General features: G+C 44.4%; 2 protein-coding genes across 2 annotated transcripts; both read right to left on the bottom strand.

Moving 5' to 3' along the window:
- Window positions 1-45,687: 45,687 nt before the first annotated feature.
- LOC121291327 lies at window positions 45,688-104,207 on the bottom strand. Its single transcript, XM_041212398.1, is given in 15 exon segments — window positions 45,688-45,903; window positions 54,907-55,448; window positions 74,336-74,451; window positions 74,549-74,571; window positions 75,893-76,123; window positions 76,217-76,312; window positions 76,404-76,858; window positions 91,018-91,176; window positions 96,493-96,987; window positions 101,476-101,591; window positions 101,689-101,711; window positions 103,032-103,265; window positions 103,359-103,454; window positions 103,545-103,659; window positions 103,661-104,207. Coding segments are annotated over 15 exon segments (3,210 nt in total). The 5' UTR covers window positions 103,954-104,207.
- Window positions 104,208-115,009: 10,802 nt separating this feature from the next.
- Window positions 115,010-125,976, bottom strand: LOC121291900 (zinc-binding protein A33-like). Its single transcript, XM_041213552.1, has 6 exons — window positions 125,934-125,976; window positions 125,748-125,843; window positions 125,421-125,654; window positions 124,095-124,117; window positions 123,882-123,997; window positions 115,010-115,909 (listed from the first exon to the last, which is right to left on the bottom strand). Exons 1-6 carry the CDS (start codon window positions 125,964-125,966, stop codon window positions 115,383-115,385), a joined length of 1,029 nt encoding a protein of 342 aa, XP_041069486.1. The 5' UTR covers window positions 125,967-125,976; the 3' UTR covers window positions 115,010-115,382.
- Between the last annotated feature and the right edge of the window lie 18,203 nt (window positions 125,977-144,179).

Genomic DNA, 144,179 nt, shown 5'->3' with positions numbered 1-144,179 from the left:
GATAACAGAAAACAGGAAACTATAGGCCAGTTAGCCTAACATTTGTCATAGGAAAAATGTTAGAAGCTATTATTAAAGATGTTATAGCAGGGCAATTAGGAAAATTCAAGGCAATCAGGCAGAGTCAAGATGGTTTTGTAAAAAGGAGATCAGGTTTAACCAATTTATTGGACTTTGAAGGAGTCACATGTGTTGTGGATAAAGGGGAACCCTGTACTGTACTTAAATTTCCAGAAGGTATTTGATAAATTGCCACATCGAAGGTTACTGCAAAAAATAAAAGTGTAGGGATAACATATTAGCATGGATAGAAGATTGACAAGCTAACAAGAAGCAAAGAGTTGGCATAAGTGAGTATTTTTCTAGTTGGCAGGATGTGATGAGTGGTGTGCCACAGGGATCGGTGCTGCGGCCTCACCTTTTTACAATTTATATAAATTACTTTGATGAAGGGACCAAAGGAATGGTTGCAAAATCTGCTGACGACACAAAGATAGGTAGGAAAGTAAATTGTGAAAAGGACTCAAGGAGGTCACAAAGTGACTTAGATAAGATAAGCGAGTAGGTAAAGAGCTGGCAAATGGAGTATAATGTGGAAAATGTGAAATCGTTCATTTTGGCAGGAAGAATAAAAAAAAGCTTATTATCTCAATTGTGAGAGATTGCAGAGTTCTGAGATTCAGAGGGATCTGGTGTCCTAGTGCATGAATCACAAAATGTTTGTATGCAGGTACAGTAGGGAATTAGGAAAGCTAACAGAATGTTATCATTTATCATGAGGGGAATTGAATACAAAAGTAGGGAGGTTATGCTTCAGTTGTACAGGGCATTAGTGAGACCACATCTGGAGTATTGTGTACAGTACTGGTCTCCTTATTTAAAGGAAGATGTAAATGCATTTGAAGCAGTTCAGAGAAGGTTTACTAGATTAATACCAGGAATGGGCGAGTTGTCTTATGAGGAAAAGCTGGACAGATTAGGCTTGTATCCACTGGAATTTAAAAGAGTAATAGGCAACTTAATTGAAACCTTTAAGATCCTGAGGGGTCTTGACAGGATAGTTGTGGAGAGGATGTTTCCTCTTCTGGGAGAATCTAGAACTAGGAGTCACTGTTTAAAAGTAAGGGATCACCCATTTAAAACAAAGATGCGGAGAATTTTTTTCCTCTCAGAGGGTTGATAGTCCTTGGAACCCTCTCCCTCAAAAGGCATTGGAAGCAGAGTCTTTGTACATTTTTAGGCAGTGTTAGATAGATTACTGATAAACAAGGGGGTAAAAGGTTATTGGGGGAAGTCAGGAATGTGGGGTTGAGGTTAAATTCAGATCAACCATAATCTTATCGAATGGCGGAACAGGCTTGAGGAGCCAAGTGGCCAACTCCTACTCCTAATTCGTATGTTCGCATGTAAAAAACATCTGGACACAGTAAATGAACATCATCATGTATACAGCCTATGAACAAAATTATATCAATGAATCGCAACAAAAATATTAAGGCAAAACAAGTAGTGAGTGACATAAAAGGATAGGCAGAAGCAGCATTTCTACTTGAGACCCTCCTCACCGCCCTCAGAACACACCCAGTTTATGAGTGAGTGGGTGGGACAAATGTTGATCACCTCCTGCTCAGCCAAGAGCAGAGGATAGTCACATTAGTCAATAGGAACTTTCCAATTACTCTGCACATCACATTCCTGGAGAAGGAGGCTGCTCCATCCTCATGAAATGTGAACAACAGAACATAAAATGAAACTTCAGTTCTGTGCCCTAAATGAGGATTCCCCACATTCCACATATCAGCATTCCTCACACTCGACCCATGTAATAGCAGCACAGTAACCATGGGTGGAGACCTAAACTGTGTTCTTCACTCCCAACAGGACAAGTTCCCAGTGGACAGAGGACATTAAGACAAGCAGCTGGAGCAATCTGGGGAAAGTAATCTAATTTTAACCCAAATAACCAAGCATGAAGACAGCATCTGGTAACTGAGTGCAGCTAGTCACAGAATGTGAGATGGGAATTTGGTAAGTGAGGGAATTCAGTAAGGAGCTACCTTCACTTTGAGTTTAAAAGAGTGTGGAGAGTGGCAGACCTATTTAAAAGAGTTAGTGATCTCAGTTTGTGTCCTGGCCAGGTTCTGAAGAAAGTCAAGTGTGATATTACAGGAAAACATGTAAGTGATTGGTTGGTGAGTATATTTCTCACTTGCCTTTCTAAACTCATAATTTATTAGTGAGTATAAGGTTTCATTAGTATTAGTAAGGTTTACAAGCAGTAGTAAATAATTTGTCAATTAAAATTAAGAAAACAATATTAAATTAATGAACACTTAATAAAGATGGCAGGGCAGTTGATTGCTGCAACTGAAGAATGTGGGATTTCCTGGACACCAGTGTGATCCAAGACAAACACGTCTGTCTTAAGTGTTTGCAGCTGAGGAGCTTCAACACAGCTGTAAGCTGAGCTGCAAACACTGCGATGCTTCAGGGAGGAGAACAGTTACCTGGACACTTTGTTTCAGGAGGCAATTACATCTTTTGAGATAGGGTCTCCTGACTTGATCAGTGGTCAGGGTCAAGAGGGTGTGACTGTGAGTGAGGCAGGTAAGGAGAACAAGAAGGCAGAAGTGGAGGAGCCTCAGCCCTTGCAATTGTCCAACAGGTTCGAGGTTCCTGAAGCTTATGGAGATTAAAGCAAGGGCTTCAGGGTGGATGAGTGAACAGACCATGGCACCATAGTACAGGAATTTATTCAGGTGGGGAGAGTTAATATGAGTGTAAGTGTATTAGGGGACAGTATATTCAGGGAGATTGACACAGTTCTCTGCAGCCGAGAGCAAGAGTCCAGAAGGCTGTGTTGCGTGGCTGGTGCCAGGGTTCAGGATAGATGTTCAGGGCTGGAAAGAACTTGCAGTGGGAGGGGAAGGATCTAATTATCGTGGTCCATATAGGTACCAATGATAAAGCGAGGGCTGGAGAGAGGTTCTGTTTAGGGAATATGAGCATCTAAGGGCTAAATTCAAAAGCAGAACCTTAAAGGTGATATGACCTGAGCCATGAGCAAATTGTCATAGAGTAAATAAGATTAGAGAGTTAAATTCATGTGACAAATGGGTTTCGATCCATGGGGTACTGACACCAGTGCTGGGGAAAGTGGAAGCAGTAGCATTGGGATGGTCTTAACCTGGACCATGCTGAGACCAGGGTTCTGGCGAGTTGTATAACTATGGTGTTAAAGGGTTTTAAACTAAATTGTGAGGGCAAGGGATCAAGTGATAGGAGATGTGATAAATTGAGGAGAGAGGACAAAGCAAGAGAACAGCATATCAATAAGGGTAATGATAATCTGAGCATGGCAGGAAGGAGCAGAGCATAAAAATTAAGAGTGCATCAGCAGGTAAGGCTAGAGGTTATTAAAATAGTAAAAAGTGGAATTAAAGGCTCTGTATCTGAACGTGCATAGCATTCATAACAAAACAAATGAATTGACAGCTCAAATAAAAAATTAAAATGTATGATCTCATAGCCATTACAGAGACATGGCTGCAAGTTGACAAAGCTAAGGACCTGCATATTCAAGGGTACATGACATTTTGGAAGAACAGGAAGCTAGGAAAAAGTGGAGGGGTACCTCTGTTAATTAAGGATACCATTTGTACATTAGAGAGGTGACCTTAGTTCAAAAGATCAAGATGGAGAATTAGTTTGAGTACAGCAAGGCAAAGCAAATGTAGGAAGTCACTTGTGGGAGTGGTTTATAAGCTAACCACACTATAGGACAGGATATACAGGAGGAAATAATGGGGACTTGTGAGAAAGGCACACAATAATCATGAATGATTTTAAATTACTTATCAGTTTGACAAAGTAGATTGGCAAAGGCAGTGTGGACAATACATACAAACTAGTAGCAGTAGGCCACTCAGCCCCTAAAACCTGCTCTGCCAATCAATGAGATAATGGCTGATCTGACTGAAACCTCAACTCCACATTCCCACCTTTCAATCCTTTGCTTATCAAGAATCTATCTAGCTCTGCCTTAAAACTATTCAAATATTCTGCTTTCACTGCCTTTTGAGGAAGACAGTTCCAAAGACTCACAATTCTCTGAGAGAAAAATAATTCTCCTCATTTCTGTTTTAAATGGGTGAGCCCTTAACTTTAAATAGTGGCCCGTCGTGCTTGATTCTTCCACAACAGGAAACATCCTTTCCACAAAGACTCCGTCAAAACCCCTCAGGATCTTATATGTTTCAATCAATTCACCTTTTACTCTTCTAAACACTACTTTTAGATACAAGCATAGCCTGTCAAACCTTCCCTCAAAGACAACCTGCCCATTGAGCCTATTAAACCTTCTCTGAACTGCTTCCAACACATTTACATCCTTTGTTAAATAAGAAGACCAAAGCTGTACACAGTTCTTTAGATGTGATCTCACCAATGCCTTGTATAACCTCCCTACTTTTATATTCAATTCACCTCACAACAAACAATAACATTCTATTACCCTTCCTAATTATTTGCTGTACTTGCAGACGCACCTTTTGCAATTCATGCACTAGGACCCCTAGATCCCTCTGCATCTCAGAGCGCTTCAATCTTTCATCATTTAGATAATATACTTACTTTTTATTTTTCCTGCCAAAATGGACAATTTCACACTTTGCCTCATTATCCTACATTTTCCAGGTCGTTGTCAACTCACTAACCTATTGTATATTTGTGTATATTTTTATTCTTCTGTGTTTATGAATATATTTTGGTAAGGGTAAGCTGTGGCTGTGTGTGTCCAAGGTTAATCGAAGGAGAGGTTGTTGGAGTCAGATTGTCTGTAGAGTCTAAGTGATAGCAGACTAAAGGTGCCACCTTCTTATGGTGGGTCTTAATTTACAAAGAATCGGAGTAGATTTCATATTCTCATTTTAGGGACGAAACAAGTATGTGGAGGATACTGAACTCAGTAGATTTTCGTTGAAGGGTATTAAAGTGGTTGGATTTCAAAATGGCTTTAGTAGTTACTAAGACTTTCCTCAAGAAAGACAGTATAACCATGGACAGTTTGAAACCTCTGACAAAGCTTCAAATAAGAGACTTAGCACGTGCATTAGAGATAAAGTTAGAGGCAAAGATGCGTAAAGGTGAAGTGGTTGAAATCATTGTCCAGCATATGGAATTTAAAGCTGTGAAACCTGAGAGTGGTGGGTCAGAGCTAGAATTAGCTCTAGTTCAGTTGCGAATGAAAGAGCCTGAGCAAAAGGAAAGAACGAGAATGAAGGAGCTAGAGCTGGGAAAAGAGGAAAGACTAAAATGCTAAGAAATGGAATTTGAAAAGTGTGAAAATCGATTTTTTAAAAATATTTTTGGGAATATGGTGGCATTCTGTAAAGAAAGCTTTGAGTGTGTGTATGTAATTAAACTGGGAGAAGGTTAATAAAGACAGCTTGCCTGTAGGAGCAGAGAGATGAAAGAGGAAGTTATCAGATGCATGCATTTGTAATGAGAGGCCACAGTGAAGTTGAATATCCAAATAAATAGGTAGGATTTGAAATTTGCATTATAGGATAAGTGGGAACTTGACTTTTCAGTTGTTAAATTCCAAAGGGAGTTTAGAAGTGACAAGGGACTTTTGCAACGTCCATATGTTTCATAAATAAACAAGGAAAGGTTATTAAGTTTCATTTTACCTGAAAGTGGAGGCAATAGGAAAACATGAAAGACTTCTATATTTTGGAAAAATTGATTTTAGACGTGCTTAGAAGAATGGAATCTAAGATAAAAATGGAAAAGTATATGTAAGGAAAAATGTTGAGTTGTGTTGGCTCCATGAGGGAGTTGTCCTGAGACCAGCTCTGTGCTGAGAAAAGTTGTGACTTTGAAGCAGTCATCAAGTTTCAAGCCAGAAAAGTCTTTGTTTTCAGAAAGCAGTCTGTTTCTGAATTTCCTTTGGTTCCACAGCAGATGGAAGAGAATAAGAAGTCATGTGGTATATTTTATTAAAGTAGCAGCAGTTTTTGCTTAGGGTAATATTACTGGATTTTTATGGCTAAAATCCATAAGGGAGCTATTACCAAGTAGTTTACTTGTGTGTTCTGACCAGTCAGTTTTCTGGGGGAATGTGTTGTAAGACTAATTTAACTGTGTAGTTTTAATATTGTGTGCACAAATTTTTTATTCTTCTTGTTAATAAATCTTTTAATTTTAAAATCCTGGGAATCTATGCTTCTGGGATTGATAGTTTTCCCCTCATTTGTAAAATATAAAATAGAAATTATGATCAGTAAGACAAGATTCCCTCTGGGATTTGCCTTGCTCAGTGAATAACATCAACTGCAGTTGTAACAAAGGGAAAAATGCAAAAGGAAACAAGAGAAAGAGAGAAAAAGCATGAGTTAGCTGAAGATAATCTTAAGTTAAAGAGTGAAAGAAAGGATAGTGTATCAGGAAATGAATCTAATTCTGCTGAGAATTTTGATTGGATGAAGAATCTTTGTTTAGTGCCTAAATTTGAAGAAGATGGAGTTGAGAAATATTTCATCTCATTTGAAAAATTAGCTGTGAAATTAAAGTGGCCAAAAATGCTTGGATTTCAATGTTACAAAGTGTTTTGACAGGCGATGTGATGAATATAGATATGAGTTTATCTGTGAACCAGTCGGGGGATTATGAATTTACTAAGAAGGCCATACTCAATGCTTATGAGTTAGTTCCTGAAGCATATCAGTTACAATTTAGGACTCTGAGGTGGCAGCCTAATCAGACTTTTGTGGAGTTTGCAAGGGAAAAGGAAGTGCTGTGGGATCAATGGTTTTGTTCTTTGAAGTTGGAACAAAGATTTTGTAGTGTAAGAGAGATGATAATTCGAGAGGAGTTTTGAAGTAATATTCCATGGAGCATCAAAATTTATTTAGATGAAAGACAAATTAGTACGATCAGAGAAGCAACTGTCTTATTATATTGTCAGCAAGGGAATTGGAGTTATAGAAAGCCTAGTGATGGATATAGTGCTAGTAGTAAAGAGCAGACTGAAGGATTCTAGTATACTAAAGGTGGAAAAGTAAAATTGAAAGGTGAAAAGAAGAAAATAATTTGTTACCATTACAATAAGATTGGACATACAAGGTCCAATTGCTGGAAGTTAAATGGGAAGCTAATTGCAGTGATAGGAACTCAGAAGGACTCTGTAAATAAAAATGCTTTGGGTTCTGAGTCCCAAGTTAGAGATAAACCAATTGCATTCATACATATGCAAAGGAAGAAGTCAGAATTAGCCAGAGAGGTAGGAATGTGTTTCCAACCTGAAGGATCCAGAATTAAAAGAACTGTATCAGACAGCTTATTCTGAAACTTGGGCAGGACATATTCCAGAGTTTTATTACCTCAAGGACAATGTACTAATGAGGAAATGGAAACTGGCTCAAGTCCCTGCAAATGAGAAGTGGGCCACAGTCCACCAGATAGTAATTCTATCTGGATATTGGAATGAAATTTTAAGGGTGGCTTATGAAATCCCAATGGCTGGACATATAGGAGTTCAGAAAACCTAAACTAAAATAAAAAATATTTCTATTGGCCTGGACTACATAAAAATGTAGTTAAATTCTGTCAGACATGCCATGTGGCAGGATAACCTCAAGCAGTAATTATACCTGCACCTTTAATTACAATTCTAGCATTTGAGGAACCTTTTTACAGGGTCCTGAATGACTGAATAGGACCTTTCCCTAAGGAAGTAATAAACAGTCTGGGGATAAAGCAGTTCAGGTGGTCCACTTATCATCCCTGAATCTCAAGTTGCTTTGGAAAGGCGACATCAAATTTTAAAAACAATGATTAGAGCTTATGGTCAAGAATATCCTCATGATTGGGATCAGGGGATTCAATTATTGTTGCTTGCTATTAGGAGTATGCCCCTAATGAGTCAACAGGGCTCAATCCTTTTCAATTGATTTATGGTCACGAAGTAAGGTGTCAGGATGAGACATTAATATCTATAATTTAATTGGAATTTTCTTTTTAAATGGAGATTTAGTCTGTGTGTGTTAATTGAATTAAAGCCAGCTGGTCTGGGTGTTTTGCTGTATCATAGTTTTGAGATGTGAACAGAGGTGGAGGGTATATTTGCATTTTGTTGAAGAGAACATTCAAGAGTGGGAGTGAAATCTTGCACCTAGCTAGGAGACACCAAGCAATATTGATATTACTAATAAAATTGGAACTATGAAAGGGGTTTTATTGTTAGAAGAGGTGGAGTTCAAAGGGCCTGGTGATACAATGAGAATTTGAATTCAAAGGGAAGGCTAGGTATAACCTGAGAGGAGTTTGTGTGTGTAGGTCAGAGGCATGTAAGATCTAAGCCTGTAAGCTTACAGCTGTCTGCAAAGGAACCAAATTGAAAGGAACCTCATTCTGAATTCGTACAGTGAAAATGCTTTGTCTGGTTTCTGGTTAAGTCAATTGGTTATTGTTGCCTTAGTGGAGATAATTTGGAATTTGTTAAAAGTTAAGATAGTAGTAATTGGTAGCCATGTGTATGTGTTTAATTTGTTGTAAATTAATAAATGTCTCATTTAGTTTGATATAAAAACCTCTCGAGAACTGGTGGCCTTATTCCTGAATTTAGAACTGCAACTCAAAGCATACCAATTGAAAATATAGGTTATGACAGTTGTTTAAAATTTCCTTCTGGGGTTTAAAATTGTTATTTATCAACTTTATCAACTGTTGTCTCATAACAAAGGGTTAGAATTTAAATGTAATATTAAGTTACCTTCCAGAGAATTGTCAAAGTGACTTACAAAAGCTGTTACAGTCACATAAGTCAATTTGTGGGAATAGGCCAGGGAGAACAATTTTAGCTACATTTAAATTCTGAAGTACTTACTCATTCTCCAATTTAGTCAGAGGAAGATCAATTTCAGAATTTAAATTTTTGTTCTGTCCTCTGAAAATACTAACAAAATCCCTTATCTTCTTTCCACTTTAACTACAGTTAGTATCATTTCCTTCAGTCTAATGTGGGGGATTCAGTTTTAATAAGGCAACATCCATATAAATTAAATCCAGCGAAATTAGCTCAAGCTCACAAGAAATTAAATTTATGTTTCAAAATGACATAATAAAACCCAGTCACTGTAATTGGAGTTCACCTATTGCATTGTACCAAAACCAGATGGACCGCAGTGACTGTGTATTGATTACCACAAAGTGAATGCAAAAGCAAAGATGGATTCGTGTCCTATTCCATGACTAAAAGATTTGGACAGTCAGTGTTTTTCACAAAACTTGACTTACTTTGAGGATACTGGCAGGTTCCATTATCAGAAAGGGCAAAAGACTTGTCAACTTTTGTGACCCTGGATGGTCTGTATCAACGTAAGGCGATATCTTTTGGTATGAAAAATGCCCCAGCCACATTTCAAAGACTGAAAGACAGGGTGATGGAAAGACTGAGCAATTGCACAGTCTATTGATGATTTGGTGGTGTTCACTCAGACCTGGGAAGGAGACCTATAGCATTTTAAGGAACTATTTGACCAGCCTCAAGAGGCCAATTTGTTATAAATTTGGATAAGAGTGAATTTGCAAAGGCAAAAGTCAAGTATTAAGGCCATGCTGTTGGACATGGCCAAGTAGTCTGACAGGATGCAAAAGTAAAAGCTATTGTGGAGTTCCCGGTGTCTAAAACAAAATAGGAAGTTTTGTGATTTATTGGCATGAATGGATTTTATTGAAAATTTCTGCCAAATTTCAGCAGTGTAGTTGCTCCACTAACTGATTTGTTAAAGAAGATTAGAAGGTTCAAATGAACACTGGAATGTCAGACTGCATTTGACAGTTTAAAAGCTATACTGAATACTAGTGAAGCTCAACGCAAACTGGAAGAACAGCAACTCATCTTCCTACTAGGCACTTTACAGCCTTCCGACTGAATACTGAGTTCAACAATTTTAGATCATGAACTCTATCCTCAATCCCCACCCCCTTTCCGATCCCCTTCTTTTCCAATAATTTATATAGATTTTTCTTTTCCCACCTATTTCCATTATTTTTAAATGTATTTCCATCCATTTTTTATCTCTTCCTTTTGGCCTATTTCTAGCCTTAATGTCACCTTTTAGCACATTCCTTAGATAATATCACCACCTTCAACAACTCTTTGTTCTTTTGTCTATGACATCTTTTGGTTATCTCAACCTATCACTGACCTCTATCCAGCTCTACTTGTCTTAACCCCCCTTAAACCATTATATTTCACTTCTTTTCTAATTTTCCTTAGTTCTGCTGAAGAGTCATGTGGACTCGAAACGTTAACTGTGTTCCTCTCCGCAGATGCTGTCAGACCTGCTGAGTTTTTCCAGTTATTTTTATTTTTGTTTAAAATGGCTGTTGATGCTCGTGACATAGGAGTTGGTGCTGTTTTGCTGTAGGACGACGGAATGGAAATTGAGTCACCAGTGGGTTGTTTTTCACAAAAGTTGAATGTACATCAAAGGTAATATTCAACTGTGGAAAAGGAGACTTTAAATTTGGTTCTGGCTCTGTGATATTTTGAAGTGTTTGTTGCAAGCAACTCTGCAGAGACGATTGTATATCCTGACAATGACCCCTTGAAATTTCTGGAGAAATTTCGGGATAAAAACGCCAGACTATTCTGATGAAGTTTATTATCACAACCATTCAATTTGAAAATGATACATGTGCTTGGATGGGAGATTATCATTGTGGATGTGTTATCAAGAGCTTAAATTCAAAAGAACTTGCATTTCAGAAATTAAAAAATGTTTGAGAGTGAACCGTATTCTTGCCAAACAGTTTTGTATATATTCATTTTTTGATATGTGTGCATTATATTGGAATAGCATTTGCATAGATAAGTATATTGGTTGATAAGAAGTGGGTTCAGAAAATGAAAACGTCTTTAGAAATATGACCTATCATTTTTGCCTTGGGGGTGTGATGCTAAGTGTATATTTTTATATATCTGTGTTTATGTATATATTCTTTGTAGATAGGGGTAATCTGTGTCTGTCTGCGTCCAGGGTTGATCAAAGGGGAGGTTGTTGGAGTCAGATTGTCTATCGAATCTAAGGGATGAAAGGCTAAAGGTGTTACCTTCTTGCATTTTGTAATGAGGCCTAATGGTGGGTCTTAACTTACAAGGAAACAGAGTAGATCTGATTTTGGGGATAAGTTTTGAAATTAATTTGTAGTTGTTGCATTCCAAAGAAGTCTCAAAGGTATTAAAGAACATTTGCATTTTACAGGAGTTTTCGAGTAAATAGGGGCAAGTGTTTTAAGTTTTATTGATCTGAACTAATGATAAATTAAAATATGAAAGGAGAATATTTGTCCTGAGAAGCAGCTTGTTTTGAATTTCTCTTTTGAAAAAACCACTTCAGTGTGGGCTTGTCCTGGAAGTCATGGATTGTACTTCTGTTTAAAGTGAAAGCAACTTCTTGGTTTGTCATATATTCTGGATTTTGTGATTAAGAATTTTTAAGGGCTGTTGCCAAAAAGATAGTTTTATTGTGTACCTTTGAGAAAGCATTTTGGGGGTTATTGGTAAGATTTCTTTCTAACTGTGTATCTTTTATCTTATACGTTTAAGTTTTATCTTTTCTTTCTTTTAATAAACATTTTAACTCTCCAAATTATAAAAGTTATCACTGCAGTCGTGTGCTTTTGAGTTCAGTAGCTTTCTCTCCTTGTTTCTATAATACAGAGAAAAAATTTACGATCAGCCGAGACAGATTTCAATCTGAGATCTGGCTTGCTCAGCACTAACATCAGCTGCAGTCATAAGGCTATCTACATCCCTTTGTAGTCTCCTTGTGTCCTCGTCACATCTTACTATCCTCCCGATCTTTGCGTCATCAGAAAATTTAGCAACCATACCTTTGGTCCCTTCATACAATTCATTCATATAATTGTAAAATGTTGAGGCCCCAGCACTGATCCCTGTGGCACACCACTCGTTATATCTTGTCAACCAGAAAAATGCCCATTTCTGCCTACCCTCTGTTACCTGTTAGCTAGCCAATCTTTGATCCATGCCAATTTGTTACCCTCTACACCATGAGCTTTTATTTTCTGCAATAGCCTTTTATGTGGCACCTTATCAAATGTCTTCTGGAAATCTAATTACAGTACACCTATCAGTTCTCCTTTATCCACAGCACACGTTACTTCTTCAAAGAACTTCAATAAATTGGTTAAACATGATTTCTCTTGCACAAAACCATGTTGACTTTGCCTGATTATCCTGAATTTTTGCAAGTGCCCTGCTATAAATCTTTAACAATAGCTTCTAACATTTTCCATATGACAGATGTTAAGGTAATTGGCCTAGAGTTTCCTGCTTTCTATTTCCATTCTTTTCTGAATAAATGAGTTACAGTCACTATTTTCCACTCTAATGGAAGCTTCCCCAAATCTAGGGAATTTTGTAAAGTTAAAACCAACACATCAGCTCTCTCATTAGCCACTTCTTTTAAGACCCTAGGATGTAGCTCATCAGGACCCGAAGATTTGTCAGCCTGCAGCTCCAGCAAATTTCTCAGCACCACTTCCCTGGTCATTGTAATTTTCCCAAGTTCCTCCCTCTTTTCCATTTCCTTAATTACAGCTTTTTCTGGATATTTGTTGTATCCACTATAGTGAAGACCGATGCAAAATACTGGTTCAATTCATCTGCCTTCTCTTTATTTTCCGTTATAAATTTTGCAGACTAACTTTCTGTGAGACCAACACTCTCTTTGTTAACTCTTTTTTAAAAATATCTGTAGAAACTCTTATTATCTGTCTTTATATTTCTAGACAGCTTTCTCTTGTCCTCTAATCTTTCCTTCCTTATCAATCTTTTGGTCATTCTTTGCTCTTTTTTATTTTCTGCCCAATCTTCTGATCTGCCATCCATCCTTGTGCAATTGCATGCGTTTTCTTTAAGTTTGATCTATCTTTAATTTTTTTTTTGTTAAGCACCGACGCTGGGCCCTCCCTTTCGAAATATTTCTTTCTCGTTGGAATGTATCTATTCTGTGATTTCTGAAAAATCCCCTTAAATGTCCATCACTGCCTCTCTATTGTCCTATCCCTTAACCTAATTTGCCAGCTCAGTTTAGCTAGCTGTGCTTTCATGCCCTCATAATCTCCCATATTTAAGTCTAAAATACTAGCCTTGGACCCACTCTCCTATCCTTCAAACTGAATGTAAAATTCAATCATATTATAATTGGTGCTGACTAGGGCACTTTCACTGTGAGGTCATTAATTAATCCTATCTTGTTGCATAATACCAGGTCTAGTATAGCCTGCTCTCTGGTTGGTACCAGAAAATGCTACTCTAAGCAACTATCCCGAAAACATTCCATGAATTCCTCATCTTGGCTGACTTTGCCCATTTGATTTTCTCAGCTTATATGCTGATTAAAATCCACCAGGATGCATCTCACCATCTACAACACATAGATGCTTGAAAGAGGTCACAGATGCCCTTTACAGCAAGGCACATCACTATGTTGGGTTTATTCTGGGCGAAGATAGCCAAGCTGAGAGATTCACTCGCTTTCTTGCTATCTCAGGCTTCCTAAGTATGGGCTGCAATCAACTACACCCATGTGGCTTTAAGGGCTCCATGGCAGCAGCCCCTAATGTTTATAAACCGCAAAGGCTACCATTCCATGAACGTACAACTGGTGTGCGATTATCGAAAGCATATAATGCACATTTGTGCCAGGTCCCTGTGAGTTGCCATGACTCACACATCCTGAGTCACTCCCAGGTACCTGAGGTTTTCAAAGGTCCTGAATGTCTGCAGGGATGGCTGCTTGGGATAAAGGGCATCCACTGAAATTGTGGCTGATGACACTGACTGCGTCACCCTCAGAGTCGTTCCAAGGAGAAGTATAATGCTGCGAACAGCTCTACATGCTCCCTTATAGAGCAGACCATTGGGATTCTGAAGATGCACTTCAGCTGTTTAGACCTCTCAGGTGGCGCACTACAATACGGTCCCAAGAGGGTTTCCCACATCATCATTGTGGGTTGTGCCCTTCACAACCTGGTGCTGCAAAGAGATGATCCCTTGCTGGAGGGTGAAATGCAGGAGGATGATCCCTTGGGGAATGAAGATCAGGAGTCCCAGGAATCTGCAGAGGGTGGTGGGGGTCACTTTGAAGGTGATGACGCCTTAGAGGAAGCAAGACATGGGGGCAACATGCCCGTGCCACTTAAATCACTGCCAGATTCCAGGAGGAGTAAATTGAAGGCAAGGGGAGATGGCCACAGTCCTTCTGGCCCTCAATGCCATTCCCTTTCATCTCAAGGGATTTCCAACCAATCGACTCAAGAATGAGTCCAGCATTGACACTTGCACCTTCTGGCCTCATGATTCACCAGGCCATGGTGTCCCCAAACGTCTGCGGTGCCCTCTGTATGCACTTGCCCTGGGAAGTGAGAATCCACTCAACAATTAGAGTTTTGCAAGAGGTGACTTGAAGCAGTCGCCATCACATAATTAAGAAAGTACACCAACCAATGAGATGAGGACATGGAAAATTCTAGGATCTATTATTAAGGAGGGTATGGCAGGGCACTTAGAAAATCTCAGTGCAATCATATCATTTTGCAAGAGGGCAATTGTTTTTGACTAAGTTATTAGAGTTCTTTGAGGAAGTAACATGCAACATAAAGGAGAGCCTGTGGATCTGCTGTACTTAGATACACAAGGTAAGACCTCATGGTGTAGGGGGTAACTTATTTGAATGGATAGAGGATTGGTTAGCTAAGAGGAAACAGAGAGTAAACATAAATGGGTCATTTTCAGGTTGACAAGATGTAATGAGTGGAGGGCCAGAGGGATCAGTGCTGAGGTTTCAACTATTTACAATCTAACTCAATGACTTGGATGTTAGGATTGAAGGCATGGTTGCCAGATTTGCTTATGACACAAAGATAGGTAAGAAAGTAACTTGTAAAGACAACATTATTGCCCATAACTCCCGATCTCTGGGGTATCATACCTGGAGTGCAGGAGGGGTAGGTGGATGGGGGAAGGGGGGGGCAAGGGGAGGAGGAGGATGAGGAAGGAGGGGGGGGTGAAGGGGGATACCCTGAAGGTGCACCTCATCTTCTGACTAGGCACTTTACAGCTTTCCAGACTGAATATTGAGTTCAACAATTTCAGATCTTGAACTCTCTCTTCTATCCCCACCCCCTTTCCGTTTCTTCCCCCTCCTTTTTGTTTTTTCCAATAATTTATATAGATTTTTTTCCCACCTATTTCCATTATTTTTAAATATATTTCCATCCATTGTTTATCTCTACCTTTTAGCTCTTTTAGTATTCGCCCACCCCCACTAGAGCTATCTGTACCGTGTCTGTTCTGCTTTCTACTCTTAATTAGCACATTCCTTTAAATAATATCACCACCTTCAATACCTCTTTGTCCTTTTGTCTGTCACAACTTTTGGTTATCTCCACCTATTACTGGCTGCTTGCCCGCCACCCCCCCCCCCCCCCGCCGCCCCCACACACACCCCTTTAAACCAGCTTATATTCGACCCCTTTCCTATTTTTACTTAGTTCTCTTGAAGGGTCATGAGGACTCGAAATGTCAACTGTGCTCTCCTCCGCTGATGCTGCCAGACCTGCTGAGTTTTTTCAGGTATTTCTGTTTCTGTTTTTGTTCTTTTCCCTTTTACCTTGTACATTCCAACAGCTTCTTTAATCGGCATGAAGCGGTGCTCTCTGTGTTCCCGCGAATCTCTACAAATCACACAGATCAATTTCTTGTCAGGTTTGCAAAACAGCTTCAGTTCTTCCTCATGTTCCTCACAATGAAGTTTAGTTTCTTTCTCTTTCAGACTCAGCTTTAATTCTCGAGATTTCGCAGCCAGATTCGCTAAAGCCTGACTGCCTCTGAGGTTTCTTTTCGGAAATTCCTGTCTACATTCCGGGCAGGAGTTTATCTCCTCCTTTTCCCAACGCTGGGTGATACTGGAGTGGGAGTAGTCGTGTTCACACTCCAGTGAAACTGGATCGGTGAAGAAATCAAGACTTTTTAAAAAAAATATATATTTTATTCATAAAATATCTGGAAGTTCATTCCAAAACATTTCAAAAATCACCATCACAAAAGTACAATTAGATTCTACTTTTCCACAAGGATCACAAGGTGCATCAATTCAATCAATGAATATTACAATCATTTCAATATGGTCATCACAGACAATCAGACAATGATATTGGAGTCATCAACATACATCATGTTGGCCCTCTGAGGTGCTTCAAGAAATCAAGACAAATGGGACAAATTGTATCCTCGGCCAAACTCTCCTCCGGCTTTCTGGAAGCCATGTTCACACTCAACACTTCCTGATTCAAACCCCTTTTAGTGTCGATGTTACTGAGCTGGTCAACACCTTCAGCTCAGCGATTTCTTGATGAAGTTCACAACAGTACACAGGGAATTATTATTGTACACTAGTCTATTTCCCATTCACTTTTACACTGGGCGGCCAAACCGAGAGTGATATTCAGAAAAACTTAGCGAGAGGGCTGAAGAATAATTGAACGCAGGGGATGAGGGTGAAAGTCTCTGGAGGGAGAATTTCATGGAGGGTGAAAGTCCATGGAGGGTTGGGCAGTGGGGGTGGCTGGAGAGAGGATGGGAGGAAGTGGAGTTTTAACCCTGTGAGTGACAGGAATCATGCTGCTCTCCTTCATATACTTCTGCCTCAAAGCAAGTGTGTCCACCTCCCCAGGAGTGGACATTGAAGATGTTCTTAAAACGGGACACACGATCTGAAATGTGTTGTACAGTGCATCCTGCCCTATCTCTTTAAATCCACAATATTGATAATTCTCTCACTGGTCATTTGGGTAGAGACATATGCCTCTGTATCACTGCTGGAACCATCCATGCGATTTATAGCGGGGAATTTATTTGTATCAGCTGTCCATTGATATACCTTATTTGTCTGTGTAAAAGTAGAGGTCATAAGAATAATTTTCAGTCAAAAAGTAAGGAGGTCAACTTTTATACGAGTAACATTTTGAGATCCACCATCTCCCACCATCTCTCTATGGAGGAGTTGCCGGGTCCTACACTGTTCCTGTTAATCACACTCCCAAAAGTGATGCAAAATGATCCACAAAGTATTTTTATTATCGAATTTTTATTTATAAATAAATAATAACTTTCATGGAGACAGACGTGAATTTCTGTTCACTAAATGCATAAATTTATCAAAAACAAAAGTGATCTCTATAAATTTGTGCAATTTCATTCAGTATTTTCACAGAACAGAAAATGTTTCTACTTAACAGCAGAGCATGAATTAAAATGTATAAAAATCACCCTCCTTCTCCACATCTTCACAACCAAATAACACGTCCCAATCTGCTTCTTGAATGGCATCAGAATATGGATCATCAACATTGCCTTCATCAGCAGTCACCCCGGCATTAGCCCTATCATTCCACAGATAATCACTTCTGTCCCATCAAGTGCATTGGAGAGCCCATATTTGTTGAATGATTTGATGACAACCTCCATTCACACATGGTTGCTAATGTCAGCGCTCGTAAGTTGAATGTCTTCTCCTCCGATCATTCAGTCATTTCACTTTTCTCTCGTACTATCCTTGAAGGTCTTGTTTAGAGAGACATCCAATGGTTGAATAAGGCTAGTGGGGCCACCAGAAATTGCTGCAATATCACTGTGTTGTGATCTAACTCCAGCCACAACGTCATTGACAAGGTCTGATCTGATCATGTCCCAGATGAGACGACATTTTTCTTTACAGAATCCACCTGGTCGGAAACTCCAAACTTTCCTCAGCCATATTTTCAAATTACCGTCATCCATCCTTAATCATGAAAGTGGACAACTTCTCCTTTGCTGTTTTGGGAGGATTTTTCACTTGGATATCTTTGGATAGCTTAAACTTTGTCCTGTCAGGCATAGACGACAACACAAACTTTGAGAGCAAATTATCTTCACTAACACTGTTTCCTCTCCAACTTTGCTCACCATTTGTCTGGCTCGCATCTCAAAGTTCACAGGAGGCTCATCCATGTCCTCAATTCAGATGAATTTGTATCCATCCAGGGCTGGCTTTGAAATCTGTAATGCCTAATTTTCTTGCTTTTTCCTGGTGAAGATTTGGATAAGTCTGTGAGAAACTTAGAGCCCATTCTGGTGATTTTCATCAGCATATTTTGTAACTTTACCTTCCAACTATGACCACATGCTGGCCTTTCCTCTGTCTGAACATTTATTCTTAGGCATCTGCCTGAGCTGAGTGGAGAGATTCCTCCAATCTCTAATGTTCTTCTCTGATACCTTGAATTCTCTAGCTGCTGCACAATTGTTTCTCTGCTCTGCAATCTCAAAGATTTTATCTTTGAACTGAGCTGTGTATCTGCCATTCCTTCCTGATACCCCATGCTGTTGCCATATTAGAGGGCAGGATTGGCAGGAATGCAGAGCGCATCAATGAGCCTTTAAATCACATGTTGACATGCACAGATGCAAGGAGTTGAACAACTGCCTTCGGTAGTGTGCTCGTCTATGATTCTGTCAATGAATGAGTAGGTTTGCACCAGGGAGAGTTTGACTTCAGTGGCGAGTGGGTGGGAAGCACTAAGAGTTTGGATCTTTTAACTAAAATTCGGAGGTCAAATTTTGCATGAGATCAACCAATACTCCAGTATATGTGATAATTTTCCTCCTTTACACGTGCAGTGTGAATAAATCCAGCCAATGATCAAATTATTTCATATTGCTGAGTCAGATCCTATGCATATTGTCAACACAAGCTACAACACTTACAGCAGTGCAATATGGAAAACTTATCCAGGTGTGTCCTATCCACCCAAAAAATGACAAATTCCACCGCATTACAGGCTCATCAGACTCTCAGTCATCTGCAAAGAGATAGAAGAGGCCATTCACAGTGCTATCAAGTGGCACTTACTCAGCAATACCTGCTCACCAAAGCTCTGTTGACATTCTACCAAGGTCACTAGGATCATTACACCCTTGGTCCAATCATGGAGAAAAGAGCTGAATTCCAGAGGTGATGTGAGAGTGACTGCCCTTTACATCAAGGCAGCATTTAATCGAAAGTGGCATAAGGTAAGATTGAAGTCAATGAGAATCAGGGGAGAACTTATGCACTGCCTCCAGTATAGAACAAAAGAAGGTGAATGGTGTTGTTGGAGGCCAATCAAATTAGCTCCAGAAGTCACTCAGGGCAATGGTCTCTGCACAACCATCTTCAGCTGCTTGGATGAAACTGAACAACTTTACCACCAATGAATACCCCACCACAAACATCCTGGGGTTACCATTGATCAGAAACTTAACTGGACAAGCAGGCCAGAGGCTGGGAATTTTGCAGGGAGTAACTCCCAAAAGCCTATCTACCACCAAGAAGGCACAAGTCAGGAGTGTGCTGGAATACACTCCACTTACCTAGATTAGTCCAACAACATTCACAAAGGTCCAACACCATCCAGAAACAAGGAGTCCACCTGATCGGCGTGCCCTCCATCACCATAAGCATTCATTCCCTCCACCACCAGTGCACTGTAGCAGCAGTATCCACAAGATTCACTGCAGTCACTCACAAGACTCCTTTGACTGTACCTTCCAAATCCGTGATCTCTAACTCTTAAAAGAACATGGACAGCAGACAAATGGTGACACCAGCACATGCAAAGTCACCTCCAAGTCACACACTACCCTGACCTGGAATTATTTGCCTGTGGCTGGGTAAAACCTTACAACTCCCTCCCTGACACCTTCCGAAGGTGCTGTCGGAAACCCTTGGCGAGTTGCTGCAATGCACTGAATGGTAAACACTGCTGCCACAGTGCGCTGATGGTGGATGGTGTGACTGTTTAAGGTGGAATCTATTTCCTCCAACTCCACACACTAATAGACTTCAATGTGACATCAGTTTCTATCATTCCCTGTATTACATTAAATGGCAGGCATTCTAGGTAAATATAATGAATGGATTTGCCATTTCCAATTGTTCAAAGGGTGCATCAATATTCTATTGCAGGTAAGCAGTGTAAGAGAGAGAGAGAGAGAGAGCACAGTCAGGTTATTGCAGCAGTAACATTGAGAAATTTATGACCTTCATTCATACAGGGTGGAGTTTGTGTACAATGAACTTAGCTGACTGGAATGCTGATTAGATGTATTTTGTCAGCATATGGAAACAATTCAGAAAACCTTGGGTTTTGGTGTATTAGCTTGGCTTGACGGGAATTGTAGACATACAAACATACAAAATAGGAGCAGAAGTAGGCCATTTGGCCCCTCGAGCCTGCTCTGCCATTCAATTAAATTATGGCTGACCTGTTTAAGTTTCAAGTTCCACATTCCCATTTACTCCAGATAACCTTTGATCACCTTGCCTAACAAGAATCTATCCACCTCTGCTTTAAAAATATTCAATGACCCCTCCTCCACAACCTTCAGAGGCAGAGAGTTGCCAAATCTCACAAGCCCCTGAAGGAAAAAAATTCTCCTCAGCTCTGTGCTATAAAGGCAACCCCTAATTTGAAAATAGTGTACCCTAAATCTCGGCTCACCAACAAGAAGTAACATCCTTCCACATCCACCTTGATAAGTCCAATCAGGATCTTATCTACTTCAATAAAGTCACCCCTCACTGTTCTAAACTCCAGTGAAAACAAGCCCAGCCTGTCCAACCTACCCTCAGAAAACAACCCTGGTATCAATCTAGTAAACCTCCTCTGAAACTGTGTCCAATGCATTTACATCCTTAATAAATAAGGAGACCAAAACTGCACAGAGTATTCGAGATGCAGCCTCACCAATGCCCTGTATAACTGAAATTAACATTCGACTTGAGAGTGAGAAACTTGGATTGGAAATGACTGTGCTAAACTTAAATAAGGGTAATAACAAAGAAATGAGAGCAGAGTTGGCTGGAGTGGACTGGGAAAGGAGTTTAGCAGAAAAGACGGTTGATGAACAATGGCAGACATTTAAGAAAATAGTTAATGACTCACAACAGATATTCCCCAGTGAGGAAGAAGGATTGTTGGAAGGGGATAAACTAGCCATGGTTAACCAAAGAAGTTAAGGAGTGTATCCAATGGAAAGAAAAAACATACAATGTGGCAAATATTAGTGGTAAGCCAGAGAATTGGGAAAGTTTTAAAAAGCAACAGAAGATGACCAAAAAAAAAATAAAGAGGGAGAAAATAAACTTTGAGGATAAACTAGCAAGTGATATAAAAACTGACAGTAAATTCTTTAAATATGTAAAAAGGAAGAGAGAGGCCAAAGTGAGCATAGGCTTCTTAGAGAATGAGGCTGGGGATATAATAATGGTGAACCAGAATAAGGCAGAGGTGTTGAATAAATACTTTGCATCGGTCTTCATGGCAGAAGATACTAATAGCATTCAAAAGGCATTAATAATCAGGGGGTAAAAAGGGTGGGTGGTGGTGGGATTAAATAAATACAATAACTATCACTGGAGAAAAAGTGCTACGGAAACTAATGGGGGCTAAAGGCCGATAGGTCCCCTGGACCTGATGGGATGCAGCCTAGGTTATTAAAGAGAGTAGCTGCAGAGATTTTTGCCCACTCACTCAACATATCTATAACCATCTGCAACCTCCTTTTGTCTTCTTTACTGCATACTTTCCTACCCATCTTTGTGTCGTCTGAAAAATTAACCTACCATACCTTCGCTTCCTCATCTAAGTCATTGATGTAAATTGTAAAAAGCTGAGGCCCTAGCACAGACCCCTCCAAGACTCCACTTGTCACATCCTGCCAATCAGATATAGACACATTTATGCACACTATCTTCTGCCAGCCAGCCAATCTTCTATCCAAGCTAATTCCCTCTTACACCATGAACTTGTATTTTCAACAATAACCTTTGATCTGGCATCTGATCAAATGTCTTCTTGAAACCCAAGTACAGCATGTCTACAGGCTCCCCTCTACCGACTGCACATGTTACTCCTTCAAATAACTCTAATAAATTGGTTAAACGTGATTTTCCTTTCATAAAACCATGCTGACTCTTCTTGAGCTTTTCCAAGTGCCCAGCTATAACTTCTTTAATTATCGACTCTAACTCCTTCCCCTTGACATACGTCAAGCTAACTGGCCTATAGTTCTCTGTTTTCTGCTTCCCTCCCTTCTTGAATAGAGGGGTCATATGTGCTACTTTCCAGCCTGATGGAACCTTTCAAGTATGTAGGGAATTTTGGAAAATTAACACCAATGCCTCTACCACCTCTTTTAAGACCCCAGGATGAAGTACATCTGGACCCGAAGGCTTGTCAGCCTGCAGCTCCATCAATTTGTTCAGTACTGCTTCCCTGGTGATTGTAATTTCACCAAGTTCCTCTCTCCCCTCCACCTCCCAATCTACAGCTATTGTTGGAATGCTTTTTGTATCTTCTATAGTAAAGACGGAAACAAAATATATGTTCATTTCATCTAGTAGTTCCTTATTATCTACTATTAACTCCCCATTCTTTCTTTCTAGAAGAACAACACTCACTTTACCTACTCATTTCCTGTTTAAATACCTGTAGAAACTGTTGTTATCTATTTTTACATTTCTAGCTAGCTTCCTCTCATTCTCTAATTTCTTTCTTCTGATTAACCTCTGCTGTTCCAAATTTTCTGACCAATCAGCTGACCTGCCACTCATCTTTGCGCAGTTATATGATTTTTCCTTAAGTCTGATGCTTTCCTAACTTCTTTAGTTAAGGGAGGACCCACCATCTGTGGTTTAGAATTTTTCTTTATCGTAGGAATGTACTTATTCTGAGTATTCTGAAATATCCCTGAAATGTCTGCCACTGCTCCTCTATCTGATCTATCCCCTAGCATAGTATTCTAGTTCACTTCATCTAGCCCAGCTTTCATGCCCACATAGTTGCCCTTAGTTAAGTTTAAAATACTGGTCTTAGACGTACTCTTCTGGATGTTAAATGCAATAATATTGTGGTCACTGCTACCCAGAGCTGCCTTCACTCTGAGGTCATTAATTAATCCTGTCACATTACACAATACCAAATCTAATATAACCTGCTCTCTGTTTGGTTTCAGAATGTTCTTCTCTAAAAAAAACTTATCTCAAAAGCATTCTATAAACTCTTCATCCAGGCTACTACTGCCAATCTGATTTTTCCAGTTTATGTGTAAATTAAAGTCACCCATGATTATTACTGTCCCTTCATCACAAGCACCCAATATTTCTTCTTTTTAAACTTTGTACTACATTGTGGTTACTGTTAGGGGGCCTATAGACCTTCCCCACTAGAGACTTCTTTCCCCTACTATTCCTCATCTTCACCCAAACCAATTCTACAACCTGATCTCCTGAACCAAGGTCATCTTTAACTATTGCACAAATGCCATCCTTGATTAACAGTGCTACCCCTCCACCTTTACCTAGCTTCCTATTCTACTTGAAGGTCACTTACCCCTCAATATTCAGGACCCAATCCTTGTCATCTTGCAACCAGGTCTCCATTGTAGCTATCAGATTGTATTTATTTGCTTCAATGTGCGTTATCAATTTGTTTACTTTGTTATAAATGCTATACACATTCAGATAAAGAGCCTTTAGTTTATCTTTTTGTTATATTTGTGACATGTAGCCTTGATTTTTTGTACATTATTAGGTTTTTTACTCTCTGTCCCTTCCTGCTATTCTCCCCCTTCATTTCCAATATTACCATTTTCCTCTCTTACCTTGTCTCTACACTTTGATATACCTGATCTTTCTACATTTGATTCCGGTCCTGGTTCACAGTGTCCTGGTTCACGAGACCATCCCAACGTTACAGCCCCTACTTTCCCCAGTCCCGGTGTCAGTGCCCCATGAACTATAACCCACTACTCTCATACCAGCCTTTGAGCCATGTATTCATTTCTCTAATCTGATTTGTCCTATGCCAATTTTCAAATGGCTCCAGTAGTAATTCAGAGTTTATAACCTTTGAGGCTCTGCCTTTCAATTTAGTGCCTAGCTCCTCACAAACTCTATGCAGAACCTCTTTCCTAGTTCTATGTCATTGATAGCTACATGGACCACGTCATCTGGATCCTCCCCATTCCACTCCAAGTTCCTCTGCATCCCTGAGCAGATGTCCCAAACCCTGGCACTAAGCAGGCACCACATCTGTCTGAACTCTTGCTCCTTGCTGCTGTGAACAGTGTCAATCCCCCTCACTATACTGTTCCCTACTATTTTGCTGCCCCCACTTGAATGGTTTCCTGTACCACGGTGCCATGGTCAGTTTGCTCACCCACAATGCAGCCCCTGCTCTCATCCAAACAAACTGAGAGAACATCAAACCTATTGGGCAATTGCAGAGGTTGACACTCCTGCACTCCAGCCTCCTGCCTTCTGGGTCCCCTTACCTGCCTCACTAACAGTCACACCCTCCTGTCCCTGGTCACTGCCCAAATCAGGAAACCCTATCCTAAGTGGTGTGACTGCTTCTTAGTACAAAGCATCTGGGTAACTTTCCCTCTGCCTGATGTGTCGTAGAGGTCTGCAGCTCAGCCTCCAGCTCAATGACTCTGAGCTGAACTTCCTCGAGCCGCAAACACTTACGGCAGACGTGTTTGTCCTGGATCACAATGTTATCCAGGAGCTCTCACATGCTGCAGCCTTGACACATCACCTGTCCTGCCAAACTCAATGTGTTTTAATAATTACTTCATTATATTAATCACTAATTTATGTTGCTTGTTTTATACATTTCATTAACTTTGCCACCAATTTGTGTACTATTTTAAACCTTGGGGATAGAATAGAACTTACCCACTTACCAGATACTCACCAAACAGCTAGCCCCTTTTCCTGTGGTGGAGCAAGAACAAATTCCTACAGGGCAAGAAAGATAGCAAAAGGAAATGCACCCTCTTTGCCCCTCCACCCCTTCACCAAACTCTTGCTCTCACCAAACTCCAAGTCTTCACTCACTTATCTCAGTTACACTTCATTTGCCCCTCAGATATTGGTGTGTTAGCTTGGCTTGCCTAGTATTAGAGTCACCTCATTTATTAATGTGGCAGTTTGGCTTGGCCACTGCTACACAGCAGGACACGAGAAACAGGCTGGGGCCCTCCAGGTCTCAGCCCGCTAGAGGATGCCCACCAAGGTCATTACAGACAGGGCACAACAGTCAGCAAACTGCCTCCACCTCTGCTGTGGATGTCTGGGAAGCACCAAGATGTCTTGGCTCCTTATTCTGATGAGCAGTTTTTGTGTCACTCAGGTGTGAAACCTTTCTGCACAGGATAAAGGCAGGTGTCTCAGTCCGGGCCTCTGCCCTGTGCTTTGTACAACCTTCAGACCAAAGTGATGGTCCGGCCTCACCTCCCTGGACATCTTATTGATACCTGCACCTCAATGGTGCTTGTCATTGCTGCCAGAATGTTGTGGGCAGGCATCAAAGAGTTTCGTCATTCTCTCTGTATGCTCTCAGCACCTTTAAGGTGGTGCTGGCCCCCATCTCTTCAGCATCTGTGACCAGTGACGCTGTGTTCTGTAATGGGGCAGCTGCTGAAAGATGCAATGCTTTTAAAGTTTCATGGCTGCATCTCTATGTTAAGACCCTGATCATAAAGCGTAAGCAAGCTGCCCTCAGCCAGACAGGAGTCAGACCTTCACAGGCTACGTAAAGATCTATGGAGTGTCCTCACTTCATGTAATCATCTTTCTCCTGCAATTGTGTAACTATTAGGCTTCCTCCACAGCGTCCCCAGGACAGGAGCATTATTACAGAGGGTATTTACTCCCTGCACAAGCCGGACTGGAGTCAAACGTTTACAGATGCAATGTGAGGACCTATGATGTCTCCTCACTGCATGTCCTCATCATCCTCCACAATCCTAGAAGCTATGAGGGCCTCCCGAGCGTGCCTGCCTCTTCTGGTCAGTAGGAGGGCCTCATCCCAATCATCAACACTCATAGACCTCCTCAACTTCATCCCCGTTGGCCTCCTCATTGGAAGAGACCTCCAGCTGCTCCATCTCCTCCTCAGCCAGCTCCTCTCCCTGTTGTACTGCCAGGTTGTAAAGGTTGCAGCAAGTATTGCAGGGCTCCGCCAGACCGGCCCAGGCACCAGAACTTCATTTTCAGCATCCCGATGGTTTGCTCCACCAAGGTGTGAGTTGCAGCATCAGCCTCATTGTACCTTCAACTGGCAGCAGTCTGAGGCTGCCGCATAGGTGTCATCAGCTTCATCCTCTGCGGGTAGCCCTTGTCCCTGAGCAGCCATACCTGCCACCTCTGTAGATCCTGGAATACCTCAGAGGCCTGTGACTGACTGACAATGTAGGCTTTGTGCACACTCCCTGGAAACCGTGCGCACACCTTCAGGATGTGTTTGTGGTGGTTGCACACCAGCTGCACATTCAGCAAATGGAATCCCTTGCTGATAACGCAGTTGACCGTGTGTTGTGATGGAGACCTGAGCATCACATGAGTGTAGTCGATGGCAACCTGCACCTTTGGAAAACCTAAGATCTGGGCTAATCCAATTGCTCTTGCATCCTGGCTCTCCTGGTCCTGGGCGAAATGACGATGTGCTGGGCCTTCACAAAGATGGCATCTGTGACCTTATAGATGTATTTGTCTCTGTGGAGGCTTGTGACATCCCACAGAGGTCACCTGTGGAGCCCTGAAAGGAGCCACTGGCGTATAAATTGGGCACCACTATCACTTTCATGTCCCCACAGCACCAAATTCTGCAGCAGTTGGTAGATATGACCAACCAGTTCCCTAGCCATGTGCAGTGTTTGGTGACACTGGTTCTCGGTCATCTGCAGGAATGAAACGCAGCGTGTGCAGACCCTGGGTCTAGCTAGGCAGACCCTGGGTCTAGCTAGCAATGACTGGCTGCGGCTCTATGGTGGTGTGTGCAGGAGCTCCAGATGCCCCTTCTTCCAAAGGGTGCTGCTCCTCCCTCTGCTCAGCTAAGCACCTCAGTCGCTCTCTTCTTTGTCGTCTTCGCTCTCTGTACTCCATGAGCCATCCAACTACTTCACCAGGCTCCATGATATACTCACTCCTGCAGAGATACGTGAGTTAGCTTGGGTGTACTAAGAACCTTTCTTGATTCAGTCTGAAGACCCTTTAATGCATTCCAGAGAGCGCTGGCCACCACTTGGATGGCCCGAGATAAGTGCGCTGCATGGCTGCCCAAAACCCCACCCACCTCCGCCCCACTCCACCTGACCAATTGGTGGCAACTTTGCCCATTGGACTGCATGCTGTGCTCTCAGCTCAGGCGCAGTCATTCTCCTAACCCACACTGCAAGGCTCCCTGGGGGAGACTGGTCCAAACTGGAATGATGACTTTGCAAGGAGCTGTGAGCGCCCCCAGCAGTGACTGCTCCATGACCAGCTTTAGAAAGGAGATTGTACAATGTGCCCAGTCCTTCAACTGTTCTACAGTCCACTGAAATGCTCATTGGTTTGCAGTCTGTACCCGAGGGGTGAGAAGCTCTGGAGCACTTGGTGGCAATTTGATGCATCTGCATTGCTTGAGTGAGCAGATAAGCTAAAGGCCAGACTTCAATCATATCAATGTGGCTGCATGTAAACTGTCTCCGCTGCAGAAGAATGGTCACTTTATGCAACATGCCCCTAACATGCTTCCCTCCCCCACACCCCCTCACCCCGCATGTGCTTGTTCCATACCTTTAACCGCAGGACAGCCTTTGCCTCTCCGCCCCACAAAGTCACCTCAACCGAAGGGCAGCCAATGTGCCCCCCCACCCACCAAGTTGCCTAACCACAGGGCAGCCTTTGCCCCCCTACAACGCGCTCCAACCTTGAAGTGTAACAAAGAACGTGGTTGAGTGCTACACAACACCACTGTGTACTCACCTCCGAGTGTACTCACATCCGTGTGTACTCACCTCTGTGTTCCCCTCAAAGTGCAGCCCACCAAGTGCATGCCTTTGACACGTCGTCGTGCAATCAGACCGACATGGTGGGACAATTCAACATGAGGGGGGATGGTGACGATTCTGGCCGGCTGACTTTATAATGATATGAAGATGCATTACAATGAAGTTCCCAATGTCTGTTGGCAGGAAACGCAGCCAGCCATTGATGGGCTGAGTAGACAATCACAAACTGATTTCACAACGTTGTGAAACCAATTTCTGGCCTTCTTACCATATTGTACGCTCATGCTAGCAAAGACAACCAATGTCAGCGGGCATGGAAAATTCCACCCAGAGTTAACGTGCCGAGTCTGTATAACTCTTCTTCAGAACTTAGACATGAACCTGGTTGTCTTTAAAAAATCCAAATAACTGTGTTACCCTTATCGAATCTTTCCAAAGCTTATTCAAAAAATTCAATAAAATTGATCAAGCACAACTATCTCTTTTGGATACAAACTGTTGTCTCTTTATTATAGTTTATAGCTATGCTTCTATTGCATTATTGTAATCATTGCAGTGACTGTAGCTTTAAGACTTATTGTGTTGTGTTGTATCACATGACAGTGTGAACATATCAGCCTGAAGTGTGGGGGACCTTAGGGATGGAGTTATCCTCCAGTTGTGGAGCTTGATGGAAGCATGTAAATCCTGCTGCAGTGCTGTAAATAAAGTTAATTGTTTCATATGAGAAACCTGTCTGGAAAATCTAGTCCATAACAAACTGGCGTTGTCCCTCGCCCAGTGACTGTGAGTATTTTGTTTTAAAAAAAGGAAATTATACTCATCAAGTATGCCACATTTTGGCAGGATCAGCCCCTTTGGCCCATTCACACAGGACTGGAGACAATATGTAGAATGCCTTGGATTCTATTTACAGATAAACAAAACAATGGGGGTGGGAGTGGGGATGGGGAATGAAAAAAGGAAAGCAATTCTCCTAAGAATTGTTGGAGTAAAACCTTTAATTTACTCCATATTTTAATGGCCCATGATGCCCCCGATTCAAAGACCATCAGTGAATTGGTAGACCTCGTAAAGGGACACTTTCAACCCAATCCCTCATTCACTATGCAGAAGTTCAGATTGAATTTGAGAGTAAGAGCCTCTGGGGAGATCATTGCAACATATGCAGCAAAGTTGAAGCAGCTATCTGAACATTGTGACTTCAGGGAGACCCTGAACGACATGCTCAGGCATCGTTTGGTCTGGGGTGTGCTGGATGATGCCATTCAAAGACAATTATTAGCTGAAGTAAATCTCAATTTTAAAAGAGCATTGGAAATAGCACTTGCGATGGAAAGTGCTGAAAGGAACTCACAGACTATATAGGGTGCACAACATGGCACTATTTTCCAGTTGGGGCAGGAACAGCCCGCTGGGCATGGTGCAAAAACCAGGTTGTCCACTGCAAAGCGGGAGACAGTTCCTGCTAACCAGAATTTTTAAAAAATATACAGGAAACAGCTCAGCAGAAAACCTGAAAATGATTTGTTACCAATGTGGAAGCAATCATACTCCTGAAATTTGCTGTTTTAAAGAGGTGGAGTGCTATTTTTGCCATAAAAGAGGGCACACACTGAAGCATTGTAAAGCAAGATTGAGACAGGCTCCCAGACAACAAACTAAGCTGATCAAAGTACATAGTGTGTAAGAACCAGAATCCACCAATTCTGATCTTTACCCTCTACTTAATGTGAAAGCAGGGAAGACAGAGCCAATCACTATTACTCCGCAGGTAAATTGGAAACCTCTTATTATGGAAGTGGACACTGGAGCTTCAACCACTGTAGGGAGAGCACATGTTCTATATTTAAACAAGGGTAATCAACAATTGAATATGAAGCAGACATCAGCCAAATTGAAGACTTATACTGCTGAAGTTATCCATATGAAATGTATTACCACTGTATATGTTTATTATAAACACCAAACAGCACAACTCCCTGTGATTGTAGTGGAAGGTGAAGGGCCAAGCCCACTCGGCTGCGATTGGTTAGACCATAAGACCATAAGACATAGGAGCAGAAAATATGCCAATCGGCCCATCGAGTCTGCTCCGCCATTCAATGATGGCTGACAAGTTTCTCAACCCCATTCTCCCGCCTTCTCCCCGTAACCTTTGATCCCCTTACCAATCAAGAACCTATCTATCTCGGTCTTAAATACACTCAATGACCTGGCCTCCACAGCCTTCTGTGGCAATGAGTTCCATAGATTCACCACTCTCTGGCTAAAGAAGTTTCTCCTCATCCCTGTTCTAAAAGGTCTTCCCTTTACTCTGAGGCTGTGCCCTCGGGTCCTAGTCTCTCCTACTAATGGAAACATCTTCCCCACGTCCAAACTATCCAGGCCTTTCAGTATTCTGTAAGTTTCAATCAGATCCCCCTCATCCTTCTAAATTCCATCGAGTAGAGACCCAGAGTCCTCAAACATTCCTCAGATGTTAAACCTCTCATTCCTGGGATCGTTCTCATGAACATCCTCTGGACCCTCTCCAGGGTCAGCACATCCTTCCTGAGACATGAGGCCCAAAATTGCTCACAATATTCTAAATGTGGTCTGACCGGAGCCTTATAAAGCCTCAGCAGCACATCCCTGCTTTTATATTCTAGTCCTCTTGAAATAAATGCCAACATTGCATTTGCCTTCCTAACTACCAACTCAACCTGCAAGTTAACCTTAAGAGAATCCTGTACTCAGATTCCTAAGTCCTTTTGCACTCCAGATTTCTGAATTCTGTCCCCATTTAGAAAATAGTCTATGCCTCTATTATTCCTACCAAAGTGCATGACCTCACACGACTCCATATTGTATTCCATCTGCCATTTCTTTGCCCATTCTCCTAACCTGTCCAAATCCTTCTGCAGCCTCCCCGCCTCCTCAATACTGCCTGTCCCTCCACCTATCTTTGTATCATCTGCAAACTTAGCCAGGATGCCCTCAGTTCCTTCATCTAGATCATTAATATATAAAGTGAAAAGTTGTGGTCCCAACACTGACCCCTGTGGAACTCCACTAGTCACCGGCTGCCATCCTGAGAAGGACCCCCTTATCCCCACTCTCTGCCTCCTGCCAGACAGCCAATCTTCTATCCATGCTAATACCTTGCCTCTAACACCATGGGCTCTTCTCTTACTGAGCAGCCTCCTATGCGGCACCTTGTCAAAGGCCTTCTGGAAGTCCAAGTAGATAACATCCATTGGCTCTCCTTTGTCTAATCTACTTGTTACCTCCGCCAAGAATTCTAACAGATTTGTCAGGCATGACCTCCCCTTGATGAAACCATGCTGACTTTGCCCTATTTTGCCATGCACTTCCAAGTATTCTGAAATCTCATCCTGAATAACGGACTCTAAAATCTTACCAACGACCAAGGTCAGGCTAATCGGTCTGTAATTTCTCGTCTTTTGCCTCACTCCCTTCTTAAACAGGGGGGTTACATTAGCGATTTTCCAGTCCTCTGGGACCCTCCCTGACTCCAGTGATTTCTGAAAGATCACCACTAATGCCTCCACTATCTCTTCAGCTATCTCCTTCAGAACTCTGGGGTGTAATCCATCTGGTCCAGGTGATTTATCCACCTTCAGACCTTTCAGTTTTCCTAGCACCTTCTCCTTGGTAATGGCCACCATACTCACCTCTGCCCCCCCGACACTCTTAAACTTTGGGGATGTCACTCGTGTCTTGCACTGTGAAGACTGACACAAAGTACCTAGTCAGTTCCTCCACCATTTCTTTGTTCCCCACTACTACTTCTCCAGTGTCATTTTCCAGCGGCCCAATGTCCACTTTTGCCTCTCTCTTACCCTTTATATATCTAAAAAAATCTCTTGCAATCGTCTTTTATATTACTGGCTAGTTTACCCTCATATTTAATCTTCTCCCTCCTTATTTCTTTTTTAGTTGTCCTCTATTGGTCTTTGTAGGCTTTCCAATCCCCTGGTTTCCCACTGCTCTTTGCCGCATTGTATGCTTTCTCTTTAGCTTTTATGCTGTCCCTGACTTCCCTGGTCAGTCATGGTTGCCTCGTCCTCCCTTTAGTATGCTTCTTCTTCCTAGGGATGAATTTTTGCTGTGTCTCCCAAATTACTCCCAGAAACTCCTGCCATTGCTGTTCCACTGTCTTTCCTGCTAGGGTCATCTCCCAGTCAATTCTGGCCAGCTCCTCCCTCATGCCTCTGTAGTTGCCTTTATTCAACTGTAATACCGTTACATCTGATTCCAGCTTTTTCCTCTCAAATTGCAGGGTAAATTCTATCATATTATGGCCACTTCCCCCTAAAGGTTCCTTCACCTTAAGCTCCCTTATCAAATCTGCCTCATTACACATCACTAAATCTAGAATTGCCTGTTCCCTAGTGGGCTCCACCACAAGCTACTCCAAAAAGCCATCTCATAGACATTCCACAAATTCCTTTTCTTGGGATCCACTACCAACCTGATTTTCCCAGTCTACCTGCATATTGAAATCCCCCATGATCACTGTAACCTTGCCTTTCTTACACGCCTTTTCTATCTCCTGGTGTATCTTGTGCCCCACATCCTGACTACTGTTCGGAGGCCTGTACATAACTCCCATTGTGGTTTTTTTACCTTTGCGGTTCCTCAACTCTACCCACACAGATTCTACATCATCTGACCCTACATCATTTCTTGCTATCGATTTAATTTCATTTCTAACTAACAAAGCAACCCCACCCCCTCTGCCAGCCTGCCTATCTTTTCAATAGGATGTATATCCTTGGATATTTAGCTCCCAGTCCTGATCCCCTTGCAGCCATGTCTCCGTAATGCCCACCACATCATACCTGCCAATTTCAATCTGTGCCACAAGCTCATTTACCTTATTTCGTATACTGCGTGCATTCAGATACAACACCTTCAGTCCTGTATTTCCCGTCCCCTCTCTCATTGTCGTCCCTTTATCTGATGTGCTTGAAGTTAGATTCCTAGCCCTTTCTAAACACTCTGTCCTATTTTGTGTTCTGAGGACTTTAATAGCCTCTCCTGGGCTCTCCTTGCTTTTCAGTTTTTTTATAATTTTCCATGAAGTTGAATCCACCCCCACCCACAGGCTAACCTGTTGCTTTGTTTCCCATTAGTCATACTTCTTGGAGTTTTACCCTTCCCTCCGCCACCCCCCTCCCCCCCCCTTTCTAGTTTAAAGTCCTGAAAGAAATTAAACTAAATTGGTCTGAAATTTTCCAGCTGAGAGCAGGAGGACTGCCAGGGCTGCTAAAGAAAAAAAACAGGGGCTGAATTTTCTGTTTGCCAGGCGGGCGGAGCTGACCCAATCGGCGGCGGGCACGGAGCTGATCACCACCGGCGAAACGGGCTACACCACCATTTTGAGCAGGCGGGCCAATTAAGGCCCACCCAGCGTGTTTCGGATGCCCGTGTTCAGGGGGAAATTCAAATCTGCAGCGTGTGTGTTTCTTCCACTGGTTCCAATGGGGAACCAGCAGTCTGTGTAAAGAAAGGCCAGGCAGCCTCCTTTAGGCTGTTCACCATGGCCAGCGACTGGGCTCCAGAGGAAGTCAGGGCAGAGGAGGAGGGGGGCAGGCTGCAGGGTAAGCCAGCGGGGGGCCAACGTACCCCTCGGTTCTCCGATGCCTGCCTTGCTGCCCTCCTGGAAGAGGTGTCAAATCATTGGGAGGTGCTGTTTCCGGAGGTTGGGAGGAGGAGGGCGCCCCCACTTGACCAGGCAGGCACGGCAGGTGTTGGCGGAGACTGTAAGCTCTCAAGATGCTGTGCGGTGCACATGAACCCAGTGCCGCAAGCACTTCAATGATTTCTTGTGCATGTGAGTACCATGTCGGTCTTGGCCATTTTACCCAGCAGGTAGCCTTAGCCTTTGAGGCCCCCTCCCCCACCCACATCTTAGTGTTGTTACTGCATTGGGCATTTGGCGCACGCTAGGTGGGCAAACAGATAGTGACCATGCTTACATCAGCCTTAGCGGTTGAGGAGAAGATGGGTTCTCCCCACAGCATATGGCTGTTTGTTGAATTTGAGTAGCCTGGGAGCAACCTGCAGGGGAGGCAGCTAGACACATACTCAGAACTCCAACACATGTCATATTGATGGTGATGAGATGGTGAAAGGGGAGCCTCAAGGTGTCATGGCCAAGAGCCATCTGCTGGCCTTGGTGCCACACCTAGTTGTACCTCCTTGCCATGGGCGCTAAGACCCATGTGTTATTCAAAGTGATGGACGGCGAATGTGTCCAAGGTGGCCGTTGGGGGAGGGTTTGGGAGCAGCAGTACTATCTTCTGGTGACTGATCACCAGTGGCGTGGACAGGAGCCGCTGGAGGCCTCAGATGGACCACTGTGGTTGGGGTGTGGCGTATGCGTGCAGAGTACATGAGCGATCAGCCTCAATAAATGCTGTTCTCTGTTCTTCAGGTAAAAGCAAAGAACAAAAGCCGGGAGCGTTTGCGGACTGGTTGTGGCCACGCCGTGCTGCAGCACCTCACCACATATGAGGAGCTGAGGAGGAGGCAAGCAGCCAGGTCACCAGGTGTCGGTGATGCTGGGGTGCATTGGCCAGGTATTTGAAGGCCACAGTCCCATCCACTCTGTTCCACCCACCATCCAAAGCACTGATAATTGCTGCAATCGTTAATGCAGCAACACTGCTCATTCACAGACTTATACATTCAGAATTGTGGGTCATACACAAAGGTCTCTTGGCCCCTTGAGGATGTGCGTCTCTACAACCTTCCAAAGTTGCCTTATCCCATTTGTGACCACTATCCCCATGGCCCAACATGCCTTGGCATCACTGCTGCACATCCAAAGACTTATTGCATCTGAGGAGGGTTTGTACCTCCACCATCCTTTCAGCCAGTGCATCTCACATTACTCTGTCCAAAAGGCCCTCAGCACCTCACCTATCAACCTCATGGCACTCAACTTAAATAAATGCCACCTCATTAGTCATCCCTGCGCCAAGGGGAAACATTGCCTTCTGTCCACCTGTTCTATGCCCCTCATAATGGTCTGAAGGTCAATAATGTGACCTGTCAATCTTCTGTGCTCCACGGCAAATGTCGCAAGTGTATGTAATGTTTCCACATAACTCCTACTCTCCAGGCGAGCATGCATCCAGTTCAGGGATCTCTGCACTCTCCCCACTCCAATGCTGCAGGACTGCAGGGGACCAGGCACATGCTGAGTCAGGCAGTGATGATGTGCCTCTGGAGAGGTCAGCCATGCAGCAACTGCAGGACAAGCGGCAGGGTGCGCAGGAGCATCTGACAGGGTTGTATGAGGGTGTGCTTCACTTGGTCTCTGTGGTTGAGAAATCCAGGCAGAATGTCAGTGATGGCATGAAACTCAGGACAGAGTTTCAGGCTTCCTACATTGAGAGATTGGCGACTCTCATGGAGAGGGGCTTCCAGCGGATTGAGAATCTTCTGATTGGGTTACGCTCTGACCTCCAAGCCCTCACAGCACTAAGGGCCACTGGTGGTTATTCACAACATGGAAGATGTTCTGGGCACCAAGTGTCACAGCTTGGTGCCCATCCATTTGCGGTGAGCAGGGAGATCCAATGTGACCTCACGTTGGTGCAGCAGCTGCCTGTCATCGCTGCGAGCTCCTCGCAGGGCGCTCCAGATGAGGGCAGCAGCTCCTCCGTCCCTCTGCCAGTGACCGTTGCATCCATTGAGGCTGCGACAACTGTGGAGGTGCCAGTTCTGGAACTGGCCAATTCCTCCCAGGTGGGGCCAGCACTGGCTCCACGGGCCAGAGGACAGCCGCCAAGGTCATCGAGGCCAACAGGACAGCAGAGTCAGCAGGCTGTCTCACAAGCCACTCCAAGCGATGGAGCGGCACCAAGATGGAGCACCTGCAAACGTAAGCATAAGGCACATTAGGCACTCTACGGGTTTGTCACTGGTGATTTTGTGTTGACTCTAGATTATGGAATATTTCATTATGTACGTCCAAGCGACATTTGTTGTTTATTTTGGTGGCAATAAAGTCCATTTTTCTGACCATGGCTGAGGGTGTTTCCTTTGTGCTACATTTGTATGTTTCACAGACATATCATGAGTGTTTGAGTGGACACTGATGTTTCTGTACTAAGCCCTTAGTTGCAGCTGATGAGCTGGAAGATGTAGCACCTAAGTGCCACGTGTGGAAGCACCAGGCAATGCTGGTCCTGCAGATCCATGTGTGTGGATCTAGCTGTAGCTTCATTGGATTAAAGTGTCCTGGATGTCCCTGCCTTCTTGGTGTAGTAGTGGGTCGGCGTGCTGCCTCTCATCATCGCCCTGTGCTTCCTCATCCTCTGAGCCACTGCTGGATTCATCATGTGCAGCCTCTCCACTGCGTCTAGGTCTTCAACGTCAACTGCATCCTCCCTTTCCAGCGCAAGATTGTGCAGAGTGCAGCATGTGACCACTATCACAGAGATGCGATCTGGGGGGTACTGGAGTGCGACCCCTGAGTGGTCCAGGTAACGGAAACGCATCTTGAGAAAACCAATGGCTCTCTCCATCACGGCCCTTGTGGAGCTGTGGCTCCTATTGTAGCACTTTTCAGCTCCTGTTCTTGGATGGCGAAGAGGCGTCATGAACCACCTTCTGAGGGGATAGCCCTTGTCACCCACCAGCCAACCATCCAGCCGAGCCGGAGTACTGAAGAGCGCCGGAACCTGGGAGTGTCTGAGGATGTAGGCATCATGGTTGCTGCCTGGGTACCTTGCACAAACTTGCAGAATCAGCATCCTGTGGTCACTCAATATCTGCACATTCATGGAGTGGAAGCCCTTCCTGTTGACGAAGGCACTGGGCTCACCCGCTGGTGCCTTGATGGCCACATGTGTGCAGTCTATTGCACACTGGACACGGGGGAAGCCAGCAATAGCCCTGAAGCCTCTGGCTCACTGTGCCTGACTTGTCTGGTCACAGCAGAAGTGGATGATGGTCAATGCCCGTCTGAACAGATCATCTGTAACCTGCTTGACATAGGTGTGGACAGCTGATTGGTAGACACCGCAAAGATAACCCACCGAGCCCTGTAAGGAGCCAGATGCATAAAAGTGGAGGGTAACTGAGACCTTCAGATCCGCTGTCATGGGATGTCCACCCACACAGTTAGGGGAGATCTCAGGGCCAATCATCTGACAGATATCGTTCACTGTCCCCCTTGACAGTCGGAGCCTCCTTCGGCACTGCACCTCAGTCATATGAGGTAGCTGCTTCACCGCCTGTATACCCTGGCAGCAGGATATGGCGTCTTCTGCAGCCCCTTCCACCTTGGACAACCACTTGGCCCTGCGCCCCTTTTGCCTGCGCCTGGCCTCCCAAAGGTGGCTCCCCTGGAGGCTGATTGTCCAGTACTGGCCTCCTCCTTATTCTATCCCTCCCTTCCCCCTCATAGAAGCAGCCTCCAGTGGAGATGTCAGAACCCATACCCAGGCTAAATGGAGGCCTCCGGAGAGCTGCAGGCCCAATAAAGATTACTATCTGCAGACTAGTGAACTGAAGCTTCAAAGTACAGAGAAAGTTGTTGGCAATCGATCTGAACTGCTAACAATCATACAGGCAAGTTTAAAACACTTTCTGCATTAAATACTTCAGATAAAACATTAACAACCCTTCTGAGCCCACATATCCCACCCGTGGATGAGGTATGTTAAAAAATCACTTACCCGCCTGCCCGTTGCACAGTACGCTGAGGCGGAAATCGCACGGGCTCCTCAAAATCGGCGTCGATTGCTGAGTTAAGGGCCTTAACAAGGCCTTTAAATAATGGCGGGCACGTATCGTGCTTCACAGCGCACCCACCCAGCTAAATATCGCAATGGCACACGCTGATGTCGGGATGCTCGCCCGACGTCAGCGCGCGCCATTTTAAGCCCTGAATTGCAGGCTCCGCCACCCGCACGTCATCCATAAAATTCTGCCCAGGGTCTTTTGAGAGGAACTGGGGAAAGTCAAGGGCCTGTAGGCTAACACCTATGTTGGCTCTGAGGCAACTCCTCATCATTTTAAAGCTAGGCTGGTACCTTATGCCCTGAAAGAGAAAGTTGACACCAAATTGAACCATTTAGAGAGGCTGGGTATCATCCGTACAATTATTGAGTAAGGATGCCATTGTCTTTCCTACCACTGATGCTAAGCTCACAGGTCCTGTGGCAGAATTTGAGTTTTGAATGATTTTTTTTACTATCTCTTCTCAGTATTTTTGGATGTAATGCATCCCATCCACAAGTTTTATACGGTCTTTGATTATTTTATCAATATCTCACTTTCAAACTGGATTGGCCTGAAGTGGTCTGATGATCAATTATTATTTGATAGTTCAGTTCCTCCCCTCTTAAGTCTTTCTCTTTTCTTTAGTCTCTGAATCTTTATTCACTGGTTCATTCTGCTCTGACTGTCCCACAACAGGCTTAACGTCTTCCCAATTGAGGCCAGAGCTGTGCTCCACTTGTCCGTTCATATTTCAGCCTTGCCAAGTTGCCTCGCTCTAGTCATAAGTCTAATAAACCTGAGCTGTCATTAAACTCACAGTGAACGGGATCTTACTTGACACAATGATGTTGTTGCCCAATTGGTTCCCCCCACCCCCTCCCTGACCCCCATGCTGTCCTGCTGGGATATTCCTCAGGTGCCATCTGGAATTGATCTCTTTTGTTCTATTCACTTGTCATTCCCATTGGAATTAATCTCAGATCCTGGGATGGGAAATGAAACATCAACTCTGGTCTCTCAAGCCTCTGTCTACTGGAATGTTCTACTTTTAAGCTGAATGAGAAACAACATCCTATTTTTTTCTTTAGACATGTCATTGTCTGTCAGACTGAGTATTGGGATTAAAACCATCAGATTATAATCACTGCTCTCATTTTCTCCAATGACATGTGCTGAGAATGTAGGATGATTACTTCAGAGCCACTGGAATTGAAGGAGATGTGTGCTGGTGCTCTGGATGGGGCTTCACTATTGGTCAGCGGGCTGCTGCACATCACTAGGGTCCTTTTTATTATGCTTTTATGGGATGTGGATGTCGCTGGCTACACCAGAATTTATTTCCAATCCCTAATTGCCCTTGAGAAAGTAATGGTGAGCTGGCTTCTTGAACCACTGCAGATGATCTGGTTTCGGAACTGTAAGGAACATATCTTTGTATTTTTGTTGGACTGTTGCAAAGAGCAGATCTTTTTATTTTCTGTTGGACTGTGGATTATAATTACAATGGCTACAGTTTGAATGACATGTCCACTGGAACAGGATGAGAGACATACAGAATGCTGTATTTCTGGAACAGAGCGTGCCATGAAAAATAGGGTGGTACGGAAAGGAGTCCTGGACCAATGGAGCTACCTGGCAACAATGTTTTAATTGGCTTCTGACCAGATGACCATGTTTTGTGTGATAGCAGTGCATCAGAATAGCTTCTCACCTGAAAGGAACAAGACCTAAAATCTCTTTCTCCTGTGTGTGGAAAATTTCAGTAATTCCACAATAATAGCTAGCTGTCTTTTTCTTCCAATACCTCTATAACTTGATCTCTCTCTGAAAACCCCTGTCAAGAGGCAAAGAGGAAAATCACTGTTGGAGACATGATAGGCAAGTGCTCAACCATGAACAAAATATTGAAAGTGCTAGAAGCCCACCTCATGTCATCAATAAGAACAGAAAGGAATTTGGAAGACATCAATCAAAATCAGCCCATCGAATCCTGTACTCCAGAATTGGTGCTATTGAATTGTTTTATTTCACCCTTAAAATATTTTTATGTGTCTCATGTATCTTCTATGTGTGTGTATAGGGACTTAAGAAGGTGTAGAGTTTAGGTTATAGAGTTAGAAATTAGCAGTTCGTATTTCTGTATTTTGCCACTTGTTCACGACAGTTTGTTCAGTAAATGGTTATTTACTTTTTAAGTTACAAACCTGGTGTGTGTACTCTATTAATCTAAATTAAACAGTCAGGTAGAATTGGAGTAATCTGGTGGTTTGGTCAAGCCTTTTGGCCATTACTGAGACTAACTTTTAATTCCAGCTTCCAAGGTGGGATTTGAAGCTAGTTCTTGCTCCTCACCCCACACTTAGAATCTTGGGGAACCAGACCATGACAGTGAAAGCTGAGAAACATGTCAAATCAGCTGCTGCCAGCCTCATTGCAATATTTAAATTATCAATGTATTTCTTGAAAGAGGTTGGCTACCTGCCCCCTGTTTTACCTCTATTTAGCACATTAATTAGTGGATTAGAGTCCAGGTTGAGTCAGGGAGGAGATTTTCAGATCTTCTTCTCTGACAGGACACTGATTTCACCAGTTTATGCACGCTAAAATCCAACCTTTACTGTAGAGCTCAGGCACAGGGAATATTTGATTAATAACTTCCAATATCTTTTCCTTGTTTTCTTGGGAAAAAAACAATTAATTTGCTAATGATTGTGAATCTGTCTCTGGGGAAAAAACATGCTCTCCAATTGTATCACTCACTACTTGGTAGCCATCACAATTCAGCATTTGCTGTTTATTGTCACGAATGTCATACTGAAGCAGAAAAATGATTATTATTTTCGAGGATCTTTCCTGGACATCACTCCTGTCTGCTGTTATCGCATTGTCATGAATTATGCAGCCAGAGGCTGTTCTGTTTGGTTCACCATCACTTTCTCATTTGATCATTTTTTTGCTATTTGATGTCAGAAGGTGAAATCAAAATATTGCACTGAGAAAACTGTGGCTGTGGTGCCAGCAACAACTGGGTTTCTGCTATGTTTGATAAACATTCCCACTTAGTTTGCCATTGAAACTAGAGGGATGATTGACAATGTACTGTTTTGCTGTCAAGTAAAACCAAGCTATTTTACCGAACCCGAGAGGTTGGGATTTGATGGAGTGATACAATTTTGACCCCATTGCTCCCTTTCACTTTAATTTTGTTGCTCAACCTTCTGACGGTCAGATATGTTTTACTGACCAGTCAAGTCTGTGAAGCATCTTAAAAATTTAAACAACAGGTTAGGCAAGCCATTTCACCCTGCTACTATACGGTGGCTATGCAGGTGGTATTTTCCATAAACAGGATGCTGTTGTCAGTCCAAAAGGACATTCTGCTTTTCACACAATTGTATTGCAGGGCTGCGTTATGCCAGGTACCTAGGCCCTACATTCTAGTGATTGGCTGATCGAATCCAGCAGCATGTTCCTTCAGTTGTTTGTAATAGGCAGAGCACTCAACCAGCCCACACTTGCAAAACCCAAAACAAACATTTACTGTAAGATGTGATTCCATGTTTGGGTAGCACTTACTAAACAATCTTGAGTGTGCTAATAGCTGCACAAACAATCAATTTAAGATAATAAATCGAGCTTATGACATGGCTCATTTATGCATGTTAGAAATGACATAAACATTGGACTTCTTTTGAATTGCCCTGGCACTGGGGGAGCCTATAATTCCCCTTCACTTTTTCCAAGGCAGCGTTTCAGCCAATCAGAGCTGACTTGCCAACCAATCAGCACTCTTTTTCCCTGTAGGATAAATTGGTATGATTATTTGAAATTTTGCTTTCTTGCATTTGTCCTGATGAATCCAAGATGAAGAGCGACTGCAACATGTCCCTCTTTTCAGCAATTTTCAAGTTCTGGACAACTAATTGACTCAAAAACAGAAAATGCTCGAAAAACTCAGCAGGTCTAACAGCGTCTTTGGAGAGAGAAACAGAGTTAATGTTTCCAGTCCATATGACTCTTCTTCAGAGCTACTAACTGACAGTGTGAGAACAGATCCCTCATGATTTTTCTTCCATTCATTTCAATAGCAATCTATTTTGAATTCAGTAACCAACATGTGCACTCTCCCAGATTTTCCATCTGCTCTCCATCCAATGGCTAATGCAGATGGTAAAGACTAAAATCTCCCTAATGTTGGATACAATAACAGAAATTGAACATTTAGCACTGTAGCATTGCACAGTAATTCTATGCAGAAGAAAAATATATTTCAAATCAAAGATATAATAATGTCCATAATGTTATTGGAATTTATTGTAAAATGGTGGTATTTGTGTCTATATGTCTGTGTGTATGTGAGAGACTTAATTGGCAGCATTTCAAAGAATCATAACTGAAGACTTGTGCTCCAGAACTTGCTTCTAGCCAAGCTGTTCCAGTACAGCTACAACACTATCATCTACCCAGCAATGTGGAAAGTTGTCCAGGTATGTCCTGTAAACAAAAGAACAGGACAAATCCAACCAGGCAAATGACTGCCTTATCTGTCTCGTCTCTATCATCTATAAACTGATGGAAGGGGTCATCAACAGTGCTATCAAGCAGCACTTGCTTAGCAATAACCTGCTCACTGAAACTCAGTTTGGGTTCTGCCAGTCTCACTTAGCTTCTGACCTCATTACAGGCTTTGTTCAAACATGGACAAAGGAGCTGAACTCAATAGGTGGGGTGAGAGTGACTGCCCTTGACGTCAGGGCTGCATTTGATGGAGTGTGGCATCAAGGAGCCCTAGCAAAACTGGAGTCAATGGGAATCAGGGTAAACGCTCTGCTGGTTGGAGTCATACCAAGCACAAAGGAAGATGGTTGTGGTTGTTGGAGGTCAAGCATCTCAGTTCCAGGACATCACTGCAGGAGTTCCTCAGAGCTGTGTCCTAAGCCCAAACATCTTCCACTGCATCATCAATGACCTTCCTTCCATCATAAGGTCAGGAGTGGGGATGTTTGCTTATGATTGCACAACGTTCAGCACTATTCATGACTCTTCAGATTCTGAAGAGTTCCATGTCCAAATGCAACAACACCTGGGTAATATCCAGTCTTGGGCTGACAAGTGGCAAGTAACATTCGCGTCACACAAATGCCAGGCAATGACCATCTCCAACAAGAGAGAATCTAACCATCATTCCTTGCCACTCTATGGCATTACAATTGCAGAATCCCCCACTATCAACATCCTGGGGGATATCATTGACCAGAAACTGAACTGGACTAGCCATATAAGTACTGTGGCTACAAGAGCAGGTCAGGGGCTAGGAACCCTGTGGCAAGTAACTCACCTCCTGAGTCTCCGAGTGCAGCTCCAACAACACTCAAGAAGCTTGACACCGTACAGAACAAAGCAGCCCGCTTGATTGGCATCCCTTCAGCAAACATTCACTCCTCCATCACTGACACACAGTGGCAGTAGTGTGCATCACCTACAAAACGCACTGCTGAAACTCACCAAGGCTCCTTAGGTAGCACCTTCCAAACCCACAAGCACTACCATCTAGAGGGACAAGGGCAGCTGTTACAAGAGAACACCACCAGTTGGAAGTTCCTCTCCAAGCCACTCACCATCCTGACATGGAACTATATTACTACTCTTTCATTGTCGCTGGATCAAAATCCTGGAATTCCCTCCCTAACAGCGCTTTGAGTGTACTGACACCACAGGAACTGCAGTGGTTCAAGAAGGTGTATCCACTGCCCTGAATGTAGACAGGTGTTTCTGGAACAAAACCGAAGGGTAAATCATATCTTAGTGAATCTGGCTGAGAAAGCTCAAAAATTAAAGCTGAATTGAAAGGGAAGGAAAGTAAACTTCACTGCGAGGAACAACAGGAAGAACTGGTTTTCTGCACCTGAACAGATTTTCTGCGCCTGTTCATGGTGGTGCCTCCAAATAAAAGGTGTGTCCACATGGGCCCCATTTATGTCCGTCTCTTTATGGGGTATGTGGAACATTCCATGTTCCAGTCCTACTCAGGCCCCCTCCCACAACTTTTCTTTCGGTACATCGATGATTATTTCAGTGCTGCTTCATTCTCTCGCCTGGACCTGGAAAAATTTATCAATTTTGTTTCCAATTTCCATTACTTTCACATGGTCTATCTCTGACATTTACCTTCCCTTCCTTGACCTCTCTGTCTCAATTTCTGGTGATAGACTGTCCACCAATATCCATTACAAGCCTACCGACTCCCACAGCTACTTCGACTACAGCTCCTCACACCCTGACTCATATGAGAACTCCACCCAATTCTCTCAGTTCCTTTGACTCTGTTGCATCTGTCCTGATGATGCCACTTTCCAAAACAATACTTCTCACATGTCTTCCTTCTTCCTTAACTGTGGTTTTCCCCCCACAGTGGTTGACAGGGCCCTCAACCGTGTCCGACCCATCTCCTGTGCCTCTGCTCTCACACATTCCTCTCCTTCCCAGAAACATGATAGGGCCATCCTTGTCCTCACTTTACACCCCACCAGCCTCCGAATTCAAAAGATCATCCTCTGCCATTTCTGCCAACACCAGCATGATGCCACCACCAAACACATCTTCCCTTCACCTGCACCCTGTCGGCATTCTGGAGGGGCTGTTCCTTCTAGGACACCCTGATCCACCCCTCCATCACCCTCAACACCTCATCCCCTTCCCACTGTACCTTCCCATGCAATCACAGAACGTGCAACAGCTGCCCCTTTACTTCCCCCCTCCTCACTTCCCAAGGACCCAAACACTCCTTTGAAATGAAGCAGCGCTTCACTTGCACTTCCTTCAATTTGATCTACTGCATTTGCTCCTCCCAATACGGTCTCTTCTACATTGGAGAGACCAAACGCAAACTGAGTGACCGCTTTGTGGAACACCTTCGGTCTGCCCACAAGCATGACCCAGACCTTCCTGTCTCTTGCCATTTCAACACCCCATCCTGCTTTCATGCCCACATGTCTGTCCTTGGCCTGCTGCAATGCTCCAGGGAAGCCCAACGCAAACTGGAGGAACAGCAGCTCATTTTCCGATTCGGCACTCTACAGCTCTTCGAACTTAAAACTGAGTTCAACAACTTCAGACCATGAACTCTGTCCTCCATCCTCACCCCACCCCCCTTTTTCCATCCCCCTTTTCTCCATATTCATATTTATTTACTTATTTTTAAAATTTTCATTAACTTTTTTGCCACTTATTTCCATTATTATTATTTTTTAAATTTATTCCCATTTTCTTTCATTGTTTTTTCTCCAGCTTTTGGCCTATTTTCAATCTTTCTTCCCCCACCCCACCCCGACCAGGGCATCTGTCACTTTCCAGAATGCTTACCCTGGTCCGGCCTTTATCACATTTTGTTTTCTTAATGTCACCATTAGCACCTCCTTTAGCCAGTACAACCATCATTAACAACCCTTTGACCTTTTGTTTATGACATCTTTTGTCATCTCTCCTTTGCCTCCGCCTATCGCTGGCCTTCTATCCAGCTTTACCTGTTCCACCCCCCTTAATCAGTAAATATTTCACCACATCTCTACCTCCCTTTAGATCTGAAGAAGTCATATGGACTCGAAACGTTATCCCTGTCTCTCTCTCTCCACAGAAGCTGTCAGACCTGCTGCGTTTTTCCAGCATTTTTTGTTTTCATTACAATTCCTTTCATTTTGCCCATGCACTTCAATAGGAGAGTGAATAGTTACACACCAGGCTCACATTGTCCTGATCCTTTGAAGGATGATGCGCCCTCATGAGTATGTGTCCTTGCTGAGATGAGGTGCTAACTGGAGGAGGGTGTCCCGGCATCAGACATCGGAAGGTGCTCCCTCTTCATATGTCTCTCCAGCATCCCAGTCGCAATGGTATCCTACAAGAGCCAGAAGCTATTGGTCAATCCTCAATGGTCTCATAGCTGAATGCTTTCAATGTGGCAAAGCTGCTCAAGGAGATCCATCTCAACCAATGGGAACTACGTCACTGTTTAACATCGATAGTGAATCAGTTAATCCACACTTGGGACAAGGCAGCCGATGATATTCCACTGCTGTGAATTCATTTAGAGATGACTCAGTCAGCTGTAGTGCATTCTTCCAAATCACACTGACATCTGGCACTCTCAGTTTGAGATCCTTGGCTGCATTTATCCTCAGCTTCATATGGATATGGGTCACCTGAGCACAGCGACATCAAACACTCACCTGCCAGACATCAAAATGGCTCCTCTTTAACACTGGCATTGTGTCCTCATGGCCAGCCCTGGTTCTTGCCATGTCCAAAATGCACACACACACCATGAAGCCCTCAAGGGCACATGTCATTAATAATAAAGTGCACACTTCAGCTTCAGTACATCCTCCTCTCCTAACCCATTGCTCCCATCCACATTGCCCATGCACACTTCCAGAGCCTGCTCAAAGCCTCGCTTGCCCACCAGGAATCACCATTTGGAATTAGCATCAGTGACCTCAGTGAGTGCTGCATTCCTAGTTTGTGACCAGAACCTTGTCCCCACAATAGACACAATTACATGGTGAGACACACACGTTTGAGTGCAAGGGCAATAATGTGGCTGAGAGGAGCTTCATCACCTTGAGATGGTAAGATGCCCCTATTTATTGGTGAGCTTAGCAGATTTACATTCTAAAAGTCAAAAACACAATTGGTTGATAGCAGCGCACATGAGCTCTGAGTATGGGCTCATAGCATGAAAACCCTCTTGAAAGACAGAGAGCACATGGAGTTGCACAATATATGAGCCTTCTCGATGCGTGAACACATCTCTCCTTGCACACTAAGATAAAAGCAAAATACTGCAGATGCTGGAAATCTGAAACAAAAACAGAAAATGCTGGATAAAAAATGAGAGTAATGGAAGTATGCAAAAGTTCCAGGAAATTAAGGCCTTGCCATTTAAATTCTGCACCGTGTTCTCACACTGACATCCCTGAATTCGGCCTACTGCACTGTTCAATGCCAGCTTGAGGAACAGCAGCTAATCTTCCAATTAGGCTCCTTACAGCCTTCAAGCTCCCACTCCATCCCTGACCTTATATCTCCGTTTCTTTGCATGTGACTGTCTTAACTTTGTTTTTCTTGTTTTTGCTTTCATGCAGCAGTGGCTCATTATTCTGCCATTCGCACTTCCTCTGAAAACATCTTTTGTTTCTTTAATTGTCCTATTGCTACTCTCCTTGGCTCTGCTCCACCAACCTTTTTGTCATTTAGGGCAAAATTTTCTGCCTGTCAGGTGGGTGAAGCGGGAGTGGGTGCGGGTGGGTGCAGACCTGCTCGGCACACGCGATCGAGTCTGCGCCGCCATTTTATGTGGGCAGGCCAATTAAAGCCCACCCGGCAAGAAGCACGGCTCTCATGGACGGCAGGAGTGGGCGGGTGGCAGCGGGGCAGTAATTGGCGCCGGGTCCAATGGCAACCCGGCGGCTTCCTTTAAACAGCCAGTGCAGCCTTTCCAAGGCTACCAAACATGTCTTGTGGAAGGGCTCAGCAGAGCTCTGGTTCCGAGCGGGCCATGCAGGCGGGTAGGACGGACAGGAGGGTGGGGGGGGGCCACTGTGCCCCCTGTTTTTCGGGTGACTGCCTTCTGCCCTTGTCGAGGAGGTGGCAACACAGCGGGAGGTGCTTGTCCCTAGGATGGGAGGAGGAAGCCTCTTGACATGACAGAACGTGCGTGGGAGCAGGTAGCGGAGGTTGTGAACTCTCACGCCGTGGTGCGGCACACCTGGATCCAGTGCCGCAAGTGCTTTAATAACCTGCTGTGCATGGGAAGGGTGAGTGCCATGTTGACATCGGTCACTTAACCCAGCAGGTAGGCTTCCCCCTCGCATCCCGCGACCCCACCCCCCACCCCCCCAGCACCCCAGCTCAAGTCCAAGGTTCCTGACTGCAATGAGTCATTGATGGCATGTGTCCTTTGCTGGGCGGGCCATCAGATATTCCCATTGCCTAGGTCAGCATGAGAGGGTGGAGATGTGATGGGTTCTGCACCTGCAGCATGTGGTGCCCTGAGACCCATATGATTGTCATTGGGGTGGCCTGGAGGTGCTGCTCCTAGGCGCAAAGCTGGAACTCTATGTCGTGTCAAAGTCAGGGTGATGACATGCTGGGAGGGGAGCTTCAAGGTGGCACCGAGCGATATGCGGTCCCCTGACTCCACATGTTCGCACCTCTTTGCTATGGAAGATTACACCATGTGTTCCCAAGTGTGATGCAGGAAGCATCTGGCCAAGGGGTGAGGGGGGGCAGGGATATGCCCGTCATCTTTGTGTGAGTGTTCGGTAACAGTCAGGATGCTCTGGAGCCCTGCAATATCCAAATCTGGTTGGGGTGGGCCAGCCGCATGGCGAATCCAGGTACAAGTAGCACTTATCCATGCTCTTCTCTCCTTTTCAGGAGAAGAACTCTCACAATGCCACTGAGCGTGTGAGGACTGGACCAGATTTGAACAGGAGGCCCTCGACCAGGAGAGGAGCCATGAGCCCAGGTCCACCATTAACGGTGAGGCTTGGGTGCCTAGGGCAGGTATGTTTGCCCAGCACTGAGGTCACATTGGTCTCCCAGCAGCCAAGGTTACTCAGGATGTGAAGTTTGCATCATGGATTGCCCATTGCTTATGGAAGGATTAGCGCATAATGATCTGGGGGACAGGCATGTATATTGACATTGTCTCCAAGTTAACTAATCAAATTTCCTTGCTCTTGCTTTCAGCATCAGTGGCACAGGGCCGGGAGGAGGAGCAGCAGGGGACCCTCTCACACCTGAGGGGCCGGAGGTTTCAGCATCACGTGCGTCACATCATCTCTGCCAGGCAGGCATCAGCGCAGATACTGGCACCTCAGTGGGAATCAGATCTTTAGCTAGTGTCCCGGGGCACATTGGTGAGGGCACTTCAGCGTTGCTGTGGGAGCTGGCAGAGACAGAGAGTGCCAGCGGCGCCAGCAGTTGGAGGACTGTAGGGGACCAGGCACACACTCAGTCCGTGGCTGATGATGAACCTTTGGAGTCGTCAGCGATGCAGCCAGCACACAAGATGCAGCAGGGTGTATGGAAGTATCTGGTGGAGATACATGAGGTTATGCTTGGCTTGGTGTCCATGGTGGAGGAGTCTACGTGGACCGTGGCCGATGCTTTGAGCCTCATGGCTGAGCGCCAAGCTTCCTCCATGGAGAGGGTGGCGACTCTCATGGGGAGGCGATTCCAGGAGAACAATCGGTGTCTCCTGGGGTTGTGCTTGGACCTGCAACCCTGGCAGCAGTATTAACCTCAGCAAGTCAGTGCCTGTGTGGGCGATGGTTTGGGCACTATGTATCCCAGCCCCATGCCCATCCATCTATGGTGAGTAGGGAGGTCCGACCCGACCTCACTTTGGCTCAGCAGCTGCATGCCATCTCTGCGGGCTCCTCTCAGGGCGCTCCGGCTGAGGGCAGCAGCTCATCTGCCCCTCTGCCAGTGACCACGGCATCTGATGTGGCTGTGACGACTGGGGAGATGCCAGCCATGGCACAGGCCGTTCCCTACCAGGTGGGGCCAGCAGAGGCCCCACAGGCCAGAGGACATCCACCAAGGTCATCAAGGCCAACAGGACAGCAGAGTGAGCAGGCTGGCTCAGATGCCAGTCCCAGCAAGGGGGCAGCACCAAGACGTAACACCCGCAAATGTAAATTTAACGCACCTTAGGCACACCACGGGTTTATCACTGGTGATTTTTTCTTGGCCTGTGGTGATTTCCTTATTATTTTGTCTAAGGTTATAGATCATTTTCATTTTGTGATGCGAATCGCCTTTTGTGACAGCATTAAAGTGAGAAATGCTACCATGGCTGGGTGTGCCTCCTTTCTTGTGGAGATTGTGGAGAGGGCAGCATGCAACCACTATCAGCGACACACAATCTGGGGGCTACTGGAGTTCGCCCTCTGACTGGTCCAGGCATCGGAAGCACATTTTGAGAAGACCGATGCTTTCTCCACCACAGCCCTTGTGGAGGCGTGGCTCCTATTGTACCGCTGCTTGGCTTCGGTTCTTGGATGGCGGAGAGGCGTCATGAGCCACCTTCTGAGGGGATAGCCCTTGTCACCCAGCAGCCATCCATCAAGCCGAGCCGGAGCACTGAAGAGCCTCGGCACCTGGGAGTGTCTGAGGATGTAGGCGTTGTGGGAGCTGCCTGGGTACCTTGCACAGACTTGTAAAATCTGCATCCTGTGATCACACACTATCTGCACGTTCATGGAATGGAAGCAATTCCTGTTGACAAAGGCACCGGGCTCACCTGCAGGCGCCTTGATGGCCACATGTGTACAGTCTATTGCACCCTGGACACGGGGGAAGCCATAAATGGCCGCAAAGCCTCTGGCTCACTGTCTGGTTGGTCTCATCCCAGCAGTAGTGGATGAAAGTCAATGCACACCTGAACAGAGGGTCTGTCGCCTGCTTGATACAAGTGTGGACAGCTGACTGGGAGACACAGCAAAAATCACCCTGGAAGGTGCCAGAGGAATAGAAGTTGAGGGCAGCTGTGACCTTTAGCATGGGGTGTTCACCCACACAGTTTGCGGAGATCTCAGGCCCAATCATCTGACAGATCGTTGACTGTCTTCCTTGAGAGATGGAGCCTCCTTCGGCATTGCACCTCAGACATATTAAGGTAGCTGCTTCTCCAGCTGTATACCCTGGCAGCAGGATCGTGGCATCTTCTGTGGCCCCTTCCGCCTTGAACTACCTCTTGGCCTTGCACCCCTTGTGTCTGTACCTGTCGTCCCAAAGATGGCTCCCCTGGAGGCTGAATGTGCACTCCTGGCCTCCTCCTCCTTCTAGCCTTCCCTTTTTCCACTGAGGAGCTGCCTTCAGGGGACCGTTCAGCTCCCATTCTCAGGCTCAGGGAAGGCTTCCTGAAACTTGTAGGCCTCAAAAAAATTCCGCACTGCAAAGCGCTGACCTGAAGGTTTTGAGTCCAGTCTAGCAGCTGGTAAACGTTCTGAAGTTTGGCAGCTCACACAGGGAAGTATCAGTAACTTTTCAGACTAAACATTTAAACATCAGACTCGCTACCCCACTCACGCCTCTTATGCTGCCCTTGGATGAGGTGTCCTACCCACCTGCCCGTTGCACCCGTGCGATGACCCGCCAATAGCACAGGCCGCGGAAAATCGCCTTCAATTGCTACCTCAAGGGCTTTAAGTGGCCCTTTAATTAATGGCGAGTGCGCATCAAGGACCATTGCGCGCAGGCCCAACGAAATATCACGACGGTGCGCGGATACATTGGGATGCTCGCCCGATGTCACTGTGCGTCCTTTTACATGTCGTTGTGCGTGTCCTGCCCCTGCACGCCGATGGGAAAATTCTGCCCTTAAAGTCTCCCGTTTCCTTTCCTAGCACAGACTTTCCTTTTTTACCCTCCCCCATTTCACCTCTTTAAAATCTTTATATTTCTAACTTTTCCCAGTTCTGATCAAAGGTCATGACCTGAAACATTGACCCTGTTACTCTCTTTAGTTTCTTCCTGACCTGCTGGATATTTCCAGCATTTTCTATCCACATCCTTGCCCTTCCCTATCTTTGTAACATTCTCCAGCCCTACAAACCTCCCAGATATCTGCACTTCTCTATTTTTAGCCTCTTGTACACCCTAGATTTTCATCATTCAGCCTCTGCCAGCTATGTATTCAGCTAACTAGACACTAAGCTTCTGAATTCCCCCCTAAACCTCTCCACCCCTCTACCTCCTTTTCCTCCTTTAAGGCTCTGTGACCAAGCTTTTGCAGACCTGACCTAATATCTCCTTATGCGACTCAGTGACAAATTTAGTTTGATCATGTTCTTAAGAAGCACTTTGGGACATTTTACTACACTAGAGGCTTTGGATAAATATAAATTGTTTTTGTTTGATTCAAATCCAAGACCAAGGGCTGAAGTAACGGTTTGACACAGACCGAGGGCACTTCCTAGGATAATCCAGTAACGACGTCTCCACTCAATTTTGACCAAAGTATCTCCCAGACATACCCCAGAAATAGATTTCGTGTCTTCACACCCATTTCAGTGATTTTTAAGCTTTTTCAACCAATTAATCTCCTCTCTCTATTCGGAATACAGACCCAGATTTTTGAATCTGTCTCTCCTGACACATACCAAGATCCGAAACTGGGAAATTTCACACTCCCAACCTCGGCTTTTTTGAACATTGTGCAGACCGGCAGTGTGGAATTTCCCAATAGGGACTCGGTATGTGACAGGAACATAGAAATGTTTATTTTCCCTCCTATTTTTCTGATCCAGTCCTCTTTCAGTTGTGAAGAAAGGTCCTGCCTGAATTGTCTGATCAGCCGAGGGTTGCAGCATTTTCTGTTTTGGTATTGCCGCCAGTCCCAGGTATCCAGCAGCAGGTGGCGATACTACGCTGTAAAACTTTACTGATCTTTGTGCAGCTCAACATCATCTTCTGATAAAAACAAAAAAACTGCGGATGCTGGAAATCCAAAACAAAAACAGAATTACCTGGAAAAACTCAGCAGGTCTGGCAGCATCGGCGGAGAAGAAAAGAGTTGACGTTTCGAGTCCTCATGACCCTTCGACAGAACTTGAGTTCGAGTCCAAGAAAGATTTGAAATATAAGCTGGTTTAAGGTGTGTGTGTGGGGGGCGGAGAGATAGAGAGACAGAGAGGTGGAGGAGGGGGGGCGGGGGGCGGCTGGTGTTGTTGTAAGGACAAACAAGCAGTGATAGAAGCAGATCATCAAAAGATGTCAACGACAATAGTACAATAGAACACATAGGTGTTAGAGTTAAAGTTGGTGATATTATCTAAACGAATGTGCTAATTAAGAATGGATGGTAGGGCACTCAAGGTATAGCTCTAGTGGGCTTTTATTAATTATATAATGGAAATAGGTGGGAAAAGGAAAATCTTTATAATTTATTGGAAAAAAAAGGGAAGGGGGAAACAGAAAGGGGGTGGGGATGAGGTCGTGAGCTCCCTCCCCCATCCCCACCCCCTTTCTGTTTCACCCTTCCCTTTTTTTTCCAATAAATTATAAAGATTTTCCTTTTCCCACCTATTTCCATTATATAATAAATAAAAGCCCACTAGAGCTATACCTTGAGTGCCCTACCATCCGAACGCAAGTTCTGTCGAAGGGTCATGAGGACTCGAAACGTCAACTCTTTTCTTCTCCGCCGATGCTGCCAGACCTGCTGAGTTTTTCCAGGTAATTCTGTTTTTGTTCTTAATTAGCACATTCGTTTAGATAATATCACCAACTTTAACTCTAACACCTATGTGTTCTATTGTACTATTGCCTTTGACATCTTTTGATGATCTGCTTCTATCACTGCTTGTTTGTCCTTACAACAACACCAGCCCACCACCACCCCCCCCCCCACCGCCTCCTCCACCTCTCTGTCTCTCTATCTCTCCGCCCCCCACACACACACCTTAAACCAGCTTATATTTCAACTCTTTCTTGGACTCGAACGCAAGTTCTGTCGAAGGGTCATGAGGACTCGAAACGTCAACTCTTTTCTTCTCCGCCGATGCTGCCAGACCTGCTGAGTTTTTCCAGGTAATTCTGTTTTTGTTTTGGATCACCAACTTCTGGCTGCAATTGGCACTACTATGAACTGCAAGGGAAAGTTCAACACTCGGCGCTGAATTTTCACTTTAATCACTGGACATAAAACAGAGATAAAAACAAAAACTGCGGATGCTGGAAATCCAAAACAAAAACAGAAATACCTGGAAAGACTCAGCAGGTCTGGCAGCATTGGCGGAGAAGAGCGAAGTTTCGAGTCCTTATGACCCTTCAACAGAGCTAAGTAAAAATAGGAGAGGGGTGAAATATAAGCTGGTTTGGGGGCGGGGGTGGGGGGTGGGGTTGGTGGCGGGGTTGTTGTTGAGACAAAATCAACAGGCGTTGGCAGATCAGCCGCATGTTTCACACTCAGCATTGCAGGAAACGTGTGATTTCTTCTCCTTACAACCAAGATTTCCAAACTTGCTGTCTCCTTGAAGAACTTTTTTTTTGTTGGTGGTTACTCATTATGAGATGCTGAATGCCTGAGGAATGTTTTCATTTTCACAATACAATATTAACTTGTGTTTTTAATACAAGTGACAGTGGGAATAATGAGAAAAGGCTTATGGAGCTGTTGCCGAATGCACGTTTCCCTGAAGAATGAGAAAAATATCAATGTGAGTATCATGCTACATTTCAGGAACATTGAGCAGAAATGGAGGATGTGAGGAAAAATCTTTTTACCCAGAGGGTGGTGACGGTCTGGACTGGCCAAAGGGCCTCTTCTGCACTGTGATTCTGCGTAATTCTGAGAGCTAATGATCAGGTTTGAGCACCTCTGCTCTGCCTGCCAATGTGATCCTATTAGGTTGAAGGTCAGACATGGGAGCTCAATGAGAAAACTGTTGGAGTTATCAAGTGTGGAGATGATAGCGACAGGGATAAGGCACTGGGTGTGAGCTATGTGGGGTGGAGGTGGGTGATGTTCCAGAGATAATCATAAGTGAAATGAAGGGAACGTGGGGAAATGGCTGACAGAGAAGCATAAAGAGAAAGGGGCAGATCCTCGGACTGGTCCTTTAGGGTGTGAGGAAGGAGTGTGTCAGTATTAAACTGAGAAGGAGTGTGGAAAGAGTCTCAGCATGAACTCTGGGGAAGGGTCAGCTTGAAGTGAGGGGGTTGAAGAGGGAAAAATGTAAATTCCCAAATGCCATGGAAATGCAGAATTGTCACCCTTCAATATCCGAGTTTCCCTTTCAGGTTTTCATGTTCTGGGTGCAGAGTGAGAAATGGAAACACAGAAGAAATTCCAGCTACAGACTGGGAAATAGGTGAAGAGATGGAGGATAGGACTGGGTGGTTTGACTGATTGAAGCAGGGAGTAAATGAAAGAAGGAGACACACAAGATATTTAATTTACTTTTTATTTTAATCCGCTGACACTGATATTTGTATTGGTTTTATTTACGTCTGATTGGCAATTTATAATTTGGAAATTAAATGACACATTTAGTGAATATCTGTTGTCAATGGTGGCTTCTAACCTCCAACACCTGACCTCTGCTCCTGACCCTAAACACGGGGTCAAGTCATTGTGACATCAGGAATGATGTGAGCCCCCCCCCCCCCCCCCCCCCTCTAGAGGCCCCGACCCTTTCCAGATCCGGATCAGAACCGGAGCAGATTCTCAGAAACTGGTTTTCATCCCATGTCCAGAAGAAAGGATAAAGTTTCTCAGTGAATTTATTCCCAGTGAAGCTGTGGAGATGGGACTTGGTGTCCGCGCTGTAAAATGAAACTGTCCCAGACTCATAACTGAGATAAACTCCCACCTTCCCGGGGATCTGACCGACAGGGAGACGGGATTCAGGAGAGGATTTTATATAAAACTGATCCCCATCCCGCTCAATGGTCCAGAATCCAGTCTCCGGATTCAGACTGACCCCGTCCTTCCTCTCCACAGACTCTGCGGCTACTCCCAGACTCCAGTCCCGATTCCCCTCCACCTCCACCTCCCAGTAATGTCTCCCCGATGTGAATCCCTCTGATCCCAGGACACAGGGACAGAGCCTGTCTGTAAACCTCTTCCCGGTGTCAGGGAGACTCCTCCAGGTCCAGGTCCGTCTCAAACTCTTCAGATCCTCAGACACCTCGAGCCAGGGACTCGCCGTTTCCACATCCAGGTTCACAGAGACTGGGAGAGAAAAGCAGAGAATTAGAGACTCACTGGGGATCGGGGGAGAGACTCACTGGGGATCGGAGGGGAGAGACTCGCTGGGGATCGGAGGGGAGAGACTCGCTGTGGATCGGGGGAGAGACTCTCTGGGGATCGGGGGAGAGACTCACTGGGGATCGGGGGAGAGACTCACTGGGAATCGGGGGGGAGAGACTCGCTGGGGATCGGGGGGGAGAGACTCGCTCGGGATCGGGGGGGAGAGACTCGCTCGGGATCGGGGGGGAGAGACTCGCTCGGGATCGGAGGGGAGAGACTCGCTGGGGATCGGAGGGGAGAGACTCGCTGGGGATCGGAGGGGAGAGACTCGCTGGGGATCGGGGGGGAGAGACTCCCTCGGGATCGGGGGGGAGAGACTCGCTCGGGATCGGAGGGGAGAGACTCGCTGGGGATCTGGGGGGAGAGACTCGCTGGGGATCGGGGGAGAGAGATTCGCTCAGCATTGAGGAAGAGAGACTCGCTGGCGATCGAGGGCGATTGGGAATGGTTGGAGATGGGTGCGGAGAGATTTGCTGTGGATGGGGATAGAGTCGCTGAGAATGGGGGAATATTCCATGATCTCACTGTTTAAATGAGGATCTCACAACAGCAGAAAACACTGGGACTTCCACAGAGGGAGCTCACAGCTTCTGAAAATAGCAAACTTTACACGCACCCTCATCAGCTCTGTGGGATTGTGTGGGGATAGAAATAAACTAAACAAAAGCTGGAACTGGGGCCTGAATGCAAAACTCAATACTGTTCCCAGTTTAATGCATCACAAAAGGGTTTTACAATATCTGGGATTCAAACACCCACCACACTGCTGAGCAGATTACTGATTGAGGAAAGTCGCCCTGTCCGATTGGGGGTATGAGTGTGTCTGTGGATAGGTTTGTGTGTATCTGGTGAGTGTGTGTAAATAGACAGATGTGTTTGTACATGGTCTGATGTGTACATGGACAGACATGTAGGGGTGTGTGTGTGAGAGAGAGAGAAAACGTGGGATGAAAATTATCCACAAATTACTCCAGCAAATTATCCACAGGCATGGAGATATTTTGCACAACAGCTGGGAAAGTGTTTTGATTGATGGGACACTGATGCCAGTACTGGGGACAGAGGGAGCTGTACCATTGGAACAGCCTTCACCTGAACTGCACTGGGACCAGTGTCCTGGTGAATCATAGAAATAGGGCTGCAGTGAGAGCTTTGGAGGGCAAGTGGGTAGTGTCCCTGCCTCTGAGCCAGAAGCTCCAGGGTCAAGTCCCACTCCAGGACTTGATGGCTGAGGAATGTGTGTTCGTAACACAGTCAAACAGGTTGAGAATCAACTTGTACATATGCCAATGGTAGGTGGTAAGAAAAGGAGAGATTCCATGCAATAGAATTGAATTTGGAGCCTTGGCCATCGGTATTTATAGATCCGGACTATAGCATGCAACTCTGACCCCTTTGGGGTCCCAGTTGGCTGGACGGCGTGTGGGTCAGATTGGTGTCAACAGCACAGTGATCAATCGTCGTTCCAGTGGGATGGATTTTGGACCTGTCTCCATGCCCCACGTGTGGTGAGGGTTGTGCTGTGGGTCAGACCTCCCTTCAGGGAGGGAACTGAAGAAGGGAGAACTTTAAACTAAATAGTGACGAGTAGGAGTGTACAGCTGAGGGGAGATCTGGAAAGTTAAAAGGAAGGAAAAGACAATAATGCAGAGTAATGATAACAAGAGTGTGACAGGAAGGACCAGAGTGTATAAATATAAGAGTGCAACAGCAAATAAGGTCAGAGTAGGGAAAATGATAAAAAGTCATAATAAAAGGCTCTTTATCAGAATGTACACAACATTCATAAGAAGGTGGATCAATTGAAAGTATAAATAGAAATAAATGAGTATGATATGATCTCCATTACAGAGACATGGCTGCAAAGGAATGAAACTGAACAACCACTCGCAATTGACCTAGGCACCGGAAACGACAATGGCAAACAGCCCTGTCCACCCTACAAAGTCCTCCTTACTAACACCTTGTGGCTTGTCTCAAAATTGGGAGAGCTGTCTCACAGATTAATCAAGCAATGGCCTGCCAGAGTCATACTGATGGAATCATAACTTACAGACAATGTCCCAGAAACCACCATCACCATCCCTGTGGTGGTATACAGTACAATGTCATACAATTGGGAAGGGGTTGCCCTGGGAGTTCTCAACATCGATCCTGGATCCCATAAAGGTTCATGGCAGCAGGTCAAAATGGGCAAGGGAACCTGCTGATTACCACAATCACACCCCCACTTAGCTGATGAATCAGTACTACTCCATGTTGAGCACTGAAGGTGGCAAGGGCGCAAAATGTACTCTCAGTGACGTATTTCAATGTGCATCACCAAGAGTGGCTCAGTGGCACTATACAGACCAAGCTGGCCGAATCCTAAAGGACATAGCTGCTAGACTTGGTCTTTGGTAGGTGGTGTGGGAACCAACAAGAGAGAAAAACATACTTGACCTCATCCTCATCAAAATGCCACAGAGGCATCTGTCCATGACAGTATCGGTAAGAGTAGCAACTACACAGTCCTTGAGGAGATGAAGTCCCGTCTTCACATTGAGGATACCCTCCATCGTGTTGTGATAAGTGGGATAGATTTCAAACAGGTCTAGCAACACAAGACTGGGTATTAATGATGCGCTGTGGGCCATCAGCTGCAGCAAAACTGTACTCAACCACACTCCATAACCTCATGGCCCAGCCTATCCCCCACTCTACCATTACCACAAAGCCAGAACATCAACCCTGGCTCAATGAAGGGTGCAGGAAGACAGACCATGAACAGTGCCAGGCATACATAAAGATGAGGTGTCAACCCAGTGAAGCTACAACACAGGACAACTTGCATGCCAAAAAGCCTAAGCAGTAAGTAATAGACAGAGCTATGTGATACCACAACCAACAGATCATAACTAAGGTATGCAGTCCTGCCACATCCAGTTGTGAATGGTGGTGGACGATTAAGCAACTCACTGAAGGAGGATCCCACAAATATCCCCACCCTCAATGATGGGGGAGCACATTAGTGCAAAAGATAAAGCTGAAGTATTTGCAGCAATCTTCAGCCAGAAATGCTGAGCAGATGATCCATCTTGGCCTCTTCTGGAGCTCCCCAGCATCACAGTCTTCTGCCAGTATAATTCACTCCATGTGATATCAAGAAATGGCTGGATTCTGCAAAGGCTATGGGCCCTGGCAATATTCTGGGAATAGTCCTGAAGACTTGCACTCCAGAATTTGCTGCACCACTAGGCAAGCTGTTCTAGTACAGCTACAACACTGGCATTTACCTGGCAATGTGGGAAAATGCCCAGCTATGTCCTTTGCACAAAAAGCAGGACAAGCCCAACCCAGACAATTACTGCCCATCAGTCTACTCTCGATCATCAGTAAAGTGATGGAAGTGGTCATCAAAAGTGCTATCAAGCGGCACTTGCTTAGCAATAACTTGCTCACTGACACTCAGTTTGAGTTCTGCCAGGACCATTCAGTTCCTGAACCCATCACAATCTTGGTTTAAACATGGACAAAAGAGCTGAACTCCAGAGGTGAGGTGAGAGTGACTCCCTTGACATCAAGGTAGCATTTGACCAAGTGTGGCATCAGAACAAAAACTGGAGTCAATGGGAATCAAGGGGAAAAACTCTCAGTTGGTCAGAGTCATATGGAGCACAACGGAAGATGGTTGTGGTTGTTGGAGATCAATGACCTCAATTCTAGGACATCACTGCAGGAGTTCCTCAGGGTAGCGTCTGAAGCTCAACCATCTTCAGCTACTTCATCAATGAACTTCCTTCCTTCATAAGGTCAGAAGTGGGGATGTTCGCTGATGATTGCACAATGTTCACAACTCCTCAGATATTGAAGCAGTCCATGTCCAAATGCAGCAAGACTGGACAATATCCAGGACTGGACTGACAAGTGGTAAGTAACATTTATGCCACACAAGTGCCAGGCAATGACCATCCCCAACAAGATAGAATCTAACCATCACCACCTTGACATTCAATGGCAGGGGAACAGGTGGCATTGTGGTATTGTAACTGGGCTAGTATTCCAGAGACCCAGGGTAATTCTTTGGGGAGACAGGTTTGAATCCCACCAAGGCAGATGGTGAAATTTGAATAATAAAAACCTGGAATTAAAAGTCTGGAATTATTAAATCGGGCATTAAAAATGAAGACCATGTGATAAAAACTCACCTGGTTCACTAATGTCCTTTAGCAAAGGAAACCTGGTCTGGCCTACATGTGACTCCAAACCCACAGAAAGCCAGTGAAGGCCACATCCCATTAACAAATAAAAAAATTACCATTGTTGAATCCCCCACTATTAGCATCCTGGCGTTACCATTGACCAGAAATTGAGGAACTGAGCAGTGTGGGTGTGCCTACAGCACATGGGTTGCAGTGGTTCAAGAAGGCAGTTCACCACCACCTTCTTGACAGCAGTTAGGGATGGGTAATAAATGCTGGCTAGCTAGTGATGCCCACTCCCTATGAATGAATAATTTTAAAAATGTGACCATGGCTGGGACCTTAATATTCAAGCTTATCTGACATTTTGAAAGGACAGGGAGAAAGGAAAGAAGTTGGGGCAGCTCTGTTAATAAAGGATGAAGCCAGTACAGTAGTGAGAAATGATCTTCATTTAAAGAATCAAAATGTCGAATTATTAACAGAAAGAAGTAATGGAGGCTTGTAAGAAAGCTACACCAATAATCATGAGAGATTTTCATCTTCAAATAGGTTGTACAAATCATATTGGCAAAGGTAACCTGGAGCATGAGATGATACAGCTTTTGGGACAGTATCTCAGAATATTCTGTTCTGGAAACCAATCAGGGAACAGTCCATTTTTGGTGTGGTAATTTGTATTTTGACAGGATTAATTAATAACATCAAAGTAAAGAAACCTCTTGAAAGAGTGATCATAACATGTTAGATTTTCATGTTATGATTTTAATATGCATATAGACTGGACTAATCAAATTGGCAAGGGTAGCCTTGAAGGAGAGTTCATAGAGTGTGTTAGAGATTGTTTCTTGGAGCAATATGTTGTGGAACCAACCAGGGAGCAGACTATTCTGGATTTGGTTTTGTGTAATGCAATGTTTCAATTAATGATCCCATAGTAAAGGATCCTCTAGGGAAGAGTGATCATAGCATGCTAGAATTTCAAGTTCAGTTTGAGAGCGAGAAACTTGAGTCCCACACTATTGTTCTGGAGTTTAGCAAAGGTAACTACATAGGTATGAGGGCAGATTTGGCCCTAGTGGACTGGGCAGGAAGACTGCAAAGTAGGACAGTTGATGAACAGTGGCAGATATTTAAGAAGATAGTCAATTCCTCCCAAGTAAAATATATCCCAATGAGGAAGAAAGATGGCAAAAGGGGGAAAAAGCATCCATGGCTTAGCAAGGAAGTTAAAGATAATTTAAAGGTAAAAACTAAGGCATACCAAATTGCAAAGGTCAGTGGCAGGCTGGAAGGTTGGGAAACTTTTAAAGATTAACAAAGGGTTACTAAAAAAAAATAAAAAGAGCAAAGATAAATTATGAAAGAAAACTAGCGCAAAACGTAAAAACCGATAGCAAAAGCTTCTACAAGTATATAAAAGAAAAGAGAGTAGCTAAAGTGAATGTTGGTCCCTTGGAGGACGAGACGGGGGAATTAATACTGGGGAACGCAGAAATGGCAGAGACGCTTAATCAATATTTTGCCTCAGTTTTCACAGTGCAGGACACTAGTACCACCCCAATAATAACAAATAGTGCAGAGAATATAGAGATGGAGGAACTTAGAACAATCACCAGCCCTAAAGAAAAAGTACTGAGCAAACTACTGGGATTAAAGGGTAACAAGTCCCCAGGGCCCGATGGCCTACATCCCAGTGTCTTAAAGGAAGTGGCAGCGGAGATAGAGAATGCATTGGCTACAATATTCCAAAATTCCCTGGAATCTGGAACGGTTCCAGTGGATTAGAAAAATGCTAATATAAAAATGCTTATTCAAAAAGGGGGAGGGGAGGCAGAAAGTAGGAAACTATAGACCAGTTAGTTTTCCAGTTAGTTGGGAGATTGTTGGAATCCATTATTAAAGAAGTAGTAATGGGCCATTTGGAAAGTCAAAATGCAATCCATCAGAGTTAGCATGGTTTTATGAAGAGTAAATCGAGTTTGATTAATTTGCTACTGTTCTTTGAAGATGTGACAAGCAAAGTGGATAATGGGGATCATGTAGATGTAGTATATCTGAACTTCTAGAAGGCCTTTGATAAGGTGCCACAGAAAAGATTAATACACAAGATAAGATCACATGGAGTTAGGGGTAATACAGTAGCTTGGAGAGAGGATTGGCTAACCAACAGAAAGCAGAGAGTCAGGATAAATGGGTCTTTTTCTGGATGGCAAGCTGTAACTAGCGGGGTGTCACAGGGTTCGGTCCTTGGGCCCCAACTATTAACAATCTATATTAGTGACTTGGATTCAGGAATAGATGGTACTCTAGCTAAATTTGCAGATGACACCAAAATAGGTGGGAAAGTGAGTTGCAATGAAGAAATAAGAAATTTACAAATGGAAGTGGGTGGGTTAGGGGAATGGGCCAAAATTTGGCAGATGGAGTTTATCGTGGATAAGTGTGAGGTTATACATTTTGGTCAGAAGAATAAAAATGCAACTTATTATTTAAATGGGGAGAAACGTCTGAATGCTTCAGTGTAGAGGAATCTGGATGTCCTCGTGCATGAATCGCTGAAAGCTAGTATGCAGGTACAGCAGGTAATAAGGAAGGCAAATGGAATTTTGGCATTTATTGCTAAAGGAATAGAGTATAAAAATAGGGATGTGTTGTTGCAACTGTACAAGGCATTTGTGAGACCTCACCTGGAGCACTGTGTACAGTTTTGGTCCCCTTACTTGTAGTTGCACTGGAGGTGGTTCAGAGGAGGTTCACTAGATTGATTCCAGAGATGCGGGACTTGTCTTATGGGGAGAGATTGAGCAGTTTAGGCCTATACGTGCTAGAGTTTAGAAGGATGAGAGGAGATCTACTTGAGGTATATAAGATGCTAAAGGGGATAGACAAAGTAGACGTGGAGCAGATGTTTCCTCTTCTGCAGCATTCTAAAATGAGAGGCCATAGTTGTAGGCTAACGGGTGGTAGATTTAAATCAGAGATGAGGAGGAATTACTTTTCTCAAAGGGTCATGAATCTGTGGAATTCACTATCTCAGAGTGCAATGGATGGCAGGACACTGAATAAATTCAAGGAGGAGATAGACAGATTTTTAATTAGTAATGGGTTGAAAGGTTATGAGGAGAGGGCGGGAAATTGGAATTGAGGCCAAAATGAGATCAGCCATGATCATAATGTATGGCAGGGCAGGCTCGAGGGGCTGATTTGCCTTTTCCTGTTCCTAGTTCTTATGTTCTTATGCTCTTATGTTCAAGTCCAGGGTGAGATACGTGGGTCCAAAACTAGAGTCTTAAGCTTCAAAAAAGGTGATTACAAATGCATGAAGACAAAGTTGGCTGAAGTAGAATTGGAAAATAGGTTAAAAGGTAAGACAGTAAAAAAGCAGTGGTAGACATTAAGGTAATATTTCATATGTCTCAATAAACATCTATTTAATTGAGAAAGAAAGAGTCTGCAAAAAGAATACATAATTCATGGCTGACTATGGAAATTAAGGATGGTATCAAAATAAAAGAAAGGACATACAATGCTGCAAAGATTAATGGTAACCCAGAATATTGGGACATATTTGAAACCAGCAAAGAAAGTAATAATGAGGAAGAAATTGGAGGGTGAGAGAAAACTAGCCAGGAAGATGAAAACAAACAGTTAAAGCTTCTACAAGGATATAAAAAAAGAGAGTAGCTAAGGTGAGGGTTGTTCCCTTTGAGGGTGAGACTGGAGAATGAATAATGGGAAACAAGGAAATAACAGAGACTTTGAACAAGTGCTTTGTATCTGTCTTCACAGTAGAAAACAGAGAAGCATCCCAAGACTGGCAGAAAACTAGAGGGGAAAGGGAGGAAGGAACTTAAAACAATCACAATCACAGGAGAAAAGGCACAAAGAAAGTTAATGGGATGAAATGCTGGACTTGAGACCTGCATCCTAGGGTTTTAAAGGAAGAAACTGCAAAGATTATGGATGCATTGGTCTTCCAAAATTCCTTAGATTCTGGCAAGGTCCCATTGGATTGACAGTGTAACACACCATTCAAGAAAACAGGGTGACAGAAAGCAGGAAACTATAAGCCAGTTAGTCTAATGTCTTTCATTGGGAAAATGCTAGAATCCATTATTAAGCAGGCAGTAGAAGTTTATTTAGAGATTCAGTACAATCAGGAAGAGTCAACATGGGTTTGGTGAAAGAGAAATCCTGTTAGACTAATTTACTGCTGTACTTTGAGGCTGTAACAAGGCGGATGGTTAAAGGGGATGTAGTATATCTGGATTTTCAAAAGGCATTTGATAATGTGCCACATAAAAGGTTAATGCACAAGATTAGAGCTCATGTTGTTGGGCATGATATATTAGCATGGATAGAGGATCGGTTGACTAACAGGAAACAGATTGAGGATAAATGGGTCATTTTCAGGTTGGAAAACTGTAACTTACGGAGCATCACGGGGATCAGTACTGGGGCATCAACTATTTATGATCTACATTAATGGCTTGGATTAAGAGACTCACTGTATTATCGCCAAATTTGCTGATAATATAAGGGTACGTGGGAAAGCAAGTTGTGAAGAGGATACAGAGTCTGCAAAGGGATGTATGGATAGGTTAAGTCAGTGGGAAATTGTGGCAGATGGAGCATAATGTGGAAAATGTGAGGTCACCGTCTTTGACAAGAAGTGTGAAAAGTAAAGTATCATTTAAGCGGAGATAGACTGCAGAATGCTGTGGTACAGAGAGATCCGAGTGTCCCTGTACATGAATCAGAAGAAGTTAGCATGCGGGTACAGCAAGAGATTAAGAAGGCAAAATGGAATGTTGGTCTTTAATGAAAGGGGATTGGAGTATAAAAGTAAATAGGTCTTGCTACAATTACAAAGGGATTGGTGACACCACAGCTGGAACGCTGTGTACAGTTTTGGTCTCCTCACTTAATTAGGGATATATTTATATTGGAAGCAGTTCAGCAAAGGTCCACTAAGCTGATTCCTGGGATGAAGGAGTTGATTTCTGAGGCAAGTTTGAACAGGTGGAGCCTGTTTGGAAGAATCAGAAGTGATCCTTCAGAAAAGTATAAGATTCTGAAGGAATTTGAAAGGCTAGATGTTCAGAGGATATTTCCCCCATGGGGAAATATAGAACTAGGGGGCACAGTTTAAAAATAAGGGGTCTTCCGTTTCAGATGGAGATGATGAGGAATTTCTTCTCTCAGTGAATGGTAGAAGCTGGATCATTGAATATATTCAAGGTTTAGTTTGACTGATTTTTGATTGACATTGGAGATAATGGTTATGGCTGACAGGCGGGAAAGTGAAGTTAAGGCCACAATCAGATCAGCCATGATCGTAACGAATGGAAGAACAGGCTCGACAAGTCAATTGGCCCATTCCTGTTCCCATTTATGATTTTAATACATCTACATGACCCTCATGTGACAGAGTCTGCACATTGCACGATCCGAAAACCCATTGAACAGGAGAGAAAGCAAGAAATCCTCAATCCCAAATGACTGCATAACAAGTAAAATGAATATATTGGACTTTGATGCTGTGTGTATAGGATGGGAGTGTGTGTGCATGTACGTGTTTCTCAAAGTCTGGATAGGATGCACCCCAGGTACTGATGGAAGAAAAAGTGGAAATTGTGGACGCTCTGCCAAAATCTTCCAATCTTCCTGGGATGTGAGCGAGGTACCAGAGGATTGCAGGATTGCACATGTTACACCCCTGTTTTATAAAGGGGAGAGGGATAAACTGGCAATTACAAATCAGTCAGTCTATCATCGGAGGCAGGGAAACTTGTGGAGATAATTATCTGGGACAAAATGTCTTGTCATTTGCAAAAGAGCAGTTTGCTAAATAAGTTAACAAATAAATAAATAAATAATAAAGTCTGTATGGATTGGATAAAGGCAAAAGTATTTGACTGTCTTGATCAAGTTTTTAATGAAGTAATGAAGATATTTTATGAGAATTTTGAGATTGGTGCATTTCAAAATGTAGCACATGAGACTTGACAGCAAAGTTAAAGCTCAGGATTAAAGGGCCATGGATAAAATTTTGAGTAAGGCCAGGACTTTACGGCCTTGCCACACTGTGTCTTCCCTCCGGTGGATGCAGCGAGTCATTTAAATCTCCATTCAGTTCGTCAGGACTGTAATATCCCGCCGAGCAGGAGGGGCTGTAAAATCCTGGCCTCAGAGACAGAAAGCAGAGAGTAGCAGTGAACAAAAACAAAAATACCTGGAAAATCTCAGCAGGTCTGGCAGCATCTGCGGAGAGGAGCACAGTTAACGTTTCGAGTCCGAATGACCCTTCAACAGAACTAAGTAAAAATAGAAGAAAGGTGAAATATAAGCTGGTTTAAGGGGGGTGGGGTGGGACAAGTAGAGCTGGATAGAGGGCCAGTGATAGGTGATAGATAACCAAAAGATGTCACAGACAAAAGGACAAAGAGGTGTTGAAGGTGGTGATATTATCTAAGGAATGTGCTAATTAAGGGTAGAAAGCAGGACAAGCAAGGTACAGACTGCCCTAGTGGGGGTGGGGTGGGGTGAAGGAATCAAAAAAGGCTAAAAGGTAGAGATAAAACAATGGATGGAAATACATTTAAAAATAATGGAAGTAGGTGGGAAAAGAAAAATCTATATAAATTATTGGAAAAAAGGGGAGGGGGGGGAGAAATCAGAAAGGGGGTGGGGATGGAGGAGAAAGTTCATGATCTAAAATGGTTGAACTCAATATTCAGTCCGGAAGGCTGTAAAGTGCCTAGTCGGAAGATGAGGTGCTATTCCTCAAGTTTGAGCTTCACTGGAACAACGCAGCAAGCCAAGGACAGACATGTGGGCATGAGAGCAGGGTGGAGTGCTGAAATGGCAAGCGACAGGGAGGTCTGGGTAATGGTTGCGGACAGACCGAAGGTGTTCTACAAAGCAGTCACCCAGTCTGCGTTTGGTCTCTCCAATGTGGAAGAAATCGCATTGGGAGCAACGAATGCAGTAGACTAAATTGAGGGAAGTACAAATGAAATGCTGCTTTACTTGAAAGGAGTGTTTGGGCTCTTGGACAGTGAGGAGAGGGGAAGTAAAGGGGCAGGTGTTGTACCTTCTGCGGTTGCATGGGAAGGTGCCGTGGGAGGGGGTTGAAGTGTAGGGGGTAATGCAGGAGTGGACCAGAGTGTCCCGGAGGGAATGATCCCTGTGGAATGCCGCCGGGGGGGGTGGGGGGGTGGGGGGGCAGGGGCAGTGAAGGGAAGATGTGTTTGGTGGTGGCATCATGTTGGAGTTGGCGGAAATGGCAGAAAAGGCGGAGGATGATCCTTTGAATAGAGAGCTGGTGGGGCGATAAGTGAGGACAAGGGGGACCCTATCATATTTCTGGGAGGGAGATGAAGGTGTGAGGGCGGATGCGCGGGAGATGGGTCGGACACAGTTGAGGGCCCTGTCAACAACCGTGGGTGGAAAACCTTGGTTAAGGAAGAAGGAGGACATGTCAGCTGAACTGTTTTTGAAAGTGGCATCATGAGAACAGATGCGACGGAGATGATGACAGTGAGCAGGTTATTGCTAAGCAAGTGTCACTGGAAAGCACTGTTGATAACCCCGTCCATTAGTTTACTGATGATGGAGAGTAGACTGATGGGGCTGGAATTGGCCATGTTGGATTTGTCCTACTTTTTGAATGCAGGACATACCTGGGCAATTTTCCATATTGACAGGTAGATGCCAGTGTTGTAGCTGTACTGGAACAGCTTGGCTAGGGGCACGGCAAGTTCTGGAGCATAAGTTTTCAGTACTATTGCCGGAATATTGTCAGAGCCCATAGCCTTTGCAGTATCCAGTCCTTTCAGCCATTTCTTGATATCACGTGGAGTGAATCGAATTGGCTGAAGATTGGCATCTGTGATGCTCGGGACCTCCGGAGGAGACCGAGATGAATCATCCACTTGGCACTTCTGGCTGAAGATTGTAGCAAATGCTTCAGCCTTATCTTTTGCATGGACGTGTTGGGCTCCTCCACCTTTAAGGATGGGGATATTTGTGGAATCTCCAACTCCAGTGAGTTGTTTAATTATCCACCACCATACACAGCTGGATGTGGCAGGCCTGCAGAGCTTCGATCTGATCAGTTGGTTGTGGGATCACTTAGCTCCGTCTATCACTTGTGATGCTTATGCTGTTTGGCACGCAAGTAGTCCTGTGTTATAGCTGAACCAGGTTGACACCTCATTGTTAGGTATGCCTGGTGCTGCTCCTGACATGCCCTCTTGCACTCTTCATGGAACCAGGATTGATCCCCTGGCTTGATGATAATGGTATAGTCAGGGATATGCCAGTTCATGAGGTTACAGATTGTGTTCAAGTACAATTCTGCTGCTGTTGATGGCCCACAGTGCCTCATGGATGCCCAGTCTTGACTTGCTATATCTGTTAGAAATCTATCCCATTTAGCACAGTGGTAGTGTCACACAGCATGATGGAGGGGATCCTCACTGTGAAGGCGGGAATTCATCTCCCCAATGACTGTGTGGTGGTCACTTCTACCGATATTGTCATGGACAGATGCATCTGCAGCAGGCAGCTTGGTGGGGATGAGGTGAAGGATGTTTTTCCCACTTGTTGGTTCCCTCACCACCTGCCGCAGACCCAGTCTAGCAGCTATGTTGTTTAGGTCTCAGCCAGCTTGGTCAGTTGTGGTGTTACCGAGCCACTCTTGGTGATGGACATTGAGTGCACCTAGAGTGCATTCTGTGTCCTTCCCATCAGCTGAGGGAGGGCAGGAGGTTTCGTTGCCCATATTCCGTGCCAACAGACTTCATGGAGTTGATGTTGAGGACTGCCAGAAACTCCCTCCCAACTGTATACCACTGTGCCGCCACCTCTGCTGGGCCTGTCCTGCTGGTGGGACAGTACAAATTCTGGGATGGTGATGGTGGTATCTAGAACATTATCTGTAAGGTTTGATTCTATGAGGATGACTATGTCAGGCTGTTGCTTGAAGAGTCTGTGAGACAGCTCTCCCAATTTTGGCACCAGCCCCCAGATGATAGTACGGAGGTCTTTGCAGGATCTTCAGGGCTGAAACTGCTGTTATCGTTTCCAGTGCCTAGGCCGATGCTAAGTGGTCTGTCCGGTTTCATTCCTTATTTTTTGGCTTTGTAGTGGTTGGATACAACTGAGTGACTTGCTAGGCCATTTCAGAACCACATCGTCTGAAGTCACATGTAGGCCAGACCAGGTAAGGACGAAAGATTTCCTTCCCTAAAAGGTATTAGTGAACCAGATTTTTTACAATTGTTTCATTGTCATCATCAAATTCCACCATCTGCTGTGATAGGATTCAAATCTGGGTCCCGCAGAGCATTACCCTGGGTCTCTGGATTACTCATCTATCGACAATACCACTACACCATTGCCTCCCCCATTAAGATAGCATTTGTACATTAGAGAGAGATGACCTTAGTTCTAAAGATCAAGGTGTAGAATCAGTTTGAATGGAGATAGAAAACGTAAACGTGGGAAGTCACATGTGTGGGTGGTTTATAGGCCCTTGAACACTAACCACACTCTAGGATGGGGTACAGGAGCAAATAATGTGTGCTTGTGAGAAAGGTACAGCAATAATCATGGGTGATTTTAAACTATGTCTTGATTGGACAAATCAGATTGGCAAACGAATTAGGAGCAGGATTAGGCCAACTGGCCCTTCAAGCCTGCTGTGCCATTCAATAATATCATGGCTGATCTAACTGTAACCTTAACTTACATTCCGCCGATAACCATTCACTCCCTTGCTTATCAAGAATCTCTCCAACTCTGCCTTAAAATTATTCAAAGACTCTGCTTCAACTGCCTTTGAAGAAGAGAGTTCCAAAAACACTCAACCCTCTGAGAAAAATAAATTTCTGCTCATTTCTGTCTTAAGTGGGTGACCATTTAGTTTTTACCTTCTGGAAATCTAATTACACTACCTCTATCAGTTCTCCTTAATCCATAGCACACGTTAATTCTTCAAAAAACTCCAATAAATTGATTAAACATGATTTCCCTTGCACAGAACCATGTTGACTCTGCCTGATTATCCTAATTTTTGCAAGTGCCCTGCTAAATCTTTAAAAGTAGCTTCTAACATTTTCCATATGACAGATGTTAAGCTAATTGGCCTGGAGTTTCCTGCTTTCTATTTCCCTTTTCTGAATAAATGAGTTGCAGTCACTATTTTCCACTACATGGAAGCTTCCCCAAATCTAGGGAATTTTGGAAAGTTAAAACCAACACATCAACTCTATCATTAGCCACTTCTTTCAAGACCCTAGCATGTAGTTCATCAGGACCCGAAGACTTGTCATCCTGCAGCTCCATCAATTTTCTCAGCACCACTTCCCTGGTCATTGTAATTTTCCCAAGTTCCTCCCTCCATTCCATTACATTAATTACAGCTTTTTCTGCATATTAGTTGTATTCGCTATAGTGAAGACCGATGCAAAATATCGGTTCAATTCATCTGCCATCTCTTTATTTTTCATTATTAATTTCACCGACTCACTTTCTATAGGACCAACACTCTCTTTGTTAACTTTTTTTTTTAATATCTACAGAAACTCTTACTGTCTTCATATTTCTAGCCAGCTTTCTTTTGTGTCCTAATTTTTCCATCCTTATCAACCTTTTGGTCATTCTTTGCTTTTTTATATTCTGCCCAATCTTCTGAACTACCATCCATCCTTGCACAATGACATGCTTTTTCTTTAAGTTTGATTCTATGTTTATATTTTTTTTTTGATAAGCATGGATGGTGAGTCCTCCCTTTGGAAATATTTCTTTCTCGTTGGAATGCATCTATTCTGTGTATTCTGAAATATCCCCTTAAAATGTGCACCACGATATCTCTATTGTCTTATCCCTTAACCTAAATTGCCAGTTCAGTTTAGCTAGCTGTGCTTTCATGCCCTCATAACTTCCCATATTTAAGTCTTGGACCCACTCTTCTCTCCTTCAAACTGAACATAAAATTCAATCATATTATAATTGGTGCTGTCTAGGCACATTAACTGTGAGGTCATTAATTAATCCTATCTTGTTGCATAATACCAGGTCTAGTATAGCCTGTTCTCTGGTTGCTAACAGAATATGCTGCTCTAAGCAACCATCCTGAAAACATTTTATGGAATTCTTCATCTCGGCTGCCTTTGCCCATTTGATTTTCCCAGTCAATATGCTGATTAAAATGCCCCAGGATGCATCTCACCATCCACAACACATAGGTGCATAAAAGAGGTCACAGATGCCCTTTACAGCAAGGCACATCATTATGTTAGGTTTACTTTGGATGAAGATAGCCAGGCTGAGAGATTCACTGGCTTTCTTGCTATCTCAGGCTTCCTAAGTGCGGGCTGCAATCAACTGTATCCATGTGGCTTTAAGGGCTCCATGGCAGCAGCCCCTAATGTTTATAAACCGCAAAGGCTACCATTCCATGAATGTACAACTGGTGTTTGATCACCAGAAGCACATAATGCACATTTGTGCCAGGTCCCTGGGAGTTGCCACATCTGGAGTCACTCCCAGGTACCTGAGGTTTTCAAAGGTCCTGAATGTCTGCAGGGATGGCTGCTTGGGGTAAGGGGTACTCTCAGACATGCTGGCTGATGACACTGGTGCGTCAGCCTCAGAGTTGTTCCAAGGAGAAGTATAACGTTGCTAACAGCTCCACATGCTCCCTTATAGAGCACACAAATGGGATTCTGAAGATGCACTTCAGATGCTTAGACCGCTCAGGTGGCGCACTACAATACACATCTGAAAGGGTTTCCCACATCATTGCTGTGTGTTGCGCTCTTCACAGCCTGACACTGCAAAGAGGTGATCCCTTGCTGGAGGGTGAAATGGAGGAGGATGAGAACTCCTTGGAGGATGAAGATCGGGAGGGCCAGGAATCTCAAGGGGGTGGTGACGGTCGCTTTGAAGGTGATGACGCCATAGAGGGAGCAAAACATGAGGGCAATGTACCCATGACACTTTAAACACTGTCAGATTCCAAGAGGAGTAAATTGAAGGCAAGGGGAGATGGCCACAGTCCTTCTGGCCCTCAATGCCATTCCCTTTCATCTCAAGGGATTTCCAACCAAACGACGCAAGAGCGAGTCCAGCATTGACACTTGGACCCTCTGGCCTCATGATTCACCAGGCCATAATGTCCCCAAAGGTCTGCAGTGCCCTCTGTATGTGCTTGCTCTGGGAAGTGAGAATCTACTCAAAAATTAGAATGATGCGAGAAGTGACTTGAAGTGGTTGCCATCACATAATTAGGAAACTACAGCGACCAGTGAGATGAGGACATGGAAAATTCTAGAATCTATTATAAGGAGGTTACGGCAGGGCACTTAGAAAATCTCAGTGCAATCATATCATTTTGCAAAAGGGAAATTGTGTTTGACTAATTTATTAGAGTTCTTTGGGGAAGTAACGTGCCAAGTAGATAAAGGAGAACCTGTGGATGTGCTGTACTTTGATACATAAGGTAAGACCTCATGGTGTAGGTGTAAGTTATTTGAATGGATAGAGGATTGGTTAGCTAAGAGGAAACAGAGAGTTAGCATAAATGGGTCATTTTCAGGTTGACAAGATGTAATGCATGGAGGGCAAGGGGGATCAGTCCTGAGGTCTCAACTATTTACAATCTAAATCAATGACTTGGATGTCAGGATTGAAGGTGTGGTTGCCGGATTTGCTTTTGACATAAAGATAGGTAAGAAAGTAACTTGTAAAGAGAACATTATTGCCCATAACTCCCGATCTCCGGGGTGTCATACCTGGAGGGAGGGGACGGGGGAAGGGGTGGGTGGATGGGTGGGGGAAGGGAGTTGGAAGTGGGAGAGTGGGGTGAAGGGGGGAAGGCAGTTGAAGGAGGGGAAGGGGGGTGAAAGGGGATACCCTGAAGATGCACTAGGGGACCCACTTCCAGAAGTCCCCATGTAAGGATTGCACAGCAATGGCTCAGGAAGTTCAAACTTCCATTGTGCAATTTACCTCCACTTGGAACCATCCGAAGCTCTCATTTAAACCCTAGACTTCGGAGGGTTATGACTGTCTTACAGGAATGGATACCCAGAAAAATTTAGAAATATTAAAATCACTTCTAATCCTATAGTACTGGTCCTTTGACCCTCCAACACAGGATCTCTTGACCATCTGACAATCCCATTCCGACTACCATCCACATCATCCCCGATTTTCCTACCCCACACCTATGCCCCAACACCCCAACTACCCATCCACCACCCCCAACTACTCGCCTGACCTCCTGACTATCCCTCAATCGCCCAACTTGCCCGACTAACACCTTTGACTAAAACACCACTCCCAACTGACACCCCCATCCCTGCCTACCCCCACACTCACCCAACTATCGTCAATGACCAACCCCCTCTATTACCTGATCCCTCCCACTGACCACCACCAGTCTGGCCACCCACGCCCACACATGGACCATTCGCCTCTGACCACCCAACCCCACTAGACCATACCCCCACTGACCACCCAACACTCCTCAATGACCACCCAAATACCCCCACTGACCACAACCCCACTGACCACCTGACCACTCCCACTGAGCATCTCCCCACTGCCCACTGTTCCACTGACCATCTAACCCCTGCCTGCACTGACCAACCCCCAACTGACCAATGCCCAACCAAACTCCAAACTCCACCAATGAAATTCTCCCATTAACCACCTTACTGACCACCCAGCCCCCCCACCCCACCCACTGACCGCAGTTTCATCAGCTGACCAGTTGAAGGTGATGCATTTTAGAGGTTGGATTAGGTGCATGAATCAGATTTTTATTCTACTCAGGGACATCCTTTGTAATCAAGTACTTAAATTTACTGGGTGGAATTTAATGCCCTCCTCTGTGGCAACTTTGGTGGTGGAGCCATTTAGTCAGGCAGGAGGGGGTTGGGTTTGGACCCTGTCACCTTTATGCCTCCACCCCAATTAAGTCCAAGGTGGGAAGGCCTGTGGGTGGCCATACTGCCCAGCTGCCAGTTGAGGCCCTAAGTTGGCACTTAATGCCCACATATGAGCCTGATCCTTCCGCTGCTGGCATTAACCCAACAGGGGGCTGGGCTAATCACCATACGAGCAGCTTGGCAATGAGCCTGTGCGGGGATGCTTCCAGTCTCCCGGGGGTTGCCTCGTTCAAAGGAACTCAATGCCTGATCTAGGGACCTGACATCGGGAAGGAGGACTAAGACCCTCGCACGTGCCATTGCTACTGAATTCCCTCCTCCGCAAAGCCCCTCCAGCTATCATCTTTGTGCCTGGGCCCATCCATGATCCTAGGCCTCGGGTCAGTTTCGTACCTGCAGCAGCCACTGTCTCTGGCAGCCTCTGATTGGCTGGCTGCTCTCAGCAGGTGGGGCCCCTGTCCCTGGGGTCCTTGATCCTATCAAGTACCTGAGTAGCTCTTGATGTGTTGGGCCTTCCCGAGAAGAGATGAAATGGGGCCTCTCAGTGGGTCCCTAGCTGGTGGCCTACCTTAAACACTGCCCACTCTGTTTGACACTTTTACATATAATGATTCAAATTATCAGATATAAATCAGGACTAAGGAACTTATTTGACTTTTACCAGGGTTAATGGCATCCAGCATTTCTCTCCACACTGGAAACGGTAAAGGGCTGTTGAATTTTTCAATGAACAGGACACCATCTGTTAGTGACAGGTTATTACCCTCATCGCTAATCCTGTAAATATTAAACAGTTGAGTATAAATTGACCATAAACACTTTCCTGAGTAATTTTACCAACTTGCACCGAGTTTCAGTAAAGTTCATGTCCTACCTCCTCTTCCAAGATGCTTCCTCCTGAAATAAACAAAACACAAATTTGAGTTGACAGAGACTGACTGCCTATATCCAAAAAGCAGGAATTACACTGACATTGTTACAAGTTGCTAGAATTCTCAATTGTTGCAGACATGTAATAGGAAGAGGATGTTACACAAAGGATATAGAAACACAGGAAAAAGTGCTTGTAAATCTTTTTTAATTCTGAGTCTAGAACCAACAGCAAAGATTAATCAGCTTTACTCTAGAAAAGAGAAGACCTGACAGAGATCTTTAAAATTATGAAAGGGGTCAATTCAATAGATTCAGTGATAATATTTCCACTTGTAGGAGTCCAAAAATAGGGGCATCAAACATAATATAGTTACAAATGAATCCAATAGGGAGATGAGGAGAAACTTCTTTACCACGAAGGTGAAGGGAACGTGGAACTCTGTCGCATGGAGTCACTGGGTAGAATTTAATATGAGCAACGTGGGTCTTGTCTGCTGGCTGGTGAGCTGGAGACAGCCCGATGCCACCTGTTTTTGGGAGGGTCTGCTGTGGCAATCAGGCTCTCAATTGGACAGCGTCAGGACTTCCCCGAGATGGAGGAAGGGAGGGGTGAAAGTTACGCCCACCGAGAGCTGCCGGTCATTCAGAGGCTGGCTGCTCTTCATTGCTCAGCAGCATCACTGGGGAGGCGATGGCTGGTACCAGTAATGCACCCACCAGAGTCCCAGGAGCATGGAGGGACCTCGGCCACAGGTGAGTGATGGATGGCGGGGGATTATAGGTTGATGGTCGCAGGCAAGATGGGAGTCAACAGCAACGGCAATGGACTGTCTCTCAGTGACTCCCCTCAACTTTGCAGTTCCATGTCCCTCAATCAGTCACTGATGCCTTTGAACGAGGGACCCCCGGAGAAACCCAGCAGCAACTCTGACTGAGATTGTGTTTTGAGCTTCCCTCTTGGTGAGTTCTTTACCTGCCTGCTGCTGGGGGAATACCAGCGACAGTGAGATCAGACCCTTAAATTAGCATTAATTGTCCACTTAAGGGGCTCAACTGGCAGCGGGAAGGCAGTTCACCAGCTTTTCTGTTGTGGATTTAAGCAGATTAGAGGCTGCAAGGGGCTTCCCGCCCAATTAAATATCCCCGTAACCGCCAAACTCACCTGGTGGGAGAATATTAAATTCCGCCCACCAATGGGAAAGGTAAGATGCCTTTAAGGTGAAGCGAGATAAGCACACGAGGGAGAAAGGAACATAAGGATTATTGACGAGGGGGCATGAAGTAGGATGGGAGGAGACTCGTGTGCATCATGTGACTGTGCACTCATGGAACTATAATTCCTCACCTTCAGAAATATCACTCCTTTTTGTCCCAAATGTTTTTCCAACTTTGAGAGTTTCTCCTGAATAGAATTTAAATTCTCTTGAATTTCACAAAGATTTTCTACCATTGTTTTTAGAATTTTTCCCTCTTCTTCCCTGAGATCTCGGATTAAACGCTGTTCCTTCTCGGTGAGAATCTGATGCATTTTAGTGAACTCGGATGTGATGTAGGTCTGCAGACTGTTCGACTGTTTCTAGAAGAAGAAACGTTAAAAAAAAAACGTTTTTGTAATAAAAACAACAAAATAAGGAATTAAATTTGGAAACTCAGCACTGGGAGACTTTACCCGAATTTGGGAAATCTTCTGTTTCTGCTGCTGCTCCATTTCTAGAACTGCCGATTTCTTCTGTGTGAGAGAATCGAAGGAAGATTTCACCCGATCCTGGGATTGGGAGAGAAAATCAGAAAATAAAAGTGTAAAACCGTGAAATTGTGATCAGGAAATAATCAGGATCAAATCTTTTCCCTTTTACCTTGTACATTCCAACAGCGTCTTTAATCAGCATGAAGCGGTGCTCTCTGTGTTCCCGCGAATCTACACAATTCACACAGATCAATTTCTTGTCAGTTTCACAAAACAGCTTCAGCTCTTCCTGATGTTCCTCACAGTGAAGTTTACTTTCCTTCTCTTTCGCAGCCACATTCGCTAAAGCCCGACTGCCTCTGAGGTTTTCTTCCGGAAACTCCTGTCTACATTCCGGGCAGAAGTTTATCTCCTTCTTTTCCCAACACTGGGTGATACAGGAGCGGCAGAAGTTGTGTTCACACTCCAGTGAGACCGGATCGGAGAAGAATTCAAGACAAATGGGACAAATTACCTTCTCGGCAAAACTGCCCTCTTGCTGCCTGGAAGCCATGTCCACGCTCAACACTTCCTGATTCAAACCCCTTTTATTGTCGATGTTACTGAGCTGGTGAACACCTTCAACTCAGTGATTTCCTGATGAAGTTCACAGCAATGCTCAGGGAATTATGATTGTACACTAGTCTATTTCCCGTCCACTTTTACACTGGGCGGCCAAACCAAGAGTGACAGTCAGGAAAACCTTCAGCCGAGAAGGCTGAAGAATAATTGAATGGAGCAGAGGGTGAAAGTTCATGGAGGGAGAATTTCGTGGAAGGTTGGAAATTGGGTTGGCTGGAGGACGGAGTTTTAACCCTGAGAGTGACAGGAACCCTACTGCTTTCCTTCATTTCCTTCTGCCTCAAAGCTACTGTGGCCACTTCCCCTTGAAGATGTTCTGAAAACGCGTGGGACACAATCTGAAATCTATTGTACAGTACATCCTGTCCTGTCCCTTAAAATCACAATATTGATCGTTTTCTCACTGGTTACTTGGGTAGAGACATGTACCCCTGTATCACTGCTGGAACCATCCATGCAACATATAGCAGGGAATTTATTTGTATCATCTATCCATTGACATACCTTATATGTTTGTGTAAAAGTCGAGTTCCTAAGATTAATTTTTAGTCAAAAAGTAAGGAGGTCAACTTTTACACCAGTAACATTTTGGATGGTTTGAGGTCCACCATCCCCCATCATCTTGCTATCGCGGAGTTGCTGGGTGAGACACTGTTCCTGTTAATCTCACCCCTAAATGTGATGCAAAATGTGCCACAAAGTATTATTATTATTGAATTTTTATTTATAAATAAATAATAACCTTCATGGAGACAGACATGAATTTCTGTGCACTGAATGCATAAATTTATCAAAAACAAAAGTGATCTCTATAAATTTGTACAATGTCATTCAGTATTTTCACAGAAAAGAAAAGAATTCTACTTAACAGCAGAGCATAAATTAAAATGTATAAAATTGCCGTCCTTCTCCTCATCTTCAGAACCAAATAACACGTCCCAATCTGCTTCTTGAATGGCATCAGAATATGGATCATCAACATTATCTTCATCAGCAATCACCTCGACATCGGCCCTGTCATTCCACAAATAATAATTTCTGTCCCATCAAGTGCATTGGATAGCCCACATTTGTTGAATGATTTAATGACAACCTCCATTCTGATTTCATCCCAAGGCCTCAACAATCCATTCACAGAGGGTTGCTAACGTCAGCGCTCTTATGTTGAATGTCTTCTCTCCTCCAGTCATTTCACTTTTCTCTCATACTATCCTTGAAGGGCTTGTTTAGAGAGACATCCAATGGTTGAATAAGGCTAGTTGGGCCACCGCTGCAATATCACTGTGTTGTGATCTAACCCCAGCCACAACGTGATTGACAAGGTCTGATCTGATCATGTCCCAGATGAGATGACATTTTTCTTTATATAATCCACCTGGTCGAAAACTTCAAACTTTCCTCAGCCATATTTTCAAATTACCGTCATCCATCCTTAATCATGAATGTGGACAACTTCTCCTTTGCTGTTTTGGGAGGATTTTCACTTGAATATCACCATTAGCTTAAACTTTGTCCTGTCATAGAGGACAACATAACTTTTGAGAGCAAATTGTCTTCACTAACACTGTTTTCTCTCCAACTTCGCTCACCATTTGTCTGGCTAGCATCTCAAAGTTTACAGGAGGCTCATCTATGTCCCCAATTCAGACCAATTCGTATCCATCCAGGGCTGGCTTTGAAATCTGCAATGCCTAATTTTCTTGCTTTTTCTGGGTGAAGATTTGGATGAATCTGTGAGAAACTGAGAGCCCATTCTGGTCATTTCCATCAGCGTATTTTGCAACTTCATCTTCCAACTGTGGCCACATGTTGGGCTTTCCTCTGTCTGCACATTTATTCTTAGCCATCTGCCTGTGTGGAGAGCTTCCTCCAATCTCTAATGTTCTTCTCTAATACCTTGAATTCTCTAGCTGCTGCACAATTGTTTCTCTGCTCTGCAATCTCATGACTTTATCTTTGAACTGGGCTGTGTATCTGCCATTCCTTCCTGATACCCCATGCTGTTGCCATATTAGAGGGCAGGATTGGCAGGAATGCAGAGTGCATCAATGAGCCTTTAAATCACATGTTGACATGCGCAGATACAAGGAGTTGAACAGCTGCCTTCGGTAGTGTGCTCGTCTATGATTCTATCAATGAATGAGTAGGTTTGCACCAGGAAGAGTTTGACTTCAGTGGCGAGTAGATGGGAAACACTAAGAGTTTGGATCTTTTCACTAAAATTCGGAGGTCAAATTTTTCATGAGATCGACCAATACTCCAGTATATGTGATAATTTTCCTCCTTAACAAGTGCAGTGTGAATAAATCAAATGATTTCATATTGGTGAGTCGGATCTTATGCATATTGTCAACACAAGCTACAACACTTACAGCACTGCAATATGGAAAACTTATCCAGGTGTGTCCTATCCACCCAAAAAAATGACAAATCCCCTGCATTACAGGCTCATCAGACTCTCAGTCATCTGCAAAGCGATAGAAGAGGCCATTCACAGTACTATCAAATGGCACTTACTCAGCAATAACCTACTCACCAACGCTCTGTTGACATTCTACCAAGGTCACAAGGCTCCTGACCTCATTACACCCTTGGTCCAATCATGGAGAAAAGAGCTGAATTCCAGAGGTGATGTGAGAGTGACTGCCCTTGTCCATCACCACAACCATTCATTCCCTCCACCACCAGTGCACTGTAGCAGCAGTGTGTACCGTCAACAAGATTCACTGCAGTCAAACACAAGACTCCTTTGACTGTACCTTCCAAATCCGTGATCTCTAACTCATAAAAGAACATGGACAGCAGACAATTGGTGACACCAGCACATGTAAGGTCACCTCCAAGTCACACACTACCCTGACCTGGAATTATTTGCCTGTTCCTTCACTGCAGCTGGGTAAAACTTTACAACTCCCTCCCTGACACCTTCTGAAGCTGCTGTCGGAAACCCTTGGTGAGTTGCTGCAATGCAGTAAATGGTACACACTGCTGCCACAGGGCACTGATCGTGGATGGTGTGACTGTTTAAGATGGAATCTATTTCCTCCATCTCCATGCCCTAATACACTTCATTGTGACATCAGTTTCTCTTTCCCTATATTCCATTAAATGGCAGGCATTCTATGTAAATACAATAAATGGATTTGTCATTTCCAATTATTCAAAGGATGCATCACTATTCTATTGTTGTTTCACAGTATTAGACAGAGAGGGAGAGAGCAGTCAGGTTATTGCAGCAGTAACATTGAGCAATTTATGGCCCCTCGAGCATGCTCTGCCATTCAATTAGATCATGGTTGATCTGTTTATGTTTCAAGTTCCACATTCCCATCTACCCCCCGATAACCTTCGATCACCTTGCCTAACAAGAATCTATCTACCTCTGCCTTAAAAGTATTCAATGACTAATCTGCCTGACCTTCATTCATACAGGGTGGAGTTTGTGTACTATGAACTTAGCTGACTGGAATGCTGATTAGATATATTTTGTCAGCATTCGGAAACAGTTTAGAAAACCTTAATACAAAGTCGGGTTTTGGTGTGTTAGCTTGGTTTGGACTGGAATTGTAGACATACGAACATACAAAATAGGAGCAGAAGTAGGTCATTTGGCCCCTCGAGCCTGCTTTGCCATTCAATTAGATCATGGCTGATCTGTTTATGTTTCGAGTTCCACATTCCCATCTACCTCTGATAATCTTCGATCCCCTTGCTTAACAAGAATCTATCTACCTCTGACTTAAAAATATTCAATGACCCCTCCTCCACAACCTTCAGAGGCAGAAATTTGCCAAATCTCACGAGCCCCTGAGGGAAAAAAATTCTCCTAATCTCTGTGCTATAAGGGTGACTCCTAATTTGAAAACAGTGCAGCCTAATTCTGGACTCACCAACAAGAAGAAACATCCTTCCAATCCACCTTGATCAGACCATTCAGGATCTTATCTACTTCAATCAAGTCACCTCACACTCTCCTAAACGCCAGTGAAAACAAGCCCAGCCTGTCCAACCTACCCTCAGAAAACAACCCGGGTATCAATCTAGTAAACCTCCTCTGAAACTGTCTCCAATGCATTTACATCCTTCCTAAATAAGAAGACCAAAACTGCACACAGTATACGAGATGCAATCTCACCAATGCCCTGTATAACTGAAATTAACATTCAGCTTGAGAGTGAGAAACTTGGGTTGGAAATGACTGTGCTAAACATAAATAAGGGTAATAACAAAGGAATGAGAGCAGAGTTGGCTGGAGTGGGCTGGGAAACGAGTTTAGCAGAAAAGACGGTTAATGAAAATAGTTCATAACTCACAACAAAGATATTTCCTAGTGACGATGAAGGATTGTTGGAAGGGGATAAACCAGCCATGGTTAACCAAGGAAGTTAAGGAGTGTATCCAATGGAAAGAAAAAACATACAATGTGGCAAATATTAGTGGTAAGCCAGGGAATTGGGAAAGTTTTAAAAACCAACAGAAAATGACCAAAATAAAATAAAGAGGGAGAAAATAAACTTTGAGGGTAAACGAGCAAGTGATATAAAAACTGACAGTAAGAGCTTCTTTAAATATGTAAGAAGGAAGAGAGAGGCCAAAGTGAGCATAGGCTTCTTAGAGAATGAGGCTGGGGTAATAATGGTGAACCAGGATATGGCAGAGGAGTTGAATAAATACCTTGCATTGGTCTTCACGGCAGAAGATACTAATAGCATTCAAAATGCACTTAATAATCAGGGGGTAAAAAGGGTGGGTGGGGGTGGGGGAGTAAATAAATACAATAACTATCACTGGAGAAAAAGTACTAGGGAAACTAATGGGGGCTAAAGGCCAATAAGTCCCCTGGACCTGATGGGTTGCAGCCTAGGTTATTAAAGGCAGTAGCTACAGAGATAGTAGACGCATTGGCGAAAATCGTCCAAGAATCCTCACATTCTGGAAAAGTCCCAAAGGATTGGAAAACTGCCAATGTAGCACCCTTCTTCAAAAAGGAAGGGAGATGAAAAACACATAACTATAGCCAGTTAACTTAACATCTGTCATTGGGAAAATGTTAGAGTCTATTATAAAGAATGTAATAGCAGAGCATTTCGAAATGCAAACTATGATCAAGCAGAGTCAGCATGGCTTCATGAAGGGGAAATGATGCCTGACAAATTTATTAGAGTTCTTTGAGGAGGTAACAAACAGGATAGATAAAGGGGAACCAGTAGATGTAACGTATTTGGATTTCCAAAAGGCGTTCAATGAGGTACAGCACATAACGCTACTAAATAAGATTAGAGCAGCATGGTGTTATATTTGCATGGATAGAGATTTGACCAACTAATAGAAGACAGAGATTTGGGACAACGGCGGCATTTTCAGTATGGCAACCAGTAACTAGTGGAGTGCCCCAGGATACAGACGGTTTAAGTGAATGGGCAAAAACTTGGCAGATGGAATATAATGTGGGAATAATGTGAGCATATGAGCTTATGCACTTTGGCAGGAAGAAGAGGAGCTGAATATTATTTAAATGGAAAAAGATTGCAGAAGGCATCAGTACCGTGAAGCCCACAGACAGCACAGCCTCCCAGTCCTTCCTGTCCTCTATCACGGAGGTCTTAGATGACAGTACACGGGAGAGCCTGGACAAACTGCTAACTCCTGATGCACTGACTAAGGCCCTTGAGTCCTTCGAGAAGAGTAAAACTCCTGGAAGTGACGGCTTGCCAGCAGAGTTGTATTCGGCTCTGTGGGACTGGATTGGCCTGGACCTGCTAGAAGTGTACGAGAGTATGCTCCTGGCCGGCAGCATGTCAGAATCCATGAGGAAAGGCATTATCACCCTCATCTACAAGCACAAAGGGGAAAGGGAGGAAATTAGAAATTGGCGACCCATTTCACTGTTGAATGTGGACTGTAAGATTCTGTCCAAGGTCATCGCCAATCGGGTCAAATCCGCTCTGGGATAGGTGATCCACCCTGACCAGACCTGCACTGTGCCGGGCAGGAAGATCTCTGACAGCCTCGCGCTGCTCAGGGATACGATTGCCTATGTACAGGACAGGGGTGTGGATACCTGCCTCATCAGCCTGGATCAGGAGAAGGCCTTTGACAGAATATCGCACACCTACATGGTGGATGTGCTCTCCAAAATGGGGTTTGGGAATGGAATTCGCAAATGGATCCAACTGCTCTACACTAACATCAGTAGCGCAGTCTCAATCAATGGGTGGGAATCAGATAGCTTCCAGATTAAATCTGGAGTCAGGCAGGGCTGTCCTCTCTCGCCTGTTCTTTTTGTGTGTTGCATAGAACCCTTTGCTGAGTCCATCAGGAAGGATCCGGGCATAAGAGGAGTGACGATCCCAGGCAGTGCAGGCACTCAGATCAAAGATTCCCTGTACATGGACGATGTCGCCGTCTTCTGCTGGGATCCGCTGTCGGTATGCAGACAGATCCACATCTGCAACCAGTTCGAACTGGCCTCGGGAGCCAAGGTAAATCGTGGGAAGAGTGAGGCCATGTTCTTTGGGAACTGGGCTGACCGATCCTTTGTCCCCTTCACTGTCAGGGTTGACGGCCTGAAGGTGCTGGGGATATGGTTCGGAGGGACCAGGGCATGCGTTAGAAACTGGAAGGAGCGAGTGTCTATGGTGAAAAGGAAACTGGGCATGTGGGAGCGACGCTCCCTCTCCATTGTGGGTAAGAACCTGGTCATCAGGTGTGAGGCACTCTCGCTGTTGCTGTACGTGGCGCAGGTCTGGCCCATTCCACACTCCTGTGTGGTGGCGATCACCCGAGCCACCTTCCGCTTTATCTGGAGGTCGAAAATGGATTGTGTCCAGAGGAACATGATGTACAAGCCTCTAGATAAAGGGGTAAAAAACATGTCCAACATCGCCCTCATACTGATGGCCACCTTTGTGTGTGGCTGCATCAAGCGGTGCATAGACACTCAGTATGCAAACACCAAGTGTCACTACGTGCTGAGGTTCTACCTGTCCCCACTGTTGCGAAGGATGGGTCTGGCCACGCTGCCGTGGAACGCTCCAAGTAGTTGGACCGTGCCATACCACCTGTCCCTCATGGGAAAATTTATGCAGAGAAACACCTTTGACCACAAGTCCATCAGGCAGTGGTCGGCACGTAATGTCTTAGAGGCCCTGAGAGAAAAGGAGACGGTGGATCCAGTGGGATGGTTCCCCGAGCAGACTGACAAAGTCATTTGGCAGAATGCCTCATCGCCAGAACTTTCCAACAAGCACCAAGATGTAGCTTGGCTCCCTGTCAGATCCTTCCTACACGCCAGGAGTCTCACACCCTCGGCACGTTGCCCTCGAGGTGGCTGTGGAGGGGAAGAGACCGTTGTTCACCTCCTTGTAGATTGTGCCTTTGCAAAGAAGGTCTAGAGAGAGATGCAGTGGTTTTTGTCGAGGCTCATCCCGAGCAGTTCTGTGAGACAGGACTCTGTGTTCTACGGGCTGTTCCCAGGGACACACACCGAGATAAACATCAACTGCAGCTGGAGGATCACCAACTCGGTTAAAGACACTCTTTGGTATGCCCGAAACTTGTTTGTCTTCCAGTGCAAAGAGTTGTCCCTGACCGAGTGTTGCAGACTGGCACATTCCAAAGTCCAGGACTACGTGCTGAGGGACGCACAAAAGCTTGGGGCAGTCGCCGCAAAGGCACAATGGGGAAGGGTCGCTGCCTAAGACCTTTCTGCCACAGTGCACCGAGGGACTGGGAACTGTGAAGAGCCTCTCGGGATGTACAGCTCAACATGAATGTCTGCAAATGATTGTAATATTCATTGTTTGTACTTATAAACCTTGTGATTCATGTTGTAAAAGTTGAACCTGATTGTATTTTTGTGATGGTCATTTTGAAAAGGTTTGAAATGGTTGTTGACGATTTTTTATGAATAAAGTATATTTTTGCAAAAAAAAGCTATACCAGTGATGCCCACATCCCATGAAAGAACTAAAAGATAATGCAGCAAACCTTGGCCAATATTCATACTTGGACAGATAAGTGGCAATTAACATTCATACCACACAAGTGTAGGCAATGCCCATTCGCTAAAACAGGGAATCTAGCCATCAGCATTACCAACAATGAGTACCTCATCACCAACATCCTTGGGTTACCATTGATCAGAAACTTAACTGGATGAGCAGGCCAGAGGCGAGGAACTTTGCAGGGAGTAACTCTCCAAAGCCTATTCACCACAAATGAGACACGTCAGGAATGTGCTGGAATACACTCCACTTATCTAGATCCAACAGCATTCAAGAAGATTCAACACCATCTGGGGACAAGCAGTCCACCTGATGGACACTCTCTCCATCACCACAACCATTCATTCACTCCACCACCAGTGCACTGTGGAAGCAGTGTGCGTCATCTACAAGATGCACTGCAGTCACTCCCAAGGCTCCTTTGACTGCACCTGCCAAACCTGTGACCTCTAACTCCGAAAAGAACTTGGGCAGCAGACACATGGTGACACCAGCACATGCAACTTCACCTCTAAGTCACACACTATCTTGACCTGGAAATATTGGCCTGTTCCTTCAACGTGGCTGGGTCAAACCTTACAACTCCCTCCCTGACACCTTCCGAAGGTGCTGTCAGAAACCCTTGGGTGAGTTGCTATAATGCAATAAATGGTGCACACTGCTGCCACAGTGCGCTGATAGAGTAAATTTTTAAGATAGGATTCATTTCCCCCGCAACTCCACACCCTATTGCACTTCAATGTGACATCAGTTTCCATCATTCTCTGTATCACCTTGAATGACAGGCACTCTATGTAAGTACAATGATTGGATTAGCCATTTCCAATTGTTCAAAGGGCATATCAATATTCTATTGCAGGTTAGCAGTATTAGAGAGAGGGAGCACAGTCAGGTTATAGCAGCAGTAACATTGAGCAGTTTATGACCTTAATCTATTAACACTGGGTGGAGTTTGTATACTCTGAATTTAGCTGATTGGAACGCCGAATAGATGTATTTTGTCACCAAGTGGAAATGATTTAGAAAACCTTAATACAAAATCAGATGTTGGTGTGTTAGCTTGTCTTTACTGGCATTTCAGTCACCTCAGAATCAAAATGTTGGTCCATTTGAGCAAACTCTATCTGGCATGGATGACGATGTCGACATTCCCTGATTTGTTGTTTGAGACGTTGTTATGTAGGAAAACTTGCAGCATGTATGTACTAAACAACAATGATTCTATTTCAGAAGTTACTCATTGCAATGGAACATTTAGGATCCTCCGGAGGTGCTTCTTTCCATTTTTAGTCTCGTTAACTCTTTTATTCTCGTTCTTTTGCTTTTACTTTCAGATCAACAGTTAACATGTAATGCAGCGGTTCAAGAAGGCAGCTCACCACCACCTTTTTAAGGGCATTTAGGGATGGGCAAAAAATGCTGGCCTAGCCAGCAACACCCACATCCTATGAATGAATAAAGAAAAAACAAAAGGGGTATTTTTGATTTTAAAAGATTTGTAAAAAATGAAAAGATTATAAATCTGGCATCTGAACAGGAGCAGCAACCACAAGTTACATTTAAATAGCGTCTTTAACAATAAAATGTCCCAGGTTTCTTCACAGAATCAATAGCAAACAAATTCTCAATCTGAACCTCCTAAGGAGAGATTAGGACAGCTGAACTATCCAAATAAAGATATATTCCTTTGTGAAAGGAAGATTCTATGAGAAGAGTAAACTATCCATCAATAACTAAGGAAGTTTAAGATGTTATCAAATTGAAAAGAAAGGCATGGAATATTGTGAAGATTAGTAGGAGGCCAGAAGATTGGGAAAGCTTTAGAAGTCAGTGAAGGATAATGGGAGAATAATAAAGAGGGAGCAAATGTACTATGAGAGAAATTAGCAAGAAATATAAAAACAGACAATGGGGCCTCTATATGAAGGGAAGAGATTATCTAACGTCATTGTTGGTCCCTCAGAGGTTGAGGCTGGGGAATTAATAATGAAAAACAAGGAAAGGCACAGACTTTGAACAAATATTTTGTCTTCACCGTAGAAGACAATAAAAACATTCCAATGATGGTGGAAAAACAGGAGCAAAAGGGAGAGAGTAATTTAAGACATCATTATCAGTAGAGAAAAAGTACTTGGAAAACTAATGGGATTAGAATCTGAGAAGTCCTTTGGCCCTGCTGGCCTGCATCCTCGGGTCTTAAAAGAAGTGGGATCATTCTTTGTAATCTTCCAAACTTCCCGAGATCCTGGAAGGGTCCCAGCAGGTTGGAAAACTGCAAATGTCACATTCCGATTCAAGAAAGGAGGGAGATAGAAGTCAGGAAGCTACAAGTCTGTTAGCCTAACATCTGTCACAGGAAAAGCTGGAAACCGTTATTTGGGAAGTAGTAACAAGACGTTTGGAAATTCATTAAAAAATAAAACATAGACAATGTAGCTTTATGAAAGAGAATTGGTGTTGGTAAAATTTATGTCAGTTTTTGTTAATGTAATGGGCAAGGTGGGTGCAGCAAACCCAGTAGATGTTGTTTATTTGGATTTCCAAAAGGCATTTGATACTAGCCACATAAAATGTTACGACACACTGTACGATCTCATGGTGTTGGGAGTTATTTATTATCATGGATTGAGGATTGGCTACCTAACAGAAAGCAAAGATCCCAAGGTTTTTTGTATGCATGGGAATAATGAAAGGGTGTTAAAAGAAACAGTATGCCTGTTTCGGGACATTAAAGGGGACTTGCAAGTGGAGGCTGGAGAAATAGTGGAAGTGTTGAACGAATACTTTGCATCCGTCTTCACAAAGGAAGAACTTGCTACCCAGACTGAGGTGAAAGAGGAGGTAACTGGTATACCAGAGGAACTTACAATTGAGGGGAAGGAGGTGTTAGAAAGGTTATTATTTACTTAAAATAAGTAAAGAATCAGGACCGGATGAGATGCATCCAAGGGTGCTGAGGGAAGTGAGAGTGGAAATTGCAGAGGTACCAGTGATAATCTTCCAGCCTTCCTTAGTCACAGGTGCCAGAGGATGGGGGAACTGCTAATGTTTACACCCTTGTTCAAAAATATGTGCAAGGATAAAGCTGACAACAACAGACCAGTCAGTTTAACTTCAGCGGTAGGGAAACTTCTGGAAACTATAGTATGGGATAAAATCAATAATCACTCAGACCAGTGCAGGATAATTATGCAAAGCAAGTGTGGATTCATTCAGGGAAAATCATGTTTAATTCACTTGCTGGAGTCTTTTGAGGAGGTAACAGGGAAGGTTGGTAAAGGAAATGTTGTTGATGTGGTATATATGGATTTTCAAAAGGCATTTGAAAAAGTGCCACACAACAGACTTGTAAGGAAAGATTCTAGCACATGGAATAGAAAGGAAAGTAGGCACTTGGATAGGAAATTCCTAAGTGACAGAATTGGAGAATAATGATAAATGGTTGTTTTTCAGATTGGAGGAAGGTTTGTAGTGGAGTTCTTCAGGGGTCAGTATTGGGACCCTTGCTCTTCCTGACATATATTAATGACCTAGACTGTGGTGTTCAGGGCATGGTTTCAAAATTTGAAGATGATACGAAGGTTGGAAATGTCAATTGTGATGGGGACAGTCTTGCACTTCAAAAGGACATTGACATGTTGGTGGATTGGGCAGACAAGTGGCAGATGACATTCAATGCAGAGAAATGTGAGGTGATTCATTTTGGCAGGAAAGATGTGGTGAGACAGTACAAAATAAAGGGAGATACTCTAAAGGAGGTGCAGGAACAGAGGGACCTCGGTGTGTATGTACATAGGTCATGGAAGATGGCAGGGCATGTTGAGAGAGCAGTTATTAAAACATATAGTATCTTAGGCTTTATTAATTGGGGCATTGGGTGCAAGAGTAAAGTCATGTTGAACTTGTATAAGACAGTGGTTAGACCTCATCTGGACTACTGCGTCCAGTTCTGGGTGCCATACTTGAGGAAAGAAGTGAAGGCATTGGAGAGAGTACAGAGGAGATTCACAAGAATGATTCCTGGGATGAAGAACTGTGACCCTAACAATATGCCGGTAATAGTGCTGAAGATTTGTGCTCCAGAAGTTGCCGTGCTCCTAGCCAAGCTGTTCCAGTACAGCTGCAACACTGGCATCTGCCCAGCTATCTGGAAAATTGCCCAGCTATGTCCTGTATACAAAACACAGGACAAATCCAACCCGGCCACTTACCACCCCACCAGCCTACTCTCCATCATCAGTAAAGTGTGGAAGGCTCATCAACTGTGCTAGCAAGTGGCACTTGCTTGGCAATAACCTGCTCACTGTTGCCCAGTTTATGTTCCACCCAGGCAACTTAGCTCCTGGCCTCATTGGTTCAAACATGGACAAAAGATCTGAACTCCCAAGGTGAGGTGAGAGTAACTGCCCTTGACATCAAGGCCACTTTTAACCGAGTGTGGCATCAAGGAGCCCTCACAAAACTGGAGTCAATGGGAATCAGGAGGAACACTCTCCAGTGGTTGGAATCATACCTAGCACAAAGGAAGATGGTTCTGGTTTGTTGGTCAGTCATCTCAGCTCCAGCACATCACTGCAAGAGATCCTCAGGGTAGTGTCCTTGGCCTAACCATCTTCAGTTGCTTCATCAATGACCTTCCTTCTATTATAAGGACAGAAGTGGGGATGATGACTGATGATTGCACAATGTTCAACACCATTCACAACTCCTCAGATACTAAAGCAGTCCATGTCCAAATGCAGCAAGACCTAGAAAATATCCAGACTTGGACTGACAAGTGGCAAGTAACATTCATGCCACACAAGTGTCAGGCAATGACCATCTCCAACAAGAGAGAATCCAACCATTGTCCCTTGATGTCCAATGGCATTACCATCACTGAATCCCTCACTATCAACATCCTGGGGGTTACCATTGGCCAGAAACTGAACTGGACTAACCATATAAATACTGTGGCTACAAGAGCAGGTCAGAAGCTAGGAATCGTGCGATGAGTAACTCACCTCCTGAGTCCCCAAAGCCTGTCCACCATCTACAAGGCAAAAGTCAGGAATGTGATGGAATACTCCCCAGTCGCTTGGATGAGTACAGGTCCATCAACACTCAAGAAGCTCCACACCATCCAGGACAAAGCAGCCCACTTGATTGGTGCCACATCCACAAACATTCACTCCCTCCAACACCGATGCACAGTAGCAACAGTGTGTACCATCTACAAGATGCACTACAGGAATTCACCAAGGCTCCATCGACAGAGAATTTGACTCAGAGAGTGTAGCAGACCAGCTATGGCTCTGACTGCAGCTGCAATCCCTGTTGATGTGCTCCTGACAGTGCGGTTGAGGTTAAACAAACCCCTGAGAGTTACAAGGATTTTGTATCGAAAAGAAGGGTGGCCACATTTTGCCTGGGTGAGTAAGCCTATAGTGATACTGAGGGACACAGAGGCCAACTAAATTCTACTGTTGGGAAAAGGCATGACCTTCCCACCAGAGTGTGCAGTAAGTGCCAAGGTGCAGGTAAAGGCGATTGAAGGAGGATAGGTGCCCATCCCCTTATATCGGGAGCATCTGAAGTGTGACCTTGTGTCAGTGGACGACACACTCTCGTTTGTCTGTGGATGGGGTTGACCTGCTCCTCGGCAATGACCTGGTGGGATCAAAGGTAATAGCGTCCCCAGTGGTCTCAGAGAAGCCGACTGATTCAGGGAGACAGAACAGCTGCAGGAGAAAGTGCCTGGCATTTTCCCTGACTGTGTGGTAACGTGGTCTGTGGCCAGACCATCTCCGTCAGTGGAAAGTGAAGGGCTACAGCAGATAGAAGAGCGAACGGCCTGAAGCTGAGGCAGGAGCAGTCCCTGAATGGTACTACATTAAAAATGAGGTGCTGATGAGGACATGGAGACCCCTCAGAGACCTGCAAACGAGGTGTAGACAGTGATCCACCAGGTAGTGGTCCCGCTACGGTACTGTGGGGTAATATTAGGGGGAGCTCACAAAATTCTAATGGCTGGGCATGTCGGTAAATGCAAAACACAAGCCCGCATCAGCCATCATTTCTATTGGCTGAACCTCCACAGGGATGTAGTACAGTTTTGCAGAATCTGCCACACCTGCCAGTTTGTGGGAAAACCCTATCCACCAATAAGAGCTGTACCTCGCATTCCTGTGCCGGCTTTTGGGGAAACATTCAGCAAGTTGTTAGTGGACGGTGTGGGGCTTCTGCCGTAAACAAATGGGAGGTACCAGTAGAGCAATACCACCATGGGCGAGGCTGCCCGCTTCCCAGAGGCTGGTCCCCTGAGGACCATATCTGCTAAAACAGTGAGTGGGGGAATTAACACAACTCTTTACCGGGTATGAACTGCCCACCGAGATCCAGTCAGATCAGGGCTCAAATTTCATATCCAACTATTCCAGAAAGCCATGGGGAACCTGGGCATGACCCAGTTGAACCTTAGGACCAATGAAAAGTTACAGCGCAGGAAGTGGCCACTCAGCCCATCGTGCCTGTTCCAGCCAGAAAAAGAGAAAAAATGAAACTAGCCACTCATTTTAATCCCACTTTCCACCACCGGGCCCGGAGCCTTGCAGCTTACAGCATTTCAGATGCAGATCCAAGTACCTTTTATATGAAACAAAAACAGAATCACCTGGAAAAACTCAGCAGGTCTGGCAGCATCGGTGAAGAAGAAGAGTTGACATTTCGAATCCTCATGACCCTTCAGTAAAACTGAGTAATATTAGGAGAGGGGTGAAATATAAGATGGTTTAAGGTGGTGGGGGGGTGGGGGGTGAAGTGCAGGGTGTGGGGCGAGAAGTGGGGGGTGGTGTTGTAGGGACAAGCAAGCAGTGATAGGTGCAGCTCATCAAAAGATGTCACAGACAAAAGAACAAAGAGGTGTTGAAGGTAGTGATATTATCTAAACAAATGTGCTAATTAAGAATGGATGGCAGGACACCCAAGGTACAGCTCTAGTGGGGGTGGGGTGGAAAGACTAACAGGGCATAAAAGGTATAGCTTTAAAAATAATGGAAATAGGAGGGAAAAGAGAAATCTATATAAATTATTGGAAAAACAAAAGGAAGGGGGAAGAAATGGAAGGGGGTGGGGATGTAGGAGGGAGTTCAAGATCTAAAGTTGTTGAATTCAATATTCAGTCCAGAAGGCGTAAAGTGCCTAGTTTTTTCCTTTTATATGAGTTGCCACTTTTCTGACCACTCAACCAAACTATTGATATAATCCTGGAGACAACAGCTGTCCCATTCACCATCAACTACATGGCCAATTTTTGTCTCATCTGCAAATTTCCCAATCATATCTCCCTAATTTATGTCGAAATCATTAATATATACAACAATCAGCAAGGGCCCCAACACTGAGCCCTGTGGAACACCACTGGAAGCCGTTTTCCATTCACAAAAATATCCATCGAACAGTAGCCTTTGTTTCTTTTCACTAAGCCAATTTTCGATCTAACCTGCCACTTTCCCTTGTATGCCATAGGATCTCACTTTTCTGACCAGTGTGCCATGTGGAAGTCTTCAGTGTATCAGCTGCAGTCACAGAGGACACTAGAACTGTACCAGCAGACCCTAAAAACAATGATCAGGTCATACTGCCATGAGTCCCCTCATGACTGGGATAAAGGACTAGGTTTTCTTCTGTTCGCTGTCAGGGACTCACCCAGTGTATGCACCAGGTTTACTCTGTTTGAATTAGCTGAGGCACAAAGTGCGAGGGATTCTGAAACTAATCAGTTGAGAGGGAATCTGATAGAGGTGTACAGCAATATGAGGGCAATAGATAGGGTGGATATGAAGGCACTTTCTCCAATAGTAGGGGGAGTCAATAATCAGGAGGCATAGATTTAAGGTAAGAGGTAGAAGGATAAGAGTGGAGTTGAGGAGAAACTTTTTCACGCAGAGGCTGGTGGGAGGCTGGAACTCACTGCCTGAAAGGCTGGTTGAGTTTGAAACTCTCGTAACATTTAAGAAATATTTAGAGAGTCACTTGCATTGCCCTAGCCTCCAGGGCTATGGGCCAAGCGATGGAAAATGGGATTTGTGTAATCAGATCTTTGTTGACTGGCACAGACATGAAGGGCTGAATGGCTTCCTTCTGTGCTGTAAATATCTATGACTCTATAATCAAGGAGAGGTTTCTCAATACAAGGAGGAAGTCTCCATGTCGGACTATGTAACAGTGTTCCGAGAGCGACTCATGAGAGTCTATGATGTGGCCCAAGAACAGTTAAAAAGCAGTTACGAAGAGACAGGCAGACTAACATGTCAGGGCCTGAACCCTTCAGCCTGGAGATTACGTGTTAGTGCTCCTACCAACACCAGGTGAATACTTAAAAACCCGGTTCAGTGGCCTGTACAGAGTAGCAAAGAAACTAAGGGAAGTAAATTCTCTTACTTAGACCCCAGATTAGGGGAAAAAGCTAAAGCTGTGTCATGTCAACATGATAAAGGAATATCACAGCCGAGAGGGGGACACGCAGTTAATCATCTGTCCCATTGCCATCGATCAGAGGATGAGGGTGGCAGTGGGGATGAATTGGAGGGAGATGTGGGTGGGACCCACATGGAAGCCCCTACTGCCCGACTAACCAACACAGAGATACTAGTGAACGTAGACTCATAATTTGTCCACCTAAGCACAGAGCAGTGAGCAGACTTGATGAGACTGCTCACCGCATTTAAAGGCTTATGCAGAGACAAGCCAGGCTGCACCACACTAGCTCGACATGATGTGGGTGTGAGAGAGGCCCCTCCAATAAGGCAACATCCCTATTGTCTTGGCTCAGAAAAGCTGGCTCAGTTCAGGAGGAGGTTAACTATATGCTGGAGCACCAACTAATAGAGCCCAGCAGCAGTGGCTGGAGCTCCCCAGTTGTGCTCGTTGCCAAGCTGGATGGCTCCACAATGTTCTGCATTGGTTACCAAAAAGTTAACGCGGTGACCAGAGCCGACTCCTACTCGATACCCCGGCTGGATGACGCACATAAAGGGTAGGTAAAGCAGCCTACATTACGAAGATAGATGTACTCAAGCGATACTGGCAGGTTCCTTTGACTGCCCGTGTGAAGGAAATCTCCGTCTTTGTAACTCGCTTGGGTTACACCAGTGTCGGGTCATGCCATTTGGAGTTACATAAATGCAATATAAATAGTTGAACATATAGTTCCATGTGGCAGTTAAAAAGTAGGATAGCACACCTGGGGGTAGGTGAATTATAAAGGGTTAACGTGTAGTATATAGGATTAACAGATGGGATATAATAATGTATGACATGGATGATGAGGTGCCACTGATACGAGCCAGTCATGAATTAGACTCTCAAAAGCGAGATTGCAATCATGCCTAAGCTACGTGATTACTCTGTAATGTGTTTAGAAGTAGTATTAATAAACAATTGTTAAACAGTTACTAAGGTATGTCTACAGCCTGTCTACAACCAGGTCCAAGGCCTGGTGTCCAAGACAGATAAACCCAACCTCAGAGCATGGTGGCACTTCAGAACTGGTGGGTGCCAGTGGCAAAGCCAGTATTTGTTACCCATCCCTAATATCTACACAGACTAATGGAGCCATTCACTGGCACAAACAGTAATTATTTAATGTTAATAAACAGATCTACAGAAATGTCTCGCAAAAAGCAAAAAGACGGTGCTTTGCTCCCACCAGGTGACCTCATTCGGTAATGCAGGAGGAAATAAATCTGTGGAGTCCCGGTCACGGCCCACAGGTGGCGGTGTTGCTCCATGCAAAATAGGATTTTGACGTTAAAAGACGTTTTTAATCAACACCCTACATCAACATCGAAAAACAGGAGCCCTGGAGATCTATCGCCAGACGGTAGTGACTGAAATCCAGATATCGTCCTTCAGGGAGTAAATGAAACGGAGTGATCTAACTGAGCATGGAAATAAATTCGAAGGCCTGAATGGCCACCTCCTGTTCTTACTAAATAACATCAATATTCTGAGAAATTACTCGTTTAAAAATAATGTGATGGACAGTTTGTTGTTTTAGGTTTACTCTTTTGCTGACAAGTAGTGTTGTTGCTCCAAAATATATTTATACAACTAACAATTTGATCTGTCAGCTCTGTTTCTCTCCCCACAGACTGGATCTGCTGGGCATTTTTCCAGCACTTGCTGGTTGTATTATTAATTTGATTGGCTGGTGAACAGAACAGGACAACTGTTGGATCCTAGTCATCAGTTTGTTGGATCCTGTTCGCACGCTTGTTCTAAGTGGTGGCCGAGTTGGTACTATTGATAGAGTTGAGTATCAGACACTTCATAGGTGGAAAATCTTGGTTTACTTACAAAGATACTCAGAAGTAGCTAAACATCTACTTACTCTGCAAACACTATACTGGCTAACTACCAACTACTGACTACAGATGTAGCTCATGCGACTCTGTTATTGGTATGAAGATCATATTATCTTCGTTGATAACATTCTTCTTAAAGATCTATTACATCTTGTGTTACCATAGAAACATTATGTTGCAGTATCACCAGAGGCCATTAGGTGAAGAATATTAGAAAAATATCAAACAATATTTTTATCCTATTACAAGGACATTGAGCAGAGATAATGATTAGTGAACAGCTTTGTGTACCTCTGCTCTGCCTGCCAGTGTGATCCTCTCAGTTTGAAGTTGGTAGTTAGGCAGTATAGAGTTTGCAGAGTAAGTAGATGTTTAGCAGCTTCGGAGTACCTTTGTAAATAAACCAAGATTTTCCACCTGTGAAGTGTCTGATACTCAACTCTATCCATAGTACCAACTCGGCCACCACTTACAACAAACATGCAAACAGGATCCAACAAACTGATGACTAGGATCCAACAGTTGGCCTGTTCTATTCACCAGCCAATAAGGAAAGTGTTGGAGTTATCAAGTGTGCAGGTGATAGTGGCAGGGATACGGCACTGAGTGTGAGCTAGGTGGGGGTGGAGATGGGTGATGTTCCAGAGAGTCATAAGTGAAATGAAGAGAAAGTGGGGAAATGGGTGACAGAGGAGCAGAGAGGGAAAGGTGCAGATCCTCGGATTGGCCCTTTAGGGTGAGAGGAAGAAGTGTGTTAGTATTAAACTGAGAGGGAGTGTGGAAAGAGAGTCTCAGCATGAACTCTGGGGAAGGGTCAGCTTGAAGTGAGGGAGTTAAGAGGGAAAAATGTAAATTCCCAAACACCATGGAAATGCAGAATTGTCACCCTTCAATATCTGGGTTTCGCTCTCAGGTTTTCATGTTCTGGGTGCAGAGAGAGAAATGGAAACACAGAAGAAATCCCAGCTACAGACTGGGAAACAGGTGAAGAGATGGAGGATGGGACTGGGTGGTTTGACTGACTGAAGCAGGTAGTAAATGAAGGAAGGAGACACACAAGATATTAAATTTACATTTTATATTAATCCGCTGACATTGATATTTGTATTGGTTTTATTTACAATCTGACTGGGATTTTACAATTTGGAAATTAAATGACACGTTCAGGAACAACCTGTTGTCAATGGAATCACGGGGTCAAGTCATGGTGACGTCAGGGATGATGTAACAACACGATACCCCGGCCCCTTTCCCAGAACCGAATCAGAACCTGGAGCAGATTCTCAGAAACTGATTTTTATTCCAAGTGCTGAAGGATAAAGTTTCTCAGTGAATTTATTCCCAGTGAAGCTGTGGAGATGGGACTTGGTGTCCGCGCTGTAAAATGAAACTGTCCCAGACTCAAAACTGAGATAAACTCCCACCTTCCCGGGGATCTGACCGACAGGGAGACGGGATTCAGGAGAGGATTTTATATTAAACTGATCCTCAAACCGCTCAATGGTCCAGAATCCAGTCTCCGGGCTCAGACTGACCCCGTCCTTCCTCTCCACAGACTCTGCGGCTACTCCCAGTATCCAGCGCCGATTCCCCTCCACCTCCACCTCCCAGTAATGTCTCCCCGATGTGAATCCCTCTGATCCCAGGGCACAGGGACAGACTGTAAACCTCTTCCCGGTGTCAGGGAGACTCCTCCAGGTCCGGGTCCGTCTCAAACTCTTCAGATCCTCAGACACCTCGAGCCAGGGATTCGCTGTTTCCACATCCAGGTTCACAGAGACTGGGAGAGAAAAGCAGAGAATTAGAGACTCACTGGGGATCGGGGGAGAGACTCACTGGGGATCGGGGGAGAGACTCACTGGGGATCGGGGGAGAGACTCGCTGGGGATCGGGGGAGAGACTCGCTGGGGATCGGGGGAGAGACTCACTGGGGATCGGGGGAGAGACTCACTGGGGATCGGGGGAGAGACTCACTGGGGATCGGGGGAGAGACTCACTGGGAATCGGGGGAGAGACTCACTGGGGATCGGGGGAGAGACTCACTGGGGATCAGAGGGGAGAGATTCGCTCAGCATTGAGGAAGAGAGACTCGCTGGCAATCGAGGGCGATGGGAATGGTTGGAGATGGGTGCGGAGCGATTTGCTGTGGATGGGGATAGAGTCGCTGAGAATGGGGGAATATTCCATGATCTCTCTGTTTAAATGAGGATCTCACAACAGCAGAAAACACTGGGACTTCCACAGATGGGCCGGACACGGTTGAGGGACCTGTCAACTACCGTGGGTGGAAAACCTCGGCTAAGGAAGAAGGAGGACATGCCTGTCTCTTTATGGGGTATGGGGAACATTCCTTGTTGCAGTCCTACTGGCCCCCTTCCACAACTCTTTCTCCGGTACATCGATGATTACTTCGGTGCTGCTTCATACTCTGGTCGGGACTTGGAAAAATCTATTAATTTTGCTTCCAATCTCCACCCCTCCATCATTTCCACATGATCCATCTCTGACACTTCCCTTCCTTGACCTCTCTGTCTCAATCTCTGGTGATAGACTGTCCACCAATATCCATTCCAAGTCTACCGACTCCCACAGCTACCTCGACTACAGCTCCTCGCATCCCGGTTCCTCTAAGGACTTCATCCCGTTCTCTCAGTTCCTTCGCCTCCGACGCATCTGTTCCGATGATGCTACCTTCAAAAACAGTTCCTCTGACGTGTCCACTTTCTTCCTTAACTGAGGTTTTCCACCCACGGTCGTTGACAGGGCCCTCAACCGTGTCCGGCCCATCTGCCGTGCATCCGCACACACGCTTTCCCCTCCCTCCTAGAAACATTGTGCAGGGCATTGGTGAAACCATACCAGTGTGCTGTGTACAGTTTTAGTCTCCTTACTTAAGAAAAGACATAATTGCAATAGAAGCAATTCAGAGAAGGTTCATCTGACTGATTCCTGGGATTGTGGAGTAGGTTCAGGGGTGCAAGGTGGTTATTGTATGAGGAACGTTTGTACAGGTAGGGCCTATATTCATTGGGATTTTGAAGAATGAGAGATTATCTTATTGAAGCATATAAAATCCTGAGGGAACTTGACAGGTTGGATGTGGAAAGGCCATTTCCTCTTGTGAGTTAGACAAGAACTGAGGCACACAGTTGGAGGATAAGGGGTCTCCAATTTAAGATGGAGATCTCATCTACAGAGAGCAGTGGAGGCAGGTCATTGAATATTTTTAAGGCAGAGTAAGATAGATTCTTGACTAACAAGGGAGTCAAAAATGGTAGACAGGAAAGTAGAGTTGAGGCCATGATCTTATTAAATGGCAAAGCAGGTTCCATGGGCCAAATGGCCTACTCCTGCTCCTAAATCGTATGTTAGTATGCATGTAACTTCCACCCTTATTTTACATTCCTGGTCCATCACTAACAATTCCCTTCTCTTCCTTGACCTCTCTGTCTCCATTTCTGGGAATAAGATATCCCCTAATATTCACGACAACTCATTGACTCCCACAGCTAACTTGATTACACTCCCTCAAACCCTGTTTGCTGTACGACTCTACTCCAGTCTCCCAGTTACTCCACTTCCATCGCATCTGTTTGGACCTTGAGTGCTAGCACTCCCGATTTGTCTGCCTTTTTCCACAGCCAAGGACTCTCCCCACCGTGGTTGACATGATCCTCCACCTTGACTGTTCTATATCGCACCCTTCTGATCTCATCGCTTTCCCTCCCACTCAGAACTATCATAGGGTTCCCATTGTCCTCACCTTGCACCCACCAACTTCTGTACTCAGTGGGTCATCCTCCGCCATTTTCCCCGCTTTCAGCCTAATTCCATCACCAAACATGTCATCCCCTGCCCTCCCCTTTCAGGATTCTGAAGACACCGCTCCCTCTGTGATACACTGATCCATTCCTCAGTCACCCCTAATACCCCCTCCCTTTCCTACAGCATCTTTCCATCCAAGCACAGGAGATGCAATACTTGCCATTTCACCTCCTCTATTCTCATCGTCCAAGGCTCCAAATACTCCATCCAAGTGAAAGCGATTTACGTGTGCTTCTTACAATACAGTATTCAGTCCACAAACATGATCCCGAACTTCCTGCCACTTGACATTTTGCTCCCACTCTGACCTTTCCATCCATGGCCTCCTGCGGTGTTGTAATTTATCTCAGAGAAGCTTGAGGAACAGCAGCTTATCATTTGACTCAGCACTCTGCCTTCTCGCCTCAACACTGAATTCAGCAATTTTAGATTAGATCCTCTGCCTACATTTTGTTTTAGGTTCTCTTTCTCCAGTGTATATTTTACATTTCTTTCTTTATTCCCTTATTTTTCATTCAGACCACTGCTATCCAGCCATTGACACATCATCTAGCCACAAATGTTGATTCTTTACTTTGTCCATTACCACTCCCTCTGGCTTTGGTGCCCCGAGACTTGTCATCATTATCACAAACCTTGCCTTTTGACATTGTTAAGCCCCAAACCACTCCTTTTCGCTTTCTTTACATTCCTAATTTTCTTCAGGTCTGAATCATTGATCTGAAATGTTAATACTGCTCTTCTCTCCAAAGATACTACCTGGCTGGCTGAGCATTGCCAGCATTTTTGGTTTTTCAGACAGAATTCCACCACCTGCAATATTTTACTGTTGGAAAAGTCATGACCTGGTTGCAACAAATAATTGCCAATCACAAGGGCACTTAGGGATAGGCAATAAACGCTGGCCTAGCCAGCAATGCCCACAACCCATGAATGAATAAAACATAGAGGAATTCCAATCCTGATTGACAGAGCTGTCTCCCTTCCCACTGTAACCCCTACACCATGTGCTGGAGACAGGGATCCCGACTCCCTTAGACACATTAATGCATATGGACAGAAAGACCTTTAACTTTGGTCAGCAAAAAAACCCAAATCTCTTCTTCAATGCCAACTAGAAAATTTAGATCAGGCTCTCAACACCAAGGTATTTCTATTCTGGTCAGTGGCAACAAATAATATTTGATACAGGGACACATGTGGAGTCGGTTATTCAATATAATACTCCACAGTCAAATCTCAGCCTTCATACTCTCTCTGGATGTATAAGAAATATGCACCTAGAGTGAGTGCAATGTTTCCTCAAGGCAATTGAGAAAATAGACTTTCCTGACACTTTCAGGAAATGGATGGCAATTCTATGCTTGCTCTCCAGGACCACGGTGAACACCAGCTGACTCCATACCCCTCACCATTCCTCCTCATTCAACAGGCAGACAAAGCCTCATTCCCAGGCTTTCTGTCCTGACCTTGTTCATGGATATGAGTTTGGTAAACAAGGTGAAGATGTATCAGGAGGATGAGTATTGCAGAGGAGGAAAGATTCAGCTGGGAATGGTGAGGTTTCCACTTGTGGAAGTTGGAAGTGTATCGATGGGTTCTGGAGACAGTGCTTCTTCTGACAGTTCCTGTATTGGTGATGTTCGGGGAGCTAACAGTTCCAGCTGACCAGTTGAAGGTGATGCTCTTTAGAAAGTGGATTAAGTGCACTGTGGCAAGTTTGGCGTTGGGGCCATTTAATCAGGGAGGGTGTTGGGTTATGGCCCTGTCACCTTCCAGCCTCTTCCCCAATTCAGTCCAAGATGGGAAGGCCTGTGGGTGGCCTTCCTGACCAGCTGCCAGTTGAGGGCCCAAGTGGATAAGTATAACCCACATAAGGGCCTGATCCTGCCACCACTGACATTGACCCAGCAGTGGCTGGGCGAATCACCATGTGGGCAGCACAGCAATGAGCCTGTGGGGTTTCTTACTGTCTCCCGTGTGTTCTGGCATTCGAGTTCCTGATCGAGGAACCCAGCATTGGGAAGGGGAACTGAGATCCCATTGCGCCATTGCGACCAAACTTCCTCCCCCGTGAAGACTCTCCAGCCATCACTGATCTGTCTGCTGGGCTCCATCCTTGATCCTAGGCCTCAGGCTGGTGTCGTACTGGCAGCAGACATTGCCCCTCTGATTGGCCGTCAGCACTCAGTGGCTGTGATTCTGCCCCCATGGTCGTTGGTCTGGGGGAAGGCCCGCTGCTGTCCTGTCAAGTGTCTGAGTGGCTTTTGATGTGATTGGTCTTCCCTAAAAGAGGCAGCACGAGGCTCTCCCTCACATTGCACCCAGTGACTGAGACCCCATCACCCCCATTAAATACCACCCACTATCTATGATATTTGTGTACATAATGATTCAAATTATAGAGTATAAATCAGGATAAAGGAAATTATTTGAGTTTTACCAGGGTTAATGGCATCCAGCATTTCTCTCCACACTGGTAATGGTAAAGGTGCATTGAACTTTTCGATGGGCAGGGCATCATCTGCTAGTGACAGTTTATTATCATCACTGCTAATTCTGTAAATATTAAACAGTTGATTACAAATTAACCATAAACACTTTCCTGAGTAATCTTACCAACATGCACTGAATTTCAGTAAAGTTCATGTCCTACCTCCTCTTCTGAGATGCTTCCTCCTGAAATAAACAAAACACAAATCTGAGTTGACCGAGATTGACTGTCTATATCCAGAAAGCAGGAATTACACTCACATTGTTACAAGCTGCTGAGAATTGTCAATTCCCATTGCTGCAGAAATGGAAGAGAATGAGTATGTAACACCAAGGATATCGGAGCACAGGAGAAAGTCTAAAAAAGATTTACAAACAAGAACAAAGAGGATGCAACTAACAGCAAAGGTTGATCAACTTTACTCGAGAAAAGAGAAGACATGATAGAGTGCTTTAAAATTATGAAAGGGGTCGATGCGATCGATTCAGTGAAGATGTCTCCATGAGTATGCAGTTCAACAATAAGGGCTGTAAACATAATATAGTTCCAAATAAATCCAACAGGGAAGTCAGAAGAAACTCCTTTACCAAGAAAGTGATGAGAATGTGGAATTCACTATCACACGGAGTCACTGGGTGGAATTTAATGTGGGTATTGATGGTCTTGTCCACCAGCTGCTGAGCTGGCAAGGACCCCATGCCACCTGTTTTTGGGAAGACCTGTCACATTAAATGGCAATCAGGGTCTTCATTGGGTAGCGGTGGGCCTTCCCTGGGATGAAGGAACAGATGGATAAGCGTCCCGCCTACTGAGAGCTGCCGGCCAATCAGAGGCTGGCACCTCTTCATTGCTCAGTAGCACCACTGGGGAGGGACCTGATCCACAGCGGAGCGATGGATGGAATGGGGTCACGGGTTCGGAGTTGCCGGCAAGAGCAGAGTGGTGGAGCTTGGCTGCATGTGCAGTGGGATAGCTCTCAGTGAACCCTACCCACTTCACGATGCTGGGACCCTCAATCAGGCACTGAGTGCTTTTGAATGTGGGACCCCCCTTAGAAACACAGCAGCAACCCGGACAGGGTTTATTTATTGAGCTTCCCTCATGGCGAGTTCCCTGCCTGCTGCTGGGTGAATACCAGTGACAGTGAGGTCAGACCCTTAAGTGGTCATTAATTGTCCACTTAAGGGGCTCAACTGGCAGTGGGAAGTCAGTTCACGAACCTTCCCGATATGAACAGAAGCTGGGAGATGGCAGGGTACCCACCACCCACCAGCCACCCACCCACCCTCCTACGCATCCCACCAACAAACTGGCCTCAGTGGGAACACATTAAATTCCGCCCACTGAGGCAAAAATTGCAGATATGTTTAAGGGGAAGTACATGAGGGGGAAAGGAGCAGAAGGATATATTGACAGGGGTAATGAAGTAAGATGGGAGGAGGCTCGTGTGGATCATGTTGTGACTGTGCACTTTCACTGAACTAAACTGAAATATAATCCCTCACCTTCAGAAATATCACTCCGTCTTTTAGTTCCAACAGTTTTTCCAACTTTGAGAGTTTCTCCTGAATAGAATTTAAATTCTCCTGAATTTCACGAAGGTTTCCCTCCATTGTTTTTAGAATTTTTCCCCCTTCTTCCCTGAGATCTCGGATTAAACACTGCTCCTTCTCAGTGAGAATCTGGTGCATTTTAGTGAACTCGGATGCGATGTGGGTCTGCAGACTGCTCGACTGTTTCTAGAAGAAGAAACGTTAAAAATAGTGAGTTTTTGTAATAAAAACAACAAAGTAATGAATTAAATTTGGAAGTTCAGCACAGGGAGACTTTACCCTAACTTGGGAAATTTTCTGTTTCTGCTGCTGCTCCATTTCTAGAACCGCCGATTTCTTCTCTGTGAGAGAATCGAAGGAAGATTTCACCCGATCCTGGGATTGGGAGAGAAAATCAGAAAATAAAAGTGAGAGACCATGAAAATGTGATCAAATAATCAGATGATCAAATCTGTTCCCTTTTACCTTGTACATTCCAACAGCATCTTTAATCGGCATCAAGCGGTGCTCTCTGTGTTCCCGCGAATCTCTACAAATCAGACAGATCAATTTCTTGTCAGTTTCACAAAACAGCTTCAGCTCTTCCTCAGGTTCCTCACTGAAGTTTACTTTCCTTCTCTTTCGGATTCAGCTTTAATTTTCGAGCTTTCTCAGCCAGATTCGCTAAGACCCGAATGCCTCTGAGGTTTCTTTCCGGAAACTCCTCTCTACATTCCGGGCAGGAGTTTATCCCCTTCTTCTCCCAACACTGGGTGATACAGGAGCGGCAGAAGTTGTGTTCACACTCCAGTGAAACCGGATCCGTGAAGAAATCAAGACAAATGGGACAAATTACCTCCTCGGCCAAACTCTCCTCCTGCTGTCTGGAAGCCATGTTCACACTCAGCACTTCCTGATTCAAAGCACTTTCAGTTTCAATGTTCCTGAGCTGGTGAATGTATTCAGCTCAGCGACTTCCTGATGAAGTTCACTGCAATTCTGAGGGAATTATTATTGTACACTCGTCTATTTCCCATCCACTTTTACACTGGGGGGCCAACCGATATCAGCCATCAGGAGACACAGAATGAGAAAGCTGAAGAAGAAAAATTGAACACAGGCGAGGAGGGTGAAAGTCCGTGGAAGTTTGGGCAGTGGGAGTGGCTGGAGAGAGATTGGAGGAGGTGGAGATTGAACCCTGTGAGTTACAGGAATCCTGATGCTCTCCTTCATATACTCCTGTCTCAAAGCAACTGTGACCACCTTTGCAGGAGTGGATGTTGAGGATGTCCAGCTGAAGTGACCACTGGACAAGCCTGATCCCAAATAGACGCCCCACACTCTAAAACCAAGTGACAGATGCCACTTCAACCAGAGGCTATGGATCTCTCCTCAGCTCCCCCCAGACACTTGTCACACCCTGAGTCAAATGGTCTCACTAAACTCTGTCTTTCACACGAAGGTTTCCAATCTCCACACTCCCAAAACTCGCTTTGAAGTCTTCTCCCAAACTGACACTTTCTGTCAGATGCCTCCCGCAAGGGTTGACCTCCAGGGTTTTGAATTCTCCTTCCGATGTTCCTCATCCCTGGATCAGCACATACATTCAAGCTTCCTTCCACACATTGTCTCTCACTGACTCAGCTGGCAAAGCACCACTGATTCATACGCTCATAGCAAAGAGTGACAGACATTCAGATGTTTATTTGAACCACTTGCCTTTTACAATCTGTTCTCACTTTAAATCTGCTTTCTGCAGCTTCTGTTCTTTTACATCGGAGTCTTTCTCTCTGCCGTACACTCTTGACTTCATTAACAGGACTTTTTCAAGGTTCCTGTCCTTCCTTTGACTGGAATGTCTGCTTGGGACATTCCCCTGTTTCTGTCTTGCTCCTTTGGCTTTGGGACCTATTTGTTCATTTGGAAAATCTGCTCTCACTCTGCAGTTCCTCCTCCCAGTGTCAAGGCTCTTTGGCACCTCACTTCAAACTCAACTCAAAACTGCTGCTTCTTTAGTTTTTGTGTGTGTCTGTTGGTGGGAACGGCCTATCAGGACCCCTGTTGCTAGGCAACAGCACTATTTGTTTCTACTCTTGTTTGTTTGACCTTGCTGCAACAGTTGTAAAACTCTCATTAGTAATGCAGGTACCTTTTAAAGTGAAACGAATACTCAGTTTGACCTTTCCTTAACACACAGATTCAAAAATACAAATCAAACATAAACATTAAAGCTAAAGTTCATTCTCAACACCTGCAAATACTAATATAACTTACTAAAACTACCTCTATTTCCTAACAATGTCAAAGATGTGCGTAGACATATGGGAAACACAAGCTGAAATGTATTGCACAAAGCATCCTGTCCTGTCCCTTTAAATCTGCAATATTGATTATTCTCTCACTGGTCACTTTGGTAGAGACATGTATCTCTGTATCACTCTGCTGGAAGCATCCATGCAATGTACAGCGTGGAATTTATCTCTATCAGCTGTCCATTCACATGCTGCCCTTGGCTGTGTAAAAGATGAATAAGGGGAGTTACTTTAACATGAGTAACATTTTGGAGAGTTTGAAATCCACCTTCTCCCATTGTCTCCCTATCACAGAGTTGCCAGTTCTGAGACTGTTCCTGCCAACTCTGCATTGAAAAGTGGCACAAAAGGAGCCACAACGAATTTTTGTTATTGAATTTATATTCATAAATAAATAATAATCTCCATAGAGACAGATATTAATTTCTGTACACTAAATGCATGAAATTTATCAAATTCATCAGGAACAAAAGTCACCTCTATAAATTTGTACAATTTCATTCAACTTTTTCACTGAACAGCAGAACATGCACTGTGTGTTTTGAAATCCATATAAATCACCTCCTCCTCCTCATCATCAGAACCAAATAACACGTCCCAATCTGCTTCTTGAATGATATCAATTTATGGAGCATCAACATTATCTTCATCAGCAATCACGTTGGCATCGTCCAGATCATTCAACAAATAATCATCTTCTGTCCCATCAAGTGCATTGGATAGCCCACCATCTGTTGAATGATTTGATGCCAACCACCATTCTGATTTCATCCCAGGCCTCCACAACTCATTCACACAGGTTGCTAACATCAGAGCCCGTATGGTCAATGCCCTCTCTCCGCACATCATCCAGCCATTTCACTTTTCACCCATGCTAACCTTGAAGGGCTTGATTAGAGAGACTTCCAATGATTGAATAAGTTTGGTTAGACCACCAGGAATCACTGCAATATCACAGTGTTATGATCTAACTTCAACAACAACATCATTTACACGGTGTGATCTGAATATGTCCCAGATGAGGAAACTCTCTTTTCACCTAATTCTCCTGGTCGGAAACTCCAAACTTTCAACAGCTATATTTTCAAACCACATTCATCCATCTATCCTTAATCGTGAACATGGACGACTCCTCCTTTGCTGTTTTGGGAGGATTCTTCACTTGAATAATACCATTGGGTCAGGTTTTGTCCTGTCGGACAGACAACGGTGAATCTACCCCTTTCCTGGCCAATTCACTTCACTAACACTATTTTCTTTCCAACTTTGCTCACTGCTTGACTGGGGCAAATAAAAATTCACAGCAGGCTCAGCCATGTTCCCCATTCAGATCATTCTGTATCCGTTCTTATTTTGATGTTTGATTATAAACTGCTGAAATCTGATAAACCTGTCATTAGGTTCTGCTGGGAGAAGCTGTGAAATCTTGGTCTTCTGTTCCAGTACAAAGTTGTTTCTCTCCATCAACCTGGGAGAACATCCAGGTCTGGCTTTGAAATCTGTAACGCCCCCCCAATTTTCTTGCTTCCTTCAGGGTGAAGACTTGAAAAGGTCTGTGAGAAACTGGGAGTCCATTCTGGTGATTTTCATTGGCGTATTTTGCAACTTCATCTTCCAACTGTGGCCACATGCTGTACTTTCCTCTGTCTGCACATTTATTCTTAGGCACCTGCCTGAGTTGTGCAGAGAGTTTCCTCTAATCTCTAAAGACCTTCTCCCATACCTTGAATTCTTGAGCTGCTGCACAAAATTATTTCTCTGCTCTGAAATCTCAAATGACTTTACATTTGAACTGGGCTGTGTATCTGCCGTTCCTTCCTGATACCATGTTGCATATTAGAGGGATTGGCAGCAATGCGAGAGCACCAGTGAAGCGGTAGACTTGACATCACATGTTGATGTGTGCACGCAGGAGGAAATGAACAGCAGCCTTCAATGGTGTGCTAGTCCATTATTCTCTCAATGAATGAATAGGTTTGCACCACGGTTAAGATAAAAGCAAAATACTGCGGATGTTGGAAATCTGAAACAAAAACAGAAAATGCTGGAAACACTCAGCAGGTCTGAGAGCATCTATGGAGAGGAAAACAGAGTTGACATTTTGAGTCTGTATTGCTCCTCTTGAAGAAGAATCATACAGACTCAGCACTTACTCCGCGATAACCTGTTCACCAAAACTTCACCAAGAGTACTCAGGCCTTGACCACATTACAGCCTTGGTCATAACTTGGAGAAAAGAGCTGAATTCTAGAGGTGAGGTGAGAGTGATTGTTCTTGAAATCAAGGCAGCATTTGACTGTTTGTGGCAGATGGTAAAGTTGATGACAATGGGAATCAGGGAGGGAGTTCTCCACTGCCTCAAGTCATACCTTGAACAAAGGAAGTTGATTGTTGTAGCTGGAGACCAATCACCCAGTTCCAGGGCAATGGCCTCGGAACAACCATCATCAGCTGTTTCATCAATGAGCTTCCCTCTGTTATGAGGTCAGAAGTGGGGATGCTCGTTGATGATTACACACTGTTCAATAACATGCTAACTCCTCAGTATTAGAAAGTAAACAGTGGTGTATTGGTAATATCACTGGACCAGATGCCTAGAGGACATGAATTCAAATCCCACCATGGCAAAAGATGGTATTTAAATTCAATTAATGAATATGTAATATAAAACTAGTCTCAGTAACAGTGATTAGGACAGCTTTCATTGATTGTTGTAAAAACCCTTCCGGTCACAAATGCCCTTTACAAGAGGAAATCTACCGTCCTTACCCAATGTGGTCTGGTGTACATGTGACTTCAGATCCACTACAATGTGGTTGACCCTGACTTGCCCTCTGCAATGGCCTAGCATGCCACTCAGTTCAAGGGCAACTGGGATGGGCAACGAATGCTGGCTATGCCGGTGATGCCCACATCCCATGAAAGAACTAAAAAAAATGAAGCAAACTTTGGCCAATATTCATACTTGGACAGATAAGTGGCAATTAACATTCATACCACACAAGTGTAGGCAATGCCCATTTGATAAAACAGGGCATCTAGCCATCTGCACATGACATTCAACAGCATTACCACCAAAGAGTCCCTCATCACCACCATCCTGAGGTTACCATTGATCAGAAACTTAACTGGATGAGCAGGCCAGAGGCGAGGAACGTTGCAGGGAGTAACTCCCCAAAGCCTATTCACCACAAACGAGACACGTCAGGAATGTACTGGAATACATGCCACTTATCTAGATCCAACAGCATTCAAGAAGATTCAACACCATCTGGGGACAAGCAGTCCACTTGATGGACACTCTCTCCATCACCACAACCATTCATTCACTCCACCACCAGTGCACTGTGGAAGCAGTGTGCATCATCTACAAGATGCACTGCAGTCACTCCCAAGGCTCCTTTGACTGCACCTGCCAAATCTGTGACCTCTAACTCTGAAAAGAACTTGGGCAGCAGACACATGGTGACATCAGCACATGCAACTTCACCTTTAAGTCACACACCATCTTGACCTGGAAATATATACCTGTTCCTTCAACGTGGCTGGGTCAAATCTTACAACTCCCTCCCTGACACCTTCCGAAGGTGCTGTCAGAAACCCATGGGTGAGTTGCTATAATGAAGTAAATGGTGCACTCTGTTGCCACAGTGCGCTGATGGAGTAATTGTTTAACATAGGACCCAGTTCCCCCCCAACTCCACACCCTATTGCACTTCAATGTGACATCAGTTTCCATCATTCTCTGTATCACCTTGAATGACAGGCATTCTTTGTAATTACAATGATTGGATTAGCCATTTCCAACTGTTCAAAGGGCACATCAATATTCTATTGCAGGTTAGCAGTATTAGAGAGAGGGAGCACAGTCAGGTTATTGCAGCAGTAACATTGAGCAGTTTATGACCTTAATCTATTAAGACTGGGTGGAGTTTGTATAATCTGAATTTAGCTGATTGGAATGCTGAATAGATGTATTTTGTCACCAAGTGGAAATTATTTAGAAAACCTTAATACAAAATCAGATGTTGGTGTGTTAGCTTGTCTTCACTGGCGTTTCAGTCACCTCAGAATCAAAATGTTGGTTCATTTGAGCAAACTCTATCTGGCGTAGATGACGATGTCGACATTCCCTTATTTGTTGTTTGAGAAGTTGTTATGTAGGAAAACTTGCAGCATGTATGTATTAAACAACAATGACTCTGTTTCAAAAGTCACTCATTGCAATGGAACATTTAGGGACCTCCAGAGGTGCTTCTTTCCATTTTCAGTCTCGTTAACTCTTTTATTCTCATTCTTTTGATTTTACTTTCAGAACAACAGTTAACATGTACTGCAGCAGTTCAAGAAGGCAGCTCACCACCACATTTTTAGGGGCATTTAGGGATGGGCAAGAAATGCTGACCTAGCCAGCGACACCCACATCCTATGAATGAATAAAGAAAAAAACAAAAGGGGTATTTTTGATTTTAAAAGATTGGTAAAAAATGAAAAGTTTATAAATCTGGCATCTGAACGGTGTAGCAACTACAAGTTACATGTATATAGTTCCTTTAACAGTAAAATGTCCCAGGTTTCTTCACAGAATCAATAGCAAACAAATTCTCAATCTGAACCTCCTAAGGAGATATTAGGACAGGTGAACTATTCAAATAAAGATATATTCCTTTGTGAAAGGAAGATTCTATGAGAAGAATAAACTATCTGTCAATAACTAAGGAGGTTTAAGATGTTATCAAATTGAAAGGAAAGGCATGGAATATTGTGAAGATTAGTAGGAGGCCAGAAGATTGGGAAAGCTTTAGAAGTCAGTGAAGGATAATGGGAGAATAATAAAGAGGGAGCAAATATACTATGAGAGAAATTAGCAAGAAATATAAAAACAGACAATGGGGCCTCTATATGAAGGGAAGAGATTATCTAATGTCATTGTTGGTCCCTCAGAGGATGAGGTTTGGGGAATTAATAATGAAAAACAAGGAAAGGCAAAGATTTTGAACAAATATTTTGTCTTCACCGTGGAAGACAGTAAAAAGATTCCAATGATGGTGGAAAAACAGGAGCAAAAGGGAGAGAGGAACTTCAAACATCATTATCAGCATTGAAAAAGTACTTGGAAAACTAATGGGATTAGAATCTGAGAAGTCCTCTGGGCCTGCTGGCCTGCATCCTCGGGTCTTAAAAGAAGTGGGATCATTCTTTGTAATCTTCCAAACTTCCCGAGATCCTGGAAGGGTCCCAGCAGATTTGAAAACTGCAAATGTAACATTCCGATTCAAGAAAGGAGGGAGATAAAAGTCAGGAAGCTACAAGTCTGTTAGCCTAACATTTGTCACAGGAAAAGCTGGAAACCATTATTTGGGAAGTATTAACAAGATGTTTGGAAATTCATAATAAAATTAAACATAGACAATGTAGCTTTATGAAAGAGAATTGGTGTTGGTAAAATTTATGTCAGTTCTTTGATAATGTAATGGGCAAGGTGGATGCAGCAAACCCAGTGAATGTTGTTTATTTGGATTTCCACAAGGCATTTGATACTAGGCACATAAAAGTTTACGACACAAGGTACGATCTCATGGTGTTGGGAATTATTTATTATCACGGATTGAGGATTGGCTACCTAACAGACGGTAAAGATCCCAAGGCTTTTTGTGTGCATGGAAATAATGAAAGGGTGTTAAAAGAAACAGTATGCCTGTTAGGGGACATTAAAGGGGACTTGCATGTGGAGGCTGGAGAAATAACGGAGGTGTTGAACGTACTTTGCATCTGTCTTTTGAAAGGAAGAACTTGCTACCCAGACTGAGGTGAAAGGGGAGGTAACTGATGCACCAGAGGAACTTACAATTGAGAGGAAGGAGGTGTTAGAAAGGTTATTATTTACTTAAAATGGGTAAAGTATCAGGACTGTATGAGATGCATCCAAGGGTGCTGAGGGAAGTGCGAGTGGAAATTGCAGAGGTACCATTGATAATCTTCCAGCCTTCCTTAGTCACAGGTGCCAGAGGATGGGGGAACTGCTAATGTTTACACCCTTGTTCAAAAATATGTACACGGATAAAGCTGGCAACAACAGACCAGTCAGTTTAACTTCAGCGGTAGGGAAACCTCTGGAAACTATAGTATGGGATAAAATCAATAATCACTCAGACCAGTGCAGGATAATTATGGAAAGCAAGCGTGGATTCATTCAGGGAAAATCATGTTTAACTCACTTGCTAGAGTCTTTTGATGAGGTAACAGGGAAGGTTGGTAAAGGAAATGTTGTTGATGTGGTGTATATGGATTTTCAAAAGGCATTTGAGCATGTGCCACACAACAGACTCGTAAGCAAAGATCCTAGCTCATGGAATAAAAAGGACAGTAGGCACTTGGATAGGAAATTAGCAAAGTGACAGAATCAGAGAATAATGATAAATGGTTGTTTTTCAGATTGGAGGAAGGTTTGTAGTGGAGTTCTTCAGGGGTCAGTGTTGGGACCCTTGCTCTTTCTGACATATATTAAGGACCTAGACTGTGGTGTTCAGGGGATGGTTTCAAAATATGCAGATGACACGAAGGTTGGAAATATCAGTTGTGATGGGGACAGTGTTGAACTTCAAAAAGGACATTGACATGTTGACGGATTGGGCAGACAAGTGGCAGATGAAGTTCAATGCAGAGAAATGTGAGGTGATTCATTTTGGCAGGAAAGATGTGGTGAGACAGTACAAAATAAAAGGAGATACTCTAAAGGAGGTGCAGGAACAGAGGGATCTCGGTGTGTATGTACATAGGTCATGGAAGATGGCAGGGCATGTTGAGAGAGCAGTTATTAAAACATATAGTATCTTAGGCTTTATTTATTGGGGCATGGAGTGCAAGAGTAAGGTCATGTTGAACTTGTATAAGACAGTGGTTAGACCTCATCCGGACTGTTGCGTCCAGTTCTGGGTGCCATACTTGAGGAAAGACGTGAAGGCATTGGAGAGAGTACAGAGGAGATTCACAATAATGATTCCTGGGATGAAGAACTGGGGCCCTAATAATTTGCCGGTAATAGTTCTGACGATTTGTGCTCCAGAAGTTGCCATGCTCCTAGCCAAGCTGTTCCAGTACAGCTACAACACTGGCATCTGCCTAGCTATGTGGAAAATTGCCCAGGTATGTCCTATACACAAAACGCAAGACGATTCCAACCTGGCCACTTACCGCCCCATCACCCTACTCTCCAACATCAGTAAAGTGTGGAAGGGTCATCAACAGTGCTAGCAAGTGGCACTTGCTTGGAAATAACCTGCTCACTGCTGCCCATTTTAGGTTCCACCAGTGCAACTCATCTCCTGGCCTCATTGGCTCAAACATGGACAAAAGAGCTGAACTTCCGAGATGAGGTGAAAGTGACTGTCCTTGACCTCAAGGCCACTTTTAACCGAGTGTGGCATCAAGGAGCCCTCACAAAACTGGAGTCATTAGGAATCAGGAGGAAAACTCTCCACTGGTTGGAATCATACCTAGCACAAAGGAAGATGGTTGTGGTTGCTGGTCAAGTCATCTCAGCTCCAGCACATCACTGCAAGAGTTCCTCAGGGTAGTGTCCTTGGCCCAACCATCTTCAGTTGCTTCATCAATGACCTTCCTTCCATTACAAGGACAGAAGAGGGGATGTTCACTGATGATTGCACAATGTTCAGCACCACTCGTGACTCCTCAGATACTAAAGCAGTCCATGTCCAAATGCAGCAAGACCTAGACAATATCCAGACTTGGACTGACAAGTGGCAAGTAACATTCATGCCACACAAGTGTCAGGCAGTGATATCTCCAACAAGAGAGAATCCAACCATTGTCCCTTGATGTCCAATGGCATTACCATCACTGAATCCCTCACTATCAACGTCCTGGGGGTTACCAATGGCCAGAAACTGATCTGGCCTAACCATATAAATACTGTGGCTACAAGAGCAGGTCAGAAGCTAGGAATCGTGTGGTGAGTAACTCACCTCCTGAGTCCCCAAAGCCTGTCCACCATCTACAAGGCACAAGTCAGGAGTGTGATGGAATACTCCCCAATCACTTGGATGAATACAGGTCCAACAACACTCAAGAAGTTCCACACCATCGAGGACAAAGCACCCACTTGATTGGCGCCACATCCACAAACATTCACTCCCTCCACCACCAATGCACAGTAGCAACAACGTGTACCATGTACAAGATGCACTGCAGGAATTCACCAAGGCTACATCGACAGAGAATGGGAGTCAGTCAGAGAGCGTAGCACACCAAGCTATGGCTCTGACTGCAGCTGCAAATCCCTGTATATGTGCTCCTGACAGTGCTGCTGAGGTTAAACAAATCCCTGAGAGTTACAAGGATTTTGTATCCAAAAGAAGGGTGGTCACATTTCACCAGGGTGAGTAAGCCAAAAGTGATACCGAGGGACACAGTGGCCAGCCAAACTCTACTGCTGGGAAAAGGCATGACCTTCCTACCAGAGTGTGCAGTAAGTGCCAAGGTGCAGGTAAAGGCGATTGAAGGAGGATAGGTGCCCATCCCCTTATATCGGGAGCATCTGGAGTGTGACCCTGTGTCAGTGGACGACACACTCTCGTTTGTCTGTGGATGGGGTTGACCTGCTCCTCGGCAATGACCTGGTGGGATCAAAGGCAATAGCGTCCCCAGTGGTCTCAGAGAAGCCGACTGATTCAGGGAGACAGAACAGCTGCAGGAGAAAGTGCCTGGCATTTTCCCTGATTGTGTGGTAACGTGGTCTATGGCCAGACCATCTCCGTCAGTGGAAAGTGAAGGGCTACAGCAGATAGAAGACCCAACGGTCTGAAGCTGAGGCAGGAGCGGTCCTTGAATGGTACTACATTAAAAATGACGTGCTGATGAGGACATGGAGACCCCTCAGAGACCTGCAAACGAGGTGTAGACAGTGATCCAAAAGGTAGTGGTCTCGCGACGATACTGTGGGGTAATATTAGGTGGAGCTCACAAATTCTAATTGCTGGGCATGTCGGTAAATGCAAAAACCAAGGCAGCATCAGCCAGCATTTCTATTGGCTGAACCTCCACAGGGATGTAGTACAGTTTTGCAGAGACTGCCACATCTGCCAGTTTGTGGGAAAACCCCATCCACCAAAAAGGAGTACCTTTGTAAATAAACCAAGATTTTCCACCTGTGAAGTGTCTGATACTCAACTCTATCAATAGTACCAACTCGGCCACGACTTACAACAAACATGCGAACAGGATCCAACAAACTGATGACTAGGATCCAACAGTTGCCCTGTTCTATTTACCAGCCAATAAGGAAATTGTTGGAGTTATCAAGTGTGCAGGTGATAGTGGCAGGGATACGGCACTGAGTGTGAGCTAGGTGGGGGTGGAGATGGGTGATGTTCCAGAGAGTCATAAGTGAAATGAAGAGAAAGTGGGGAAATGGGTGACAGAGGAGCAGAGAGGGAAAGGTGCAGATCCTCGGATTGGCCCTTTAGGGTGAGAGGAAGGAGTGTGTTAGTATTAAACTGAGAGGGAGTGTGGAAAGAGAGTCTCAGCATGAACTCTGGGGAAGGGTCAGCTTGAAGTGAGGGAGTTAAGAGGGAAAAATGTAAATTCCCAAACGCCATGGAAATGCAGAATTGTCACCCTTCAATATCTGGGTTTCCCTCTCAGGTTTTCATGTTCTGGGTGCAGAGTGAGAAATGGAAACACAGAAGAAATCCCAGCTACAGACTGGGAAACAGGTGAAGAGATGGAGGATGGGACTGGGTGGTTTGACTGACTGAAGCAGGTAGTAAATGAAGGAAGGAGACACACAAGATATTAAATTTACATTTTATATTAATCCGCTGACATTGATATTTGTATTGGTTTTATTTACAATCTGACTGGGATTTTACAATTTGGAAATTAAATGACACATTTAGGAACAACCTGTTGTCAATGGAATCACGGGGTCAAGTCATGGTGACGTCAGGGAAGATGTAACATCCCGAGACCCCGCCCCTTTCCCAGAACCGAATCAGAACCTGGGGCAGATTCTCAGAAACTGATTTTTATTCCAAGTCCAGAAGAAAGGATAAAGTTTCTCAGTGAATTTATTCCCAGTGAAGCTGTGGAGATGGGACTTGGTGTCCGCGCTGTAAAATGAAACTGTCCCAGACTCAAAACTGAGATAAACTCCCACCTTCCCGGGGATCTGACCGACAGGGAGACGGGATCCAGGAGAGGATTTTATATAAAACTCATCCTCAAACCGCTCAATCGTCCAGAATCCAGTCTCCGGGCTCAGTCTGACCCAGTCCTTCCTCTCCACAGACTCTGCGGCTACTCCCAGTCTCCAGCGCCGATTCCCCTCCACCTCCACCTCCCAGTAATGTCTCCCCGATGTGAATCCCTCTGATCCCAGGACATAGGGACAGATCCTGTGTGTAAACCTCTTCCCGGTGTCAGGGAGACTCCTCCGGGTCCAGGTCCGTCTCAAACTCTTCAGATCCTCAGACACCTCGAGCCAGGGACTCGCTGTTTCCACATCCAGGTTCACAGAGACTGGGAGAGAAAAGCAGAGAATTAGAGACTCGCTGGGGATCGGGGGAGAGACTCACTGGGGATCGGGGGAGAGACTCACTGGGGATCGGGGGAGAGACTCGCTGGGGATCGGGGGAGAGACTCACTGGGGATCGGGGGAGAGACTCTCTGGGGATCGGGGGAGAGACTCACTGGGGATCAGGGGGGAGAGACTCGCTCAGCAACTTGGGGTATTCCTGTAACATCACCATTCAGGAAAGGAGGGTGATAGAAAGCAGGGGACGATAGTTCACTTAGTCCAAGTTCTCTGATTGGGACAATGCCAGAATCCATTATTAAGGAGGTAATAGCAGGACATTTAGAGAATTATAACACAATCAGGCAGAGTCAACATGGTTTTGTGAAAAGGAAAATGTGTTAAACAAATCTACTGGAATACTTTGGGGCTGGAACAAGGGAAACAAGTAGAAGTAGTATAATTTGATTTCCAAAAGGTATTTGATAAGGTGCACAAAATTAGAGCACATGCTGTTGCGCATGAGATATTAGAATGGATAGAGGATTAGCTAACTAACAAGAAACAGAGAGTCAGGATAAATCGGTCATTTTCAGGTTGGCAAATTGTAACCAATGGAGAATGACAGGGATCAGTGCTAGGGCCTGAAATATTTATAATCTACTTTAATGATTTGGATGAAGGGACTGACTGTATTGTCAAATTTGCTGATGATACAAGGATAAGTAGGAAAGCAAGCTGTGAGGAGGATACAAAGTCTGCAAAAGGACATATGGACAGATTTAGTGTAAAAATATGGCAGATGGAGTATAACGTGGACAATGTGAGGTCATCCTCTTTGACAGGAAGAATAGAAACGTAAAATATTATTTACATGGAGAGAGACTGCACAATGCTGCACCACACAGGGATCTGAGTGTCCTTGTACCTGAATCAGAAAAAAATAGCATGTGGGTACAGCAAGAAATTCAGAAGGCAAATGGAATGTTGGTCTTTACTAAAGGGGATTGGAGTATAAAAATATGCAAATATTGCTACAATTGGTGGCATTGGTGACACTGCACCTGAAGTACTGTGTAAAGTTTTGGTCTCATTACTTAATTAAGAATATATTTATATTAGAAGCAGTTCAGAAATGTTTACTAAGTTGATTCATGGGATGATGGGTTGTCTTCTGAGGAAACCATGAGCAGGGTGGGTCAATACCTTTGGCGTTTAGAAGAATCTGAGTTGAAGTTATTGGAAAGTCTAACATTCTAAGGGGATTTGAAAGGGTCGATGCTGAGAGGATGTTTCCCCTCATGGGGAAATCTAGAGTTTAAAAATAAGGGGTCTCCCATTTAAGATGGAGATGAGGAGGAGTTTCTTCTGGATCGGATGCATCCCAGGTTACTGATGGAAGAAAAGGTGGAAATTGGGGATCCTCTGCACACAATCTAGGGGAGGTACCAGAGCACTGCAGGATTGCAAATATTGTGCACTTTTTTAAAACAGGGGAAAGGGATAAACCCGGCAATTGCAGGCTAGTCAATCCATCATCAGAGGCTGGGAAACTTGTAGAGACAATTTTCTGAGAGAGAATGATTCCGTCTTTGTAAAAGTATGGGACTAAAAATAAATAAACACACAAATAAATAATAAAGTCAGTATGGATTTGATAAAGGCAAATGTCTTGATTGAGTTTTTGATTAAGTAGTGAAGAGATTTGATGAGGGGAGAGCGATTGATGTGTTTAGCAACTTACAGAAGACATTTCACAATGCCCCACATGAGGCTTGTCAGCAATATTAAAACTCATGGAATTAAAGGGAATAGATATAAATTTCGCTAAGAGACAGAAAGCAGAGAATAATGGTGAATGATTGTTTTTCAGACAGGAGGGAAGTATACAGTGGTGTTTCCCAGGAGTTGGTATTAGGATTATTGATTTCATTGATATATATGCTAATGGACTGAACTTGGGGTATTCCTGGCCCAATTCAAAAGTTTGAAGATGATTCAAAACTCACAAATGTAGTAAACAATGAAAAGGAAAGTAACAGACTTTAGGAAGACAGAGACAGACAGTGAAATGGCAGACACAAGGCAGATGAAATTTAACACAGACGTGTGAAGTGATCCATTTTGGTTGGAAAAATGAGAAGAGGCAATATGAACAAAGTGGTACAATTTTAAAGGAGGTGCAGGAACAAAGAGACCTGGGTGTATACACTCAAATCTCTAAAGGTGCCAGGATACGTTTAGACGACTGTTAATAAAAACTTGGCTTTATTAATAGGGAATAGAGTAAAAAACAAGCAGGTTATCCTAAAATTGGTTAGGCCTCAGCTGAAGCACTGTGTTCAGTTCTAGACATCACTCTTTCGGAAGGACGTCAAGGCCTTAGAGAGGGTGCAGAGGAGACTGACAAGAATGTTCCAATAATGAGGCCTTCGGTTATGTGGACAGATGGAGAAACTGAGGTTGTTCTCCTTAATCAAAGAAGGTAAAGAGAAGATTTGATAGAAGAGCTGAAAACCATGAATGCCTTTGATAGAATAAAAGAGGAGAAACTGTTTCTGTGGGGAGAAGGGTTGGTAACCAGAAAATGCTGATTTAAGGTGATTGACAGCAGAAGCAGAGATGATACGAGGAAATATTTTACCTTTACGCAGTGAGTTGTGATCTGGAATGCACTGTTTGAAATTATAGTGGAAACAGATTCAACAGGAACATTGCAAAGAGAATTGGATTAAATACTTGCAGGGAAAAGTTTATAGGATTATGGGGATGATGGAACAGTATATAATGCTGGTTAGGCCATAGCTGGAATTCTATGCACAGTTCTGGTCACCATGTTACAGGAAGGACATAATTACTCTGGAGAGTGTGCAGACAAGATTTACAAGAATGTTGCCAGGGTTTGAAAATTGCAGCTATGAGAAGAGATTGGGTAGGCCAGGGTTGCTTTCCTTAGAACAGAAGAGGATAAGGGGTGATCTGATTTGAGGTGTACAAAATTATTAGGGCCCTAGATAGTGTAGACAGGAAAGGCTTGAAAGATCCGAGCTGAGTGGCCAATTACCAGGGAGTATAGATTTAAGGTGATTGGTCGAAGGATTAGAGGGGACATGAGGAAAAGCTTTTTCACCCAGAGGGTGGTGGGCATCTGGAATTCATTGCCTAAGTTGGGGGTTGAGGCTGAAATACTCAACACATTTTAAAGGTATCTGGATCTGCATCTGAAGTGCTGTAACCTGCAAGGCTACGGACCAGATGCTGGAAGGTGGGATTATAATGAGCGGGTAGTTTTTTTACTCTTTTTTGGTCGGCACAGACAGGATGGGCTGAATGGTCTCTCCAAAATGAAGAAAGCACCTGGATAGCAAGCTTCCTCCAGCTTGACATTTTGACAACTGGACAAAGCAAACTGACATCACCATGTATACAGGTCATTAATAAAATTATATCCATGAATGGCAACAAATATATTCTTCATAACCTTTGACAGCACTTTAGGCTACACCTGCCAAACCCATGACCACTTTCATCTAGAAGGACAAGGGCAGCAGCCACATGGGAACACCACCACGTGCAAGTTCCCCTACAAGCTACATGCCATCCTGACTTGGAAATATATTGCAGTTCCTTCACTGTAACTAGGTCAAAATCTTGGACGTTCCTTCCTAACAGCATTGTACGTGTACCGACGCCATATGGACCTCAGTGGTTCAAGAAGGAAGATCACCAATACCTGCTCAAGGGCAATTAGTGAGGTGTAATATTTGCTGGCCTAGCCAGCGACACCCACATCCCATGAATGAATGAAAAGACATTTGAGACTAGCTTTGTGTTCCCGATTCATTCATTGAAATTAAACTCCACCGGCTGGCAAGTTGGGATTTGAACCCATGTCCTCACAGCATTCAAATAGGCTTGCGGACTACTGGCCCCTATGAAATGACCACTACATTAACATCTCCCACTGCTGCTACTGTTGTACTTAGATCTCCAGAAGGCATTTGACAAGGTGTCTCAAAGGTTACTACATGGTGCTGGGGATAACATATTGGCATGGATAAAGGATTGGTGTGCTCACAGGACACAGAAAGTAGACAAAAATGGGTCATTTACAGGTTGGCAAGATGTAACGAATGGAGTGCCACAGGGATCAGTGCTGAGGCCTCAACTATTCACAATCTATATCAATGACTTGGATGATGAAACTGAAGGTGTGGTTGCTAAATTTGCTTATGACACAAAGAAAGGTAGGAAAATAACCTGTGAAGAGGACATAAGGAATCTGCAAAAGGATCCATTTCAGTGACTTGACAAAAAATTGGTAAATGGAGCATAAGGTGGGAAAATGTGAATTTGTACATTTTGACTGGAAGAATAGAAAAGCAGCGTATTATTTAAATGGAGAAAGATTGCAGAATTCTGAAGTACAAAGGGATCTGGGTGTCCTGGTACATGAATCACAAAACATTAGTATGCAGGTACGGCAAGTGATGTTTGTTGCAAGGGGAATGGAATATAAAAGTGGGGATGATATACTGCAATTGTGCAGGGCATTGGTGAAACCATACCAGTGTGCTGTGTACAGTTTTAGTCTCCTTACTTAAGAAAAGACATAATTGCAATAGAAGCAATTCAGAGAAGGTTCATCTGACTGATTCCTGGGATTGTGGAGTAGGTTCAGGGGTGCAAGGTGGTTATTGTATGAGGAACGTTTGTACAGGTAGGGCCTATATTCATTGGGATTTTGAAGAATGAGAGATTATCTTATTGAAGCATATAAAATCCTGAGGGAACTTGACAGGGTGGATGTGGAAAGGCCATTTCCTCTTGTGAGTTAGACTAGAACTGAGGCACACAGTTGGAGGATAAGGGGTCTCCAATTTAAGATGGAGATCTCATCTACAGAGAGCAGTGGAGGCAGGTCATTGAATATTTTTAAGGCAAAGGTAGATAGATTGTTGACTAACAAGGGAGTCAAAAACGGTAGACAGGAAAGTAGAGTTGAGGCCATGATCTTATTAAATGGCAAAGCAGGTTCCATGGGCCAAATGGCCTACTCCTGTTCCTAAATCGTATGTTAGTATGCATGTAACTTCCACCCTCATTTTACATTCCTGGTCCATCACTAACAATTCCCTTCTCTTCCTTGACCTCTCTGTCTCCATTTCTGGGAATAAGATATCCCCTAATATTCACGACAACTCATTGACTCCCACAGCTAACTTGATTACACTCCCTCAAACCCTGTTTGCTGTACGACTCTACTCCAGTCTCCCAGTTACTCCACCTCCATCGCATCTGTTTGGACCTTGAGTGCTAGCACTCCCGATTTGTCTGCCTTTTTCCTTAGCCAAGGACTCTCCCCACCGTGGTTGACATGATCCTCCACCTTGACCGTTCTATATCGCACCCTTCTGATCTCATCGCTTTCCCTCCCACTCAGAACTATCATAGGGTTCCCATTGTCCTCACCTTCCACCCACCAACTTCTGTACTCAGTGGGTCATCCTCCGCCATTTTCCCCGCTTTCAGCCTAATTCCATCACCAAACATGTCATCCCCTGCCCTCCCCTTTCAGGATTCTGAAGACACCGCTCCCTCTGTGATACACTGATCCATTCCTCAGTCACCCCTAATACCCCCTCCCTTTCCTACAGCATCTTTCCATCCAAGCACAGGAGATGGAATACTTGCCATTTCACCTCCTCTATTCTCATCGTCCAAGGCTCCAAATACTCCATCCAAGTGAAAGCGATTTACGTGTGCTTCTTACAATACAGTATTCAGTCCACAAACATGATCCCGAACTTCCTGCCACTTGACATTTTGCTCCCACTCTGACCTTTCCATCCATGGCCTCCTGCGGTGTTGTAATTTATCTCAGAGAAGCTTGAGGAACAGCAGCTTATCATTTGACTCAGCACTCTGCCTTCTCGCCTCAACACTGAATTCAGCAATTTTAGATTAGATCCTCCGCCTACATTTTGTTTTAGGTTCTCTTTTTCCGGTCTATATTTTATATTTCTTTCTTTATTCCCTTATTTTTCATTCAGACCACTGCTATCCAGCCATTGACACATCATCTAGCCACAAATGTTGATTCTTTACTTTGTCCATTACCACTCCCTCTGGCTTTGGTGCCCCGAAACTTGTCATCATTATCACAAACCTTGCATTTTGACATTGTTAAGCCCCAAACCACTCCTTTTCTCTTTCTTTACATTCCTAATTTTCTTCAGGTCTGAATCATTGATCTGAAATGTTAACACTGCTCTTCTCTCCAAAGATACTACCTGGCTGGCTGAGCATTGCCAGCATTTTTTGTTTTTCAGACAGATTTCCACCACCTGCAATATTTTACTGTTGGAAAAGTCATGACCTGGTTGCAACAAATAATTGCCAATCACAAGGGCACTTAGGGATAGGCAATAAACGCTGGCCTAGCCAGCAATGCCCACAACCCATGAATGAATAAAACATAGAGGAATTCCAATCCTGATTGACAGAGCTGTCTCCCTTCCCACTGAAACCCCTACACCATGTGCTGGAGACAGGGATCCCGACTCCCTTAGACACATTAATGCATATGGACAGAAAGACCTTTACCTTTGGTCATCAAAAAAACCCAAATCTCTTCTTCAATGCCAACTAGAAAATTTAGATCAGGCTCTCAACACCAAGGTATTTCTATTCTGGTCAGTGGCAACAAATAATATTTGATACAGGGACACATGTGGAGTCGGTTATTCAATATAATACTCCACAGTCAAATCTCAGCCTTCATACTCTCTCTGGATGTATAAGAAATATGCACCTAGAGTGAGTGCAATGTTTCCTCAAGGCAATTGAGAAAATAGACTTTCCTGACACTTTCAGGAAATGGATTGCAATTTTGTGCTTGCTCTCCAGGACCACGGTGAACACCAGCTGACTCCATACCCCTCACCATTCCTCCTCATACAACAGGCAGACAAAGCCTCATTCCCAGACTTTCTGTCCTACCTTCTTCATGGATATGAGTTTGGTAAACAAGGTGAAGATGTATCAGGAGGATGAGTATTGCAGAGGAGGAAAGATTCAGCTGGGAATGGTGAGGTTTCCACTTGCGGAAGTTGGAAGAGTATCGATGGGTTCTGGAGACAGTGCTTCTTCTGACAGTTCCTGTATTGGTGATGTTCGGGGAGCTAACAGTTCCAGCTGACCAGTTGAAGGTGATGCTCTTTAGAAAGTGGATTAAGTGCACTGTGGCAAGTTTGGCGTTGGGGCCATTTAATCAGGGAGGGTGTTGGGTTATGGCCCTGTCACCTTCCAGCCTCTTCCCCAATTCAGTCCAAGATGGGAAGGCCTGTGGGTGGCCTTCCTGACCAGCTGCCAGTTGAGGGCCCAAGTGGATAAGTATAACCCACATAAGGGCCTGATCCTGCCACCACTGACATTGACCCAGCAGTGGGCTGGGCGAATCACCATGTGGGCAGCACAGCAATGAGCCTGTGGGGTTTCTTACTGTCTCCCGTGGGTTCTGGCATTCAAGTTCCTGATCGAGGAACCCAGCATTGGGAAGGGGAACTGAGATCCCATTGCGCCATTGCGACCAAACTTCCTCCCCCGTGAAGACTCTCCAGCCATCACTGATCTGTCTGCTGGGCTCCATCCTTGATCCTAGGCCTCAGGCTGGTGTCGTACTGGCAGCAGACATTGCCCCTCTGATTGGCCGTCAGCACTCAGTGGCTGTGATTCTGCCCCCATGGTCGTTGGTCTGGGGGAAGGCCCGCTGCTGTCCTGTCAAGTGTCTGAGTGGCTTTTGATGTGATTGGTCTTCCCTAAAAGAGGCAGCACGAGGCTCTCCCTCACATTGCACCCAGTGACTGAGACCCCATCACCTCCATTAAATACCACCCACTATCTATGATGTTTGTGTACATAATGATTCAAATTATAGAGTATAAATCAGGATAAAGGAAATTATTTGAGTTTTACCAGGGTTAATGGCATCCAGCATTTCTCTCCACACTGGTAATGGTAAAGGTGCGTTGAACTTTTCGATGGGCAGGGCATCATCTGCTAGTGACAGTTTATTATCATCACTGCTAATTCTGTAAATATTAAACAGTTGATTACAAATTAACCATAAACACTTTCCTGAGTAATCTTACCAACGTGCACTGAATTTCAGTAAAGTTCATGTCCTACCTCCTCTTCTGAAATGCTTCCTCCTGAAATAAACAAAACACAAATCTGAGTTGACCGAGATTGACTGTCTATATCCAGAAAGCAGGAATTACACTCACATTGGTACAAGCTGCTGAGAATTGTCAATTCCCATTGCTGCAGAATTGGAAGAGAATGAGTATGTAACACAAAGGATATAGGAGCACAGGAGAAAGTATAAAAAAGATTTGCAAACAAGAACAAAGAGGATGCAACTAACAGCAAAGGTTGATCAACTTTACTCGAGAAAAGAGAAGACATGATAGAGTGCTTTAAAATTATGAAAGGGGTCGATGCGATCGATTCAGTGAAGATGTCTCCATGAGTATGCAGTTCAATAATAAGGGCTGTAAACATAATATAGTTCCAAATAAATCCAACAGGGAAGTCAGAAGAAACTCCTTTACCAAGAAAGTGATGAGAATGTGGAATTCACTATCACACGGAGTCACTGGGTGGAAATTAATGTGGGTATTGATGGTCTTGTCCACCAGCTGCTGAGCTGGCAAGGACCCCATGCCACCTGTCACATTAAATGGCAATCAGGGTCTTCATTGGGTAGCGGTGGGCCTTCCCTGGGATGAAGGAACAGATGGATAAGCGTCCCGCCTACTGAGAGCTGCCGGCCAATCAGAAGCTGGCACCTCTTCATTGCTCAGTAGCACCACTGGGGAGGGACCTGATCCACAGCGGAGCGATGGATGGAATGGGGTCACGGGTTCGGAGTCACCGGCAAGAGCAGAGTGGTGGAGCTTGGCTGCATGTGCAGTGGGATAGCTCTCAGTGAACCCTACCCACTTCACGATGCTGGGACCCTCAATCAGGCACTGAGTGCTTTTGAATGTGGGACCCCCCTTAGAAACACAGCAGCAACCCGGACAGGGTTTATTTATTGAGCTTCCCTCATGGCGAGTTCCCTGCCTGCTGCTGGGTGAATACCAGTGACAGTCAGGTCAGACCCTTAAGTGGTCATTAATTGTCCACTTAAGGGGCTCAACTGGCAGTGGGAAGTCAGTTCACGAACCTTCCCGATATGAACAGAAGCTGGGAGAGGGCAGGGTACCCACCACCCACCAGCCACCCACCCACCCTCCTATCCATCCCACCAACAAACTGGCCTCAGTGGGAACTCATTAAATTCTGCCCACTGAGCAAAAATTGCAGATATGTTTAAGGGGAAGTACATGAGGGGGAAAGGAGCAGAAGGATATATTGACAGGGGGAATGAAGTAAGATGGGAGGAGGCTCGTGTGGATCATGTTGTGACTGTGCACTTTCACTGAACTAAACTGAAATATAATCCCTCACCTTCAGAAATATCACTCCGTCTTTTTGTTCCAACAGTTTTTCCAACTTTGAGAGTTTCTCCTGAATAGAATTTAAATTCTCCTGAATTTCACGAAGGTTTCCCTCCATTGTTTTTAGAATTTTTCCCTCTTCTTCCCTGAGATCTCGGATTAAACACTGCTCCTTCTCAGTGAGAATCTGGTGCATTTTAGTGAACTCGGATGCGATGTTGGTCTGCAGACTGCTCGACTGTTTCTAGAAGAAGAAACGTTAAAAATAGTGAGTTTTTGTAATAAAAACAACAAAGTAATGAATTAAATTTGGAAGTTCAGCACAGGGAGACTTTACCCTAACTTGGGAAATCTTCTGTTTCTGCTGCTGCTCCATTTCTAGAGCCGCCGATTTCTTCTCTGTGAGAGAATCGAAGGAAGATTTCACCCGATCCTGGGATTGGGAGAGAAAATCAGAAAATAAAAGTGAGAGACCATGAAAATGTGATCAAATAATCAGGTGATCAAATCTGTTCCCGTTTACCTTGTACATTCCAACAGCTTCTTTAATCGGCATGAAGCGGTGCACTCTGCGTTGCCGCGAATCTCTACAAATCACACAGATCAATTTCTTGTCAGTTTCACAAAACAGCTTCAGCTCTTCCTCATGTTCCTCACAGTGAAGTTTACTTTCCTTCTCTTTCGGATTCAGCTTTAATTTTCGAGCTTTCTCAGCCATAGGAAAGATGTGATTGCACTAGAGAGAGTGCAGAGGAGATATTCCAGGATGTTGCCTGGGCTGGAGAATTTTAGTTTTGAGGAAAGATTGGATAGACTGGTGTTATTTTCTGTGGAGCAGAGGAGGTTGAGGGGAACATGAGTGAGGTGTATAAAGTTATGAGGGGCATAGATAGTGGAGACAGGAAGGAACTTTTCCCTTGGTGGAGGGATCAAAAACCAGGGGGCATTGATTTAAGGTAAGGGGCAGGAGGTTTAGAGGGGATGTGAAGAAGAATTTTTACACCCAGAGGGTGGTGGGAATCTGGAATTCTGCCTGAAAGGGTGGTAGAGGCAGAGACCCTCATAACATTTAAGAAGTATTTGGATGTGCACTTGCGATGCCATTGCATACAAGGCTTTTGGCCGAGTGCTGGAAAATGGGATTAGAATAGTTGGATACTTCTTGGATAGGCGTAAGCTTGATGGGCCAAAGGACCTATTCCTGTGCTGTAGACCTCAATAACTCTATGGCCAGATTTTTGGACTCAGTGAGCGGGGGTGCTTGGTGTAAAATGACACGGGGTGACATCGGGCGTGTGTCCCGACACCCCCGCGCGTTATTTTGATTTTAAATTCAGTCGGCGCGCAGCCGACTCAGCTGCACACCCACCAAACTGTCAAAGGCCTATTAAGGCCATTTAAAAACTAATTAACCCAATGAATTGAGCTACCCATCCAACCTTTAGGTTGGTGGGCAGGCAAAGAGCCCAGGCTGCCTTTGCATTTTTCATGGAACCTCCTCCATGGGCGGGATGAGGTTTCACAAAGTTTTTATAAATTGAATATAAATGTTTATAAATATTCATTGACCTGTCCCAGCTCATGTGACACTGTCACATGAGGGGACATGTCTTAAAATTTTTTTTCTTTATTTAGCTATTTTAAACTAAAACCAATCTCCCTGAGGCACCTCTGCTCATTCGCACGCACGCCCGGACTCAGGGAATCCCCCCTGTCCGCACAGGGAGTGCTCAGCGCTTCCGGGCGCACTGTACACTGGGTGAGTCCTAATTGGCTCACTCACTGTGGCACGGACCCAATCGGGGGGGGTGCCAATCATGTTCACAACGCCCCTGCCTGTATCTCCATCACCTTCCGCCCCCACCCCAACCCCACCCCCCCTGCCAATGGGGAGAACATTCCCACCCATGAATCTATGAGGACTGAGAGCTTTAAACTAAATAGTGTTGGATGGCAGAGTTCACGAAAGTTTAAAAGGAAGGACAAGGCAATGGTGCAGAGTAATGAGAACAAGATTGTGACAGGAAGGGACAGAGATACATAAGAATGCAACAGTAAATAAGGTCAGTGTCAGGAAAATCATAAAAATACAAAATGAAAGGCTATTTGCACACAGCTTTCATAAGATGATGGATCAATTGATAACATAAATAGGAATAAATGAGTGTGGTATGACCTCCATTACAGAGACATGGCTGCAAAATGACTGCGGCTGGGACCTGAAATTCAAGGATATTTAACATTTTGGAAGGACAGGAAGTAAGGAAAGGAGGTGGGGTAGCTCTGATAATAAAGGATGAGATCAGTGCAGTATTGAGAAATGACCCTCGTTCAGAGAATCAAAATGTAGCATTAGTTTGGGTGGAGATAAGAAATAGTAGAGGAAAGAAGTTACTGGTGGAGTCCTTCTTGGCCTCCTGAAGGTAGCTACATTGTAGGATTGAATATCAATCAATAAATAATGGGGCCATGTAAGAAATGAACTGAAATAAGCATCGGAAATTTTCCTCTTCAAACCGTTTGGACAAATCAAACTGGCAAAGGTAGACTGGAGCATGAATTTCTGCTGTGTTTGGGACTGTGGGCAGAATTTTATGAGTGCACTGGCAGCAGGCATGATGGGTGGTGTGCACAGAAAATATGGCTAAACCGTATGACGGTGTGAAGGCAGGTTGTGATCATCTGCTCAGCCCACCGATGATGGGCTGTGTTTCTCACCATCGGTCGGCAGGGAGCTAATTGTAATACATCAGTATATAATTAAAAGGCCATCTCGCCAGGTACTTGGAATCCCACCGGATCATCCGTCCACATCAATGGGAAAGTACGTCGACATATTTCACAACAGCACGTAGGCGATGTGCACTTGGCAGCCTTCACTTTGAGGGAACTGAGGTGATTGAGTAGCAGTGTTCTCCGCAGCTCGCCCGTTGTTTACAGGCCTCGGGGGTGCTGGGGGCAACAGATGCCTGGCCTTGGAGGCAAGTGCTGAGGGGGCGGGGAGGGGGGGGGCGGGGGAGTGGGGGAGGGGCTGTGTCCGGCAGTGCTGGCCAGCCTCAGAGACGACTGATAGGGTGGGGCAGGGGGAGGTGTCTGGGGCCAATTGCTCCCCTGGCGTTGCATCCCACGCATCGGCAATCGAGGTGGAGGGGTTGGGGTGGGCTTGGCGGGGGGGCAGGGTAAGCGAGGGAAGTGGTCATGCCTTAGGGATGCCTGTATAAACTGACCAGGCCTCTGCAACTGTGACAGATCAGGCGCAGCCACAGTGATATGATTAGGGTCAGGCACCTAACCTGCCCACCCAGGCAAGAAACATGGAGGCACCAAAGGGCCACCAAGTGCTCTATAACTTACACCGCACCCCCCCCCACCCCCCCACCCCCCCCACTCCACACCCCACCTCACCAACACAAACTTTGAGTCTGCCACCACTTTATTGAACCGCGAAGCAGTTGGGCTGCACACGTTGTAAAATCTCCTCGCCAACACTGGCCATGTAGCAGTCACTGCTGAAGGCGCTCACAGCCCCTTGTAATCTCAGTATCCCGGTTTGGACCATTGTCCCCCATGTCGCAGGTTGACAGGGCAGCCATGTAGCGCACTCATCTCTGGCCATCTGAACACTCACCAGGAAGGGTTAAGGGGCAGTCACACAGGGCCAGGAAAGATGCTAAGTACAACCATAATAACCATATCTCTCTCTCTCTTTCACGCTGCAGGAGGACCACATCTGGATCATGGATCCTGGTGACCTAGCTGTATGCCTGATGGCCCATATAGACCGTAGAAGACTGAGGAGAGAGCGAATGAGGCTCCTGGCTGCGCAAAGCCACGAGTAACAACCTCATGAAGTAGAGGCAGCAGGGGATCCCGCACTTGCTGCCCAGGAGAGATAGCAAGTCATTGCTGGTCGGCACCTAGCAACACCCACGGTCTATAGATGCCACCTGCCATTCCTGCAGATGACTGAGAACCAGTGTTGCCGATGACTGAGCCTGTCTAGGGAGCTGGTGGCTCACATCTGCCACTTTCTGCAGGACTTGGTGCCAAGGGGACATGGTGGGCATCCACTGCCAGTGGCTGTGAAAGTGACTGCGGTGCTCAATTTCTACGCCAGTGGCTCCGTTCAGGGCTCCACAGGTGAGCTCTGTGGGATTTCACAATCCGCCACCCACAAATACATCCATGAGCTCACGGATGCCATCTTCTCCATGGCATTTTGCCCGGGACCGGGACAGCCAGAATGCAAAGGCCATCTCGGGATTCCCACAGGTGCAGGGTGTGATTGACTGCACTTACGTGATGCTCAGGTCTCCATCGCTACACTCATCAACCGCAAGGGCTTCCATTCACTCAACGTGGGGCTGGTGTGCGACCACCAGAAACACATCCTGCAGGTGTGCGCATGGTTTCCTGGGAGTGTGCACGATCCCTACATCCTGAGTTGCTCGCAGATCCCTGCAGCCTTCCAGGGTCCACGAGGTTCCTCGGGGACAAGGGCTACCCGCAGAGGCTGTGGCCAATGACACCCATGTGGCGACCTCAGACTGCAGCAGAGTGACGCTATAATGAGGCTCATGCTGCAGCTCACAACTTGGTGGAGCAGACCATCAGGATGCTGAAGATGCAGCTCTGGTGCCTGGGCCGGTCTGGTGGAGCCCTGCAATACAGTCCACAGAGGATCTCACACATCATCATAGTCTGCTGCGCCCTTTACAACCTGGAGCTGCAATGGGGAGACGAGCTGGCTGAGGAGGAGATGGAGGAGCTGGAGGTCTCCTCCGCTGAGGAGGATGCCGACAGGGATGAGGGTGAGGGGGTCCTGGGTGGTAACGATGATGGGGATGAGGCTTTTGCACTGGCTAGACCAGTCAGATGTACTTGAGAGGTCCTCATAGCTGCCAGATTTGTGAAGGATGATGATGATGATGACATGCAGTGAGGTGACTCCATAGATCCTCACATCGTAGTTGTGAATGTTTGACTCCAGTCCGGCTTATGGCAGCGCCAATACCCTTTTAAGAATGCTCCTGTCATGGAGATGCCGTGGAGGCCCTAATAGTTGCTCGGTCACTGGACAATGACAACATTAAGTGAGGACACTTCATAGATCTTCACACAGCCTCTGAGAATGTCTGACTCCTGTGTGGCTGAGGGCAGCTCGCTTGCACTCCGTGATCAGGGCCATCTCAGAGATGTAGCCATGAAACTTCAGATGCATCTGATGCTGTGTCCACCTTCAGCCCCTCAGTCCTGCAGGAGCTGGTGCACAGCATCACTGGTCACAGATGCTGGTATGATGGAGGCCAGTCCCATCTTAAAGGTGCTGAGAACACACAGAGAGGATGAGGGAACTCTGTGGGGCCTGCCCACTACATTCTGACAGCAATGACCAGCACTGCCAAGCTGCAGGCATCAGTAATGTTTCCAGGGAAAATGAGGCTGGTCCATCACTGTGGTCTGAAGGCTGCACAGAGCACAGAGAAGAGGCCCTGGACTGAGCCACCTGCCTTTTATCTTGTGCAGAAAGGTTTCACTCCTGAGTGACATGAACACTGCTCATCAGAACAAGGAGCCACAGGCAGGGAGACATTCTTAGGAGTTTATTGACAATGGTGAACAGTGCAGTGATCAACACCCATGGCCAGGCTGTGCAACTGCTTTTACCTAACTTTCCTAACCCTGCCACTGGGACTTGGTGCTCCCTGGACATCCACAGCAGAGGAGGAGGCAGCCTGCTGACTATGACACCCTGTCTGTGATGACTTTGGTGGCTTTCCTTTGGAGGGCCAAAGTATCGTGGGCCCTGGCCTGCTTTCGGGGTCCTGATATGTGGCAGTGACACCCTCCTCGGACTGTGAAGCTGGATCTGTGAGGTCACAGGGAGATAAAGTTCAGATGGGCTGGTCACTCCCAGAGTCACCTGGGTGGATGGCCCCAGAGTGTGCACCTGCTGCTCCTCCTGCCTACGGGTGCCCGAGGGCCTCAGGCTGATTCTGTGAGTGGAAGGGGTAGCTGGAGTGAGGTCGAACTGCCAAGCACCCCTCTTGCGTGCACATTGTTGGAGGTCAGCTATGGCATCCATGATGGAGTTAAGCCCACGCTGCAGTGCAGAAGTGACATCCTGGATCAAGGTCTCCATGGCAGCTGCCATCTTGCCAGTGTTGATCTCGGTGCATTGCAATGTTGATGCTATCACCTTAGCCTGAAGATGGATGGAGTGCTCCATCATGCCTTGTAACCTGAGGAGTGCAGTGGACATCCCTTCCTGATGCTCCCAAGCTTGCCTTTGCAGCTCCAGCAACTGTAACATGACCAAGTCCAGAGGCTTGTTATCTGACCCGGACTCAGCAACGTTCTGGCCTCCAGCAGTCCTCTGAGTGCCGGGGACTTGGGAAGTCCCTGCCTCCACCTGCCATGGATCAGAAAGTGTGATGTGCTCACCAGATTGTGGTCCCGAGGCTAACCTAAAGCTAGGTCCCACCGAGGTGTGTGTGTGTGTCTCTGCATTGGTGGAGGGTGTGGGGGAGCCTGTGATGGGTCTTCAGGGAGGGAGCCTTCAGATTCCTTTTCAGAGGTTTCTTCGGGGCTTGCTTGGAAGCCCTCGGTCATGGACTCTGTCGGCTGTTTGGCAGATGTGCCTGCGAAAGCAAGGGGAGATCATTAGTGTATGGCAGTGGCCTGTGAAAGAGGACACATCACTCACAGCCTGGTTGTCTGATGGATGTTGCACTGCTGGATCCTCACTTGGTAGAGCAGCGCTGACCTCACTGTCAGCACAGGACCGGTCCCAGACATCGCCGGCCAGCGGGTGGCTCTGTTTTCGAATTCTGTCAGAACTCTGGCATCCCTCCACCTGTCTGCGACCTTTCCCTCCTGTTGTGAGCCAGTTTGGGCTGGGATGGGGAGAGTGTATCAGGATATCTGCTGGGCCAGATGATAAGTATGCTTGGCCTGTGTGGGTGAATGGGATGAGGACAATGCAGGTGTGTGTGAAAGAGTGAATGGTGATGTCCCTTGCACTGGCAGTGAGTGAGAGCCCTGTGGACATGTGATGGGTTTGTGAGTGTGAAAGTTGGGAGTGATGAAAAGAGTAACTTGCCCTGCTGGAACGGAGGAGATCATTCCTCTTTCTGCGGCACTGGGTGGCTGCCCTCCTCTGCAGAATGTTCGCGCTGACCACCGCTGCTACCCACCTCCCAAGCCGGGTTGGTGAATTTGATGCCCATCCTGCAGCCAGAGCGGGGGTTGAGCAAATCCCGTTGGGCCTCGACGGCGTCCAGCAGTCGTTCAAGAGACCCGTCGTTGAAGCGGGGGGGGGGTGGGGGGCTACAGTCTTTGTGCCTTTGCTGGCCATGTCTCCCGGGCAGCAGTGGTGAGCTGCTGGCAATAAGCACTTTGCTGGTGGCTGCCTTTTAAAGATGGCGGCTGGCATGATGCAACAGCGGGGTGATGGCGAGCGGGTGAATGAGAGCCCTCCCACCATGGAAATGGTGTGTTTCCCGGGAATGAATAAATAATGAGGCGGGCTTGGGAAGGTGCGTGAAAACCCGCCATTTTCGTCAGTAAGTAGCACTCCATTTTATGGGAAAATTCTGGGAAAATTCTGCCCTGTTTCTTTGAACAATATGTTCTGGAACCAACTAGGGCACAGGCTATTTTAGACATGGCAATAAGTATTGTTTGGAAGGTATAATAGGTTTCATAATATTTTTTCTGGTTTATTGTAAGGTAGATTTAAAGCTGTGAGTTTAATTGGGTCTGTCTGTGATTTAATTAAATTTGAAGTCAGGTAGATTGCAAGCTTAGAATTATCAAAAGAAGCCATGTGTAGAAATGTGCTTGAAATGCTAACGATTAAACATGGATTAGCCGATGCTGCCAGACCTGCTGAGTTTTTCCAGGTAATTCTGTTTTTGTTATGGATTAGCATGCAAGGTTTGAAGGAAATTTGCATTTTTAGATAAGTGAAGGGATTGTCTGGATCTCAAAGGGATGTTTGTCTGTTTGCAACCAACCAGATATGTGAGGCTTAAGCATGTGATTATTTTTCCAAAAGTTACTGACAATATTGACAACGTGAAAGTTTTTATATTATGGTAAAGGTACCATTCCAAAGACATAAGGAACAATAACATTTACATATTGGAGAGAGAGAAACATATAAAAAAGGGGAATAAAAGGCCATGTGGGGAAGGGGCCATGTAAGATCTAACAGGAGTATGTGAAACAGCCTTCAAAATGCCTCCAGCCATTTGTGCATAAGCTGTGTAAAGTAGCTGACGTTGGGGAAAATTCATTTGAAATTCTACTGTCAGGTGTGTATTGTGTTAACATGCTGGTTTTGTTTTAAATCTAAAATCTATTTTGGACTGAGTACAGGCAGAAATTTATGGAATGTAAGGAAGCAGCCTGGGCAAACTTATATTGAGTTTGAGAGAGTAAAGCAAAGTAATTTGACTGGTGGATATGGGCATTAAAGGTAAAGACAACATATGTAGCTCTTCGAGAAGAAATTCTTTTGGAAGAATTTAAAGATTCAATTCCTTTGGTAGTGCAAAATCATGTGGAGGAACAGAGGTTTAAAATGGTAAGCCAAGCAGCAGAGTAGCTGATGATTATGAATTAGTTCCTAGATCTAAACCATTTTTTTCATCACCCGTTTAAATCAGAGACGGATAGAAAGTGGTAAGGTGAAAGGAAGGTAAGTAGCCAGAGAAGAGAAGGGCTAGTTGGAAATTCTTGGGAAGTTTTTTCTCAGACTAAAAAGGAAGGTGCTGAGGGTAGAATTGACACTCAAAAATTGACCTGTTTTCATTGTAATAAAGTTGGGCACACAAAGTCACTGTGTTGGAGGTTACAGGGAGAATCTGTTGCAATAATAGGAATGCAGAAAAGTTCCGGAAATAAGAGTACTGTGGGTTCTGAAGTCCAGGCACAGATAAACCAATGCTTTGTGCACAGGTAAAGCAGGAAGAAACAGTGATCAGTAAAGTTCACAATTTATCCTAGGAAGTTCTGAGGAGCAGGTTGCAGAAATGTTTAAAGATTTAGTATGTGAAGGGGAAATCTTTCCATGTGTACAGGGTGGAACAGGTAAAGATGTTAAAATTTTAAGAGATGCAGGGGCTAGTCAATACTTAATGTTATGGGATAGTGATATTTGTTGTTCAGAGGGAGTATTGCAGGAACAGATGATAATAATGGGGTTCATGGAGATGCTAAACCTACTCCATTGTGGAAAATAAATATAAAGCGCAAGTGGTAAACAGGCAAGGTGATTGTTGGAGTTGTGGAAAAATTGCCCATTAGGCGTTCAATTAATGTTACATCATGATGTTGCTGGGTTACAAATGTGGGTAATGCCTATGGTAGTTGAGAAGTCTGTGGAGGTGCATTCAACAGAGGTGTTGCAGAAAGAGCATCGTGGATTGTGTAATAATGAGATCACAAACTCACAGGTTAAAACAGGAAGAGGGAGAAGTTAAAAGTCAGGGGAAAGGTGACTTTCCTAGCCTAGCCAGCAAAGCCCACATCCCATGAATGATTAAAAAAAAGCTAACTTTGACAATTTTGTTCAGAAATAGAGAATGGAGGAGAATGAAGTGTTTAGGTCAGTTCAGTTGGTAGAAATACAACAAAAAGGATCTATGAATGAAGCAGTTATATCAGACAGCTTTTAAAAATTCATTCATAGCATGTAGAATTCACTGGCTGGGTCCACATTTTTGCCCATCCCCCAGTTGCCCTTGAGAAGGTGGTGGGGAGCTGCTTTCTTAAACTGTTGCAGTCTATGTGGTGTAGTTACACCCACAGTGCTTTTAGGAAGGGAGTTCCAAGATTTTGACCCAGCGACAGTAAAGGAATAGCCATATATTTCCAAAACAAAAACAAAAACAGAATTACCTGGAAAAACTCAGCAGGTCTGGCAGCATCGGCGGAGAAGAAAAGAGTTGACGTTTCAAGTCCTCATGACCCTTCGACAGAACTTGAGTTCGAGTCCAAGAAAGAGCTGAAATATAAGCTGGTTTAAGGTGTGTGTGTGGGGGGCGGAGAGAGATAGAGAGAGAGGTGGAGTGGGGGTGTGGTTGTAGGGACAAACAAGCAGTGATAGAAGCAGATCATCAAAAGATGTCAACAACAATAGTACAAAAGAACACATAGGTGTTAAAGTTAAAGTTGGTGATATTATCTAAACGAATGTGCTAATTAAGATATATTATGTCTTATGAACTATATAATTCATTAATTATAATAATAATTATATATTTCCAAGTCAGGGTGAGTGACTTGGAGGGGAACTTCCAGGTGGTGGTGTTCCCATCTGTCTGCTGCCCTTGTCCTTCTAGATGGGAGTGATCATGGGTTTGGAAGGTGCTGTCAAAGGAGATTTGGTGAGTTGCTGCAGTGCATCTTATAGATAGCACACACTGCTGCCACTGTGCATCAGTGGTGGAGGGAGTGAACGTTTGTGGATGGGGTGCCAATCAAGTGGGCTGCTTTGTCCTGGACGGTGTCAAGCTTCTTGAATGTTGTGGGAGTTGCATTCAAGCAGGCAAGTGGGGAGTATTCCATCACACTCCTGACTTGTGCCTTGTAGATGGTGGACAGACTTTGTGGAGTCAGGAGGTGAGTTACTCATCACACGATTCCTAGTCTCTGACCTGCTTTTGTAGCCATAGTATTTATATGGCTAGTTCAGTTCAGATTATGGTCAATGGTAACCCCCAGGATGTTAATAGTGGGGAATTCATATGGTAATGCAATGGAACATTAAGGGATGATATTTGGATTCTCTCTTGTTGGAGATGGTCATTGCCTGACACTTGTGCGGGGCGAATGTTACTTGCCACTTGTCAGCCCAAGCCTGGGTATTGTCCATGTCTTGCTGCATTTGGACCTCAGTATCTGAGGTGCCGTGAACATCTGAACACTGTGCAATCATCAGTGAACATTCTCACTTCTGACCTTAGAAGGTAGGTTATTGATGAAGCAGCTGAAGATGGTTGGGCCAAGCTTACTCAGGAATGGAGGCAGAATGTATTCCAGAGTGCTATTACCTTAAAGATAAAGTGTTAATGAGGAAGTGGGAGCCATATCAAGTTTCAGCAGATGAAAAATCAAGGGAAGTGCATCAGATAGTTATACAATCTGGATACAGAAATAAGATACTGAGAGTAGCTCATGAAATTTCAATAGGGGACATTTCGGAATTTGGAAGACTCAGGTGAAAATAGAAAAATATTTCTATTGGCCTGGATTTCATAAAGATGTAGTCAAATTCTGTAGAACATGTCACACATGTCAGGTAACAGGGAAAACAAAAGGAATAATTAGTTCCGATTGAAACATTTGAGGAACCTTTTACTAGGCTCATGATTGAATGCGTAGGACCTCTCCCTAAGACTAAAAGTGGAAATTAGTACTTCCTGACAATAATGGATGTGTTTACAAGGTTTCTGGAGGCAATACCTTTGCGAAGTATTTCAACAAAGAGAATTGTGGAAGAGTTAACTAAATGTTTTAGTAGGTATGGTTTTCCAAAAGAAAAACAATCGGATTTGGATTAAAATTTCATGTCACAACTGTTTAAGGGAGTAATGAAAAGTTTGGGGATAAAAAGATTAACAGCTTACCATCCCAAATCACAAGGGGCTTTGGAAACATGACATCAAACTTGAAAAACCACAGGATTGAGATTGGGGAATTCCATTCTTCTTATTTGCTATTAGGAATGGTCCTAATGCAGCAACTGGATTTAGTCCTTTTGAATTTTTCTATGGTCATGAGGTAAGGGAACCACTGAAGTTGATTCGTGAGAAATTGGTGGGTCAAAATTCGGAAACTACTCTCCTGGATTATGTGACAAGCTTCAGGGAAAAATTGAACAGAGCATGTAATTTAGCTAGGGAACATTTAAAGCTATTACAGCAGGTGATGAAAGTGAAAGCAGATAGGAGTGCCACTGCTCATAGTTCTGTTGTGGGGATAAAGTATTTTGTGACCAATATTGAGTGAATCATTGAAGGCAAGGTTTAGTGGGTCTTACAGGATTGAAACAAAACTGAGTGAAGTAAATTATTCAATAAACACTCCAGACAGAAAAAATAAGCACAGGGTGTGTCAAGCCTACAAAGTACTTTGACAAGGTAGAGGACCAAAAGGAGGTACTGGTGGTGATAGATAAGGGGAAAGAGATACAATTGAAGGGTACTGAAATTGATTTTCCTCTAATCAAATTGGATAATGAGGGTGTCCATGAAAATTTAAATGTAATATTGAGTTACCTTCCAGACAAGCCTCAAAATGATTTGGAGAAGCTATTGCAGTCACGCAAAGCTATTTGTGGGAATAAGCTGGAGAGGACAAATTTAGCTACACATGATGTGGGGGTATAAGTTTCATCTTCGATAAAGCAACATCCTTGTATATTAAATTCAGCTTCAAAATGATGTAGTTGCAGTAAGTGGGGTTCACCTATTATAATGGTATTGAAATCGGATGGAACACAAAGAATTTGTGTGGATTATCGAAAGGTGGATGCAGCAACAAAGCAGATTCAAATCCTATAGAATGGCTAGATGATTGCATTGAGAAAGTGGGACAATCAAAGTTTATCACAAAGATTGACCTGCTGAGAGAGTATTGGCAAGTAGCATTTGGAGTAATTGGAGAGAGCAATGGAGATATTGGCTTTTGAGACACCAGATGGGCTATATCAGTTTAATGTTATGCCATTTGGTATGAAAAACATACCAGCAACATTTCAAAGACTGACAAACAAAGTAATTGCAGGGCTGAACAATCGTGCTTTTTATATTGATGACTTGAGAGTTTACAGTCAAACATGGAAGGAGCATTTACAACATATGGAAAAATTATTTATTCGACTGTAAGAAGCAAATTTGGTGATGAACTTGGATAAAGGTGAATTTGCAAAAGTGCAATTTACATATCTAGGCCATATCATTGGACACGGTAAGGTGGCTCCAAGAGATGTGAAAGTCAAAGCCATTGCAGATTTCCCGCAGTCTACAACAAAATGTGAAATTTTGAGGGTTCTGGGCATGAGTGGGTTTTACTGGAAATTTGTACCAAACTTTAGCAGTGATATTGCTCCAGTAACTGAACTATTAAAAAAGAACAAGAAGTTTGAATGGACACAGAAGTGCCAGAAGGCATTTGACAGTTAAAAAACTGTGTTTACTACAACACCAGTTTTGACAGTATCTAATTATGCCAAGCAGTTTAAGTTGGCTGTTGATGCATGTGATGTAGTAATTGGTGCTGTACTGTTGCAAGAAGGTGAAACCAGAATTGAAAAACTTATAAGGCAGAATTTTGCTGTTGGCGAGCAGGGAGCGGGGCCCGCTCGCGGATTTGTAAAATGATGCAGGTGAGGTCGGGCGGAACCCCTGATGTCATCCCGCCCCATTTAAATTTTGGGGAAGGCAGGCCCACAGTAAAATCAGCTGCGGGCCTGCTTACCTGTCAATGGCCAATTGAGGTTATTGACAGGATCATTTAAACAATTAAAGGACCTGCCTGTCAAACCTTAAGATTGGCGAGCAGGCCAGGAGCCCCGGTGGCAAATAGAGAAAACATGAAACCTCATCCACAGGTGGGATGAGGTTTCATGCAGGGTGTTAAAAATTTTAACAAAGTTAATATGTAAATTATGAACATGTCCCATCTCATGTTAGGGATTTTTTGCTCCGTGTTTAATATCGTTCAAAGTGGAAGCGATCTCCCTGAGGCTGCACTTAGCCTCAGGGAGATGTGCGCTTTTTTATGCGCATGCCCGAAAGAGCGCACTCTCGCTTTGAGGAAATCCCCCCCCACCCGCACAGGAAACACATAGTGCTACCCGCCGGATGCCATGCTGGTCGGGCCTTAATTGGACCGCCCATGTAAAATAGCGGTGGGGCCCGCTTCGTTGGTGGGGATTGGCTCCCCGCCTGCCGGAGATTGGGTCAGGCCCGCTCGTCCGGCAAGCAGAAAATTCAGCCCATAGAGTATTTTTCATGAAAGCTGAATGTACAACAGAGAAGATATTCAACGATCAGAAAGGAGACTCTGGTGTTAGCGTTGCAGCATTTCGGGGTTTATTTTGCAAATAATTCATAAGAAACAATTGTTTATGCAGACCACAATCCCTTAGAATTTCTGGACAAATTTCTAGACTGAAGTGGAAGGCTGTTCAGAAAGAGTTTATTACTGCAACCATTCAATTTACAGATTATACATGTGACTGGACAAGAATATCTAACTGTAGATGTATTGTCGGAGTTTAAAGTTCAAAGGGAAATTGGACATTTAAAACCTGGACACTGGACTGAAATGACCTCTGTTGATACATATGGAACAATAGAATTCACATATTAAAGAGAGAGAAGCATATATAATGGAGAATGAAAGGTTCTATGAGTCGAGGGCCATGTAAGACCTAATAAGAATGTGTGAAACAGCCTTCAAGAAGCCTCCAGCCATTTGTGCATAAGTTTGCTATGTAAAATAACTGAAGTTGGGGAAAATCCATTTGGAATTTCACTGTCAAGTGTCTATTGTGTTAACTTTCTGGTTTTGTTTTAAATCTAAAATCTATTTTGACTGTTGCCTTAAAGGGGCGTGTTTTTTAAAATTCATTCACGGGATGTGGGCTTCACTGGCTGGGCCATCATTTATTGCCCATCTGTAGTTGCCATTGAGAAGATGGTAATGAGCTGCCTCTTGAGCTGCTGTAGTCCATGTGGCGTAGGTACACCCACAGTGCTGTTATGAAGGGATTTCCAGGATTTTGACTCAGCGACAGTGAAGAAATGGTCAAAATGCTGCAACGCTAACACCAGACCCAGGGTCTTCTTTTCGATCATTGAATATTTTCACAGTTGTACATTCAGCTTTCATGAAAAATACCCTATATGTTTCTCACTTCCAGTTTCATCTTCTTGCAAAGGGACAACACCAATGCCAACATCATTTGCTTCAATGGCCAACTTACATTGTTTGGCATAATTAGGCACTGCAAAACTGGTGTTGTAGTCAATACAGTTTTTTAAACTGTCAAATACCTTCTGACACTTCTATGTCCATTGAAGGTTCTTGTTCTTTTTTAATAGTTCAGTCAGTGGAACAGCCACTTGGTACAAATTTCCGGTGAAACCCACTGTTGCCGAGAAATCTGAAATCTTCTTGTTTTGTTGTAGGCACAGTGAAATACACAATGGCTTTAACTTTCACACCTCTTGGAGCCACCTTACCAATGGTATGGCCTAGATATGCAACTTGCACTTTTTCAAACTCAATTTTTGGAAAGTCCATCACCAAATTCGCTTCTTGCAGTTGATTAAATAATTCTTCCAGATGTTGTAAATGCTCCTCCCATGTTTGACTGAAAACTATCAACTTGTCAATATAAACAACACATTTGCTCGGTCCTGCATTTACTTTGTTTGTTAGTCTTTGAAATGTTGGTGGTGCATTTTTCATACCAAATGGCATGACTTTAAACTGATATAGTTCATCTGGTGTCACAAAAGCCAATATCTCTTTTGCTGTCTCTGATAACGGTACTTGCCAACGTCCTCTCAGTAAATCAATCTTTGTGATAGCTGATTGTCCTACTTTCTCAATGCAATCTTCCAACTGTGATATAGGATATGAATCCACTTTTGTTACTGCATTCACCTTTTGATAATCCACACACAGTCCTTGTGTTCCATCTGGTTTTGGTACCATCACAACAGGCGGACTCCAGTTACTGCAACTAGACTCAATGATCTCATTTTGAAGCATGAATTCAATTTCTTTCTGTACTTGTGATAACTTTGGTGGACTTAATCCATAAGGATGTTGCCTTATTGAAAATGAATCCCCTACACTTAGATCAGGTGTAGCTAAATCTATCCTCCCCAGCTTATTCCCACAAATAGCAATAGCTTCTCCAAATCATTTTGACACTTTTCTGGAAAGTAACTCAATATTACATTTAAATTTTCATGGACCCCCCTCATTATCCAATTTGATTAGAGAAAAATCAATTTCTGTATCTTTCATTTCTACCTCTTTCTCCATATCTATCACCACTAATACCTTCTTTCAAGTCCTTTTCCCTGTCAAAGTACCTTTTAAGCATACTTACATGACACACCCTCTGTTTCTTTCTTCTATCTGGAGTATTTATTAAATAATTTACCGCACACAGTTTCTTTTCAATCCTGTAAGGCCCACTAAACCTTGCCTTCAATGATTCACCCAGTACTGGTAACACCTTTTCACCCACAACAAAACTATGAGCTGTGGCTCTCCTATCTGCCTTCACTTTCATCACCTGCTGTGATATCTTTAAACGTTCCCTAGCTAAATCACGTGCTCTGTTCACTCTTTCTCTGAAGTTTGTCACATAATCCAGGTGAGAAGGTTATGAATTTTGACCCACCAATTTCTCATGAATCAATTTCAGTTATTCCCTTACTTCATGACCATAGACTAATTCAAAAGGACTAAATCCAGTTGATGCATTAGGACCATCCCCAATAGCAAATAGCAAGAATGGAATTCCCCAATCCCAACCATGTGGATAGTCTTGACTATAAGCCCTCATCATGGTTTTTAAAGTTTGATGCCATTTTCCAAAGCCACTTGTGATTCAGGATGGTAAGCTGTTGATTTAAACTGCTTTATTCCCAAATTGTTCATTACTTCCTTAAACAGCTGTGACATGAAATTTTAACCTTGATATGACTGTATTTCTTTTGGTAAACCATATCTTGTAAAAAAAAATTAGTCAATTCTTCCACAATTCTCTTTGCTGCAATATTTTGCCAAGGCATTGCTTCAGGAAACCTTGTAGACAAATCCATTATTGTCAGGAAGTACTGATTTCCACTTTTACTCTTAGGGAGGGGTCCCACACAATCAATCATGACTCTAGTAAAAGGTTCCTCAAATGATTGAATTGGAATTAAAGATGCCAGCTTAATCACTGTTTGTGGTTTCCCTATCACCTGACATGTGTGACATATTCTATAGAATTTAACCACACCTCTATGCAGTCCAGGCCAATAAAATGTTTTTGTATTTTCACCTGTGTCTTCCTGATCCTGAAATGTCCCTCTATTGGAATTTCATGAATACTATCATTTTCAACACCAAAATGGTATAACAATCTGATGCACTTCCATCCAAGTTTCATCGGCTGAAACTTGATACAGTCTCCACTTCTTCATTAACACATTACCTTTAAATAATAAAATTCTGGAATACATTCTGCCTCTGTTTCTGACTAAGTTGTTTGATATAACTGGTTTATTCATGGGCCCTTTTGTTGTAACTCTACCAACTTCCTTGCGCTAAACACCTCAGCTTAATTCTCTTCTATTTGTTCTCCCTGAACAATCATATCAAAGATCGTATCATCTAATTGAACTTCAGCACCTTTTCCCTGCTTTTTAATTTCCTCTTCTTCCTGCTTTAACTTCTGAGCTTGTGATCACATTACTACACAATCTGGAAACAATCCAGGATGCCCTTTCTGCAACACTTCTGTTGAATGCACCCCTACAGGCTGATCAACTACCATAAGTATCACCCACATCTCTGACTCAGCTATACCATCACTAAAAATAAATGGAACACTAACAAGGGGCAATTTTTCCACTACTCCAACAATCGCCTCGCCTGTTTTCCACTTGCTCTTTAAATTTACCTTCCACAATGGAATGGGTTTAGCATCTCCATGAGCCCCACTTATTATCACCTGTTCCTGCAATGTTCCCTCTGAACAACAACTATCACTATTCCATAACATTAAGGATTGACTAGTTTCTGTGTTTTAATATATTTACCTGCTCCGACCTGTACATATGGAAAGGCTTGCCCTTCACTACAAAATCTTTAAACACCTCGGCAATCTGCTCTTCAGAACTCCCTTGGGTAAATTGTGAACACATTCCCACTTCTTTACCTATCATGATTCTTTCTGCTTTACCTGTACACAAACCACTGGTTTTCATGTACCTGGATCTCAGATCCCACAGTACTTTTACTTCCGGAGCTTTTCCATCTTCCAATTCTTGTAACAGATTTTCCCTGTAACCCCCAACACATTGACTTTGTATGCTCAACTTTAATAAAATGAAAACACCTCAATTTTTGAATATCACTTTTACCCTCAGCACCTTCCTTTTTATTCCAAGAAAAAAACTTACTGAGAATTTCCAACTACTCCTTCTCTTCCCTGACTACCTACCTTTCTTTCACCTTCCTGCTTTCTATCCTATCCTTCTCTGGTTTAAAAAGGTGACAAAAAATGGTCTAGATGTATGCACTAACACATGATCATCAGCTATCTCCGCTGCTTGTCTTACCGCTTGGACCCTCTGTTCCTCCTTGTGTTTTTACTACCAAAGAAACTGAATCTTTAAATTACTCCAAAAGCATTACTTCTCCAAGAGCTGCATATGTCTCTACCTTTAATGCCCATGTGCACTGGTCAATTACTCAAACTCAATATAAGTTTGCTCAGGCTTCTTCCTTACATTCCTAAATTTCTGCATGTATGCCTCAGGAACTAATTCATATGCACTCACACTTTTTTTGCTGCATCATAATCTACCAATACTTTCTCTGACAGTGAAGTATACATTTCATGAGCTCTACCCACTAACATAGACTGTAAAAGCAATGTCCAGATTTCTTGTGGCCCTTTAATCTGTTTAGCTACCCTCTCAAATGAAATAAAGAATGCCTTTACATCCCTTTCTTCAAA

Source organism: Carcharodon carcharias, chromosome 19 (genome assembly GCF_017639515.1).
Source record: "Carcharodon carcharias isolate sCarCar2 chromosome 19, sCarCar2.pri, whole genome shotgun sequence".
NCBI classification, from domain to species: domain Eukaryota; kingdom Metazoa; phylum Chordata; class Chondrichthyes; order Lamniformes; family Lamnidae; genus Carcharodon; species Carcharodon carcharias.
The sequence above is the reverse complement of the archived record's forward strand: the minus strand, read 5'-3'. Positions and strand labels throughout refer to the sequence as shown.

Excerpts from the sequence above, each read along its gene's own strand:
- LOC121291900 (XM_041213552.1), bottom strand. The coding sequence starts at position 125,966 with ATGCCGATTAAAGAAGCTGTTGGAATGTACAAG. Across the intron at positions 125,844-125,933 it reads AAGCTGTTGGAATGTACAAG|GATCGGGTGAAATCTTCCTT; the intron begins GTAAACGGGAAC and ends TCCCAATCCCAG. Across the intron at positions 125,655-125,747 it reads AGAAGATTTCCCAAGTTAGG|AAACAGTCGAGCAGTCTGCA; the intron begins GTAAAGTCTCCC and ends TTCTTCTTCTAG.